Here is a 144,179-nt window from a genome sequence, read left to right as displayed (position 1 = left end):
CATGTTATGTAATTATAAAAAGATGTAATGTAGTGTATTATCTTAATGAAGTCCTATTGTAATTATAATTGAGAAAGCCTCAAAGCTAACTCAATGAATTATTTTGAGGACTTGGTATAAAGGAAGGTTTGCTTCCTTGGTTGTGAGATGTATGAAGTGGATTAATTGTATGTGGATGTAAAGTATAATGTGAGTAAATGATCAAAGGGATTATTGTGATGCAAGTTTGCAAATATAGTATTGAGATCTAAGAAGTGCTTGGTGAGAAAAAGGCACGATAAGAGGAAAGAGAAAGAGTATGAGTTTTAGAGATTAGTTTTAAATTCTATTATTCTAAAAGGAATAATACAGAGGCTAGTTGGATAGTGAGTTCAATGGTATTGCCCCTGAAGCTATTTAGATAGTAGGTCCTTCTACCTTCCACAACTCCTAACAATGTTGGCACAACTCCTAACAAGGTTGGAATATCCTCATAGGGATTTAAAGTCTCCTTATAGGGATTGATATGTGTTGGTGTAATTAAATATTCACTAATTACACTTATTTGAGCTTACTTAGGACAATGCATTTCATAGTAGTTTGTGATTCAGACACTTAGGAGTTTGCACCTCAACTAAACACATGGTGTAAGAGAATTCCACTCTAGGTGGTCATAGTTGTTATCTCAATCCACCTTTAGTGCACATATCACATTATCATCCTCATCATCACACATACTTCATTGCATAATGGAGGATGATCCACCTTTTGTGGACATGTGATTCCACCTTGTGTGGGTGATAGCTTATCTTCTCCTTATCATTGTCTCTTATCGCCTCTCCTATATAAGGAGGCCTATTATGTACATTTAGAATCAATCCATTGGATGTCAATCAAGTCCATTATCAATAATGTTATTCTTGCATCTTCATGCAATTGTCTTGTCATTCTCTTGTGGAAGTTATCTTGGTCTTTCATTTGATCCTGGGGGTGTTGTAGAGTCACCTAAAACTCTAACATGGTATCAGAGCTCCCATGGTGTGAAGACCTTTTCTCATGAAGTGCAATCTTGGCTTGACTCGTTGTTGGTATAGCATTGGGAAATTTGGACATCACAATTTGGAGGAGATTTCGGGAGTCCTATTTTGTGACCTATTGCAGGTAAAATTTGGAGCTTGTTGGTGCAAATTAGAGGTTGGCATCATATAGAGGAGGTTCAAAAACCCCTAAATTGAATTTTGTTTCATCCAAATAGGACATCTGAGACCAAATCTAGAGCCATTTGATTTTTGAAGGTGCGGCAATGGCGATTCAAAAAAAAAAATAGAGACAATTTTCAAATAGCGATATCTCCCTCATATGGACTCCTTTTCCTAAGCATTTTTTTTTTTGTTTTGGGGTAGAATTGCACGATCTACATAGTAGTGTAGGTGATTTTGGATTTCTATCTTCAATTTTTTCTAAAAACTACAAATCTCATTTTCTACAACTTTCAAGGCTCTAGTTGGGCACATTTGGTAACATTTTCAAGTGCAATTTTTTTTTTTAAGTGCATGATTTTTCCTCTACTTCCCAAATCTGTGATTAGATTTCAATGATTTGGAGTGGGCATATCACTTTTAGGAATAGGTCTTTTTTGGCTACATTTGCACTTGGTGAATACTTGGATTGCAATTTTCTTAATTGAATCAGTAATTTGAAGGAGTTATCAATTGATTTCAATCATCGCTTGATTTCATTATGGATTTTTCAAAAGTTCCATTACTCACTCCATATAACTATCATGAATGGAAATAAGCAATTTCTAGTCAGTTGATGAGTATTGGATTGCTTAGAATGATTCTTGGATAGGATCTAGAACCAGCTACAGGTGTTGCAGAAAGAAGGAAATGGTTTGATAAAAGGGATAAAGCACTTGATTCTCTTAGATCTACCATCTCCAATGATTTTCTATACCATATTGCATCCTGCACACATCCTCATGATGCTTGGACAACGTTGGAAGGGATCTTTGGTAAACTTGATAGAATAAGAAAATTCAAATTTGAGAATGAGCTTATAGGTCTAAGTCCATGTGATTTTGACAATATTCAAGACATTTTCTCTAAGTTCAATTCCATTAGATTGGAGCTTTCTAATCGTGGCATTACTAAAGATGATGAGGAATTGATATTATCTATTCTTTCCAAGCTAGGTCCTAAATATTTAATCTTTGTTTCCACATTCTATGCTAATATGGATGCTCTTGGTAGTGCATACAAAATGCCTTCTCTTGATGAATTTGCAACTCAACTTATAAGGGAACAAGATAAGTTAGCACACATGGATCAATTGAAGCCTTTAAAGCATCAATCATTGGTTGCAAATGACTCCTCTCCAAAGGCTCCCAAGGAAAGGGAAACAAACAAGAAAAGGTTCCTAAGCAACATGAAAAAGGTGATGACTCTCCTTCAGAACATAACATTGAATCCAAGTCCTCTTCAAGAGAGGAATCATCTAGAAGAAAGAGAGATAAATGTGATTATTGGAAAAAGTTAGGACATGATGAGCATAAATGTTTCCATAAGAATATTGATGATCTTACTCAAATTTTTCAAAAGAATAGTATCCAGTTGCCCTCATCAGTGTCTTCTCCTTCTTTCACACATCAGGTAGCTTCTACATCTACATCATCATCTAGAGTTAAAGGACTAGCACTCATTGCTTCCACACATCCTAAGCAAGGTAAATGGCTTCTTGATTCAAGTGCATCACATCACATGACATCTTCTATGGATATGTTTTCTTCTATTGAGCCTTGTATGTCTCCACCTATATTGATGGGTAATAATACATACATGAAGGTTTTTGAGAAAGTTTCTATTCTTATGAGAGAGGGTACATTTAATGATGTTCTTTGTGTACCATCCTTGACCACTAATCTCCTTTCCATTTACCAAATTACTCATGGGGCACAAGGTAAAATTTTTGAGTTCACTCCTGATTATGTCTATATTAGGGATATGGAGACTAGATATGTTATAGCTATGGGAGTTGTTGATCATACATCATGCTTGTATTCTTTTGCACATGTTGTTGATAATGATGATGATATTCATGATGTACCTAACCCTTTATCAAGGGTGAATAATTCATGTGAGGAAAATATTGGATAGTTGAATCATTTTGTTCTTGAGACAAGTGTTGAACTTCCTACTCCTCCACCTCTTGCTTCTTCAGAAATGAATTCTATTGTTCAGCAGGATGATTTTTATGCTTTAGATCTTGCAGTGTGGGATGAATTCCTAGATGCTCTTTTATATGAGTCTCATAATGTAGATTTGGTTAATATATCTAAGGAGGTTTCTCTTTGAGATACTTCTTCACCTTCTTTGGAGATTGAATTTTTGAACTCTTCATGTTCTCTTGTTTTTTCACATCTCATAGGTTAGCTTGATGGTGTGACATAATCTTTGAGCTTGGAGACACCTATTCAATATTTAGAGATGCATACATGGAGACCTTCTTCCTCCTTCCTCACTTTTTACATAGAGTGGCTTCTCCATCATTTGATGTATTTATCTCTTCCTAAGGAGAGACAGTTTCTTGTAGGCATTGGATTATATTTTGCTTGTAGGTACTCTTCATCTACATTGGAGCTTCTTCATTATGGGGGGGATATCATGTCTCCTTATTTCCTTCCTATAAAGGGATCATTCTTTGTATATACATGATGTACGCAATTTTTGGGGGGTCTTGAGTACTCCATCCATCAATGCATGTTGTTTCCATGTCTCTTTTTGGAAGAGGGTTTTTCCCATGAGGTTTTCTTTGTTTCTCCACTTTATGAGAGATTACATTTCATGTATTGCATTGCATATTGTACATGGGTACCTGAAATGGCCTAGTCGCCAAGACCTATCTTACATTGTGAGTTTAAGTGAATTCCCCTAAGTTGCACTTAAGGGGGGGTGTTGGTGTAACTAAATATTCACTAATTACATTTACTTAAGCTTACTTAGGATAATTCATTGCATAGTAGTTTGTGATTGCAACACTTAGGAGTTTTCACCTCAATTAAACACATGGTGTAGGAGAATTCTACTCTAGGTGGTCATAGTTGTTATCTCAATCCACCTTTAGTGCACATATCACATTATCATCCTCATCATTGCACATACTTTATTGCATAATGGAGGATTATCCACCTTTCATGGACATGTGATTCCACCTTCTATGGGTGATAGCTTATCTTCTCCTTATCATTGTCTCTTATCGCCTCTCCTATATAAGGAGTCCTATTATGTACATTTAAAATCAATCCATTAGATTAAATCAAGTCCATTATCAATAATATCATTCTTGCATCTTCATGCAATTGTCTTTCCATTCTCTTGTGGAAGTTATCTTGGTCTTTCATTTGATCTTGGGGGTGTTGTAGAGTCACCTAAAACTCTAATAATGTGTACTAAATGTATATCATTGGCTCCTAACAGAGTCCATCCTCTTAAAAAGGAACTTATATATTAGTACATAATTTTGTAGGTACCACCCCCACCATGGTTTTCCCTCTGATCAAGGGTTTCCCTAGTTAACATATCTGGTGATATTATATATGTGTATCTTCTTATGGTTGCTATTTATATTGATCACATGTTTGAGGTTTAATAAGGTTAATAAAATTTGTATTGATCTGACAACTAATTCCCCCACATCCCACCCCCACCTCTCAATTATCTTGGTGGACTTTATTTTCAAACAAAAAATTAGGGTTCTAATGTGTCTTAATCAACCCTAAATTGTCATAAGGGGATTTGGTGGATCGAAAGTGGTTTTAGTCACCCATAACACTCATTACAACCTCCTAGAATCCATTAAAACATATTACAATACATGAGGACCTCTCACAATATGTATTAATCATTATTGGACACATTTTTGGGGTTTCATGTGCCCTAATGGGTCCTAATGTGTAATAAGGGGGCATTAGGGGCCTATTAGGATCCATTATGAAACATTAAGTCCCATTAGGACAAATTGGGACCCATTAAGTCATAGCAAAACCCATTATGATCCATTCTAACACATTAATGTATCATAAGGCATCATAAATGGTCTTGAGTGGTCTAATGAATCATGAGTACCTTTCAATACCCCTTAAGATGCATTAGGGTCAATTAGAACACATTATAACCTATTGATACAAACTAGATGACCTTAAGAGCCTTAAGATACACTATTGGGTTATAATGTGTCCTAATAGGTTCTAATGTGTCCTAAGGGATTCTAATATTAATTAGGTGATCATATGACCCATTAGAACCCCTTAGGATCCATTAGGAGTAATTATGACAAATAAGAACTAACTACAATCCTTCATAACACATTAACCATCTTTGTGAGAATTTGCCTTAGGGAAAAATTCACCCAAGACCAAGGAACTCAAGCACAAGCAGAACAGTAGACTAAAAGAGTATGATCAAAATAATGATATGATATTCAATACAATGTCAAGTACACTAGGAGTGACTATATATAAAGGCCTCTAGAATGCCTAAAAATCAACATACTGATAAGTCTTACAACCAAGCACATGTCCACTAGGAGTGGATTATCCTACATTAAGCACAGGAGCAAGTGTGATGATGAGAGGATAAGCCTACAAAGGTGTATCATGAAAAATCATGTTGTAGACACCATGTGCTAAAATATGAGTGTGAATAATTGTGTTGTCTACATGACAACTTAGTTTATTATGCAAACTCCAGTGTTGTAGACACCATGTGCTAAATTAGAGTTGCTTACTCTAGTGTTGTCAACATGACAACTCATAAGAGCATGCAAACTCCTAAGTGTCTCACCTAAGAAATAATAAAATAATGCATTGACCTAAGTAAACTTAAGTGAAGTGTAAATAGTGAATAATTATTTACACCAATACCCCCCCTTAAGTGCAACTTAGGGGAATGCAATTAAACTTACAAAAGCTAGGATGAAATGCATAATGGGTCCTGGCTACTAGGTCATGTTAGGTACCCATGTAAAAACCAATGCAATCTCTCATAAAGTGGAGAAAGAGAGAAAACCTCATGTGAAAAACCCTCCCCCAAAAAGAGAGATGAAAAATCAAGATGCATGGATGGATGGAGTAATCAAGACCACACCCCCCCCCCATTATGTCATACATCAAGTATATTCAAAACAAAAGTATGAGAAGAACACAATCCCAAAGAAGGAAAAGGTCCCCTCCCACAAGAGAGAGAAGAAGAAAGGAGATGGTAGTCCCCCCCCCAAAATGAAGAATTTTGAATAGTGATAGCTGCTCTAGTGTAGAAGCTAATCCATGACTTTTGAATAATGTTCCTCCCCTTTGGAAGAAATAATATCACAGAGATGCTTTCCCTATGTGTAGAAAGAATCCTTATGATCAATGATGCCTATGAAACTTGCTCAACTATCCCTATGTCGATACTTATGGTTGCCCTTTCCAATGTTGTTGAAAAGAAAAATGTCAAATCTAGCAAGGATGGATGTAGAACTTGTCCCAAAGAACCAACTGTCTCCTTAAATGATAAAGAGACCTTCTACAACTATTGTACATAAGAATCCATAATCATATCAACCTATAAAGACTGATCATGTAGAGAATGGATAGGAGGGTCATAGTAAACCCTCATGACAACTAAAGAAGATTCTTCTTCATCAAAGAGAAGATGTATATCATCAATGATGTCTCCCAAATTGGCTATGTAAGACTCCACAAACAAACCTAAAATATCTGTCAAGAAGTCATCCACTGGATTTGGAAGACTAGGTGTACCCAATTGTACTGGACCTATTGCTATGGCTATATATGCATGTGGAATGTGTTAATGATGTGACACTCCCTATATCTATCAATAGGATCCCACATATCTAAATCTGTTGAATCACTATCACTGGTGTCACTATCAATTTCCACAATGTATGAAGTGTGGAAAAGAATAAAGGATAAGTTGGGTGAACTTTCCTTATAGTGAACATTCCTCTCTATGAAAATCTCATGTGTCTCAAGATCCATAAGTCTATATGCCTTAACACCATATTCATATCTAATGAAAGTACAAGGCCTAGGTGGTGGTGTCTTGCATCCCCTAGAAGATATGTTTGCCCATGTTGGACAATTGAAGACTCTAAAGTGTTTCACAACTAGTTTTCTGCCACACCATGCCTCAAAAGGAGTCTTTCCATCTAAGAAATTATGAGGAGACCTATTAATTATGTGATTGGCACTGCTTATAGCTTTCACTTCAAGTGTAGGATCAAGAGACTTGGCTTGTATCATACAACTTTCCATTGACTTAAGAGTTTGTAACCTCAGTGTTGCAACATTTATCTTGTGAGGACTGAATGTTGGTAGATTATGAAGATCAATACCCTCAAGTTTACAAAAGTATTTAAGTCTTGTGTTCACATATCTACTTTCATTGTCCATCCTAAGAACTTTGATGGCTTTCCTTGATTGCTTTTCAACATGAGTCTTGAAGGCTAGAAACTTGTACAACACTTCATTCTTACAATGAAGAAAGTAGACCCAGGTGTAGCATGAAAAGTCATCAATGAAAGAGAGAATGTAGCAACCCTAGCTGACTAATGTCACTACAAAAGGACCTACTAGTACCATGTGAACCAATTGAAGAACAACTAGTGCTCTTGAAGACTTCCCTTTATCAAACTTCTCCACTAGATGCATATCCACTAAACATGTTGAACATTCACCCTTAGAAAAGTTGATTGTAGGTAGTCCTTTGACCATATTGATTGAGAAAGGTTGATAAAGATAGCAGAAGGCAAGATGACAATACTACTCATGCCATAATATACTTTGTTAATGAGATTGAGTCAACAAGGCATGTGAAGGAGACTTAGGTACAAAGTGGAGAAAGAATACAACCTTGTATTATGATTAACTTTCCCCACTACAACCAATGAATCATCTTTGAGAGTGTGCACCATTACATCTGGAAGGAACTCAACTTTATTGCCATCTCCATAGTGAGTGATTTGGTAAATTGAGAGAAGATTAGAGCTAAGGTTAGGAACATAGAGAACATCTTTGAACTCTCCATTTTCCATCTCTACATGTCCTTTTCCTTCAAATTCCATTTTTGTATTATCTCCTACAAAGATGTGTGGTACCTTAGACTACTTCAATGAAGGAAAGTCTCCTTTTGAAGAACCCATATGATATGAGGCACCTAAGTCAAGAATCCATTCCGCTGAAGAACTTGAGTTTGCCATAAGTGCTTGCCCTTTGCCCTTTGAATCTAAAGATTAAGATCATTTCTCCTTATAAAAATTAGGCATTGGAACATTGCATTTATTTATGATGTTTGTTAACTCATCAACCTTTTTACGATAACACTCATGTTCATCATGACCCAACTTCTTGTAATAGGCACACTTTTTCTTCTCCTTATTTGTCTCCCCCTTCTTGTTTGAATTCAAGGAAGACGTGCCTTGTTGATTTGATGGTGGTGTTGTCTTTTTTGTATCCTCTTATGTGTTATTTTTCCACTTCTTCTTGTCCTTTCCTTTATTTGAAGTATGACCACCTAAATTTTGAGAACCTCATTATTGGCCCCCAAAGCCTTAGACTTGGGCGGGTTGAGAATCCCCATTAATTGCAACTTCTTTTCTTCATCATCCAACAATTGAGCATTAAATAAATTTTTGATAGGTAGCCCCTAATGTAGTCTTTGTGGTGTTATAAGAAGAAACAAATTTGGAGTACTCAAATGGTAGCTTATTATGAATGAGATAGATTAACTTGTCATCTTTAATAGCACTACCACTATCATCAAGCTTTGTTCTTGATTCATTCACCTTAATGATGAAATCATGTATAGAATCAAATGTCTTAAGATTCAGGGAGACAAGCTCATCTTCAATTTTGTATACATCCTCCTCAAACACTTTACCATACAGGTTTTTGAGGGCATCCCAAGCATCCTTAGATGTCTTATACTTCTCAATTTGATAGAGGATTTTGTCTTCAACCCCCAACATAATATCACCTAGGGCTTTCCTATCTGTCGATTCCCAAGAATTAATGTCACTTTTAGATACTTGATCAGTTGTTGGTTTAGGAAGGATACCATCTACATATAGAAAAACTCCATTATGCATTAATTGACACCACATTTTAATGGACCATGTAGCATAGTTATGTGGTGTTAATTTTGGAAACTTAAAATTTCCCATGATGCAAGAAATGAAAGAAAACAATAGGAAAAGAGGAACAGAACACCAAGAAACACCCCCCTTTTCACTCAATCAAGAAAACCACTCCTAATGAAAGATTTTGGCACTTTATACTTAGTGCGTTTACAATAGCCACTTGCCAATTTTGGCTTTAGTGGACTTTTGATTTTGCTTGTTTACAACCTCCTTATAGAGTACAAATTTGGAATTTTACAATGTACTTAGATATACAAAAAATTTGAAGTTATATGAAAGCATTACAATGTAGAAAAGGACCTAATCCTAAAAGTGATATTTTTGTCCACACAAGCCTATAATTTGATTACAGATCTGAAAAGTAGATGAAAAATTACACACTTTCAAAAATAACAAAACCTGTTTTCGAGTCTAGATAAGCTTGTATAGATCAACTAAAGTTGCAAAATGCAGGATTGGATAGGTATAGTCACCAAAAGATGTAATTTCTAACAAATCCGTGCACCAAAGCCAGAAAAAATTTAGAAAATTCTAGCCAAAATTTTAAAAAATGCACTTTATTTGAAGTTTGGATGATTGAATTATGGCCTCCCAAAGTTGAATTGTCAAATAAAAAATGAATCTGGAGAGGAATCTGATCAGCAAAAGACAAGGTTAAATTTGACAGTCAAATGATTGTCACTATAATTCAATTTGGCCTCTAGATGATGGTCAAATGGTCATCAATTTTAAGATAGTGAACTATTGACATCAACAAAAAAATTGTCCCCTGGGATGATGTGACAACTATCTGGCCATATAGATGTATGGATGGTATGGACAAAAAATGACGTGTCTCCTCGACTGAGCTGGTAGAGGTGTCTACATGGATGAAGTAGGTTGAGCCACGTGGCTGGATGGGATTGGTCTATGTGGTCTGATTCGCATCGATGTGGTGGACACAGACTTGACCTACGAATCGAATTTGATGCAACATTCTTAGTTGTTGCCACATGATGCAAAACTCAAATCAAAAGTGTTTTGTCATTGGTGGTAGGTGCAAAATATGCTCAGCATTAGAAACACTTTTGTGGCTACTAGTAGGTAAAAAATAGTGCCGACGGGGGTAATATTTAACCCCACATCATTGCGGGAGTGCACTATGCACTATTTAAAAGAGAAAGCCTATCGTGAATAAATAACAAAGTCATCAATTAACCGGATGCTAGCTAGGCCACGAGTTGGGAACCACCAATGTTACCATAAAATATGAGCCAGTTATTGATGATAGAAATAAATGATGCCCACCACTGGATGTACTATAATCACCGATTAATTGGAATATTCTACAGATCAGAATGGAATATTTCGCACAAGGCCGAGGTCTCACTGCCTGGTTCCTGCAAAAAAAAAATGCTCTACAAGCTGAATAGGCCAAAAAAAAATTCAAAAAATTCTACAAATTTGAAAATATTTGTAGAGAAAAAATAATTATAGATATGAACAAAATAATTGTGCAAATTTAATAGATCATACCCGATTTGAAAATAGGGGCCTTCGAATGCCGGTTTGCAAAAAAAAATTGCCTCAAAATTGGCATTGGCCTAGCCTAGGAGAATTTATAGTTGATTTTCACTGAATTGACATTTCAAACATAATGGCAAGGTTCGCTTTAGCTCTAGAAACTCCCAATTTCTACAGATTCTTCGAATCTAGGTCGAGGTGTTGAAGCAAGAATGGTTTCAAATGGCTATGTGAAGAGAAATTCCCCAAGCTCTGATACCATGTAAGAATTTTCCTTAGAGAAAAATTCACCCAAGACTAAGGAACTCAAGCACAAGCACAATAGTAGACCAAAAGAGTATGACCAGAATAATGATATGATATTCAATACAATGTCAAGTACACTAGGAGTGCTTGTATATAAAGGCCTCTAGAATGCTTCTAGAATGCCTAGAAATCAACATATTGATAGGTCTTACAACCAAACACATGTCCACCAAGAGTGGATTATCCTCCGTTAAGCACAAGAGTAAGTGTGATGATGAGCGGATAAGCCTACAAAGGTGTAGCATGCAAAATTATGTTGTAGACACTATGTGTTGAAGTAGAGTTGCTTACTCTAGTGTTGTCAAAATGACAACTCACAAGTGTATGCAAAATCCTAAGTCTCTCACCTAAGAAATAATAAAATAATGCATTAACCTAAGTAAACTTATGTAAAGTGTAAATAGTGAATAATTATTTACACCAAGAATCTTAAGACACACTAAATCGTCCTAAGAGGTCATAATGGGTCCTAAATGGTTCTAATCAGTCCTAATGTTTCTTATTTGGTTTTAATAGTTAGTAATGTATCATCAAGGTTCATGATGGGTCATAAGTGGTTAGGTTTTGTTAACCATTATAGGACATATTAATAAGATGTAAGTGATTACAATGTATGATAAGGGGTCATAATGGATCCAAAGTAGCCCTAAGACCCATTATATCCCATCATAATTGCTTAGGACACATTAGGACCAATTAGGACACATTAGGACCAATTAGGACACATTAGAACCTATTAGTGCCCTATAGAAAATATTGAAGAGCACATAATACACTAGTATACATTAATACTTGCTAGTATATTGTAATACATCCAAAGGATTCATAAGAGGTCCTAGAATCCATTAATACATTCTAGGATCCCTAATTACCCCTTAGGACCAATTACCATACACTAATGTATCCACTAAGGGTTCATAATGTGTCCTAGAACACATTAATGTATTCTATAACCCCTTAATATGACTTATATCCCATTAAAACCCCTTTAGCATATGTAAAGGTTCCTAAGGGATCTTTAGTGGTCCTACAATACAATAATGTGTCTAGAGACCCCTTATGACCCTTGAGGACCATATATCATACATTACTATATGGTAGGGTATTAAGCTATTATAGGAATTACTAATTTGTTCTAGGACACATTAAGACCCCTTGAAACCCCTTGTACATGGGAAGGGAGGGAATTAGGACACATGAATGTGTCTTAGGACCCCTTAGGATGCCTTACCATGTACTAATCTATGGTAAGGGGTCCTACAACATCATTAAGGGATCTAGGATAAATTAATGTGTTCTAAGACCCCTTATAGCCCATTAGGATCCCTATGATGATTTTTTAGGATCCTTTGAACCCATTTTAATGCTTAGGACCTCTTAACTCACACTAATATATCAAAATGGGCCCTCAAGGTATTGTAAGGGTTTGTAAGAGCTTCTAAGATTCAATATTATGTTTTAGGACCCACTAAGACCCCGTGCAATCTCTTATGATACACTAATGCATGGTAAGGGGTCATAAGAGGTTCTATGACACATTAATGAGTCCTAGTACACCTTAAGACCCCTTACCATTCATTGGTCATGTACACGATTGATTTACGTATTCATGAGACTCTAATGCAGATTGGAAATAAATGACAACAAAGTAAACTAAACCCAAGAAATCATTGTCAAAATGGAAACTCTACGAATGTCCCATATTTCCCTAGCTACAACTACTAAGAATGCTCTCAAAAAAACATCTAAATGACAATTCTAGAATGGGAGTATGCCATGAATGTAGATATACAAAGATGTATGCAAGATATATGTGATAATGCCAATTATATGAGTATGATAACCCTAGAATGACATGATATGAGCATGAAATAAACTAAAAATAAGCTAAATGATGCTAAATAATATGAAAAGAATGCTAAAATACTATCAAAATGACATGAAATTTCTAAAATAATAATGCTAGCATAATAACTCTAAATGTGCCTATAGTGCAGATGCCTAAAGCTTGGGTCCTTTAGCTCTTGAATTTCCCTCCTATTTATAGGATTTTGGAAGACTTTGGGGTAACAATCAGGGTTTTACCTTTGACTACAGGATGGAGGTAAAACTAAATATATCTCATAAGGGACCAGGAGGAAGAGTCCAATAGACTTACTTTGTGAGGATAATAGAGGATTTTTCCAATTCTTTTAAATGTAAAAAGGTGTGTTTTCACTTTTGTGAGGATAAATAGATTTATTGATTTAATAAATGTTTCATTTATTTTCAACTTTTGTCTTTTCCTTTTTCCTTTTTTTTATTTCATTTTATGATTTATTAATTCCTTTTTCTCTTTTTAAAATGATTTAGGTCCTTTCTGATTTGATATTTGATTGATTGATTGATTGAGTTGAAAGTCTGTCGGTTTCCCTCTGATTTAATCCCTAACTCATGTCCTTCGATCAAAATTGTGTTGTTTATGTCTTTGCCAATTTTTGGGTGTCTACAAATGCCCCTTTTTGAGCTAATATGCGAAGCATATTAGTTCAAAGATTGTCTCAATTCTCTAATTTTAGGTTGAATTCTAATGATTGAATGTCTGATTGATGATGTTTTGATGTTTCAAGGTTGATATGATGCTTGGTTATCGATAACTTGATGTCTAATCATTGTTAATTTTGATAATTCAATGTTTGATATTGCAATGTTCTGCTTGGATGCCCCAATTTTGTTTGATATGATGTTTTAAAGTTTTGGCCTAGGTAGGGTGTTTTTGATATTTCAAAAATTTAGATGCCTTGGTTTGATATGGATATACTGCCCCCTTAGAAATGTAATTGGAACATTTGATGTGTAAAATTATGTGGAGTCTAATTTTATTTCTGAAATAATGGATAATAAATTTTGAATGAAGGTCGCATAGGTTACATCTAATTAAAATAATGTTCAAGAAATATTTGGATCAAAAGATCATAAAGGGAGTTTATAAGGTTTTAAAAATATTATAAAATACCTTAAAGGGTGTTAAATAGGTCAAAAGACCATTTTTACCTTTCATTGTTACATTCCCCTTTTCTGATTGATGATTTGGAGCTCTGAGCTAGCAAGGATGGTGGTCCCTTTACGAGAGTATAGATTCAAGAGGGGTCACAGATATGAGCATCTAGTTGACTACGGTGCCCTAGTAAGTCATTGAGATGTTTTAAGATTTTGGAATTTGTACCTGAGTTTTTTGAAATTTGCACAAATTTCTATTGTAAATTTGGTAGTTTAGATGTTTTAGCACTTTTACCTATTCTTTTAGTGCATTCAAAATCTTTTAGTGTATTTTCCTAGTAGTATGGCACATTCGTAGGACAAAAGAGTGCATATAGAACCCTATTTGTAGTGAATTAGTGCATATGATAAAATAATAGCGCATATATGTTTTTAAATAGCACATAGGAATATTTTGACACATTTGAGGGATTGTATAACGCATATGAGGCATATATTAGCACATTTATCTTTTAGGGTTTTTTGGGTCCACAAAGTCATGGTAATAGGTCATATTAAAGTGCATATGAATACCTTGATAGTGCTTTCCCATTACATAGTGCATCTAAAGCATGTAATAATGCTTTCAAGTGTTCTAATAGTACATATGTCATCTTTACTACATTCATTTTCTCTATTAGCACATATGACTCAAGAAGTAGCACAAATGAATTTTGAAGCACATGTGCATGTTAAAAGGGCACTAATGGGGACTTGAAGAGCAGAAACAGATTGTGAAGCCTTGATTTAGCATAAGATAGCATAAAAGGCTATATTATCAATCTTTTTGATGGAAAATTTGCATAATAGGTCAAAGAATAGGGAGCCTTGGTTCATAGGGTGATGTTTAGGATCAATCAAATGATGTTAGATAGGTGAAAAATAGTTCCCTCCTCAGTATACAAAGTAGGGTAACTTAACATGTCCATCGCCAAATATAGAGTAGGATAAATAATGGGTCCAAGATAGGACCATTGGCTGACTAGCTAGATAATTGATATTTGATTGATGTAAAATAACCATTGATGGTACAAGACTGATGTCTCCATTTGATTTTTGATGAACAAGTACATGGGTAGAAGCTCATGGTGTGAGGATTGTATCTGTGGCCCTTAGATTCTGTAGGAAGATAGTTAGTCAAGGAGCATTAGGTTATGGAGAGATGTGGATTCATAAACTTGCTATAGATGCCCTAGTTCTGAGTGAACAAAGGGCTATTGATGGTTGTGATTGAGCGATGGCACTTAGACCACAATACCTTCCACCTGCCCATGGGTGAGATGATCATAACTCTTGAAGATGTATATTGATTATTACAGATCCTGACAATGGGAGATCTGGTGTACTATGATCAGACCACAGATGGTATTGTGTTCAGAGATTTGTTTAGGGATGATAGCATTGGTGATGGCAGTGTAACATGATTCCAAATGTTGCAGTATGAGCCATTGTCAGTGGTGTTGGCTAGATTGATCGAAGGATTTTTGTTACCAAATAGATGAGGGCAAGGATGTCCAGTTTGATGGGGTCGTTTGATATAGGACATGATTGATAAACCACAGAGATTTGCATGGGGTAGTTACGTATTGACCCATTTATATCATGATTTGCATCAGGTTATATATTCTAGGGCCTCATCACTGTTAGTAGGGGTGATATTATTATAGTTATGGACATGGGAGCATCTACCCATCACTCAGATGATTTGTGTGTGATAGAAACCATAGGACATACCATACATATATGCTTATTCAAGTGTTATCATGCAGCCCCATCTGGGCAAGACAGAGTATTAGTGTCAGATGTTGGATGATCTTGATGAGGTCGTATGGCAGCCATATATTTTTACAAAGGCATGTGCCAAGGATGATGAGGAGATGGTATATTTCTTTTGTCCATGATATTTGCTTGGTCGTATTTTTGCAGTGATTGAGAGATTCTACTTCAAGCAGGTTGTGAGATAGTTTGGGCAGCGACAGCGCATGCCACATGGATTAGCACATTACACTAGGGTACAGGTAGAGAGGCTAGTATGGGGTCTAACCTTGGAGTATGAGGCATGTTGAGAGGCATTTTTGTAGATGATGGATGGATGGAGAGGTAGATGCAGAGGATGGAGGGTAATTATGCATGATGGTTCAGAGAGCACCCATTTTTGAGGTACACAGATCTAGCAAAACCTATTCCTAGTATCAAGAAGCAATCAAGTAGAGGAGAGGATGAGGATGATAAGGGTGGACATAGGAGAGGTAGGGGTCAGCATTGAGCTAGAGGAAAAGCTAGAGGTTGAGCTAGAGGTGGGGTGAGAGGATGAGGAAGGTATGGAGGCAGAGGCCGAGTAGTAGTATTACCTCCACCGAGGGTTATCATATGGCGGCCAGTGCAAAGGTTGAGAGAGAGGGGGATCCATGGCTAAGGTGGGGTGAGGATGAGGGGAGGTATGGGAAGTGGTGTAGGGTCTAGCCAATAGGCAGGTGATGTTGGGTCCAGTAGGACATAGTAGGTTAGGACCATGTTACCCGATGATGTGCAGTTCATTTGATGATAGAGATTGCAAGTAGTAGTTCCACCCCCAAGATTTACAAGGATTACAACCATAGGGGTAGCAGTATGTACCACTATAGGAGTAGCTACCACTTAAGAGGCTTGTCGGGTCATTAGATATAGAGACTTGTGTTGGTCATTTTTTTTCCCTATGCCTTAATCAACATATCATGCTATGAAAAACTAGTTTTGTATGAAAATTAAGGTTCGGTCTTATCAAATATTGGTTAACCCTAAGAAAGAACCCTATTTTAAATAAAATTTGTGCCCTAAATGAGCCCTTTAGGTCATAAGATTGTCACCTCTTAGTTGAGCAGGAGAAAATCATTTGAAAAAAGTTATAATTTGTGGGAACCCTTTAAGATTTTTGTTTTGACTACATAATTCCCCAAAAAATCTTGCAACATCAAATATTTTTAAGATCTATGATGGTCTCTATATCACGATGAAAAATTTTGGTCACTTTATCTCATGTGACATAGTGACTAAGTATAGTGTTACACCTGGGGCCTAGTTGATATTCAATATAATTTTAATGTATTTCACCCAAGCCGTTGGATCTTCCAAAATCAACAGTAGTCACTATGTCATGACTAAAAAATGGGAGGGTTTCACCGGTAGCAACATGGCGACCTCCTACCAAAGTGAAACACGATGGGCCCAAAAGTGGATATGGTGTCAGGATCTTGCCTGTCATAAATGAGCTCTACCAGTGTGTTGGGTTGTCAGATGTGTCAAGTGCATTAAAGGAGGAACCAAAATGAGAATGTGTTGTTTTCCTCTTCATGATGATAGTCTTCTATAGAATCATGGTGGTCATTATGTTGTGACAAAGAAAATTATCATTTTGGCCGATAACAACACAGCGCCTTCATGAAAAGGTAAAAATGGTTGAATCAACATGTAGGATGGACACCGTAAAATATTTCATCATTAGTGAAGTCATGTGATCATTATGGAATGTCAGGAGCATTAAATTGTTGGATACAATTAAGTAATTGTGTATTGTCTTTGATGTTACACAAATGCCATATCAGTTATCAGACAGAGTCTACCGAGTTCTGTCGGTCAAGAAAATAGTTTACAGAGTCTACCGAGCTCAGTCGGTCAGTAAAGCCTTTTGCAATGTATACCGAGCGTTCCTGTATGTCACACGGTGAATTAGTGTTAACCGAGTTCGCACGGTAAGCTAAGGAAAGCTTAGTTTTCACCGAGCTCACTCGGTAGTCGAAGAAAGCTTTTATCGAGTCTAGTCAGTTTCCAAAGGAAGTGGCAAGTTTACCGAATTCCCCGGTAATTTTAGTTTTTACCGAGTTCTGCCGGTTAACACAGGAAGCAGTTTTTTTTTGTTGTTCTGTATTGACCGAGCAGCATCGGCCAGTGAAGAATTTTGTTTTGATTGTTAGTTCAAGCCGATTTTGGAATATGTTTTGTCAAGTTGGTTGGGCCGACCTGGTATTATGTATAGTATATAAAGAGGTGCTCAAGATGCGGAAAAGTGTGGAATAGAGAGTGTATACCAATAGTGCAAGGAAGTGCAAGGAAGAGACTTGTGTGTGCCTAAGCAGAGTTGAGCAGAGGGAAATCTTGGAGCTGCAAAGATATATTTAATCAGTAAGGATCTTGTGGAGCTAAACTGAGATCTGTATTCAGCAAGATAAGTTGCATGTATTTTCAGATCATTCATTGTTGCTTTCTAACCATTGTAACAGTGATTCCAAAATCTCCTAACAGAGTTGGTTTAACAGCCATTCCATAAATCCTTTAACAGGGTGGCAATTCAGTTGAATTGTTCTAAAGACCTCTTACAAGGCCACTCCTAACAGGGTGATTAAATCCTCTAACAGGGTCACACCTAACAGTGTGTTTTGTAACCTTTAACAGGGTTGGCTCCTAATAGGGCTCACTTCAGAAGAGTGAAAATTGGTGACTAGTTGCTGGTGGTTTTTCCCATATTGGGTTTCCACGTAAATATGGTGTCTACTGTGTTCATGATTACTTTCTTTTGCATGGTCGCTTATTTTAGTAAATGCTTAATAAATTAACTAAACATCTATCAAGTTTTAAGCAATAATTTATGTGTTTACCGAGTAGCAACAGCAACTAAGTTTAAGGCATCTTTGGGACTGTTGAATTTTTTTTTGTGGTAACTGATTCACCCCTCCCCTCTCAGTTACCCCATCTTCATTTTCCAACAATTGGTATCAGAGCTTTTGGTGCTTGCAGGAGGAGATTTCAAAGATCTAAGCCAAAGATCAAGATGTCTTACAAGAGAGAAATCCCAAGGCTTAACCGAAACAACTTCTCAGCATGGCAGGGATTAATGAGACTTCATCTAGCTTCCATTGGTGACACTGGTCTGAAATATCTTGATGAGGAATATGTAGAACCATCAGGTACATTATCAGTCAATGGCATTGCTATAAAGAAGACTCATAACATTATGATGATTGATATTGCATCTGTCTTGAGTTATGAAGAGTTTGATGATGTCAAGGACTGCACTACTGCCTATGAAATATGGGAAAGACTAAAAGAGATCTATGGTGGAGATGACAATGTCAGAAGAGCCAAAGCTGAAAGTCTGAGAGGACAGTTCGATCAGATGAAAATGAAAGAAGATGAAAACATTGCCAAATATGTTGAAAGAATTAAAGCATGTGTCAGTGCTATCAAAGCTTCTGGAGGAAGTATCAGTGAAGAGACAGTCATAAGTAAATTTCTTAGAACTCTACTTCCAGTTTATGCCATCAGGGTATCAGCCATTCAAGAAAGAAGGTGTGAGGCCAATCACAAGATAAACCTAGAGGCCATAGTTGGAAGATTGACAGCATTTGAACTAGATAATTTTGATAATTATGTTCCATCTGCAAAGAACATTGAGTTTGCATTTGAAGCCAAGCTTTCACTCAAGGACAAAGGCAAGAAGAAGAAGGAATCTCAGTCAAAGAGTGAAGATCAATCAGATCAGAGTTCTGACAGCGACCTTGAAGTAATTGAAGCTCTACTTGCAAGGAAATATTCAAGAGGAAGAGGTAAATACAAAGGTAAAGTACCCCTAATCTGCTTTTCATGTGAAGAAGTCGGTCATATTGCTGCAAGGTGTCCAAACAAGAAAGATAAAGATGAAAAGAAAGAAAATAAATGGAACAGTAAGAAAGATCTCAAATCATTTAAGGATAAAAGTAAGAAATCATGTTTTATGGCTAAAGATTCTAATGATTCTAATGATGAAGAAGAGGATGAGATTGTTTACATTGCTATAAAAGATGAATCTGACAATGAAGAAATGGCACTCATCTCTTACATAAGTAAGAATGATACATGGATCATTGATAGTGGCTGCTCACATCATATGACTGGAGATAAAATAAAGTTTGATCAATTTAAAGAGTATGATGGTGGCAGTGTAAGATTTGGAAACAATGAACCTTGTTGCATCAAAAGAAAAGGAAGAATCACTCTAACCCGGGAACTTGTATGTGATAATGCTTATTGGGTAGAAGGCCTAAAGCACAATTTGTTGAGTGTGGCACAGTTACTCAACAATGGACTCAAAGTAGAATTCACCCAAGGCAAAGCAAGACTGCTGAACGGTAAAAGAAAGCTGATTGGATCTGGTACTCAAACTAAAGGTAACTTGTTCTATCTTGAACTTGGTGAACATTCATGTTTTATTGCTCAAATAGAAGAGAGTTGGTTATGGCATAAAAGGTTATGTCATGTGAATTTTGACAATTTGGTAAAGATAAGCAAATTCAAGAAAGTGAGAGGCATTCCTGATTTAAAGAAACCAGAGGTCGGTTTATGCAAGAATTGTCAAATTGGAAATATGGGTAAGTCTAGTTTCAAAAGCAAAAATTATCAGTCTAAAGATTTATTAGAAATTGTGCATACTGACTTATGTGGACCTATTGGAACTGAAAGCTATACTGGTGAAAAATATTTTATTCTTTTTGTTGATGATTATTCAAGAATGATGACCGTCATGTACCTAAGGAACAAATCAGAAGCATTTGAAAAGTTCAAATGGTATTTGGCAAGAGTAGAAAAAGAAACAGGGAAAAGATTGAAATGCCTAAGGTCAGACAGAGGTGGTGAATTTATTTCACATGAATTCAATAACTTTTGTATTGAAAGAGGAATCAAAAGACAGGTTTCAGCACCAGGTACTCCTGAACAAAATGGCATAGCTGAAAGAAGGAACAGATCCATCATGGATTGTGCAAGAACCTTGATGATAGAAAAGAATGTTGCTATCAAATACTGGAAGGAGGCTATCAGTACAGCAGTTCATACCTTAAACCGAGTACGGTTAAAAAAAGACTCATTCAAAACTCCCTATGAATTATGGTATGGCTATAAACCCAATGTAAGTTATCTGAAAGTATTTGGAAGCAAATGTTATATCTTGAAAGAATCTAGAAAAGGTAAATTTGATGTAAAAGGTGATGAAGGTATATTTCTTGGATACTCATGCAAGAGTAAAGCATATAGATGCTTGAACTTATCTACTCACAAAGTCATAGAAAGTATACATGTGAAAGTTGATGAGTTTGCAGAAAATACTGAAGAAGAAAGCAAAAGAGAACCAGAAGATTACAAAAGATTCGTCTTCAGTGAACCATATATAATATCAACTGCATCTGAGAATCAGAAACCTTCTTCTACCGAGTCATCACTAACCGAGTTGTAGGAAACATCTACCGAGCCAACATCTACCGAGCCAACGTCTACCGAGTCAGAGAATACCGAGTTAGAGATTACCGAGCCAGAGGTAACCGAGCATGTGCATACCGAGCCAGTTGATACCGAGCCAGACCAAACCGAGCATGAAGGTGAAATGCAAGAAGATAATGACAAGATTCATCCAAAAGGAAAAGAACCTGTTCTAGCCAAGTATGTCAGGAGACATCATTCAGCAGATCAAATCATTGGAAATAAATCTGAAGGAACCATCACAAGAAGTAAGTTGAAAGGTACTTGTTTACTTGCTGATTTTGAACCTAGAACTGTCAAAGATGCATTAGAAAATGATAATTGGATTGAAGCAATGAATGAAGAAATAGAGCAGATAGAGAAAAACAAGACATGGACTCTTGTACCCAAGCCTAAAGACAAAAATGTAATCGGTACAAAGTGGGTTTTCAGAAATAAGTTGGATGAAAATGGTAAAGTATCAAGAAACAAAGCTAGATTAGTGTGCAAAGGATATTCTCAAGAGGAAGGCATAGATTATGGAGAAACTTTTGCTCCCGTTGCTAGATTGGAAGGTGTTAGAACCTTATTAGCATATGCTGCTTACAAAGGATTTAAAGTTTATCAGATGGATGTCAAGTCAGCATTTCTAAATGGTATACTGGATGAAAAGGTCTACATTGAACAACCTGAAGGTTTTATAGATCCAGATAAAAAGAACATGGTTTGCAAATTGCACAAGGCACTGTATGGTCTGAAACAAGCCCCTAGAGCATGGTATGAAAGATTGCATAGCTATCTTATTCAAATTGGATTTCAAAGAAATAATGATAACAATAGTTTGTATATCAAGGAAGGACCAAAAAATAAGATTGTCCTGGCAGAAATATTTGTAGATGATACTGTTTTCACAGGGAATGATGATCTTTGCAAAGAATTTTTAGAACAAATGAGCAAGGAATTTGAAATGTCAATGTTCAGTGAAATCAAATTCTTTGTTGGACTTCAAATTCAGCAGAACAAGAATGGCATCTATATCACTCAAGAAAAATACATCAAAGAGATATTGAAAAAGTTTGGTATGGAAGACTGTAAACCAGTTGGAACTCCCATGTATACTGGACTAAAACTTACCAAAGAAGATGATTCAAAAGAAATAGATCAGACATTGTATAGATCTATGATTGGAAATTTGCAATATGTAGTTCATACTAGGCCAGATATTGCTCTTGCAGTTGGAATTGTGGCAAGATTTTCAGCCAAACCAAGAGAAAATCACATGATGGCAATCAAGAGGATAATGAGATATCTGAAAGGAACTGAAGATTATGGATTATGGTATAAATTTGGAGGAAACCTAGACTTAAAAGTGTTTACTGATGCTGATTGGGCAGGAAACCTTGACGACAGAAAAAGCACAAGTGGAGGTGCATTCTTTCTTGGAAAGAGGTTGGTTTCTTGGACAAGAAAAAAGCAAAATTGTACATCTCAATCAACAGCAGAGGCAGAGTATGTTGCTGCAGCAGTAAACTGTTCTAATATTGTTTGGTTCAAGCAATTGCTACAAGGCATGAAGATGGAAATCAAGGAACCAGTTGTCATGTTTTGTGATAATACAAGTGCAATCAACATATCTAAGAATCCAGTAATGCATTCTAAGACTAAGCACATTGCAATCAAGTATCACTTTGTCAGAGAATTGGTGCAGGACAAGGAAATCAGATTGGAATATGTCCATACAAAGGAACAGATTGCTGACATATTCACAAAGCCTTTACCTAAGGATGCATTTTTGTATCTCAGAGGTAAGTTAGGGGTCATTCCCCTATCTGAAGTTCACTAAAAATAAGTTTTAGTGATGCATCAGCTCTTACAAAATTGAACAATCATCAGTTGATGCAACAAATCAAGGAAATATTGCATATGAATCAGTACTAAAGGTACAATGAAATTCGTTGAAATTGGATTGTCTTTGGCATGTGTTGTCAAAGAGGGAGAGTTTTACTGTCATATCTTTCTGAAATTTGATTATGTAATTCCTTCACAGAGGGAGATTACTGTAAGAGGGAGAGTTCTCTATCTTAGAGGGAGAATTGTTAATTGTGTTGTGTTGCTGTAGACTTGCTTTCAAATTTCATTTTTGTTATGACATGTTGTGTTTCCATCAATGCCAAAGAGGGAGATTGTTGGATACAATTAAGTAATTGTGTATTGTCTTTGATGTTACACAAATGCCATATCAGTTATCAGACAGAGTCTACCGAGTTCTGTTGGTCAGGAAAATAGTTTACAGAGTCTACCGAGCTCAGTCGGTCAGTAAAGCCTTTTGCAGTGTATACCGAGCGTTCCTGTATGTCACACAGTGAGTTAGTGTTAACCGAGTTCGCACGGTAAGCTAAGGAAAGCTTAGTTTTCACCGAGCTCACTCGGTAGTCGAAGACAGCTTTTACCGAGTCTAGTCAGTTTCCAAAGGAAGTGGCAGGTTTACCGAATTCCCCGGTAATTGTAGTTTTTACCGAGTTCTGCCGGTTAACACAGGAAGCAGTTTTTTTTTGTTGTTCTGTATTGACCGAGCAGCGTCGGCCAGTGAAGAATTTTGTTTTGATTGTTAGTTCAAGCCGACTTTGGAATATGTTTTGTCAAGTTGGTTGGGCCGACCTGGTATTATGTATAGTATATAAAGAGGTGCTCAAGATGCGGAAAAGTGTGGAATAGAGAGTGTATACGGATAGTGCAAGGAAGTGCAAGGAAGAGACTTGTGTGTGCCTAAGCAGAGTTGAGCAGAGGGAAATCTTGGAGCTACAAAGATATATTTAATTAGTAAGGATCTTGTGGAGCTAAACTGAGATCTGTATTCAGCAAGATAAGTTGCATGTATTTTCAAATCATTCATTGTTGCTTTCTAACCATTGTAACAATGATTCCAAAATCTCCTAACAAAGTTGGTTTAACAGCCATTCCATAAATCCTTTAACAGGGTGGCAATTCAGTTGAATTGTTCTAAAGACCTCTTACAAGGCCACTCCTAACAGGGTGATTAAATCCTCTAACAGGGTCACACCTAACAGTGTGTTTTGTAACCTTTAACAGGGTTGGCTCCTAACAGGGCTCACTTCAGAAGAGTGAAAATTGGTGACTAGTTGCTGGTGGTTTTTCCCATATTGGGTTTCCACGTAAATCTGGTGTCTACTGTGTTCATGATTACTTTCTTTTGTATGGTCGCTTATTTTAGTAAATTCTTAATAAATTAACTAAACATCTATCAAGTTTTAAGCAGTAATTTATGTGTTTACCGAGTAGCAGCAGCAACTAAGTTTAAGGCATCTTTGGGACTATTGAATTTGTTTTTGTGGTAACTGATTCACCCCTCCCCTCTCAGTTACCCCATCTTCATTTTCCAGCATAAATATAGTAACAACAATGGGAATGCACACATTTCATATGGATGGATCCCTTCAAAGAATACAGTGGTTGCTATGTCGCGACCAAAAAACTCTTGGTTCACACTGGTAATGACATAGCGCCTTCCCGTGAAAACAAAACATGGTGGAACCTAAGTTTAAAAAAGAACCTCAAAGTGATGTCATGTCATATGCTATGTGGATTCACACTCAAAAGAAAGACACATGATTAGTTGGAGCCATCAAATTGAAAATGCATCGATAGTGGGTGTGAAGTCGCTAGAAGAAGTTGTTTGATCTTTAGTGGTAGCAATGTGCTAACCAAAGGGAAAGCACAAGGACCCACCATAGTTTTAAGTAAATTCATCATATAATCCTCATCATTTGATCAAAAGTGCATCAATGATGATCGCTATGTCACATGTGAAAGTTGCTCGATGTTTATGCATAGTGACATAGCGAGAGTGTGACACATATCCGCGAGTGCCAATGGGTCCAAATGAAGTTGAAAATAGTAGATGGAAAGGCTTACATGGAGACATTTTATTGGGTTGACTACCAACCTGGCAAGAGGAAAATGAGTCATCCATGATTTTATTCCTGGATCATCAAAAAATTTGGAATTGACGGTGTGTTTTAAAAATAGAAGGTGATGCCACCCTATTTTTCCTTATGATTCATTTATGAAGATTGAAGGCTCCTTGTGTGAACCAGAAATAGAGTATATTACAAAGATTTTTCTATTTCTTCTCTATGCAAACAAATTTCAGACTTTTAGATAGCTCAAAGCCATTGAAGAATTGTGCCTTATGTGATTAAGGCACAAAAGAAATTCCAGTATTCACAGTGTGTCATAGAATTGCAGTGAAAGAGTAGTGAAGAGCCAAGTAAGTTTCTAAATTCACCATATATATCAAAGTTTTCTAGAATTATGCAAATTCTATCCATCATGCCTCCAAAGAAAGTATTCTCAAGACAAGTAGATTATGCTAACAGAAACATACATGATGACTTTCTTGTATTATTGCCTGAGTCTACAAATGAGTCTGCCCAAATGAAAAAGTTAATTTTTGTAAACCCTAGGCTCAAGATTGCATATGGTTTATATGATAGAGGGAATTGGATTAGGGATGCTACTACTACCAAATTAGGGCTTTTTCTTTTTAAGAAGTGGTTTTTAGAGAGAAATTTGTTTGCTCCCCATGGAAACATTTGGAATTTTGATTTAGGAAAATTAGTTGTCCCTGGTGTATTTGAGGATGTCAACCTACTCATGGTCATTGCCTGAAACTATGACCCTGTGGCTAGAGTAGTAAGAAGATTAGATGGGGAGTGCTTGATGAGTATAAGTGTTGAAGAAATTTGAAAGGTCTTTGGTTTGGAACCCTTTTTAAATTACCATATACCCATTGACTTGCCAGGACTAGAAAAGGAATACTTATCAAAGAAGAATAAGGTTAGGCAAGGTGCACTGAGGGCACATTTGGCCTCAATTGGGAATCTTTCATTGGTCACAACATCTAGAAAAGAGCCTTTTAAGAAGGAATTTTTCACCTCTAGAGCCCTAGAAATATATATGACTGTGTAGAGTTTTTGGCAAGGATGAGCAAGGTTTTATGCTAGTCAAATGAATGTATATGATGGCTTAGATTTCTTCTTTTGGTGTGGATATTATTTTTGATTTTTCATCCTATAGCAGAAGAAATCCATATAGGGCTAGTTGGAATTGCCAAGAGCAAAGTAGAAAATACTTTTGGCCATTACTCATTGTTGATGCATATGTTCTTATTTAAGGGGGTAATATATTTTGGGAAGGAGGTCGTTTTGAATAGAGAACATGAAAGAGAGGCTTTGTCAGTCTAGTTATGGAGTGCAAAAATGACTGGGGATGCAAAAAAAGCCAGTTTTGTTAGGTTTGATCGATATTTTGCATCTAGATTGAGAAGCCTCTTATTGAGGGACAATCCCAGAATCCCTAGGGCATTAATGAATTTTATCAAACCAATGGATAATCTATTTGATTTAAAAGTGTCACATAATTTGGCTAATATCATACCATACCATGTTTCAACTATTTTTAGGGTTTATGGTTTCCAAGGGACTCCCCATGTAATGCCCTACCAGGTGTTGTTGAAAGGGGGGATAACTGAGATATTGTGGCAGCTAGGAGGATTGGAGGAAACATATCTAGTTAGAAGAAATAGAGGCTCAATTTTCCCCACTTGTACTGTAGCCCATCATTTCATAATTGCAAAAGGTGGATGGTTGTTTTTGTATAAATTCCTGGATCAGTACAAGATGGTTGTGTCTCATCCCCGCTTGTGATTCTGAGGGATTTTTTTATATTTTTAGATTAAGGGCTAAAGTTGGTTCCAAAAAACATGAACCTTATTTCCCTAAGAATATAATAAGGAATGAGTTCTCTTTGCAAGAGTAGGAGATCAAGAAAGAAAAATGCAAAGTTTTTTCTAGAGTTCTAGAATTTATCCATTGTTTCGATAAAGATTACAAGCCTCTAGATGATGCAAAAATAGAGGTAGATAGAATAAATAAACTCATGATTACTTTTCCTAAAATCATGGAGGCCATGAACGAAAAGAAACATTTTTTTATCAATTCTTTTGCAAAAAAAAGATAGAGAGGTCATGAGGAGATTGGCATTTACTCCTATAGTAGGAATAGGGTAGTTGTTTGTCCAGAAGAGACCAAGCTATAATGTGATTCAGAATAAAAGGGCCACTATGGATAAAGGAAAACAGATAGTAGGATTGACCAATGTTGTCCTAGAAGAAAGAACTAATGAACCCTCACCTAAAAGGCAGAAAATAATAAGGGAATAGCCACCTCAAGTTGAGGAATATTCACCTACACAATCCCCATTACAAATTGGAGATGAACAGCTCACTAGGGAGAAAATGGAGCAGTTGGGATCCCAAGGGGGAGTATTCATCACTCAAGCAGAGTTAGAAGAGGTAAATCCCCAAGAACCTCCAATGCCAAGCCTTGAATTGACTGTGGTAGATTATAGAGGAAGGGAATTAGACCCTGTGATGGAGCAAGCTTGCCATGAGTTTATCTCTGATGATGATTTTGTTAAATCTAGAGCCTTCCATCAATTTTATTAGAGAACAAACATGAGAATGTTTGAAGAAAGATGTAGCAAACTGAGAATAGAGCATCTAGGAATGGAGGACACAAATGCACAAAATTAGGTCAAAGAAGAAATGATGCAGGAATTTAAAATCCTGACCCCTAAAGAGGGGAGATAAATGACAAAAGTATTTAGTATTTTGTTGCTACCCAATTGGGATATAGCACATGCTTTAGTTTTTAATTTTGTTTTAGATAAACTAAGTATAGAGGATCAAGGGAAGAAGGAAATAAAAGGTGCCAAATATTGTGAGGAGTAGGCTGCATTAGTCATTTGGTCAGTAAGGAAAGGATCTAGGACTGGCTCTTCCCCACCTGATGATACTAGATTAATAAGTAGCTTGATTGTGAAGAGAGTAGAAGAAACTACTACTGTAGAAGCTACACATTTGGGTGTTGGAATATCTAGCTTGACTTTAGCTATTGCTAAAAGAGACCAAAAGGAAAAGTTAGAATTGCAAGATAGATATGAGAAACTTTTGGCTACATACAATAAAGAAGTTCAAAGAAGGATTTAACTAGAGAATAAAGTGATAGGACAATCCACTAGGCCACAAATCACTTGTCCTTGTCCATCAATGGAATCTTTTAGATCTCCTCCCTTCATTGAGATCCCTGATACTCCACAAAGGCTAGAATTTTATACTACTAAGGAGTTGGATCAAGAAAAGAATAAGTTGAGGGCCTTGCAAGATGAATTAACTTACCAGTATAGAGAAAAACATAGAAAAGCAATCTTATATCTAGTAGATAAGATTGATTGGCCAGCATTCTATGAACAATTAGTGAACATATTGGATATGTGGAGAGAAATCAAAGATGTTGAGGAGGTTTTGAAACCTATAATAAGTAAATGGGATGGAAGATATAAGGATATCACCCTTTTATGCATTTCAATTATTAACTTATCTTGTGAACAGATAGAAAAAAAATTTTGATATAACTAGTAATCTATCTGATTTTGAAAATAAGAGGGTGGCAGTACAAAAAAGAACAATATTTTGTTTCTCAAAATATTCAAGTAAGAAATTTGATCTCTTTCCCTAGGCACTCAAAAGGATTGACATAATAAAAGAGAAAAAAGAGTGGGGAAAAGAATTAAATGATTTATTGTGTAAAAGAATAAATGAAGTCAGTAATGAAGAAGGACATGCTATGGGCAAGGACAAATGAAGAATTTTTTTAAGTACATCTATTTTACAATTCCCTTAGAAAGGAATTTGTTGAAATAAATAAATTAGGGGATTGGGTGGTTAAAAAGCAACGAGAAATCTTGAACTTTGATTGGCTTGACGATATAGTCTTCAACAAATGGATGAATGATTTTGTCCATTCAAAACAAATGGAAATAGCAGAAGATGTGTGGACCAAGATGAGGACCAAACAGATGCCACATCAGTGCATGCAGAAGAAGACAAAGAACAATCATCCCAAGTGGAAAGCACAGTGGTCCCAATTGATGATGTGACAAAAGTAAACTCAGACATAACTATTATTTTAATAGTACATGATGATGCAAGTGGAGATCCTTGAGTTGAAATGAACTTACAGAGATCAGATCTAGATACATCATTAGCAAACCTGATGGCTACATATTCTAAGGATTCAAAATAGTAAAAAAGCCAATCATGGAATTTATAGCATTTGAAAGTGTAACAAAAAATAATCCCACCAAAAGGAATATTATGATGTAAAGTTTTTTTGTTGCACAAAATTTTGTCTTTTATGATAGTAACGAATTTAAATATCTTTTCTCTAAAGGACAGCTATCAGTTCTCTATGCCTGAAGCTTGTTGCATCTCACCCTATATAAGTGAGATTCTAGGGCTAGAGAAAGTGTTTGAGTTATTGCATAATTTTAGTTTTTATTAAGTTTTTTTGGTCCAATTTCTTGGTGTAAACTTTATGATGTCTTTCTTTGCAAATATTTGAGAATACATTAATCTTGCAAGATCTTGAGGTCTTATCTTGAGTCATTTTGAGTTTTGTTTCAATTGTATACAATTTTCAAAGGAAATTAATACAAAGATGAACTATCCCCATATCTATTCTTGCTAAATATTGTCTCCATTCTTATTACCTAGTCATTTTGAAGTTGTATGAGCAAAGCTTGTTCAATTGAATGTAATTAAATCAAGTTGTATGTCAATTAACTATTTCTTTTAATTCAATGAATTAAGTAAATGCTTCAGTGAGATTTATAGGGTTTCCATGGTAATAGGAAGGATGTCTATAAGAAGGATTTTCAATGAGAACTGCTGATAGTATTGATTGTAATGCAGTTAATTAGATCTAGAAATTGAATGGACTCTAAATCCCAATGGATGATGCATTGATCCATTGATTCAGTTTGCAGATGGAAAGATCATGAACAAACATCAAGCTTAAATTCAAAATCAATTTTACTTTACTTTTTGAAGAATATCAATGCTGATCAACACTTGTTTGCATTTAATTCCTATGTTGTAGTTAGTCACTATTGCCCAGAATTATTTGTAAATCTAAGAAGAGTTGTGACCAAATCTACTATAAGGGATGTGTGTTATTGTGAAATGTCATGGAATGAATAAAAATGTATGTAATATTAGATTGAAAATATTTCATCCCTTAGGTGTACCCACCTTGGTTTTGCACAACCTAAAGAGTAGAAAATCTCTTATGATTTTGTTGAATTTGGGTTCAGATTTGAAGAACAAATAACTGTTTATGGGAAGCAGTTGATCCTTAGGTTATTGTATTCTTTATTATCTTGATATTAAGTATTTTGTTTCTTAATAGTTAAAAAATACCAACAACTTGGATGAGTGCTATGGAGGCACAGATGAGCAAGTTGACAAGCACCTTACATGCTTTTATTTCTACGATGACACTAAGGCCACCACCACTACCACTACCACCACCACCAAGGATAGACAAGGCTACATCCAGTTAATTGGCCATAGCCATACCTATCACATCGATGACAGGTGTGACCAAGAAGGCTCCACAAGATGAGACGAGTGACCCTGGCAATCAGAGACCTTCAAAGCAGACACCGATGGACGAGGCAGACTGTAAGACACAGGGTTGAGTTGTGTATCATATTGTATCACACTTTTATTGATGTATCATGTGTATCATTGATGAGGACCTAGTGATGTTCGTGTGGACATAATTTGTGACTTTTTTATGTTCATGTGATGTGATCATTTTGGTATTTATATTGATTTAGATCTTTTGGTTTATGAGATATTTGAGCTTGTTGATGTTCAGACTTGTGCACTAGTTATATTGTGGACTCGTGTATGCATGTGATGTTGTGATTTGATTGATATGATAGTTGTAGATATTCATGTATGTGTGAATAATTAATGTAGTATATAGATTAGCATGATATGTGGATAGTGAATGAAGTAGTGAAAAGTGCTAATGAAACGTACGGAGGAAATATTAAGTAACGAGATGCATGAATGAAATAAAATGTAATGTAATGGTATGAATGTAATGAAATAGGTGTAATTGAAATGTGGTCAAATGAGATGTAATGTGATCAAATGTGGTGTGATGTGATTAAATGAAATGAATAAATGAAATGTGATGACTTGAAATGCAAAATGATGATGATATGTGATAAAAAGGAAATATAATGAAATAAAATGAAAAATGGAATGTGATAAAAAAAAAAAATGTAATGTGGTAAAATGAAATGTGATGTAATGAAATGATGTGTGATGAAATGAAATGCAATAAAATGAAATGTGATGAAATAAAATGTGATGAAATAAAATGAAATGCGACAAAATAAAGTGGGATGAAAGAAAATGTGATGAAATGAAATGCAATGGAATTAAATGTGATAAAATGATATTTGATGTGATAAAACGAAATGTGGTGAAACAAAATAAAACAAAACATAATGAAATGTGATGTGATAAAATGTGATTAATATGTAATGGATGAAATGAAATGAAAGGAGAAACTGGTAGTGTGAGGAAATGAAATAAAATTAGATGTGTAAAAATGTAAGATGAAATGATAAGTGAAATGGGATAATAGGACAAGTTTAAACGGAATGTGATGTAATTAGATCAAATGGGGAATGAAATGAAAAAAATGAGTAAGTAAAACATGATAAAAGGTGGGAAAAGACAAAGAAGTGATATATGAATGAAACATGATAAAATGCAAGGAGACAAAAAAATGTGATGAATGGGATGAAGATAAATGAGACCTGATGAAATGAAACAATAATAAGAAATGAAAGAAAATGAAAGAAAATGAAAAATAGAATGAGACCAAAAGTGAAATGTGGAAAAATGCAATGAAGAATGAGATGATAAAAAGGTGATGAAAAATAGAAAAGGGAGGATGAGATGAATGCAAGTGAAAAATGGAAGGAAATGATGGTGCTAGAGATGAAAGATGTAACAGAATGGGACTCGACATTTGAGATTCAAAAGTCACAAATGAAACCTCAAATGCATTAAATATGATACATGGTGCTATGAGAAGTGACCCAAAATTGTTTGAGATTCAAAAGTCACACAATGTAATATAAGGTAAAAATAGGGGAAATTAGTGACCATGATTTTTTGAGACTCAAAAGCCACAAAATGCAATAGGTGGAATAGATGATATGCAAGAATGAAGTATGATGTAAAGTGATAGTGTTGTGATGAAACAAATTCCACAATAATTGAGTGCTTAAACGTGCCCGAGTATGTCATGTATTCTACTGTTTGATAGCCTTACTCAAATTGTTTGAGCCATTTTTTTATCACTATTTGTTTAGATGTGTGTGTGCTAACCCAATTTATGTGCCAACCATGTGTTTTTAAGGTACCCAAGATGAAAATGCAACTAAATGAATGCAACTAACCGTCACATTTTGTAAAGAGATGCAAATTAACTATCATCATAGAGCGTTTAATAAAAAGTGACCAAGTACAACCACCACTAGCTCAGCTATGGTGATATGAGTATTGTATCATGCCAAGAAATACCACCAAACATGAACAATGTACATGAAAAATATGACAAATACTAAAAACAAAAGTTATAGCCATAGTAAATAAAAATAAGCACACAAACAATCACATGTTAGATAAAAAAACCTCACCTAAGATATCATACAAAATTGGTCAAGGTACACATGGTCTTCCAAATGAGAGGAGACACTTATAATTGGACACCAATGATGTAGAAAATCAAAGGATCACTGGAGCAAAATAATGAAAAACCAAAGGCAAATAAAATATCAGGACTTCATCTTGGTACCTCTAGTCAAGTACATCATCAAGGTACTAGAAGCCCATAACAGTAGAAAAACCATTATTTGCAAACCAGGAGTGCTAATAGTTGTGTGCAATAGTGTCAAGTTTGTTCAATTCTTCCTAGAAGCAACTATTGTACAAGTTTGATAACAAAGCATGGCATGTGTCAGCGGCAATTCAATAGCGGATTCTAGCTGGCAATATGTGTTAGCATGAATTAGGGTGTCTGAGTGACAAAGTCAAGTGGCAAGTGTACCTGGTACTAGTGCGATGGGATGTAGAAAGTGGACACATGGAAAGGGTGTGGAAGTGGGAGGCATGGCGAGTAATGGCCATAAATAGGTGAATAATATGCAAGTGAAATGAAGCATGATAAAGAGTAAAATGTAGTTTTTTGAGTTTATTGAGAAATTTGAGGAAGTGTGTAAGTGAAAGTATGTTGGGCTCACCAAATTAGTCACAACAGGAGGGTAATGCTAGCCAGGGAAGGTGAGTTAGGCAATGACAAAGGGAAAAGTGCAGTCAGAAGACTTTTGGGGAACTAGTGTATCAGTCTAAACTACAGGCGTTAGTTTAGGAATAGGGTGAATCAATTCATATAGGATGGGTGCTAGCACAACCCGATGAGGTATAGGTTAGGGTGAAACAAATGTCCTTATTATCATTAATGATGTTGTCAGGGAGCGTAGCACAACAAGTGTTAAAGGTGGTATTAGACGATGAACTGATGATGTAGGCAGAGAATAGTCTACCCGAGGTGGCTAAGGGTGTGTCAGCAATAATGGTGGAGGTTGGGGTGATGGAATCTCCTAGAAATTCTATGGGAAAAGCATAGATAGAGGAAAAAGATGTTAGTGTGGGTGAGGTGATGAGTGGAGCGTGTCAGTTGATTATTCTCAAGATTCCATGACAAGGGGCAATGAAAGGAGAAATTGGCAGTGTGAGTACAAAGGAGCCACAGCTAGAGGCAGGTGGTGGAGATCAATCATCAAGTGACATGGAAGAGTTATAGAGAATGTTCACTGTAAAGAGAGTCTAGGCAAAAAATGTGGAACAGGAAGTCGCATTTTTGCTGGGGTTGATGGAAAAGGCATGAGAAGATGGAGTGCAAATGGAGGCAAGATGACTCCAAATGGTGGTGAATACGAAGTGAGCATGGGTACAATCATTAGAAGTGGAACTGCAGGTGGAGCAATTGCAAGCAAAAGGAAATAAAGTGGGGATGCAAGTGGAGAGATCGCGAGCACAGAGGTTGCAAGAATCCCTAAAGATGGCACAAGTGGGTTTGGAGAGCATGCAAAATGAGTTGGTGTTATTGTAGTCACAGTTTGAGTCATTTAGGGAGGAAATTACAAAATTGAACACTCTATCATTGTAGCTACAAGAGTGGTTAGCATTGAGTGAGTCAAAGGTGAGGCAGTTTGAGTAGCGATTGGATGAATCAAAAGTGGATGTGGAGCGTTGGTGAATGGCAACTGATCAAATGTAGCAGGAGTGGGATGTGGCCCAATGAGTAATCATTGTACCAGGAATAAACATGCTGGTGGAGAATGTGTTTATGGATATGCAATAGACTGCGAAGGTGCCTTGAGAAGTTGCCTATTATATGGGACTTTATCATCAGGCATTCCCTAATGAGAACTGACAAGAGATGTAGTTTGTGGATAGGGAATTTACACAATTGTTGAATGTGCAATTATGCAATGACAATTTTTTTATTCCCATGAATGTGGTGTGGGTACGAGGAGGATTGACTCTAGGGGCCTCATCCTTTGGGATGGATCTGCGAAAAAGCCCATAATTGGACACCCTTTCCTACCACCTCTACAAGGGAGGCCAGAATTAATGATCCACTAGATGCTATGGGAATGTAATATTGTCTCTATCATCATAATAAAAATGTGTTTGATTTTGCGGCAAACAAAAGGGGTGACCATGGCTCATGTTTAAAATTGAAAACGTTGGGTAAATGTTGTCACATCTATTTTAGATATTTTTTGAATATATTTGGATGTTTTTGAAATTTTTAGGAGTACATATGGATTTTTTTGGAATTTTGGATAAGTATTTGACTATTTTGGGATTTTAAGAAATATGTGGATGTTTTTGGAATTTTTATGAATATTTGAATTTTTTTGGCATTTTTTTTTTTGTAAATATTTGGAAAAGGTGTCAATCTCCATAAAAGTGGTAACAATAAGATTTGTACAAGAAGAAAGACCTTTACTTATGTATGGGAAACTAAATGTCGGTATGGGCTCTCAATGAAGGATGAGTATAAACTTATGTAACATTTGGAGATCCATGGTGTTTAAGGAGGAAAAAGCAAGAAGTGTTAAACCACAAATTGCAAGGTGCAATTCTATACATATTTATGGCCTTTACAGACAAGCTTAAGACAAAAGTCAAGATTTTTCTCTAAGTGTGTGTTGAGATGGATGCTTACGAGGCCTATGAAAAGTCATTTGGGCCTACGAGAGGCTTTGATGGTCAAAAGAGGCTAGGAGGGACCTTGAAAAAGGTACTTGGGGGTCCAAGAAGGATGTTTAGTCATTGAAAAAGGTGTCTGGGGGTCCGAGATGTCACTTTGGGGGCCTGAAAAGGCAAAATAGGGCCTTGAAAAAGGTGTTTGGGCCAAAAAAGGCATTCAAGGGGGACCTAAAAGGCAAAACAGGGCCTTGAAAAAGGCATTTTGGCCTAAAAAGGCATCTAAGGGCCTAAAAGGTGCTTGAGGGGCCTAAAAAGATTCTTAAGGGGACTAAAAGGGCAAAATAGGGCCTTGAAAAAGGCATTTTGGCCTTAAAAAGTGTGTGGAGGCCTAGAAAAAAAAGGTGCTTAAGGACCTAAAAAAGTGCCCTAAGAGTTGAAAAGGAAAGGAGATCATGGCGATCTCTCAAACTTATGCTTAGTTATTCTGTGCCCCCTATTAGGTGATGATGAAAGAGTCTGACGGATATCTAAGCCTTTTGGGATAGCATTGATATATTTGTTGAAGCGTTCTAGATCAATCATGGCCACTACAACATAAATAAGACTAATAATCTGTTGGGAATTTTTGTTCTAGGCTAAAGGAAAGAAAAGGGACCCTACCAGAGCCTCTTTCATTATTTGTGTTGTGCCAAATTTTCCAAAGCCCAGCAAGATGTTTCAAGACATAACTATGCTACTTCTTAATGCATTGGAGACACTTTTTATTTTATTTTTAGAGGTAATAGAGCCATAAAATATTTAAATATTTTTCAATATAGTGGGCCTCACCATTGATTTCATATAAAACCAGTCGAGGTATGTAACCTGTCCCAAAGGAGTAGCAATTATAGACAAACACTAGTTCAACATGAAATCAATGGATCATCAGTTTGAAAAATATAGCAATAATTTATGCATAATTAAATAGCTTATTTGGTTTGAGGTGTGCCATGTTTGACTGGATTTTTGGGCTGTTGTTAAATTTTTTGAATTTTTTTTGGCTATTTTGGCAATTTTTACCCAGTTTTGAATATTTTTGGTAATTTTTTACAATTTTTTAATGTGTTTGACAATTTTGACAACTTTTAAATTTTTTGACAATTCTTGAATGTTTTGGATTATTTTTCATAATTTTTTACTGTTTTTGACCATTTTTGAAAAAAATTGACTATTTTTCATAATTTTTTAATGTTTTTGACAATTTTTGAGCATTTTTGAATGCTTTGGATAATTTTCTACTATTTTTGACAATTTTTGAATTGGTGGGAGTCAAACAAGAATGTGAGTGAGATTTTTTGGAACATGGAGGTAACCAAGACCATGCAGAGGCACCTAAAGAGTTGAGTTGACCAAAAATTGGGCCAAAAGGCTAAAATTTGGCTTCGAGCACTATATGGGGGATGATGGATGTCCAAAGGGACTTTGGGACTTCAAATGGATTGAATGAAGGTTATAATGGATATCAGGAATTATTGGTCGTGGTGGCTAGTTGAGATGTGCATTGATTTTCTTGAAATTCATGTTTGTGGTATCTCAACACATAGTTAGACTCCATGTTTCTTCTGAGTTGCCTGCCATCCTTTTTTTGTTGTTTTGTTGGTTGTCTCTGCTGCTATGAACTGTGTTTGATGTCTAGAAACCATTGAATTGTAACCCACAAGTGTTTCCTGATTGGGTATGTGTGGAATTAACCCAGTTGTGCTAGGTAAGCCACAAACAAGCAAAATTTGTCTCAGAGAGAGTTGCTCGTGTCATGCCTTGTTGTCTTTTGGTATTGAAGTGTTGGAGTTGATGAAATCCAACTCTGAAGATTCCCAAGATCACCTACATGCAATAACCTATCAAAGGGAAGCCAAGGAAGGAAGAGTGTGGAGCAAGGGAAAAAAATCCTAAACGGACATGAGAAAGAAAATATGCAAAATAATGAAATTGTATTTACAATGAGAATGCAATATGTTTACAATGAGAGAGAGACCAAATACAAAGGCCTCATGGAAGCTTGTAGAACAAGCTGGAAGGTGGTAGAAGATAAGGTTGACAACTAAGCACACTTCCACAAAAAGGTGGAACATGCTAGAAGGGAACAAACTCACGTGTTCTCAAAAACTAACCACTACAACTATTAAATACTAAATATTAAATAAATGCATTAGCCTAAGTAAGCTTAAGTAAATAGAATAATTAATTAATAATTATTTATTTATTTACTCTAACACCCCCCCCCCCCCCCCTTAAGTGCAACTTAGGGAAATGCCTTAAGCTCACAAAACTAAGATGAAAATGCAGAATGGGTACCGGCAACGAGACCATGTTAGGTACCCATGTACAATGTAAAAAAATGCAACCTCTGAAAATGGGGAAAGAGAGAAAACCGTGTGAGAAAAACCCTCTCCCAAAAAGAGGTAAGAACCTAGTGAAGAACTGAAGAAGCCTCCAACTAGGGGAAATGTCCCCTAAAATAGGAACAAGGAGTGATCATAAAGAGCATCACTGAAGCATGAAGAAATCACAAAATCTGTCATCTGAAAGAAAACTGTTGATCTAAAGAACCTCCATGGAAGAAGAAGGCATGAACTGAGTGTATCTATATGGTAGATGATCCATCTCACTGAAATGCATAGGTAGCCAGCCATTGCAATTGCCTTGTATAGAGGATCAACCATTGAATACATAGTTCACACTATCAAACGATCGAACCACGGATGCATTAGAACAATAGCATAACCCCCCCTTAATGCAAACGGGGTGAGATGATAAGAAATTGAGAAGGTGGGCCAAAAATCTCCTGTAGATGAACCAAGAACGACGAGAGAGGAAGAGGTACAAACACCTATAAAGACATGGTCACAACGACGCTACACGGGGCTAATATCGTGGAAGGGACACTCACTTGACAAAGGGAGAAGGCCTACATAGCAAACAACTATCCCCCCCATGGTGCTTTATAAAAATAGTGCAAGTACAATTGTCTCAAAAAATAATGTTCATGAACCCAAAATGCAAAAGTGACACTTTATCTTAGTGCGTATACAAAAGTGCTTACAAATAATGTCTACAATGATCAAAACAAGGAAAAAGCTGACAAAAAAGAAAGTACAGCCTAAAACAAAAGAAACCATGCTAGGAAAATGATTCTCAGACCTAAAATACCCAAGATATCCACCATAAAGAAAAAAATGTCAAAAACATGATAGAAAGAACATGGGCCAAAATCTAAGGAAAAGCACTACATTTTTGAAAAGATGACAAAACCATCTTTCCAAAAATATAATATTTTCAAATAATTGACATGGGATGCAAAAGATATGCATGCCAGAGTCAAAAACACAACTTCAGACTTCAACTAATAAAAGGCAACAAAATTGCATCAAAACCTAAAAATACCTACACCAATGTCTCCATCTCAAAACTAACTTTCTAGTGCTTCTTTTGAATCGGAAAAATACCTCTGTATGCTCAAGTTATGGCCAAAAAACCACAAGTAGGTCAAAATGACCTTGGAGAGGTGCAAGGGCTGATGCAAGGATGACATCATGTTGATATCATCAGATCACAAGCTTAAATTTGATGGCTTGGAGACTGTCACAGCAAAAAAGAGACCATGTGGCAAGTCTATGTGGCAGCCACGTGGCAGACTGGTTGACATGGCAAGGGCCACGTGGAAACCCTGCCACGTGTCACATGTTGTGTGGAAGAAAAGCTGATGTTGGTAGGTGACACAGCATCCATGTAATAGATAACTATTTGCTAACTATCAGGGCAAAGAACAAGCATAAGAGTGGCAGAACCCAAGGCAAAGCAGAGGAACCACCAGCCACAATGGCAAGATGGTGGCCGCGGGGTGGCGGCTACAAACGACCTGCGCTGTAGCGGCTCTGCAGTGCCGCACCAATGGAGGAGGCTATGAAGCAATGTGGGGGTGGCACCACGATGGCACGAGGGTGTTGCTATGGTGGCGCTCCCAAAAAAAATTATTTCTTTTAATTTTTTTGTCAAAAATGTCTGTACGACCATACAGAGAGCCCTGCGCCTAAAAAAAACATTTCCTCCCGGAGCTCTGTCTCCAAAATTGAAAAGTTTTATATGAATCCTAACTATAAACGGCCTTTTGGATCCAATGGTAGCATTTTTTTGGGTCCAATGTGCTGCAAAAAAAAATTGTTCCCCCAATTTGAAGAAAAATGCACAAACAAACTAGGGTTTGTGACTTCAAATCATAGCTTCAAAGATCCTTCAAATCATAGCTTCAAAGATCCTTCAAATCATAGCTTCAAAAATCCTTCAATCAAGTAGTAGCAGGAAGGCTTTGATACTATGTTGGAGTTGATAAAATTCAACTCTGAAGATGCCAAAGATCATTTGCATGCAATAACCTGTTAAAGGGAAGCCAAGGAAGGAAGAGCGTGGAGCAAGGGAAAAAACTCTAAACGGAGATGAGAGAGAAAATATGCAAAACAATGAAATTGTATTTACAATGAGAATGCAATATGTTTACAATGAGAGAGAGAAAAAATATAAAGGCCTCATTGAAGCTTGTAGAACAAGCTGGAAGGTGGTAGAAGATAAGGTTGACAACTAAGCACACTTCCACAAAAAGGTGGAACATGCTAGAAGGGAACAAACTCCTGTGTTGTCAAAAACTAACCACTACAACTATTAAATACTAAATATTAAATAAATGCATTAACCTAAGTAAGCTTAAGTAAATAGAATAAATAATTAATAATTAATTAATTATTTACTCTAACATGAAGAACTTGTGTTGTTTAGGAAAGTCCAACGATTCTATCTCTCGCTCCTTTTAAACCAAAGGGGGGCATTTTTGTACCTTTTTTTTGTGCTTTCTAGTGTTTTTTATTTTTTTTAGTATTTTGGCAGTGAGGTGTTTCCTCAAGGCTTTAGGCATAAAACTTTTTGAGATTTATGTTGTTGATGGGCTCTACTAGGTCATCTCCATCACAATTTGAAAGTCTACAAGTAATGGTCCTAAAAGATTTTGTGATAATGCAAGGACCAATCCAATTGGCCTCCCATTTCCCTTTCTTTTCCCTAGCAACTTAATTTTTAGGGATTTCTCAGAGGACTAGGTCACCAACCTAAAAAATATGAGGTTTGAATTTTTTTTTTAGTGTCTTGATAACCTATTTTAATACACTTTGAGGTGTTCATGTGCGACACGTTGATGTTCTTCTAATAGTTCTAACTACTCTAGATGTACCACTCTATAGTCCTCATCTGATAAAATGTCATGGAGAGTCACTCTCAAGGATGGGATCTCAACCTTTCAAGGAAGAATGGCTTCACAACCATAAACCAAAGAGAAGGGTGTAGCACCTGTACGTGTCCTAACACTCATCCTATAGGCCTAGAGGGTAGGATTTAGTTGTAAGTGCCAATCTCTACCAATATCATTGATGGTTCTTTTGAGAATGTTGATAATGGTCTTGTTTGTGGCTTGTTCTTGGTCATTGCCTTAGGGATAATAGATTGATGAGGAATGGTGTATAATGTGGAATTTCTCACATAATTAATCAATTATTTGATTTTTAAAGTACAAGGCATTGTTCGTAAGAAAGGCATGAGGTATGCCAAATAGACAAATAATATGGTTTAGAATGAAGGAAGAGATTTGTTTTCCTATAGAGTTAGAAAGTGGTGCCACTTCAACCCACTTGATGAAATATTCTGTTGTGATTATAATCTATTTATGTCCACTAGAGGAAGGTTGGTGGACGGCTCCAATAAAATCAAAGCCCCACTGATAAAATGGCCATGGTGTGACCAAAGGGTTGAGCTCTTGACTTGGCACATGAATAAGATTACCATGGATTTGACACTTTTTGCAAGTTTTAACATAGTCAATAGAATCCTTTTCCATGGTTGGCCAAAAATAGCCCATCCTAAGAATTTTATTTGCTAGCATAAACTTGCTAGAATGTGACCCACAGATGCCTGCATGAACTTCTTGCAGAGAAACTCTCAACTCATCCTTTTCAAGACATCTAAACAAAGTACCATTTAGACCTTTCCTATACAACATATCAGCCACCAAAGTGTAGCACGAGGTCTATCAAATGAAATTACATCATTAGTTCCATGAGAGATCAGAGGGAGTGGTGTTGTCATAGAGGTAGGTGATGATGGGGTTATACCAGTAGGAATCAGGGGAGTTTAAATGGAAAATAATGAAGGAATCAGGTTGAGTGAACATGGGTTGAACCATCTCTTCTACTAAGAACTCATATCGCTTGTGCTACTTTGGTAACTAAAGCAAGGAGGCCAAGGTGACCATGACGTCTGCTACTATGTTCTTTTCTCTAGGAATTTGTTCAAAAGTAATGTGAACAAAATATGCTTTAAGTGTGTTAACCATACTTGTGTAAGGCAATAACTATTCATCCTTGGTCTGATACATGTCAGTTAGTTGATTGATGATCAACTAAGAATCTCCATAAACTTCTAGCACTAAATTTCCATTCTAAGGTTAGTTTGAGGCCTAAGACCAAGACTTCATATTTCTTCATATTATTTTTGTAGGGGAAAATTAGTTTGTAGGACTTGGGGATGGTAACACCCAGAGGCCTAATGAACAAAATACCAATGCTTGAACCATGGTGTGTATAAGAACCATCAAAATAGAACTTCCAAGTGACTAGCTTTGTTTGAAGAACATGCATATTTAGGAAATCAGCTAAGATAGCATTCAAGCTCTCCATAGGCACATTTTCCAATTAGTCAGCAATGGCCTATCCTTTTATTGCTTTCCTATTGACATACTCAATATCAAACTCATTTAAGATCATTACCCACTTGGCCAATCTGCCCATTAACATTGTCTTGCTGAAAAGATACTTGAGGGGATCAATCTTGGAGATGAGCTTAACTTTATGTGTCAAAAGATAATGGCATAGCTTTTGGGAAGTAAAAACTATGGCAAAATAAGCCTTTTCAATAAAGGTATAATTGATCTCATAGTTGACTAGGGTACGATTGATGTAATAAATGGCCCTTTCTATTCCTTGGTCATTTTCTTGTGCCAAGAGAGCTCCAATTGATTTATCTATTAGGGAAATATATAGCAACAATGGTTTGTGCCATACTGGAGGTACCAACATAGGTGGATTCATCAAGTAATTTTTGAGTAAGTCAAAGGCCATCTGACACTGATGATCCCATTTAAAAATTATGTCCTTGTGGAGTAGGTGGGTGAAAAGCACACACTTTTCTGCTAACTAAGAAATGAAGCGATGAACTGATTGAAGTCTTCCTTGAAGAGAACACAACTGACTCAATTTCTTTGGAGGTTTCGTGTTGATTATAGCTTGCACCTTTTTGGGATCAACTTCTATTCCTTTTGTCGAGATAATGTATCTTAGAAGCTTGCTAGATTTTATGCCAAAAGTGCATTTTTTTGGATTTAGCCTAACTTTGAATGCTTCTAGGTAGGCAAATATCTTGTCTAAGATGGGGAGATGATCTTATTGGGTATGAGATTTGGCAAAGATATCATCAACATAATCTCCCATAAAAAATTTCATCATGTCATGAAAGATAGTGGTCACGGCCCACTGATAAGTGGCCCCTATGTTCTTTAGCCCAAAAGGCATTATATTCCAACAAAATGTGCCCCATGCATAGGTAAAAGTTGTTTTATCTTGATATTTTGGCACTATCCTAATCTAGTTGTATCCTAAAAATCCATCCATGAGTGAGAACATGGAATGACCCATTGTTAGATCTACAATTGTATCAATTCTACGAAGGGGGAAATCATCTTTAACACATGCTTTGTTGACATCTCATAAATCAATACAGATGTGTATGCTACCATCTTTATTTGATATAGGCACAATGTTTGATATCCATGATGCATACGATAAAGGCTAGATGAATTTGGTGCTAAGAAATTTCTCTAATTCTATTTTGACTAGCAGGGCTATGTAGGGATGCATCTTTCTTAACTTTTGTTTAATCGGCTTAGCCTCTAGAGAAATGTTGAGGTGATGAAGGATTAGATTTGGGTTTAACCCTAACATGTCTATGTAATACCATGAAAATTTTATATTCCTCTCTTTGAAGAAGTGAATGAATGTGTTTCTTTCTTCTATGTTTAAAGACTGTGTCAAATAGATGATCCCCAGTTCCTGTTATGTTTCGATTTTGACTTTTTCTGTTGGTTTGATTAGGATAGATGATCTTTCTTTTGAGTGCTCAAGTAGGGTATCAATCATGTCATCTTTGGGTTCCATAGTTGGTTTTCACTTTTGGATGTGTCATTTCTATTTTTTTCTCAAGATCAGCTACGACTTGATGTTGGTTATTAAGGCCTTGATGTGCTTGACCTATTCTAGTATGATTGAGATGATTTATATCAAATTCATCTGTGTGCATTTCTCATGTTCTTTATGAACAATATGGTTCAACCGTGTTAAGGTAGATGAAGACATTGTGGTTAGTGTCAAAATTAGGAATATGGTAAGGGTCATTTGTATCCCAATTGATGAGTTTAGGATGGACTAAGGAGAGTGGTTCATACTATGGATAGGATTCAACAAGGTTTAAAGATATGACCTCATTTTATGGTTCATACATTATATCAGTTAGGTCTATAACATGTGTTTCCTCTAAAGTATCAAGAAAAGTAGAGTTGGCAAGTGGCTCATAGTAGTCATCTTTGACTTCGATTGGGAAGAAGTTGGGAAACAGAGTTTGAATCGGAAACCCTTCAATAGGGTCATCATCCTCCTATAATGTGATGCGATGTCCCTATTTTGTATCAGCCTCTAAGTTGTCCTGATGTGTGTTGGCTCTTGGTGAAGTAAAGTTTGAACGAGAGGTTGATCCTTGTGTAATAAAACCATTGGATGCGGGAATGTAAACAACATCACATTCTTTGTCATGATTAGACTCTTCAAATAATGATTCAAATTCCCACTTGGTGGAATCATCATCATCTTCATTATTAAAGGTTTCCATGAGTGGTTCTCTTGGGTGATGTGAATCTGGGAAGGATGGATTCACATTTTTAATGTTGGCCACTTTCTAGTTACTACCATCCCTTTATTTAGGAACCCACACCAAGGTGGGAGAGGAGGTATCATTGTATTTGGGATGAGACTTGGAAGTGATCTGTGCATTATCTTGTTCAGAGTATCATACCCCTTTTTTTTATTTGTTAGACCTAAATTGTGTTGCTAGGGGTTCGATGATGCCTTTTCCTTTTCCTAAAGGGCCATCTCCTGTATATCCCATATTTTTCATTAATTCAGAGCCTTTTCCATAAAGATGAGGGGAAATGTCAATATTTTGTTCACTGATTTCTTATATGGAGCTTGAAGACACACCACTTGCTTTTACAAAATGTGCATGGTAAGGCCTAGTGGTGGACGATGTTTTGCCATGAAATCTTGGAGAAAGTGGGGGATCAAATAATGAGACTGGGTACTCACCTACCCCTTTACGCTATAGTTTGCACTTCCTATCAAACTATTTCATTAGCCTATCCATTTCTTCATAATGTGACTGTTTGGGATCTTTTAATGATGATGATGAAGGAAGGGAAGAACTTGAACAACCACCTTTCACCTTACCCTTAGTTGATATAGATAAGTGGTCATTATCTCAGCTGGTAGAATATGAAGTATCTATTGATGTGGATTGACTGATGTTATTTGTCAAGGTCTCAGTTTCTTCCCTGTTATGAGGAACAAGGGAGTTACAATATTGGGCAAGGTTCTGATCCTTGGTTATGATCACCTCTTGACTTATATATGGAAATTTGAGACAATGGTGGTAAGTTGATGGAACATCTTGTATGTTGTAGATCCATGGCCTCCCTAACAGGATATTGTAAGTTAATTTTAAGTCCACGACTTAACAAATAGTTTCTTTTAGAGCCAGACATACCCTAATTGGCAAAATAACGATGCTCTTGGAGGATGTTTTCTTGTCATCATAAGCTTTAATGGTGATTTTCTTTTTAGGGTCAACAGCATCCTTTGTATATACCAGGGCTTTTACCAAATTCAGTGAACAGATGTTTAGTCTTACTCCGTTGTCAACCAAGGCTCTTTTAACTATGTTTCTATGAATGAACACTTCAATGTGCAACTTGGAGTTTTGGGGATGAATGGTTGACATGTCATCTTGAGCAGTAGAGGATACATAGTGAGGGGCAACAAGGTTACTAACCATGTTTTGAGATTTACTAACATCAAGGTCGTTTGACACTAATACTTTGGTGAGGATCACTTTATGCTCAGGGGATATTTGTAACAACTCAAAAATAGAGATATGGGTAGGAGTCTTGAGTAGCTAGTTGACCAAGTTGTATTTGGGTAAGGTGGAACTTGTAGTTTCATGATTGGAACCCATCATGGGGCCTAGTAAGATGATTTTAGAGGCTTGACCTCAGATAACAACATTTAATGATTGTTTCTTATTTTAATTTTTAATTATTATGGCATTCACGATGTCATCAAATCTGAAGATCATGTTGATGGTATTATTGTAATGATGAATATAATTAACCTTATCATGGGAAGGTGCATTTTGATTTACTCTAGAGGATTCACCTTTTTTGTGCCTCTTGAAAGGATTATTAAAAGTTGTTTTCTCTTAATGAAGGTTGTTTACTTCAATAGTTCCACTGTTGATTACCATTTGTATAGCCCTTTTAAGGGCATGACAGTTGTTGGTTAGATGCCCCCTATTTTGGTGGTAGGCACAAAAATTCTTTTCATTCCATCACTTTGGTTTAACTTGTGGCTCATAGGGCTTGGCCTCAAGGAGTATAAGGAGTTCATCAGCTAAGAGTGTTTGCAATGCACTCTTGTAAGACACCCCAATAGGTGTATATTCTTTAGATATATTTGAAGATTGGTATCCTCTTGGGGGAGGAGCCTGATTATAGACCACTTATTGTGTGGACATTGAAGGAGTATCCAGATTATGTCAGTAGAACAAACGAACATCGTCCTTCCTGGGTGGGTTTTGTCTAGTGTTCATATTGGTGTTATTAATAGTAGGATACTATTGGTTTGTATGAGGTTGAGTTTTTGGTTTAACATGGTTAGCTTCAACCACCCCATCATTGACTATGTTTTTATTGTTATTTCTCCGCCACGTCTTTTTTTTATCAATGGACTGATAAGATGAATTGCGAGCCTGTGAGGAGTTATTTGAGAAACCCTTACCATCTTTTGATAACTTAATAATGTCATTATTTATCAAGGTATCTTCTACCTTAGCAGCATTCTCTAAGGTAGTCTTAAGTTCTTTAGGCCCTTGGAGCTGGAGCCAATAGTTCATGGGTTTAGAGAGACTATTGATGAAGACGTTAGTCTTCTCTTGTCTAAAATGTCTCTATGATACTTGGAAAATGTGTGTTTCCACTACTATAGGAAGACCTTGAATGATTCTCTAGGAAGTTGTTTCATGCCACATAAATCAATCATCATTACTTCCCTTTCTATATTATAAGAATATTGGTCGATGAAAACGGAAGCCAATTGATCAAAGGATTTAATGTTAGAGGGTAGTTTTGAGAACCAGTCCATGGCTTGCCCTCCTAGGCTTCTAGGAAATAGACACATTAGGTAGGTTGTGTCATGGAAAAATTCCATACTTAGGGTATAGAATTGTCTAAGATGGTCTTGGGGATCTAACGTGGCAAAATATTTATCGTATTTTGGTATCTACACATTCTGAGGGAAAGGTGTAAAGGTAATGCTTTTATCAAATGGAAGAGGACACACCTTTTCAAGGCTAAATTATATAGGTTTTAATTTTCCTCACTTCATCCTTTCCATTTCTAATTGTAGATCTTATATTTTTTGTGTAACAATGTATAAGGGTGACTCTTCTTCATCTCATTTAAGATTGGTTACTTCAAAGTTGGATGGAAAGTTTGCACCTTGTTGTGCTAATGCAAGTATGTAATGTTCTTTGTATCTTTCAAGTATCTTGTCCATGATATCGACAAGCTCAGGATTTTGCTGAAAATATTTGATATTTCTTTTGATGCTCTTTTCATCCCACTCATTAGATGAACCCATTTTGGAAAATGGTTCTGAACTCTGGTTGAACAGGGGTGATTCATGAGTGACTATACTTGTTGAACAATCCGCTGGTGTGACAAGTTCAATAATCTCTAAAGATTTCATGTGTTTGATGGTTTTGTTAGCTATTCTGGCACTCACCCATATATTTGATCATTTTGGTTTCATGGCTACACTAGCTTTACACAATGGCATGAGATGTAGATAGGATTCCTCTAATTCTTATGCATTTTCACAATATGGGGGTTTTTGTTAACTATGGTTCATTTGGAGTAACAAGCTAAGTTTGAAAAGGTGTTTGGTAGTGTTGATAAGGGTAAGTTCACTTTAGCGAAGTTAGGTAGGGAACATATGTGTGTCTCTAGACATTTCTGGCTTGATAGGTGAGGTAAAGCAACAATGAACTGTTTGATGGAGAATTTATGGATGAAACTTGTGACTTTGCTTGTTTTAAGAATGGTTATGGTCAATTTTGGTATCTCTCAATCTTGGAAAATATCGATGAGGAAAAGGGGTATCTGAATCAGTTTCTTGTTTACACAAGTCATGTACGCAGATAGCCTCTATTTTAGGTTTTTTTCTAGATGCGCTAAAGGATTGATAAAATGTGCTTTTTAAATTAGTGTATGCACTATTTAGTTGTTCACTAGGTGTTGTTCTGCAGAGAAAATGCATTGTTTTAATGTTTAGATGTGTTATTTTATAAATCAAATGTGTTGTAATGAAGAGAAAAATAATTTCTTAAATGTTCAGATGCATTGTTTTGCAATTAGATGCACTAAAATAGAGTTTAGATGCATCATAGAATGGGTCAAATGCATTTTTCTAAGTATTAAATGTGTTATTTTAGGATCTTCAGCAGTGTTCTTTTCTTAAGCTTGGTTTTCGTATCAATTTGTAGTGGCATCTTTTGGGAGGACTATGATCTAAACTGAAGTTGATTATTAAGTTTTAAAAACACATCCAAGCACAGTCATATAGACATGACAATGAAATATGAAACTATATGCACCTAGAAAAATGGAAGAAAAGGGTGTCTTAATAAGGTTGTCTAGAGTTGGTGACTAGTGGGTTTTAGTTTTTAGAGCTTCCCACCAACACTAAGGAGGTTTCATACAATCCCTTGCAAGACTACTAGAGGAAGGATATATTCCAAAAATGGTTGGCTTGCATTCAATTGGGAATGCAAGATTGGAAGGTGTTTCCTCTCACTGACCCTGCTAAGGTAGCTGGGGAGGTAGTCTTTCTACGGTTGAGTAAACCTACCTAGTAGAAAGCAGGAAAATAGAAATCAAAAATAGGTTTGGTAATTTGATCACTCTAGAAGAGTGAGAGCATATCCTACTATCTTGAGCTCCCAAACATGATAGACATAGTTGTTCAATTACAATCCCTTTAACTATAGAAGACAAGGGGCCCCTAGTTAATCTATGTGTGGGTTCTTTCCTCGTTTGATTGTAACTGATCCTTGTAGAAGGTTGTGCATTTTGATCAACTCAAAATATTTGAGAGCATAGGCCTACACCTATTTATGTCAGTGAGATCAAATGTTTCTATTAAACTAGGTTTTGAACTTAGAAATGTCACATTTTGAATTGACAAGAGTCGAGGTCCACTTACCTGTTCGATGCTAACAAAGGCTAGGTGCATTTCTAAGGGTCTTCATTCCTATCACACATTTTCATTGACCTAAGAGTTCCCATTAGCTTAGAAGATACCTATAAACAACCAATAATCAGATTTGCAAGTCAGATTCAACAATTTATGACTTTAATCAAATACGCTACAAAAATTAGCATTTGTGTTACAAAATGTATCATATGCGCTATTTAAACTTGTAAATGTGCTATAATAATTTATAGATGCACTATAGGAAATGTTAATTGCACTACAAAAATATTTAAATGTGCTATAGAAAGCTTTAAATGCACTACAAAAAGCTTTAAATGTGTTAAAAGATTGCTTAGAAGTGTTTAAATAGAGTTCAAAAGCATTGTAACATCTGAAAATTGTAGATCTGGCCTTTGTGCATTTGAGAAAGCCTTCAAGAGTTTGTTATTTTTATGAAGTTCCCAAAATGTTTTAGAACCTACAACCAATCAGATCTGCACAAGAAACTAACAAAAAACCCAGATCTACAATAAAAATGAAAGATTAGAAAGAAGGATTGAAGAATAAAGAGGCTTTAAGTTCAAGCCCCATGGTGGGTGTCAATTTGTTCACATTACAAATATCAATATCAATCAATCAAATATCAAATCAAAAAGGACCTAAATCATTTTGAAAAGAGGAAAAGGAATTCATAAATCATAAAATGAAATAAAAGAAAGGAAAAGGAAAAGACAAAAGTTGAAAATAAACGGAACATTTATTAAATCAATAAATCCATTTATCCTCACAAAAGTGAAAATCCTCCTTTTTACATTTAAGAGAATTGGAAAAATCCTCTTTTATCCTCACAAACTAAGTCTGTTGGACTCTTCCTCCTAGTCCCTTATGAGATATTTTTAGTTTCACTTCCACCCTCCAGTCAAAGGTAAAATCATGATTCTTACCCCCAACACCTTCCAAAATCCTATAAATAGGAGAGAAATTCAAGAGCTAAAGGACCCAAGTTTTAGGCATCTACAATATAGACACATTTAGAGTTATTATGTTAGCATTGTTATTTTAGCAATTTCATGTCATTTTGATAGCATTTTAGCATTCTTTTCATGTTATTTAGCATCATTTAGCTTATGTTTAGTTTATTTCATGCTCATATAATATCATTCTAGGGTTATCATACTCATATAATCAACATTATCACATAGATTTTGCATACATGTTTGATGCTCTACATTCATGGCATATTCTCTTTCTAGAATTGTCGCTAAGATACTGGCCTAAGAGCATTCTTAGTGGTTGTAGTTAGGGAAAATGGGACATTCATAGAGTTTTCATTTTGACAATGATTTCTTGGGTGGGGTGCCAATATGTACATGGTTGATTCGACTTTATGACTTTATTTTCAACTTTTGTCTTTTCCTTTTTCCTTTTTTTATGTCATTTTATGGTTTATGAATTCCTTTTCCTCTTTTTAAAATGAATTAGGTCCTTTTTTATTTGATATTTGATTGACTGATTGATTGATTTGAAAGTATGTCAGTTTCCCTTTGATTTAATCCCTAACTCACGTCCTTTGATAGAAATTGCATTGTTTATGTCTTTGCTGATTTTTGGGTGTCTACAGGTCATAATGGTCCCTAAGAGGTCTTAAGGTGTCATATGACACATTAATATGTTTTGGAACACTTGAGACATCTTACCATACATTAATATATGGCAAGTTTCCTTAAGATCCCTTATGACCCCTTAGGAACCATAAGATATATATTGAGGTGTCCTTATAAGGTAGAGAGAGAGAGAGAGAGAGAGAGAGAGAGAGAGAGAGAGAGAGAGAGAGAGAGAGAGAGAGAGAGAGTCCTGAAATGATCATGTGTAAGTCAAGGGCTTGCAGTTATAATTAGTAGTCCACTAGAAGTCATGCTAAAGATATTGTGTTGATTTCTAAAATTTAACTAAGTCTGAAATTTCTTAAAAACTCTCAAAATCTAGAATCTTTATCTTAAATCCTATGAATTTGAAACCACTCCCAACCATCTTGTAAGTATATACATAAAATGTAATTTATGTATAAGAAAGGAAGAGTATGCAACTTATATTTAAATGTTACATTTTATGTATATGATCCCTATGAAAAAAATGGGCATGAGTGAGACCTATTTAAAAGGGGTTTCTAGTCTCTAATTATCACCTTATAGGGCGTACACAATATCGAGTGTGCATGCATTATTTAATCACTATATTTTGATAGTGCACTTGCTTCAAGCTATTGCTAGTGCTTGATAATTGGTTATAACTAATTCACCGCCACCCACCCCCCCCCCCCCCCCCCCCCCCCACCCCCCCACACACACACACACACAACAAATATCTAACAATTGTTATCAAAGCACCAATTCTTGAAGTAGAAAGTTTTAATGGACTTAAGCTAAAGATTCGAAGATGTATAAGAGAGAGGTTCATAAATTCAATAAAGATAGCTTTTCACCATGGAAAAGAAGAATGAGATTGTACCTATCAAGAATTAGACACTTTGCATTATACTATCTAGACAACCAGTACTTACCTCCAACCCCTCTTATGATAGTTAAGCATTTGAGGGAAAAGCAAGAACATAATAAACCAATGATGGATTTTTCTTCTTCTCTAAATGATGTTGAATTTGATGATATTGAAAATTGTGCTACTGCTAAATAGATGTAGGATAAGCTAGTATGTGCTCATGGAGGATATCAAAATGTGTTGAGAGCCAAAGCAAAGAGCTTCAGAGGAAATTTTGATGATATGAGAAGGAAAGGAGGGAACATTACATAATATAATAATTGAATCAAAGAAGTGGTTATTGTCATCAAAGATGTTGAAGGAATCATAAGTGATGAATATTTTGTAAGTAAACTGCTAAGAAACTTATTTCCTATTTAGGCTATTAGAGTATCGGTTATTCAAGAAATTAGAGCTATTCATGGTAATGTGCTTACTGTTGATGATTTGGTCAGTAGATTGACTATATTTGAGTTAAGTAATTTTGATTACAATCTCCCTAAAGTTGGAAATTTTTTGAAGATATGACTAACTATTGGAAGTTGAAAGAAGGATAACAGTAGAAAATATGAAAGTGATTCAAATTTAGATGATAATGAGCAAGATGAGTTGTAAGCGCTACTGGCTAAGAGGATGTTGAGAGGAAAAGGGAAGTTGAAAGGTAAATTACCCTTGATATGTTTCAAATGTAACGAAGTTGACCTCATATTGCATCTAGATGTCTTAACAAGAGAAGGAATGACAAGAATGAAAAAAGAGAGAACAAAAACCAAAGAAACAAAGATTGCAGAGACAAAGGAAAGAAGTCATGTTACATGTCTGAGGAAGAACACACTGAGTCAAGATCAAATGATGTAATTGAAGGTGAGGAATTTGTTGATCTTAGATTAGTTTTGACAATTGAGTGTCAACACATTTAAGTCATTTACTATGTTCATGTCAAACTAGTAATACATGTTGAGTGTGATACATATATACAAGACTATGTTGAGTTCCAATGAGTGCCAAGTCACTCATGTGCTAAGTCACTCAAGTGCCCAACAGACAATACATGTCGAGTGATTCAAGTGCCAAGCAAATAGTAGATGTTGAGTAGTTCAAGTGCCAAGTCAAAAATAGAATTACAATATGTGTCGAGCATCAATAACTTCAAGTGTCGAGCATCACAAATTGGACATATTTGTTTGTGATTGCACAAACAACTATGTAAACCATTTTTCAGCCAACTTAAGGATAGAATACAATCTTTTGAAGATAAGGACGAATCTGTATGCGGATTCCCTATGCAATTATATGCAGTGAATTAGAAAAAGGGAAGGATTAAGCAAGAAAAAGGATGAATCTCAATCATAGATTTATACCTAACCCTAGGTCTTCTAGTCTTCTTAAGGAGGAAAAAACCCTAAACTTTATAATGAGTGTGTAAGGAATTGAAGGAGGAGAATAGTGAATTTTGCATGCAAAAAATAGAGCATTCATGGAGACTTAGAAGTTGTAGAGAATGAATTGTAGAATCAGTTTAAGAAGAATAAGATAAAGGATACAACATTGACATATTAGATCAGAGAGGATCAAGAAGGACACTATACAGATTTGATCTTTAATTAGGCTACCAAATCTAATCACAAGATCTATGTTGAAACACTCTAATAGGTGATTTTAGTTAAATCTCCTAGGCAGAGTAGTCTTAACAGACTGTTGTAAATCCTTTAATAGGGTGACATTCCAAGTGGATGTTCTGAAGTCCTTTAGCCAGGGACACTTCTAATACGGTGCTAAAATCCTGTAACAAGGTGGGATGTAATAGTCCTTGTAAGCCTTTAATAGGGCAGGCCTTTCACAAGGCAGATCATGTCTCATGGTCAAATCATTGTAACCTTAATTGGCTACACTTTATTGCTACAATAGTTAATTGTGGGTGACATCCCCACCCCAGTTTTACCTTCTCTTTGGAGGGTTTCTGGGTAATCGTATCAGGTTTCAAATGTGTGATTTCTTATGTGTTCATATGTTTTAGATGTATGTACTTTGCATGTTATTTCAAGTTTATCTATTGAATGCATAAGATGAATGAGTGGTGAAAAGTTTTATGGGTTCATGTTATAACTGCTAATTTACCCCACCCACCCCCTCTCAGAAGTTTATCTTTCCTACTTGTAATTCCAACAATTGGTATTAGAGTTAAGTTCTCAGAAGAAGAAGCTTTGTAGCTTGGAGAAAAGATCTTCAAATGAAAGTCTACAAGCTGGTAAAAATTGTTGAAAACCAGGAGATTGAAATACATGTCATACTACGTCATTGGAATGAAGCTAGAGATGCTTTGAAGAGTTCCTTGAAGAGAAGGAAAGAGATTGCTATAGCAAAAAATGGCATACAATACAAAGAGATTGACACCACAAAAATATTTGTAGATGGAAACCCCAGTGAATTCAATGTAGCAATTGTAGATCTAATGGAAAAGAATAGAGCACAATTTGAAGAGATACCAAATCTCAAGTTGGAGCAAGAATCACAAGCTATATTTTTGTGTAAGTGACTGAACAAAATAAGAAAGCTATAGAAGACAAGGCCATGATTGAAGAAGGAAAAAGAATTTTGGCAAACATATTGGAAGAAAAGTCGACAAAGCTATCTAGGATCTCAAACATGCAATTGGATACCTTAAGCCAAATGATGAATGTTCATGATGAGTTGAATGTCAAGGGCATTGAGATAACTACTTTACAGTTGCAAAATGACCTAAAAAGAGAAAAGGAATTTTCTAAAAGTTTCAACAAGCCAAATGAAGCCATCAAGTACTTTGAGTAACTACTAAAATCCCCTAGATCTAATAAAGATACATCAAGATTGGGCTACACAAGCACTAAAGAAGGAGAATCATCCAAACCTACTGAGGAAAGAAACAATAAAGGTAAGAACCCCAAGCCTACTTGTCATAGTTGTGGTAAGAAAGGACATAGAGCTAATGTGTGCAAGAGCAAGAATAAAATCAAAATGCTAAGCAAAAGAACATGACTCATTGTCACAAGTGCAACAAACAAGGTCATTAGGAACATGAATGCATAACCAAAACCATGCATGCAAAAAAATTTGAAGGACACTGCTACAATTGTCAAAAGTATGGACATAGAGCCTTTGAATGCAGATCCAAGTCCACATGGTCATCAAGCAAGCCAACAAAGGTAAGAAGATATGAAAACTACTACAACTGGGATTACAATACAAGATATAGTTGTCACTATTGTCAAGAATATGGACATGTACCTTAAAATTGCATTAGGACTCACTTCAGTGGTAACTACAAGAGATGGTTGAGTCAAACCACATGTTTCAGTTGTCACAAGGCTGGTCACATCAGCAAGCATTGTCCAACTAGGTCCAAGGCACCAAGTTGTGAATTTAGTAAAGGTAAAGGCAAGGTAGATGTTGAACACATTAGGAATGAGATGAACAAGACATGGAAGAAGAAATATGTTGACAATACATCAAATGAATAAGGGATCACTTCACCAAATGGGTCAAGTGGTCACACTTCATCAAACTAAAAAAATAAGAGGTATGTGGGACTAATACTTAAAGTTTTGCATTATACATTAGTTTCAAAATAAATTAGCACTAAAATTATTACATTATCATGACTAAAGATGCAAGAACTTGTGGAAAATTCAAGGTTAAATCTTCAAGTTTTCATGTTGTTGTCGAGCATGAAAAGTCTTCCATGTATGTCGAGTGAAATACTAGTTAATGTCGAGCTGCTAGTCAAAGACAGTTAGAGTCAAGTCTGTAATAGCTTCCAAGTGAGGGAAGTCTCTATAAATTGTGAATGGAATAGTAATTGTATCAATGTCGAGTTTTATAGTTGTACAAGTACCAAGAATTAAATGCAAAGTTTTGAAGGGTATAAGATCAATTTTCACTTATTTTTCATCATTACAAATTCAAGTGAGAGCAAGTAGAGAAAAAGGTGATCCACAATCTAGTTTGAAGTGTTTGCAAAGATCCTAGTGATGATCCAACTCCAATTCACCAAATATTTGAGGTATTCTTCATAAGCCGAGTTACGCAGTTCAAAATTTTGTAAAACCCTAGTTTGAGAGAATGGATTCCAATTCAAAGAATGTGAAGGAGAAAGAGGTTTTTGATGTCCAATTAGTCAACAATGAAGTCAAACAACAAAATTTCAAAGCCATCCTAGATATTGCCTATAAAAATGACCTGTCAGGTGCGTTATCCATGATTCCACCCAAGGTCATAATGGTCCAAGATGTGATAAAATGCTACAATTACAAAGTAGGAGGTATAGGTGATATGGAAATAAGGAAAGCTTATGATAAGCTGTGTGAAAATGGTGTTTTGAAGGAAGGATTTAATATTGTGGAGAGAAAGGGTTTGACCCATGCCTTAGATTTTTCCACAGTTTTCAAAATAGAATGGATAAAAATAGTGTTAAGTAGGATACATGATGGATGTCTATGGTTGGAAGGAGGACCAATCAAGATTTCAAAAAGAATTATTCATAGGGTGACTGGTTATCCAACCCTAGATCAGCCAAAGACCCTACGAAGTGACTCAAGGAGACAATTGAGAAGAACACAGGTGCAAAATGGAATAAGCATGAAATGACTATAGATACCATCACTGATCCATTACTTGATTTTGTTGTTAGGGTTATTTCTCATAAGTTGTATCAGTAAAGTAGGTTAAACAATGTGCCATGCATTGTAGTTGATGTTGGTTACAAAATTGTCAAGAAAATTCATACTTATGATCTTGCAGAACTTCAATTACAATAGATAAATGAAAACCTAGGTGCCATTAGGAAGACAAAAAGTGCACAATGTAAATTTGGATCAATACTTGTGTGCATATTCTTCTATGTACAGAATGAATTCCCATCTTTTGGAAAAATAGGTTGGAAGACGAACAAATTAGTGGCTGAGCAAATCAATGAATATATTGAGTAGATGCATGAGAATTTTGAAACAATCACGACAAGCTCTTTTAAAGACTTCAAAAAGGCTATGAAGAAGAGGTTGAGGATACCTATCTCCTTAGTTGAATAGTACTACAATGACATATGTTTTCTTATGGATATTGATTACACATACATTCAAGCTACAGTACCCAGGGTAAGATGGTTAAGACCCCTAGGCTATGAAATCAATGTTGATGAAGCCTCAGCTACCATTATTGCACTCCTAGCAGAGGAGATTGATAAAAGTGCTAAAATATTTGGTAACTATGATGTAATGAAGTCCAAAGTTGATATGGAGTTGAAGATGGCCTCCACATTGAAAAAGAAGGACAAATTGGTAAAGAAAATAAAGGCCCAATTTGGTGAAGAAGAAGATGATGATGAAGAGGATGAATAGGAAGAGCAAGAAAAATCCCAAGAACCTCTTGCTTTGACCTAAGGCATGGGTGAAGACATTGAAGAAGAAGGTGCCTAGGAAGTAGAGGAAGCACCAGAATAGGCAAAACCAAAGAAGAGAAAGGCTAAAGCTCATCCTGTAGCAAAGACAAAGGGTAAAAAGATTTCAAAGCCAAGTCAAGCAAAGCTTTCAACACCAACAACCAAGGCAAACACAAGGTCCACTACACGAAAGGCCAAACAGAAATCCAAAGAAAAGGCCAAGACTACTAAACAAGAAGGGTCAGAGTAGAAAAAGTAAAGGAGAAAATACATTGCACAACTAGAGACAGGTGATGCAAGAACAAAATCTAAAGATGCAAGCTTATTTAGAGTGGTAAGTCATCTACCAAAATCTAATCTTGAGAATCTCTGTGAGAATGTTAAGAATAATGCAGATTTATCTGATTTGAAAAATATTGATTATGGAAAACTTAGTAGAGAAGAAAAAAATTTAATTGAGGAATCAATATATGCAATGATGTCTAAATTCAAGAACACTCCACTTGAATTAGATAATACAATTCCTAAGGATTTGTATAATATTGTTGAAAATAAGTGGCATTATTGTTTAAATCTGGAGAAATAAATTAGAGAATCCACACTAGCTTAGGTAATGCTAGATTTGACAAGAGGAAAAATTGTCAAAGCAAACAAACAATATGCTAGAAGGTTTGCACCCAAATATAGGGCATTTAGCATCCTTCAGAACAATATTGAAGATGTTGTCAAGAAATCCACCCAAATGTGGAAATTGATCTATGGATTGATAACTATCAAAGAATGAAAAGAAAATCCTTTTGAGGGAAGAAATAATGATGATGAAAACAATGATAAGGAGGAAGAATATGTAGAAAAAGATACTACTATGGAGGAGACACAAAAATAAAAAAGATGGCATGGCTATAGCTGAAGAGTAGCAGGAAGAACAGAGTGTGCAAGACACACAAATGCCTAGCATGAGCCCTCCACATGACACAAGCATGCCTGCAGAAACTATAACTATTAAGGATGTTCCTGAAAATTCATCTCAGAACATCAATCCTTTAACTATAGAAGATCTTAAGAAGATTCTTGACCAATCCACACTACAAGCCAGATTGTGTGAGAATCCAGTATTGGTCAGTGTTGATGAACTTCAGAAGATAGTAGCTAACATTACAAGGGATAAGATAAACACACAAGAACTACCTTTTGTCATCCCTTTAGCTACTAGTGCTCAACCTTTAACACAAACACCAGAAGATACATCAACAAAGGTTGATGCAAATGATAAATTTGATTCGGTTGAACAAAATCAAACTGAAAGAGAAGAGGAAAAAGAAACCACAACAGAGCAAATAGGATAGAATGACACTTATGTACCTATAGCACAAACACAAGATGTGAGTCAGTTCATTGTGATTGATGGAACAAAATCTAAAGAAATTAAGGACATACCAAAGGAGAAGGAGAAAGAGGTCGCTCAAGCATTGGTAACATTACCAACATCTAGCACTCCTACAAAATTCCTTCATGATCCAAGCACTGAAGTTGTACCATTGCAGATATCAGCACTAGGCTCAAGTTCCTCAAAGGTTGCTAAGGTAATTCACTATAGAGATGTAACTCTAGATGAAGAAATAGTGATACCTAAATATGATTATGCAACCATAACATTAGAGTAGATAAGCATAATGCAACAAGCCTTGGAAAAGAAGAAATACTCAAGGAGTATAGACAGAGGCAAGCATTATAAGAAATCAAAGACATCTTATTAGATGCATTCATCTTGCAAACACTTGAAGAGTCAAAGCCACTATTGGAATAGTTATTAGAAATTGTGGAATAGGTGAAAAATGCAGACTAGGACACCCATGCAAAACTATTGGAATGGTCTGAAAGAAAATTTCAAGGAAAAGTGAATGAAAATATATCTGGTGACATAGGACTTCAAAAAGTTGAATTGGATACAAAAATTGAGACAGTGAAGAAGGTACTTGAGAACATTTTCTCATTATACACTAAACTGTGTGATCCCACACTCTTTACACAAGAAACAAGCCATAGAATTCTGAGTCTGGAGAGAAATTTAAAAGTATTAGGTATGCAAATACCTCAAAACCCAGCTAAGAGTGAGAAGCATTTTCACTCATTGCTTCAATCATAGAGTAAACTAGTTGTGTTAATAGCATAAGAGGCTAGTATAAGAGCCAAGTTGATTAACATTGAAGCCTCCCTTACCCCTCATATGGAGATACTCCATAAAGAACTAGGATTTGCAAAAACATTGTTGAAGAAAGATCCTAATATTTCTACATATGATGGACTAGTTCACCTTGAAACAGAGATAGCAATCCAAATAAAGTCACTAGATGTTGCATGTGACAATTGAGATGCTACTCTGAAAATAATCATGGAGGTCCACAAATCTTTTCTAGAAAGATATACCAGAAGTGTATAGACCCTTTGACATAAGTGTCAAAAGGGGGGAGATAAATAAGCAAGGGGGAATAAATAAGAAAGGGGGAGTAAATAAGAAAGGGGGAGATGATAAAAGAATAACAAGGAGATATGAGTGAATAAAAAGGGGGAGATAAACTAAATAAATAAAAGGGGGAGCAAACAAAGCATATTAGATAAAGAGTATCAGCACATTGAACAAAGAGTATAAGTAAGAGAGAAATCTACTCAGAATGGAGAATATATTTTTGATATAAATCAGGCACATTAACTTAGGGGAGTTATAAATTTTGAGGTATATAGTCTATTACAAATTTTGAAAATTTGGAAGTTCTATATACAAGCTGAGTTGTGAATATATTATACTTGAGAAGGTTAGATTGATTATGCAAAGTTAAGTGTTTTTGACACTCATGTCAAAGGGGGAGATTCTTGATCTCAGATTGATTTTGACAACTGTCAACACACTTAAGTCATTTATTAAGTTCATTTTGAACTAGTAATACATGTCGAGTGCGATATGTATATACAAGACTATGTTGAGTTCCAATGAGTTTCAAGTCACTCAAGTGCAGAGAAAAGAATACATGTTGAGTGATTCAAGTGCTAAGCAAAAAATAGATGTCGAGCAGTTTAGGTACCAAGTCAGAAATAGAATTATAGTATGTGTTGAGCATCAATAACTTCAAGTGTCGAGCATGACAGATTGGACATATTTGTTTTTGATTGCACAAACAACTATGTAAAATATTTTTCAACCAACCTAAGGATATAATATAATCTTTTGAAGATAAGGACAAATTTGTATGCAGATTTCCTATGCAATTACATGCAGCCAATCAGAAAAAGGGAAGGATTAAGCGGCAAAAAGGATGAATCTCAGTCGTAGATTCATACCTAACCCTAAGTCTTCTAGTCTTCTTAACGAGGATGAAAACCTAAACTTCATAAGGAGTGTGTAAGGAATTAAAGGAGGAGAATTGTGAAGTTTGCATGTGAAAAATAAAGCATTCATGGAGACTTAGAAGTTGTAGAAAGCGAATTGCAGAATTAGTTTGAGAAGAAAAAGGATAGAGGATATAGCATTGACATACCAAATCAAAGAGGATCAAGAAGGACACTATATGGATCAAGCTACCAGAGCTAATCACAAGATCTATGCTTAAACATCCTAACAGGTGATTTTAGTTAAATCTCATAGGTGGAGTAGTCCTAACAGATTGTTGTAAATCCTTTAACAGGGTGACATTCCAAGTGAATGTTTTGAAGTCCTTTAGCCAAGCACGCTTCTAACAAGGTGTTGAAATCCTCTAACAAGGTGGGACTTAACAATTCTTGTAAGCCTTTAATAGGGTAGGCCTTTCACAAGGCAAATCATGTCTCATGCACAAATCGTTGTAATCTTAATTGGCTACACTTTATTGTTGCAATAGTGAAGAATTTTGGGTGTTATCCCCACCCTAGCTTTACCTTCTCTTTGGAGGGTTTTTGGGTAATCATATTAGGTGTCAAATGTGTGCTTGCTTATGTGTTCATATGTTTTAGATGTTTGTACTTTGCATTTTATTTCAAGTTTATCTATTGAATGCATGAGATGGATGAGTGGTGAAAAGTTTTATGGGTTCATGTTATTACTGTTGATTTACAACCTCCCCCCCCACCCCCCGCCTCTTAGAAGTTTATCTTTCCTACCTATAATTCCAACAGAAGTTGTGTATGTTTCTGTGAAACATTATTTAGCGGGGGACATGTATGAAGAACAAAAATCCCTTATATCTCATGTTAGTAAAAATTATACATGGATTATGGATAGTGACTGTTCACATCACATGACTAGTGATATTGATAATTTTAATAAATTAGAAGAGTATGATGGTGGATCTTTTAAGCTTGGAAACAATTTTCCATGTCCTGTGAAAGGTAGAGGTTCGTTGATGTTGAATGACAAGATTAGATGTGATGATGCTTATTAGGTTCACAGGTCACTGATTGGAGTTTCTGAATAGAAAGGTGAAATATTTGATGTCGATGGAAAATTGATTAGAATAGGAGAACAAACAAGAGGTAATCTATTTTACTTGGATCCTAGTATAAGTACACGCAAATTTTCTAAATTAGAAGATGTATGGTTATGGAATAAGAGAATTTGTCATGTAAATTTTGATAATATTATTAAAGTGAGTAGGAAGAAGAAAGTGAGAGGTTTACCAAAGTTGCATTGCTATGTGTAAATAATGTGAACTCGATAAGATGACTAAGTCAATTTTCTCAAGCAAGTCATACTCATGTAATGACATATTGGAATTGGCTCGTATTGATCTTTGTGGTCCAACGAAAGTTGAAAGTCATTATGGTGATATATACTTTATTCTATTTGATGACGATTATTTAAGATTGATGATTGTGATATTTCTAAAATTTAAATACGATGTATTTCAAATGTTCAAGTGCTACAAGGCAAGAGTGGAGAAGGAAACTAATAAGTAGTTAAAATATTTACAATCCGATATAGGTGGTGAGTTCATGTTTGATGAATTACTAACTTTTTTATTGGCATGGAATTGAAAGGCAAGCATCTAGACCTAGAACTCCACAACAAAATGGTATTGTAAAGAGAAGCAACAGATGTATTGTTGATTGTGCTAGAACCCTACTAACTAAAAAATGAGTTATGCAAGTGTTCTAGAGAGAAGCTATAAGTATTGTTAAATACATCCTCAACCGAGTTTAGTTGAATAAAGGCATAGACAAGACACCATATGAACTCTGGCATGGACACACACCGAATGTAAGTCATTTCAAAATTGTTGGAAGTAATTGTTATATTCATAAGGATACTAGAAATGGAATTCTTGATTCAAAAGAAGATGAAGGGATATTCCTAGGTTACTTTACTAGGAGTAAAACATATAAATGTTTGAATAAAGTGACTAACACTATGGTTAAAAGTGAAAATGTAAGAATTGATGAGTTTGCAGATAAAAATTATGATGAGAGAAAGAAATAACTTGAAGATTACAAAATATTTGTGCATGTAGAAGATGATGCACCTAATATTGTACCCATGCACCTCACAAAGTCACTACAGTGGTACACCAAGAAACAATAAAGAGAAACCAAGCAATAACCTGAAGTAACTAAGTCACGGATAGAGCACCTTGACCATAATGTTGAGCCCTAATGGAGTTCTAATAATGCTAAATACTAAAGAATTGAGCCTATTTTAGCAAAGTATGTTAGAAGGCACCATTCACAAAATCAAATAATTGGAGATAAAAGTTATGGAGTCATGGAAAGAAGTAAGTTGAAAGATAATACATGTTTGATTTGTGAGTTTGAGCCTAGAAATATAAAAGATGCACTTGAGAATGAAGATTGAATCAATGCAATGAATGAACAGATAGATCAAATAGAGAAGAACAACACATGAACATTGGTGCCAAGACCTAGAGACAAGAATGTGATTGGAACAAAGTGGATTTTTGTAAACAAGTTGAATGAGAAAGGATAGGTTGTAAGAAACAGGGCCAAACTTGTATGTAAAGGTTATGTAGAAGAAGAAGGAATTGACTATGGAGAAACCTTTGCACCTATTGTAAGATTAGGAGTGAGAACACTATTGGCATATGATGCACACAAGAGACTCAAGGTCTACCAAATGGATGTCAAGCCTACATTTTTAAATAGAATTCTAGAGGAAAAGGTCTACTTTGTTAAACCTAAAGGATTTGTGGAACCATATCATACACACATGGTATGCAAACTAAACAAAATTTTGTATGGATTGATGCAAGAAGCAAGACTATGGTACGAAAGATTCATTCATATTTGATCATAATTGGATTTATTAAAACTGGTATTAATAGTAGCCTATAATTGAAGAGTGAAGCTTAAAATAAGGAATTGAAAGAAAACATATTTTTTGATGATATTATATTTGGAGGAAATGAATTGTTGAGGAAGTCATTTACTGATCATATGGGTAAGGAAATTGAAATGTCTATGTTTGGTGAGATAAAGTTCTTTATTGGTTTACAATTTTATCAACCAAAAGGAGGAATATATGTTACTCAGTCCAAATACATCAAGGAGAAATTGAAGACATTTAACATAAGTGAGTCAAGACCATTTGTGCCTCTATGGTCACTAGATGTAATTAAGCAAGACAACTCAAAAGAAGTGAATGAGACTATGTACATACCTATGAATATGTAGCTCATAGAAGACCTGATATTGCACATGTATTTGGTATAGTAGAAAGATATTTTAGCCAATCCTAAGGAGACACGTGACTACAATAAAAAGAATATTCAGCTATTTGAAAGGAACAAAATAATATGACTTAAGGTACAAGAAAGAAGGAGGTTTTGAGCTAAGAGTATATACTGATGTTGATTGGGCGTCAAATGTTGGTGACAGAAAGAGTACAAGTGATGGAGCTTTCTTTTTAGGAGAAAGATTGGTAACATGGATAAGTAAGAAGCAAACTTGTATCTTGAAGTCTATTGGTGATGCTAAAGATGTTGTTGCAAATAATTGTTTAAACATTGTTTGGATCAAGAAACTATTGGAAGGTATGCAATAGGAAGTCACATAACCTATTACTATCTATTGTGACAATACTAGTACTATTAACATATTGAAAAAGCCTATGATGCATGCAAAAAAAAAAGAACATATTTATCAATTATCACTAGTTTAGAGAGCAAGTTCAAGAGAAATAAGTCACATTGGAGTATGTGAAGTCCAAGGAACAAATAGAAGATGTATTCACAAAGCCATTTCCTAACTTGGATTCTTTTGAGTATTTGAGAGGTAAATTAGGGGTCCTTCCCCTATCCAAGATTCACTAAGTTAAGATGCATGTTGCATCAATTCATGGATGATCAGAATATCTTTATGGAGTTGATGCAGGAGTTCACTCTGTAGGAACTATTCCAAGAGTTGTGAAAATTAATGTAATGAAGAAGAAGTAATTAGTACATGCAAGGTAAAAGGTATAACTACAATGTTTTGTAAGTTTCTCATTCAAGGTTATAGTTACCTTTGAAATTTTTATTAAAGGGGGAAAATATGTATAAGTCTGAGTATGAAATATAAAGGGGGTGATGTAGTGTAGTTAAGGAAGATGATTGCCTATGGAAGAAGATTTTTGTACAAAAAGAGGGAGATGTACAAGAAAAGGAGAGTACTGGAAGGATGGTCAAAAGGGGAGCACATAAAGACCAAGCAAGAATAACTGGTGTAGAATAGAGAACCCAATGAAGTCGGAGCTAAGGATGTTTATGTTTGTTTGATGGTATTGTTTCATAATGTAATGATATGTAATAATGTGTTTCCATCGATGCCAAAGGGGGGGATTGTTAGCCCAAACTAATAATGTTGGTAATATTTGTAGAAGAGTCATATCAATTGTTATGTTGTCATTAATGTCAAGCCTAATTGGTAAGACATTGTGCTAATTCAATAGAGTGCCATATCATTTGATTGATGAAGATGATTTGAGGAAAGTATAACGATGAAAAAAAACTGAATGATAAGTGTATGGATTTCAATGGCCACTTGATGAGTTAGACTTTGACAGTATAATGTTGATTTGATTGTTTTACATGATTCAATAAAGTATTGTGATCATGTATAAGCAAGTCATTAAGTCAAGAAGTGGAAGATCATATGGTCTGTGAATTAAGAACATTAGTATTAACCTATATACTATAGTTGTCACCGAGCACATGTAAAGTGAATGAATGAAGGGAAGTATTAATCGAGAAAGAACAACATTAACTGAGTATAGTATTGATCAAGCAAAGTGTAGTGTTAAACCCTAGCAAAGGAAAGGAGAATGGTTGGAAGAAAATGGATTTGAGGCTGACATTTTATTAAAATAAAGATTGTTCGAGAAGTTTTGAGGATAAGGACAAAGTTAGTTGTGAGATCTATGATTGGAGAAATTCAAATAAGATGGGATGAATGAGATTTGATGATTTGAATTGAAGCACAAAGTTCAAGGTGAAGGCATGATACCCGAGTGTCCAGATTCAAAGAATTTGAGCTAGAATAAGATCGAACAATTGTGATTAAGACACAAAATAAGGAAGAAACTGGTGAAGCAACAATTATTTTTCTACTTAAGTGATGAACAAGATGTTCATTGTTGTTTCTCGTGTTGATGTTAAAGGTGATAGCCAAGGGGTAACTAAGAAGAACTACATTGTAAATATCAAACAAGAGAAGTGCTAAGTTATTGAGTAAGTATGTGGATAAGCCAGAAGGTATTAGAAAGAAGAAAGAGGATGAGAAGAGGGAGAAAAATGAGAAAAATAGAAATCTGATCAAGCAAAGGTAGTTGTTACTTCAAAAAATCATTTAACTACTACTTTCTAATCATTCTAGCAGAAAATCTCTTAACCAAGTGGACTTAGCAGTCTTATTTGTGAATCCATTCATATGGCAACATTCCTTTGAATGTTTGTAAGTCCTTTAGAGCATAAAACTCTAAATATTGAGGAGTGATAAGGTCTAAATGACCTTTGGTGTAAATCCTCTAACAGGGTCACATTAACAATGTATATGTAACATTTAACAAGGTTGACTCCTAATAGAGCTCACTTTAGAAGAGTGAAAATTGTGTGTTGTCAGTTCCAAATAGTTTTTCCCTTTATAGGGTTTCCACATTAAATACTTGTGTCAAAATTGTGTGGATGTTGATTATGTTGCATGTTCATTTCATGTTTACTATTTATTGTTGTAACTTGGTATATACATGAAGTTTACTCTAATACATGGTATATGAAGTTAACAGTTTAATCAAAGAAATAAGTTGAATGTTATTGTAAAGCTTGATCTGTTTACTAAGCTAGTGATTAGAAAGTTCAAAGTGTTAAGTGTTTTAAGGACCTGTAGAATAACTGGTTATAACCAATCCACCCCCTCTCGGTTATCTAACATGTCTTGCACCCAATAAAGACCTAAGTTACAATATTGTAAAAGAATGTAGTAGTCAAGGATATGGATGAAGACGGTGTGGGAGATGATTTTCTTAGAATCAAGCTCAAATAAGGTGTTATTGAGAGGTTTTCTATGAAGCACAAAAATAATGTGTTAGTGCAAGCACATGTTGCATGTATTAAATTTAATTGGATGGTTAAGAATATATGAAAAGTAGATGTCTAATCTTTAGTACGAACATGTAGGCATGAGTGTAGATTAGGATAGGTTTGTATATCTAATTAAACATGTGACAATTTAAAAGAAACAACTAAATATGAATACAACCATTGACAACCAACTCAAAAGATATAAATTTTGAACATTGACCTAACAACACAAGTCTTTTATTGACTAAAACTTTGGATTTAGTCAACTCGAGTTTTTCTTTTGATATTTTCATACCATTTTTTTCTATAGTATTATTTTTTTAACATTATAACATGTTATGTATGTTGAGAGTTTGTTGTTTCTACAAATGTGGTAAACTAAATATTTATTATAGTTGTGCCACAAATAATATAAAGTCTATAAGATAAAATAGATATTTTAAAAGACTGTATTCCCAAAAAAAAAAGATAAAATTGACAATTAAGTTATAAACATTTGTTAAATTTTAGTACATGATGTGTTTTATATATTGTTTAATCCCTACTAGTTCTTTATTAATCGTGATTAATAATTAGTAGGTTAATTACTTTTTGAAGACTCAAAAGTACGTAAGTAATAATCTTTTATTGGTATATTAGTGAATAAGAAATTATATCAAACGTTTAACTAAAAAAGTAATATATATTGTTTAATGGTATTGTGCTCTCCTCTCATTGAAATGCTTCACAAAACACATAACCACCTAAAAGGTCATGAAACAACTATAAAAATAATCCATGTAAATTAATATACTTCTCTACGCTACAATTGATATTTTGCAAAGAATTTCCATGAAAAAATTAAATACATTTAAGAAAATTATAATGGATTTTATAGAAAATGAAAATATACTTCAATCAAGTTGATAACTAAATGTTACAATTCAAATAGGAATGCCCACATAATATACATCTTCAAGAGCCCCTATAGTGATGATCCACCTCATTAGATTGCATGGGAAGCCAATAACTACAATAGCCAAATAAAATAGAAATAGAATCAAATACTAGACTCACTTTACATTCACATGCATCTTCAATTTCTCTTATGCTGGTGATCCGCCTCTAGACTGCTTGAGTGATCAATAACTAACAATTGCCACACAAACTAGAAATAAAATCGAATGCTAGACTAACTATACATATCACATCAATCTTCAAGTGCTCCTATGGTGGTGACCCACCTCTAGATTGCATGGGTGACCAATAACTAGAATCACCAAATGAACTAGAAATGAAATCAAATACTAGACTCATTCTACAATTCACAATCATCTTCAAGTGCCCCTATGGTGGCAATTCATCTACTAGATTGCAAGGATATGACCAATAACTATAATTGTCAATAAACTAGAAATAGAATCGAATAATAGACTAACTCTACATTTCACACTCATCTTCAATGCTCATCTCACTAGATTGTGTGGGTGTCCGATAATAAACTAGAAATGGAATCAAATGCTAGAGTCACTCTACAAACACTTTTCTCTAAAACCAAGTTTCAATATGACAAAGTTATACCATTCATAACATGATAATCCAGCTCTCTAGATTGCATGTATGACCAATATCTACAATCATGAATACTAGATTCATTCTACATGTCACTTTTTATTACAAAGGATTACCTAAATATGTTCTACAAATATGTTTTAATAATCCAATACTCAAATCTGAACTCTTAGACTGAAATCTCTTCCACAAAGAGTAAAGACTTACCAAATTATGACCACATTTTGGATTTCTCATTGAATGCTCAATCCCTAAGTGGATTGGACAACATTCATTTTAGTTTTCGACACTGCGAATTAAGCTGGTTGTGGAAGGAAAAAATAACTTCTTTGCCAATTACTATTTAAACTTATTAAAAGTACATCATCTGAAGAAAAAAAAAATGTACAAATGAAGATGAAATTAAATGGGTTTCCACTAAATCTACCAACTGCCAGAGCTTTGCACAAAATTAAAATTCACGTAAAACAACGTGCCAATGTTATACACAAGGTTATTAAATATGATAGATTCACCATATCTATTTTAATTTTACTATTTAAATGAGTTATATTGTTTATATTATTGAAATTCTAAAAGTTGTTATTATGTAATCAATATTAGTTATCATTTTATAGTGTATGTGGGTGTTAAATAAATAAAAATCGATTAAATTTTAAGGCAAGACGGCATTCTGAATAGGTTCTAAAATTTAAAAATTTAAAGGATTTTCTTGAAATTTTCAATGCCTAAATCTTTATGATGGATGTTGCTACCATGATCAAGCCACCTACAATCAGATCTGAATTTTTTCATTGTCATTTCGCTTGGAGTTCAACCATCCTCGGATAAAATGGATGTTTTGATATTTAGGTTAAGAAATTTATTTAGTTATCTAAATTATTTAGATAATAGATTTGGGATTGATAAATTAACAAATATGGATTTTTGTGTATTTATATTGAGAAAGTTATTGTACTTGCCATAGACTTACTATTGCATTCACTTTGCAAGATTACTCAATTAGTTTAACATCAATCCACCAATCACAAGCTCTTATTTTTGAATTATTTAAATATATCTACAGTTTTGTTATTCATTTATAAGTTTTATATTTTATAGAAATTATATGATTGGTTGATTTGGTTTTGTGTTATAGGAGTCCTTTGTTTTGGAGGTTGTCCATATTGCAATATTTTCCACTAAAATTTATGGCATAGAATATTGAATAAATATGATTATTAATTTTTCACCACATTTGACCTTTACCAAATACTAGTAGTATTTAAATTTGGTTGTTTACTTTCTTTTAACACACCCTTTATTTGTCATCTTAAATTCTAAAACACCTTATACTATAATTATATTATACTATATTCTAAATTCTAAACCTAATCATATTTAAAAATTCAAAATATTCAAACAAAAATCAAATGCAAAAACTTCCCAACCTAAATGGTTTTCACTTCCAAAATTAAGTATGTTTTGGATTTGAAGTTTTTAACTATTCAAATGCTTTGTATGACTAAATATATTAAATTATCTAACATGATTGTAATAGGAGGAATATGTTATTTATTTATTATTTATTATTTATTAAGTTTCTGAATCATATCATAATACTTTTGAATTTTTCCAATTTTTTATATCAAAATCACAACCAAGATGAAGGTTAAGGAGGTTAAAAAATATTAAATAAAAAACCCCGAAGCAAGAGATATTAGAATGATGTCAATTGATCAAATGCTTTATTTTTCAAAGATGTATAATTCACACATTGAATATAATATACTATAGATTTATTTGAACAGTAATATAAATTAAAAATTTGCTACACAATTGATGACTATTTATTAAATTATATATGTATATTTTATAAAACTATAAAATTATATATGTATATATATATATAAACTATTACAACAAGTACATGCCACTACGTGGTACTTTTTTAAGTATACAAATAATTTAGATGTTTCCATGGGTACATTGCTTAGGAGCTTGGTGTATTAGTGGGCGACACATTCTTTTAGATTAAACCTCTTTGTATGTTGAATTTTAGATAATTAGTTATATTAGAGGCAACAACAATAGTCACAAACATGTAGGTGTCGTGTATGATAATGATGATGTAGACTTATTTCTTTAAAAAGCCTTTTATAGTTAAAGCAAGTTGTAATTGTTCTCTTTGCCATTCTATTCCATTTATGATCTAGTGATATAAATACTATGACTATAAAATGCCAAATGGAAAAGTATGCTAGGTCAACTTATAACAACTAGTGAAAAATGGTAGAAGAATTAGAGTTCAATTTTGGAGTCCTGTAATTCAAGGATAGTTGTTGCACTAATAAAAAATGTATAGAAATGATAATAAGTAGGTGATCTTGTTGCAATGAAGAAGTGTGATTTTGGGGGATTCAAAATGTAAGAGCAAGAAGAAGAGGAAGAGGAAGGAGAGGAAGAGGAATTGGACGATAAAGAAGATGAGGAGAAAGAAGAAGAAGGGGAGGAAGAGGAAGAGGAGGAAGAGGGAGAGGAAGGAGAAGAGGAGGAAGAAGGAAAAGATGTTATCCCCAACTGATAATGTTGTAATTGTATGTGAAAGAGTCATATTAGTTGTTATATTGTCATTGATGTCAAGCTTCCATTGGTTAGATATCATGCTAATTCAGTAGAGTACTAGATATTTTGATTGATGAAGAGGATTTGAAGAAAGAATGCTGATGAGAGAGTTGATAAGTGTATGGTATTCAATGGGTACTTCAATGAGTTGGATTGTGATAGTATAATGATAGTTTGATTGTTTTACAATCATGTAATGTTGTGATTGAGTGGTGAAAATCATGTTTATGTAAGAAAGTATACACAACGAAAAAAGAAATACAGTATTAACCAAGTTACTACAATTGTCACCGAGTGCCTGAAAAAGAAGAGTTAAAATTCAGTGTTACCTAATTAATTTTAGTGTTAACCGAGTGATGCATTACACGAGTAAAGGTGTAATGTTCACTGATCTTGAACAGAAAGAAAGATTTAATTTGAAGCCAACTTTTGATATATATAAAATAAGAATGATTGAAAAGTTCAAAGGATAAACTTAAAGTTAGTTATGAGATTTACAACTAGAGAAATCTAATGAAGATTTGATGAAGGAGATTTAATAGAATGGAGATGAGCACGACATTCAAGGTGTACATATTTTTCAAGTGACTAATTCATTGAATCTAAGATCTATGATCATAATTAAGTAGAAAAATTTGGACGATTCTAGAAGGCGTAAGTTAGCTATTCAAGGAAATGAACAAGATTGTTTTTGGTTACTGATTGCTCACTAATTGTTGTTGAATATGTGCGTTGAAGTGAAGAAGAAGATAGAAGGTGAACCGAGTAGAAAAAATGTGAAAAGATCAAGAAAGAGAAATTATTAAATAAACCTGAGTGAGCATGTAAATCAACCAGAAAGAGATCAAGAGGAAGAGACAAAGTGAAGAGAATATCTTACGCAAATAGATCACTTGAATGTTACTTTCTTACCATTGTAGCATATCTTAATCGAGTGGACCTAACAAGTCTTTGAAATCCTATATAGTAGCATCGATTAGTAATGCTTGTAATTCCTTAAGAGTGGGCCACTCTTTAAAAATTGATACAAGAACATATTGGGGTAGTTTGCAATACCGCATGTTGAGATGATTGAACCTTGGAGTTGGAGGACTCGGTCGTGGAAGGACAGGGTTCTTGGTTGCTATCAAGAAGTTTTTGGTTATACTGCTAGCTAGGGAGCTCAACATCAACTATTGCTTGACATGCATTGTATTGCTTGGCACACACTATGTTGCTTGGCAAATACTGTGTTCCTTAGTGTGTGTTGGTTGCTCAACAACTAAAGGAGCTCAATGATGGTTGTGTAGCTCAGTCATGTTTGGTGGTTTGTTGACGCTCAATGATTTGGTTTAGTGAATGGAGTTCTTGCAGATTAGATTGGCTAACTTGGTGCATTTAATTAATGTAGATTATGATTGTGACATGGAGCGATCGTGGGAGTTTGTGGACCTATTTTGGGTCAAGTATTTATTTCATCCTGTGTATTTAATAATTCCTATAAGCCAACTAAGGCAATTTATGTTATTTGGGTTCCTAGATGTTTTTATTTGCAACAGGTCAACTTGTGGTCGTGCAAGTATTTAAGGAAGGGTTGGGTAGTGTTGTAGCCATCATTCAAATTAAAGGAGGAATTTGGAGTTGTGAATTTGTGAGTAGAGCTAGTGGTTGCAACTTGGGAAACAAGGAGATTACTTGGTGGCTTGTGAGCACAAGTTCAGATCTCGCTAGAGGTTTCTACCAAAGCGTTGTTGTGTTACAGATCTGGACTAGCTAGGGTTTAGGTCAAATTTTTAGGAATCTTGCAGAACTACTACTTATTTTTTATTTGGTCATAATCGGGAAGGCCTTACAGCCCGACACATTGCATGTAATTAGTTGTTTTATGAATAAATAATTGAGTTTGATATCATGTCTTGTATCTTCTGTTGTGTGGTTAATTGTTGGGGGTTAGGACATCTCCATTGGGGATTCTCCTTCCTTACACTACATCAAGTGGTATCAAAGTTGAAGGTTTGATCTAGTTGGTGATTGTTACTTTAGGTTTTCAAGGATCTTGGAAGATGCCTCTAACAAAATTGGACCCTATGGCGATTGATGATCTATGTGATGCTATGGAAGAAAGGATCTCAAAGAAGGTTAAAAAAAGATTTTAGATCTGAGATGGAGTTGACAAAGAATGAAATCATGAGAGTTATCACCAATGTGCCTAGGAATGTGGGTCTTGAAGATGGTTATGAGGAAGCTCTTGAAGACTTTGAAGTTACTGGATTTAGTGGAGACATGGTTGAACACATGGAGAAACTTATGGAAGATAGGGCTGGTCAATTGGATAGATCTGGATATCAGTTGAAGTTGAAGCATAAGATGGATGTTTCTAATTTCTCAAGTACTTAAAATCCTGAAGACCTAATTGATTGGATTGGTGAATTAGAATACTACATTGAGTTAGAATATATTGGAGATCTGCTCAGAGTAAGGTTGGCACATACTAAGTTGAAAGGACATGTTTCTTTATGGTGGAAAGAATTGCAAAGAGATAGAGAAGAGGAAGGTGAAACACAAATCACTAGGTGGAGATTAATGGTGACTAAGTTGAAGGCTAAGTTCATTCCTAGTGATTATGAACTTGAGTTGTTTAAGAGGCTGCAGAATCTGAAATAGAAGGATTTCTTTGTGAAGGATTACACTGAGGAGTTCTACAAGTTGACTATTTGATTTGGGCATAGAGAGCTTTCTAAGGAGAAGGTGGCTTGATACATTAATGGTTTGAGATTCAATATTCAAGATGAGATTGGTATGTTGCATATTGTTTATGTTGAAGATGCTTATAAATATGCTCTAAGGGCAAAAGATAAGTTAAAGAGGCTAAATCAAGGTAGTTCTCGTGGGGAGGAGAAGAAGGATCACTCGGCAAAGGATAAAGCGAGTGCAAAAGATGAACCAAAACCTGTTTAGTCGAGGAAGAGGACAGGTAAGGTTGCCTTTAAAGATGATTGTTTCCATTGTGGTGAAGGACATAGAGCTTATGAATGCTCCTAGCAGGCTGGTGATAGAAGAGTTGTTGTGAATGAGGTTGAAGATTCGGTCAATGAACCCGAAAGGGAAGGAGAGAACTTGTTGTCTCAGTAAGTAATATTTGGAAAAAGGATATTAGAACCTTGTCAAAGGAGTAATTTTTTTAGGGGTCGTTGTAAGTCTACTGATAAAATTTACAATGTGATTTTAGATGGTGGTAGTACTGATAACCTTGTTGCTACAGAGAAGGTTCAAAAATTGGGTTTGACGAGAATGAGATATCCTTGTCCTTATAGGATTGGTTGGTTACAAGATGAACATGCTTTGGAAGTGAGGGAGTAGTGTCTTGTTGATTTTTAGATTGGGTAGTATAAGGATAAAGTATTGTGTGATATTGTTGACATGGGTAGTTGTCACATATTACTTGGTAGACCTTGGTAGTATGATTGCAGAGCTATGCATAATTGTGTCAAGAATGTATTTATAGTTGAGAAAAGTGGCAGAAATTTTTCATTAATTCCTTTACAAAATAAAGGACTCTACAGAAGGAACCTCTAAGCTTTGGGAGTCAAGTTGAGCTGAAGGATTTTGAGAGGGTTAGAGATCAGCATGGAAAGCATACATGTGCTACATTGAGAAAATATGTGCAAAAACAGAGCAACCATGTGACTGTTGCTAGAAAGATTGGCAGAAGTGGAATAAAGGGAAGAGTGTGCAAGTTGAAGATGTAGAGGATATGTATGTGAAGAACCAATTCGAGATCTATGTGTTGAAACTCGCAAGATACTCTTCCAGCCTCTAAGAACATATTTTTCGCACCTAGGGTGTCTAATGCAGGAGCATCTTGGGGTGGTTTGCAATCCTACATGTTGAAGTGGTTGAACCTTGGAGTTGGAGGATTGGGTGCTTGGTCGCTATAGAGTAGTTTTTTGTTATAGTGTTGGCCAAGGAGCTCGGCATACACTATATTTCTTAGCACACACTATGTTACTTGATATATATTGTGTTGATCGGTGTGTGTTGGTTGCTTAGCAACTGAAGGAGGTCAACGATGCTTGCAAAGCTTAGTCATGCTTGGTGGTTTGTTGAAGCTCGACAATTTGGTTTTCCAAATGGAGTTCTTGCGGATTGAATTGGTCGACTTGGCGCATTTAATGTGTGTAGCCTATGATCATGACGTGGAATGATTGTGGGATTTTGCGTAGACCTATTTTGGGTCTTATTTATTTTATCCTATGTGTATGTAGTAATTGTTTTAAACCAAGGCAATTTATGTTATTGTTTCTAGATGTTTCTATTTGCAACAAGTCAACTTGTGGTCTTGCAAATATTTAAGGAGGGCTTGGGTAGTGTTGTAGGCATCATTCAAATCGAAGGAGGAATCTGGAGTTGTGAATTTGTGAGTAGAGCTAGTGGTTGTGGCTTAGGAAACAAGGAGATTGCTTGGCAGCTTGCAAGCACAAGTTTAAATCTCGTTGGAGCTTTCTATCAGGGTGTTGTGTTACAAATCTGGACTAACTAAGATTTGGGTTGGATCTTGAGGGATCTTGCAGAAGTATTACTTGCTTTGTATTTGGTCGCAATCGGGAAGGCCTTACAGCCCGACACAATGCATGTAATCAGTTGTTTTATGAGTAAATAATTGAGTTTGGTATCAAATCTTGTATCTCATGTTGTGTTTCAATTGTGTGGTTAATTATTGGGGACTAGGACATCTCCATTAGGGATTATCCTACCTTGTAGTGCATCAAAAATATCAAGGACTAATAAGGTCTAGATGATCTTTGGTTAAAATCCTCTAATCAAGTCACACTAAGAATGCGCATGTATCCATTAGCAAGGTTGACTCCTAATAGAGCTCACTTCAGAGGAGTGAAATATTTGAATTGCCAGTTCTCAGGTGGTTTTCCCTTTATAGGATTTGCAAGTTTAATTTTCATGTCAAAGTTAGATTGCTTATGTGTTGCAAAGTTTTTTTTTTGTGTTATTTGTTTAATGCTACAATTCAGTATAAGCTAAGTGATTTCTCTGATACTCAGTATAAGTAAGAAACAATGAGATAATAGTTTGATGCAAAAAACTGTGTAAGTTTGATTTGAGATGTTGGATGTGGTTACCTAGTTATTGATATGAAATTTTATGGAGTTTGAATTGGTACTAAAAAAAATTCAAGGCGTGTAGGATGACTGGATATAGTTGATTCACCCCCCTCTCAATTTTCTAACAATTGTTAACAAAGCTTTGTGCTTGAAGAAAGAAGTTTGAAGGGACTCGAGCTAAAGATCCAAAGATGTATAAGATGGTAGGATTAACCATGGACAGAAATAACAGTTACATGCAAATATAACCAATATCAAAAAATAATAACTCAACAAAAGAGAACACGACACAAATATTTAGCGTGGTTCATTCCATCCCTGAGCTACATCCGCCAACAGCAAGTCCAATATTATTATTATCCAATGGTTATGATTTGCAATCCCTTACAACTCAATACCACCGCAAGAAGCTACAACCCATCATACATTATGAAATTCCTAACCCTAAGCAATTTTATACAAGCTTTTTGCCACTTACAAAATTAGGGCTAGAATAAGTTGTCTAATAGAAAAATAACAATTGACGTCTTTTTGGCTTCAAGGGAACTACCCCTAAAAACCTTCGCAAGGGTATTGCCCTTCGACCCCAACCTATACTGCCATAGGGAGCGCACCTAGGGCTCTACCCTAAGACCCTGCAAGGGGCGCTACCCCTTGACCCCATCTTAGGGGTGCTGCCCCCAAACCCCCATAGTAATAATCTAGGGGGAAATCGCGTAAAATAAATTGAAAGAAATTAACCTCTGAGTTTGATTAGGCTCCACATCATAACATAAGAGAGGGGTACCAAAGATGAACAATGAGAACTTCTCATGGCAAACAAGATGAGGCTACATTTATCTGGAATGGAGACAATGCTACACAATGGCTAAACAATCCATATGTTCCTCCTGCCCCTCCTATGACTGTGGAAGAGATGGCTCAAAAGAGAGAACATAATAGCTTCCATTTTCATTTTGTAACTATCGATGTCAGAAAGGGTTGTTCATGTTATATAATCATTGCTCTTGTAAATAGGAGAAGGGGGTGGGAAATAGAGGAAAGGCAAAATTTTGGTTTTATCTACTGACGTAAAGATTGTGATCTTTTTGGGTTTTTTTATGAATGCAATATTGAAATTGTGTGTTGTCATCCCTAGGGCCTCTGTTTTGATGCTTTGTATAAATTATTTTCAAATAGTTATCAAAGTTTTGTGTTATCTTTGAATAGCAATGAATGAGCATTTCAAAGTTTATCTCCCTTGTTTGCATTACACAAAGTTCTATGTAAATGAAATTTGTTTCATTTATATTCATTATCTGGTTTAAAGATAGTTTATTTCATTGCTTTGCATACATGTTTACTTCCTTTCTTCTATTTCTCGTTAAAAGATGGGTTTAGTGTAATTGTGTTGCCCATCTGTTTATTGTGAGTGTTTTGTTACATTTTGGGTTGATCGAGCCATCTTAGGCACTTGTATATAAAGTGACAAAACATTCACCAACAGATTTTCTGGTGACTTTGTTGGGGAGTAACATATTTCTTTGGTTCTGTATAGATTTTACTTCCCCATAATCCTTCTTTTTTAGTTGGTGACTCTATTTCACATACCAGTCCTTCACTCTAACCCTAAATGGGTTTCCACAAGGGCGGCTCTCAATTTTTGGAAGAGATCAATATTATAATGATAAGGTGCTTCAATCATGCTAGAACGGATTGAAAGAAAGCATAAGAATTTGAGAGCATAAATTTGCAGTCTTTTGAAGATTATCAATCAACCTTGCTCTTGAAATGCTTAAAGCAAAGAATCTGCTACCTAACGAACCCTAAATCACGAAAACCCACACCCTTAGAGGAGGCTTCCTATAGCCATGTTGAGAAATCAATTGTATGCTCTTCTGTCTCACGCACAAGCACCACCTCAAAGGAAGAGTCGAGAGAAGAAATCCAATTTACTCAGAGAAGAGATTTTTCTTTTAGGGAATGCTCCTACTAGGGAAACGAGAGAAATAATGGATCTCCTCCCTCTTTCGAGTGATTTGATCCCATGATTGGAGAAAGCATCATTTGCAATTCAATGGCCAATCTTAATGCTGAAAAATAAACAGAGGTCCAAAAAAAATAGTGGTTTGTCAAGTTTTTGCCAAAGGGTATTCAAGACACTCTTGTCAGTCGAGTGTGCCTACCAAATTTGATATCATTGATGATCCTCCTATCAAAAAGAACATTTTCTTGGTAGAACAAAAGAGTGTAAGCAATGCATGCACTGTAAAATGATGGAAAACAAGGTTCCATGCCTTCAAGATTTTATTATGTTTAAGGAAAGAGCTAGTCCCCTCCCTAAAGTGACTAGTCTTCACTCATTCGCAAGATACCTTCTAGTGGACAAGCATAAAGATGAACAATCGAAGACCCTTCACAAAAAATGGCTCGGCATAGCCATTACAAACACTATAAAACTAATCTTTGGTGAGTCTCTTCTTCAAAGCATATTGCATAGACATAGGCCCTATGGAGAAAATGTTCATTTTTCTTGCTGTCTATAAATGGTTTTTCATGAAGATAAACCTCTTTTCCTTTCTGTAAATTTTGTTCATACACCTCTTTGTTGTGCTCTATTTGGTTTTAGTTTTGTCATATGCTTTGTCACATTTTCCCTTTGCAAACCGTCCTTTCCCTCTTTGACTTTTTGTCCAATGGATAAGACACTATTATGTTTTTGCCTTTAGTTTTGGGTTCTCTTCGTCCTTCCTAATCCCCATCCCCATTCAGAGCCAACATTAACCAAAGTTCATGCACCCCCGCTTCAAAACTTTCCACATTGTAAATCCCACTATTCAAGTCTCACGATCATTGTTTAGGCCACACATACAACCTACAATGTCAAGTTGTCATGAATTCTACAAAGCCACCAAGGCACAACTACACCTTCAATGCTTTTGTGTCTCCATGACTGGCAACATGGTCTTCCAATAGCCCCTTTTCCAAAGTTGATAACTTTCAACTAAAGCTTTGAAACTTCAAGAAGTAAGCATATGTCTGATGGTGGATTTCTCGAAGTGCAATCATTATGATGTTACCTTGCATTTAATGAAGCAATCCTAGTGTAATCTTGTAAAGGGACATCTTTTTGAATTGGTGTAAAGCACATCTTGTCATAAACTGGCGAAGTACAAGGTTTGAATTGCTCATGTGTCACCCTCTTTAATAAGCTAATTGGAGCAGTTATAAATGAAGTAGGAATTCATCCTTCAACCACCTTGTTCTTTGGCGATCATCTTGCAAACTATGCCAACTACTAATTCTCCCTTCTAAGATGGGAATTCATGTTCCAAAGAGATACAATAATGAAGAACTTGAACACGTGCTCCATCCTAATCTTACAGAGGGGAAAATGGATCAATTTGACATCATCTGTAGTAGATTCATTGTCACTTAGGATTTGAGAACCAACCACGCCCGCTATGAGAGCAACATTTTTGAGTTGGAGGGCAACAGGGACTGTGTCGAATTCAAGTTTATACTAGCCGAGGTGGAAGAAGATTAGGCTTTGGACTTTATGGTGGACCTCCTCAACCTACTACATGTGAATGTGGACAAAGAGGGAGTGAAAGACGAAGAAATCATAGAAGTGGGCCCAGATGGAATCTAGGACATTGCCTTTCTTAATAATGGAAACAAAGTCATTTCCATTTTCTTTTTGTAAGGGGGGGGCGCGGGGGTGGGTGGGTGGGTGGGAATATAGGAAGGGCATAATTTTGGTTTTATCTGCCAATGTAAAGATTGTTATCTTTTTAGATTTTTCATACGAATGCAATATCAAAATTTTGTGTTGCCTTTCTCAAGGCCTCTTCTACTGTCCCCTTCTCTAGAGTAAAATTTAATAATTAATAGAAAATTAACAAGAGAATAAATGACAATAAATTAAAATACTATTGATAAATATAATATATATTATTAATTCACAAACTAATATATTATAATATAACATCGTATAAAATAATATAATAATATTAAATAAATAATAGAAAAATAATAAAATGACCATATTATAACTATTATTAAAATGCAAACTCATACTAAAGACAACTATTAAAATCACTATTAAAATATGTTCGATTAAGAGTGCAAGTGCTAACCCAAGAGACGTGATTGGTTAAGGATGTGCCCCTTACTCTTAAGAGTTGTATCCATTTCATTTGGAGAATCATTGAACAACACAATTTAATGAAGGAAGAGAAAAGAGCAATCTAGAAGCAGCAAATCAGAGGAAGAGGAATAGTGACCCAGTCGATCTTTGCCAGTCAACAAACAAGGGAAAGAAGAAATATCTTCAGGCAGAGCGACGTCTCAAAATAAAAAGGCCATCTTGGGCAATATGTACCTCACATTGAGTTTATGACTGAAGTTAGTTATCAATACAAAGTAAACATTTCAATGCAAGGTCGACAATATATGAGGTAGTAGGCTTTGTATCACATTTCTACACTTATGCTGAAGGTTTATATCAAAAATAATAATTCAACTACCTAATAGTTAAATATTATACAGTACTTAGTGCTCATATATGCAAGAGCCATTCATTCCACACATATAATTATCCAGTCAAAGATAGGAATGATACTAATACTAGCAAAAAATCCATACTCCGATACAATCCAGATATATAATCCTAGGAGATATCATCATTATCCGTACCATATTAATAAAATAAGCTTATAATGATGTCAAATATTGTAAATATCAAGTATTCAAATCAATTGTTCCTTAATTCTAAGATAAGATCGGAAAGGAACATCACACCTCTGCTTCGATGCTTTGTGTAGATTATTTTCAAATAATTATCAAAGTTGTGTGTTACCTTTTAATAACGATGAATGAGGATTTCAAAGTTTATCTCCCCTGTTTGCATTAGGGAAAGTTCTATGTAAATGAACTTTGCTTCGTTTATATTAATTATCTGGTTTAGAGATAGTTTGTTTTATTGATTTGCATACATGTTTACTATGTAAATGAACTTTGCTTCGTTTATATTCATTATTTGGTTTATAGATAGTTTGTTTTATTGATTTGCATACATGTTTACTTCCTTAGTATACATTATGGTTAAAAGCCCGTTAATTTCCATTCATTGCATATCTTACATTAGGGAGTTGCACCTCTAAAATTCAAAGATAGGTTTGGTGCAATTATGTTTCCCATTTGTCTTTTGCAAGTGTTTTGTTACATTTTGGGTTGATACGGTCATCTTGGGCACTTGTATTTTTAATGACAAAACATTCACCAACAATATCATTGCATGCTTATATAAACATTAACTACTAGACAATCTTTTCATAAATCATCATGGAAGGGAATATGGCTCCCGTGTGTACCTCTATTCAACATAAGGATTTTAGTGCATCAGTTATATTGTACAGCTGTAGTTGCTTGTAATCTTATTCACGTCTATGTACCCTACTTATTAATTTCTCCCTACATCTGAAAAGTTATAGATAAGACAAATTTATTAATGTCCATCACAAGACCAACAAGGGTCTAAGGGACTGGAAACAGTACAAAGGGCAAACACCAGCAAGGGGGAGCACCAAATGATGTCCACAAAAAGAGCATGAAAGCGAAACAACAAAAGAACCAAGAAAAGGAAGAGCGACAGCTAAGAACTCCTCACAGGCAAGAAGTAGTCCAAAATGGAAAGGTGTGTATTAGAGCAATCAGGTGCTCTAGAAGGTCACCTCTAAGGTCTACAGAAAGTAGTAGTAGTAGTAGAGAGACGCTGTCAAGTGTGATCTCTGCAAGGTCTCACAATTTTGGTGTGAACCGAGATAGTGCAGAGAGGCCATTTCAATCCTCGAGCAGGAATCGTAGGACTGAAAAAGGAGGTGATGAGCTGCATAGGGGTCAGTGTCAAGCAAAGTTGGAGTTGTATAGTGTGCTCATGAAGCCGCATGGTCTCTTAGGAAATGTCTGTAGCCTTTAGGACCTACTTCGATCTCGACTCCCAACCAGAAGAGAAAGTGTCTCGAATCACAGCCTCGAGGTTTCAGACCGCTGCCCATTTACCCTCTTGTCTAATAGCCACAACAAGAGCCCGAGCCTCCTTAAGTTCTACCACCTGAAATCTGGTGAGATCCTCATCAAGATAAATCTTGATAGGGAGAGAGAAGAGTTTCCTCTTTGCCCTAAGAGCCCGAAGGCGATCAGCAAGTGAAAGGAACCAGATAAAGAGGGTATTATCATGCCCAACCCAAGCACAATCAAGTGAGATATCAGTGATAAACAGTTGGTCTTTAAAGAGTAGCCTGCTGCAAGAGTCTCAGGGCAAGGAAGAGGGAGACCACGAACCCTCAAGTTTAGCTCAGAGACACGCCTGACCCTTTCATCTATTATCTTAGTATGGACTAGTTTCTCTACGCCGGAGAGAGTAGCAAAAAGAGGCCCGTGGCTAAACAGCCACAAAAATGCACTTTCTTTACATTGTTTTTTCTAACTTATCAAAAATCAACTAAGTCCTCTCCTTCGTATGGAAGTGCATTTTCGTGGTTGTATAGACGTTGCCCAAAAAGAGGAGGGGAGGAAGAAATGGTGTTACTGCAAATAGATGCCCATGATTTCAGCTGTTGTTTTGTTTTGGTCTCTAGAGAGCATTGTTTTTTATCAAATTCCTCTTGCTTCCTCTTCAAGTCATGGATATCCATCAATTGTGTTGTGCGTTGCATTGTGTCTTGAATTTTATAAAGGTTGGTGACCGGTTTCTGTTGTAGGCAACAATCAAGTTGTTCCTTCAAATCTGTTTGTATACCTGTGAGAGAGTTGTCAACGTGTTGTTTCAAATCATTAACTGTCTTACGTAGGAACTACACAGTATCATGAAGAGTTTGAATCTCAGATTCAGCCACTTTCAAATAATTATAGAGCTTAAGGGAGAGCGAGGATGCTGCAACAGCAATGTCTTTCAGGGTTGCATTATCAGTCTCAACTTTTTTCATGTGGTCAAGTAGCTGTTGGAATGTAATTGGGTCGGATTGAAGATTCATAGTGGGTGAACAAATCCCTGACATTCTATCAAACAATTTGCAAACAACCCGTAGACACAAAAGAAAACCCTAGTTGGATGGTGTTCAACGTGGTTTAGACAATCTCATCCCAACACACCAATTTAGCCCATGATCCGGGCACACCCCGTCCCTGCAAAAGACACAACTCGTGCACCAAACACAACCCAAGCAAGAGCCCTAGCCAAACGCAATCGAACGCGAGAAAAATACTCAATTGCTGGTATGAAAAATAGGTACAGTTCCAGTTCCCTTCCCTTACCTTAAAATAGCGGGGTGGGTGGGGAGGTGGGGTTTTTGAGTATATTTGTGAGGTAATGCCAACAGGTGCAGACCCCTAGTGGACGTATGGATGGTGTTCAGCGTGGTTTAGACAATCTCATCCCAACACACCAATGTAGCCCGTGATCCAGACACACCCCGTCCCTGCAGAAGACGCAACTCATGCAACGAACACAACCTACGCAAGAGCCCTAGCCAAATGCAGTCGAACGTGAGAACACAGCTCACGGCTGCCGGTATGAAAAACGGCTGCAAGATCCAGTGACGGCACTGCAACACATCCCTGCAACGGCACACGGCTCTAGCATCGGCTCTAGCTCACTGCAGCTCACGGCATTGAACAGGCCCAGGCAAGGCACAACACGGCTCACTGATCACGGCACAGCTCACTGATCACAGAAACTAACAATTAATGGCAAGTCTGAATTGTAATAAGGTTGGTAGATGGCATTATTCTACTCCTGCAAATGAGAGTGTCCTTGGCTTCATCTGCAGCAGAGTTATCGAGAGAGATAATTTCCACTAGTTATATTGTCAATAGAGCTATTAACAACAACACTTTGCAATTTGTAATAGAGTAATTAACCATTAACAGTATTTACAAATTGTGAATGGATCTGGTTGGGCATTTGTTTCAATGCAATGATTTCAATATAGAAGAGAATGTTAGATGTTATAAGCTCTCGGCATGCACATATTAGTCCTTTCATTTTTTTCACAAATATTCATGTATAATATTTAAAGCCTCGGAATGTTTATTAGGTGGTGACAATAGAGAGCCTATACATGTATGTGGAGAGTGTTTATTAAGTGGTGCTAGCAGAGACCATGGTAATATATGAGGTGCAACAAGAAGGAACAACAAAAATGACTTCGTAACTGTTCAGAGTTCACACTCATCTCAAGTCTACTGTAACGACAATTATTTCTAACAAACAGCAAACATGTGAACAGCACAGAAGATGCAAAGTTGGAAATAAGGTGCTTGTTGAAGCATTTTTATTTTTTATTTTGTTGCTGAGAGGAACCAAGAGTTTAGCACAATGACCTAGAGCTTCGCTCTTTACAGGACAATGACAAGCACCCTCTATAACATGTTGAGGTCTTGATTTGATGTGTTATCTCTAAAATTTGTAACATTGCAGAAAGCGCAGAAGATTCATTATCCTATAGATTTCTCTGGTATTCCTTAGGAGATTCTCCTTGCACTGCTTTTCTGCAAACCGGTATTTTTTGCAGTACTCTAAAGGAATAACATTAAATACTTTCAAATAATAAAAATAATGTTCTCTAGTTTTTATAGCTGTTGGACTTTCAGACACTAAACATTATAGTTATTCAACTACAATGCATGTTCTAACATTCAAACAGAAGGCACCCTCCAAAACCTGTTTTTCTTAATCAAAAACATTCAAACAAAAAGCAGATTATAATAATTTAAGAAAAATATAATAGAAAGTGAAGAAATCATTTGAGTATAAGAAGAATCTAAAGAAATATAAAAACAATTTGTAAATTGAAAAATAAGTAGCCAACTATTTGATGTTCTGAAAAGCCACAAAATAATGGTTTATAACTTTGTTGTATAAGTACTAGATAGAATACACATATAAAAATGAGTTCCGACTTAAATTATAAACATACATACCATGCAATTGAAATTTTCAAATTTCCAAATATAATTTTGACATTCTTATAGCTTTATCAGTAGAGAAAGACATGAAGAGGATATTCAAACCTGAGTGTACTTCAAATTACTACTCTTCATAATTTTTTGAGGTGTAAGTAGGTGCCCTTAAAATACAATTACTATAATGTATGCTAGCTGAAGACACATTAAAATGGTTAAAATATACATAAATAAAACCCCCTTAAATCAGGCAAGAGCATACAACACAGTGGTAAATTGTGAGCCTCCTATCTGGGAGGTCTTGGGTTTGAGTCTACTCAAGCTTAATAAATAATAATAATAATCAATCACAACAAATCAGAACAATTAATCTTGGCCTCGGCCTCTTACCGACCAAAAAAAAAAAAATCCCCCTAAAATCTAATTATCTAATTAATAAAAATGTTACACACTATAATAAATATTTCCAAGGTATTTGAAGACATCTTAAAATGAGCTCTAAATACTTGTACCTATTGGCCATCCACTAGCACCTTGGTGTGCTGCTACTAGCTTGCTTTCACTTGATTTTGATAAAATTATAAACAATCTTTTCTTTGATTCAATGATATAGGAATTCCATCCTATAAAGGATGCAACATCGTATAAACAAGGCCTGGTCTAAGAGATTTATTTTATCAATACCATGTACACAAAGAATACACAAATTTTAATCCAATGACTTGATGACTCGTGTATCTACCCAAAAAATTAAAACTATACAGCTGTGTTGTTCCTATCATAAATGCACAGGAGAGCCCATAACCCAAGGCCCCTTGGACTCAATGCTTACAAAAATACCAAAAAATATGGATGTTCTCAAAAGACCAATACAATAGAGTACACTGTTCTGAAATTCTGCCTGCTCAGCTTCAAAATCGTATGATACAAACATCAAATTGGCCAATCTCCAGTGCCCACCATCAGTAGCAAACAAGACCACGCTGGCAACCTGTCTCAAGGTTCATTGGCTAGTGTTACACAATTGATGGCCTTTATTAACGGAAAAACAAATAAAATCAACAAAGAGATCTCATATATTCCAAAATATTTTATAGACGGACACAGATAGCAGTTGCAGAAAATTCCAGTATAATTTTTGCTATGGTAGCAATGGAAACATTTGAGTGCATATTATATCACTAAGAGAGACATTTAAAAATAGCAAGGTCGGCTCATGTAATGAACTTACAGAAATAGACTGGCACCTGAGACATAAAAGTTATACTCAAGATGCTAGTGATGACAATAGAGCCTCATCCATATTAAGAGCTATTACACAAATATAATGTCTCATTTCATACTGTAGGATGTCCTGATGTAAGACTAGCATGATCTGCTCAGGTGACTAGATTACAGAAAAGGAGAGAAAGATTACTGCATATGGGACATGATGGAGTGCTCATGTAATTAGATTACAGGGGCCTATTGTCACATATGAAACACGAAAGCTATAATACTGGCACTAGCTATGAAAAAAGAGGCCTCATCCACTAAAAAAACAATACTACAGGAGGCAAAGTTTCATTTGATCCTGTGGGATGTCATAAGTACTAAACTAACAAATCTGAAGTTTGCCATGCAACCAACAAACTTTATTTAAAGTTTACAAAAATAATGATGCAATTCAATGACGATGATATAATCCCCAAAACAAACAACTTGCATTATTCCAGGAATCCAAACAATGACGACTCACAAACAAATAATATAGAAATTGTTTCTAAAAATGGTTATTGGGAGAGAAAATGAAGAAACACAAATGATTCAAAACTTATTGCCATCGTAATGTTATGGCCAGACAAGAAAATAAGTTAAATGAAATGAAGCATCCCTATTAATACCAAGTAGTTATTTTTCCAGAAATGAGATATATGTTTCCTAACTTTGCCTATCCCCTACAAAAGACATGAAGAAATGTAATGGAATAACGTGCAATGGAAATGATTGATTTACCCAGATTAGAGATAGCATTCCCTTAAAGGTGTTCACAGCAGATGCATGCCATATCAATGAAACCTCCACAAGCTACAGCAAGAAATCAGCATAAGAAAAAAAATTGTACCAAATACCAGTGGCAATAATATAAAATCATTCACAGAATCCTGGAGATAATTCCAGCATGAACTACACAAATCTCATACAAACCTTGAATCACAAGAGAATTGAGCTCAGAAGCAGAAACAACAAAAACAGCACCGTCCCTTCTTCTTTAAGTATCTGGAGTCTGCTTGTTTCATCTTTACCGGGCTACTATTCCATTCATTTGGTAATCTGTAGAGCAGTTTGAGAAAGGCTATAATCAAGATTTAACTTTGACATCTCCTATTCTGTTCATTTTTGTCAATGACAACAATACTTAAAAACAAATTAGGAGTTTGGAAAATCACATACATGGGGAAAGCAAATGAGCGGGTGCTAGCTGTGCTACTGTCAGAACGGGTGGAGAGGCTCCCAGAGTATGGAATTGGACCAGAAGAATATGATAAACGTCCAGATAGAGGAATTTGTCCAGAATGTGATGGCCCAGATATAGAAATTGGTCCCAAGTGAGTGCAAACAGACATTTCAGATGCATTATCATTTACATTAACTTTGTTAGATACATCACAACTCACTCCACTTATACTTTGTCTTGGAACATTCAAATCCATTTCTAAGGAGCATACCTGCCCGGCTGGGCTCCCTGTAAATGCAGAACATCCAAGAGCTTTTTGTTCCTGGTTCTCCATACTCCTTGTTTCTTCATTATCCACAATGGCAGCTGTGGAGGTATGAGTCTCGACAAAATTCTCTGCAGTATATGGATTAGTTGAGTTATCACTTTTTTGTGAACATGGTTCTTTGGCTGACTTTTTAGAATCTGCCTCACTCCCTGGCAGCTTCTCGGAGAGAACTTTCTGAACAATGGCAGGGTCAATTTGAAAATTGTCGAAGGCCTTCAGCATTGATCCTTCACTTTTTGAAGAACTAACATCTGATAAATGCTCAGAGACAACATGACCTGTCAACAGACTTGCATTTGATACTGAATGACCTTCCAATGATTCAAATGACACTGGCATAAACTGAGCCTCCTCTTCTGAGATTGAAAAAGGATTTGTCCTCGATTGGAACTTTTCTGATAAACAAACTTCTGAATTTACTTGTGATAAATGACCCATATCCTTACTCATTTTTCCTTTTGGTTCAGAGCTTTTATCTGCACTCACTGCTGTATGACTTGCCAGAGACGTAGAATGGGGCCCTGGTATAAACTGAGCATTTGATACTGAATGATTTTCCAATGATGCAAATGACTCTTGCATAAACTGGGCCTCCTCTTCTGTGAGTGCAAAAGGGTTTGTCCTCATATGAAAATTATTTGATAGATAAAGCTCTGCATCTTCATGAGATATATAGCCCCTCTCTGTTATTTTTCCTTTTGCTTCAAAAATCCCACTTAAATCTGAATGCATTCCCACTGATGCAGAAACCGATTCTGAAATAAACTGTGCATCCTCTTCTGAGTCTGCAAATGGATTTGTCCTTGTTCGGAACTTATTTGATAAATAATGCTCTGCATTTTCTTGATATGAATAACCAATATCCTTCTCTTTTTGTTCTGCTTTAAAGCTATCATCTATACAATTGACATTGGAAGTGATACCCTTATCATGACTTCCATCTGAATAATCAACCAAATTATACCACTGTTCATCATACCTATCGCCATATTTTGCTAGACATCCTAAGATGTTTTCTTTCTTCTCTAAAGTGGTATTTCCACTCCCGCATTCATTGAAGGGATGGACACCTTCATTTTCATTGCCCTCATCAATTTCTTTTAAGGAAATTGGAAAAGTCTCGTCTACTTTTAGGGAGTTACCTGCTTCATTTAACATGCCATTTTCATCTTCATTTCGTTTATTTAGTTGAGAACATGGCAGTTCACCCTGGGTAAACCTACTCCAATCATCACCTGATGAAGTTCGATCTTCTGGCTTACATTGTTTGTTTCTAAGGCCAATACTGCAACAAGGTTTTTTTGTTGCAGGAGGCATGAGAGGTGTCAGTTTCTCATAATAAATGTTACGATCCAAAGATATCATAACTTTATCCTCTGAAGGGATTTCAACATCAATACTAATATCCCGTAATTCATGCTCGTCATCCTCTACAAGACACAGAGAAATGCCTGATCTAGATGCTATATGAGTGCTACTGTTTGGAGTTATAGTTTCTTCTACAGATAACTGATGGCTAATTCTTGGAGAACATTCCTGAGTTGGACTAGAGAGAGAAGGAACCTTGCGACCATTTTCAGGGTTTAGAGGCACTGCTGATTGGTAATTGGCACTAGCTTTGCTGCAAGTAATTGAATCCACTTCACTAATTGACATATTTGTCATGTTTGGTGCCAACTTTGAAATAGTATCAAGGTCAACTTTGTCATTTAGGATATCAGTTGCTAAAGCTATTTTGTCTACTGCAGTAGGTTTCCCAACAGAATCCATCTCCTCCTTAGTCGCGTGATTAATCCCTGGGATACCAACAGGTCCTGCATTCTCATCATACTCTGCCCTTCTTGGGAGATAATTTTCTGCTCTTGGTTTTTCTTGCATATCTGCAACAGAAACACCATGGTAAAAAAGTGGTACGTGTGGGAATACACTTAGCATTTATAATAAAGTAAAACAGATAGAGAATATCAAGCAAAAACCAATCAGCCATATATTTCATCATCTGATCAGCAGGGTAGACCGTCCCACATAACTCTTCATTGGTATCCAATTTGTAAAATCCCAAAGGCGGCCATTGCTAGGTAGAAGCAGTGCACTTGTCAGCTCTCTTCCTTGGTTTCCTAACCCCCTTCAAAGGAAGCATCTTTGAATTTATCATCTATCCATAATTTGAATCAGTTTTATACTTTATAAAGGATTGTTATAACTTCAAATCTCTGAGGTTACATTATCAACAAATTATAGGAACTTTGAAAGACTTGGTGAAACATGCTTCAACCCCAAATAAGAGACTCTCCATGCAAGTACTCATTACCTTTCACCACATGCATTCTGCAAATCTTTGCATATTTTAAAATATTGAAAGATAATCATTAATTTATTAACTTGAAATCTCATTCCTGCTAAATCAATGTTTTCCACTGTCAAGACACAATAGATTAAGCATCCTTCCTTTATTAGATCAAAATGTATAGCATGCTCCAAATAATCATTTGATCATTTTTTTGGCATGTCCTTCAACCAAAACAGGACACTGCCACTCTTTCTATGTAGATTGAGCACATATTTGAAAAGAAAAGCATCAATAAACCCACACAACAATAAAGCAAGACCAACAAATTTTAACTGCACTAGAAAGAAATAATGGCACACATACAATATAGCAAGAACTTTTATTCTACAAAAACTTATGAGAGAATCCTAGCAAACATAGCACTAATTGTATTCTAACTAAACTATTCACAATACAACTGGAAAATTTCTTACTTTATGCTTAACTCTAAAGCATGTGTAAGAATATCTAGGAAAACTAATAGAAATGGTCTAAAACCACGTCCTGAAACAAAACCACCCATAAGGATTAAAAGAACTTTCCTTTGTGGCAAGGTGTACAATATTTAAGAGGTGACATTCAATAAATCTCCTGCTTGTCGAGTTATTTGAATATAAGACAGCAAATAGATTATTTCTGCTGCTGGGGATGACTATGACCATTGATTTCTTGCACCAACAAAACCTATCACTAATAACTTCATCAGCAGGTGAACAACATTCTCCAAAATATAACCCTTCTCAACAGCATCTTGTCATCAACTGTCTCTAACAGCATTATACCGCATGTCACCATGCATTGTCTAAGCACAATAAGTGGAAATATTTCTGAACATAATGCACTTTGGTTGTGGCAATTTGTCATTACAATTTTTCAATAAAACCTTAAGTATTGCACTCCCCGTGTTAAATCAACTGTTCACAATACAAATTGATAGTTCACGCTTTTGGTCAACTCTAAACCATGTGCAAGAATTTAAAACCAAATTAGTTCACGAAAAACTAAGTGGCACTACAATACAATGGGTATAAAACCACAGGCTGAAAGAAAAACAACCACAAGGTGTACAATCTATAAGGGATGTTAAAGCATGCAAAATATACAATACATCCGATAAATATCCCACTTGTTGAATTACTTGCATATAAGACCACACAATGCCAATATGATAATCAATGGGATGAAATCATAGTCAGCACCGACCTTTTCTTTCATCATTGCAAAAGTAGCCCACTCCTTAACAAAATCCAAAGCCTCAACCTTCCTTGAGTGGGCCTTGCCCTTGCATTTCCCCTTCCCTTGCTCTTTCCTTTTATTATGTAATCAAATAAGTTCAGCTGCTAAAGATAAATATGACCATTGATTTCTTGCATCAATAAAAGCTTCTCACTACTATTTGACTTCATCATTCGACAACATTCTCCAAGATATCACCCTACTCAACATCCTCTTGTCTTCAATCATATCTCTAGAAAACTCATAGTACACATCAATATGCGTTGTTTGAGCATTATAAATTTTACTCTGCATATGACAAGGAAATGCTTGCCATAATGTATGCATTGACCAAGTTTCGACAATATCTAGCTGGTGGAAAGTTTGTGGTGATAATAGATCATAATAGTTTGAAATACTTCTTGAGCAAAAAGATATTAATGAAAATCAACAAAAAAGAGTTTGTAACATTCAAGCATATGATTTTGATATTGAATATGTAAAAGGAATGTGATTGTCAATGCCCTATCCTGAAAAACTAGTTGTTTGCTCATTGTCAAAGATCTCAACCAATTGGAAAGCACAACTTCTAGTAGAATATTAAAAGAACATCTTCGCATGGGAATTAATGGATAGACAAATTCAAGATGACCAATACGAAGCAGTGGATGACATTATTTATTACAAAGATAGAATCTAACTAGTGCCTGAATCAAAATTGAAGAAGAAGATCTTGAGACCTGTCCATACATAACCATAGGTAGGACACTCGGGATACTCTAAAACCTACGAACAAGCTAGAGAAAGATTCCCTTGGAAGGGACCCAATAATGATGTTCTTTGCTTTGTAAGAGAATGAACCAGTTGTCAACAAAATAAATCAGAACATGCAAACTTATTACAACCCCTTTCCATCCTGGATCAAAAATGGGAGAGCATCTCAAAGGATGTTATCACTGGACTTCCTGAGGTCCGAGGAAATGATTGTATTTTTTGTGGTTGTCAATTGGGTAACCAAGTATGCACACTTTTTTGTTATCCCGTCAAAATACAAAGTACCATGAGTTGCAGAAATTGGTCTTCAAAGAAATATTCAGGCTCCATGGATTGCTGAAAAAATATAGCAAGTGATCGTGATGGAAGATTCCCTGGTATCCTTTGGACTGAATTAATCAAACTATTAGGCACAGAGATAAACTAAGTTTTGGTTACCACCCACAAATAGAAAAGCAAACTAAGATTGTAAATAAATGTGTTGAAAGCTACTCGCATCAGCATAACAATGTGGCAAGCCAGCAAAAGACTTGGATCAAAAGGCTTCATCTAGGAAACTATTACTATAATACTACTAACCACGTATCAATTAGAATGAAATCTTTCAAAGTAATATATAGATATGACAAATCATCATTCTTAGAAATGGCATTTAGAGAAAGCAAGGCACCTAAGGCCAAAGAATGAATACAAGAATATCAAGATATTCTTAAAGCCCTTAAGAATAACTTATAACACTCCAAAAATCAGCAAAAGAGCTACACGAATAAGCACTGGATGGAGCAAAGTTTTTAGATTGGAGATTTGGTTTATCTTCATCTACAAACATATCAACAATCATTCCTCAAGAGTGGTGTAGAAAAGTTGAAGCCCCAATTCTACAAACCTTGTAAGGTGATCAAGTGAATAGAAGTGGCCTATGAATTGGAACTAACAGAGAGTGAACTAGAACTATCGGAAAATAGCAAAAAATACATAATGTAATCCATGTGTCATGCCTCAAGAAATCTCTAGGACAACGAGTCAATGCCTCCACAAATCTTCCACCCTTGATGAAGAAGGTGAGTTGGTTTTGCTCCCTTTACAGACATAAAGGAGAAAAAATTGAGGGCGAGAAGCACCGAAAAATACCTCATTAAATGGAAGGATCTACCCATGGCAGACACAAATGGGAAAATGAACAACTACTCCAACATCCCAATCTAAGGTTGCTTATAGGCAAGTGATTCCAAGGAGGGGAGACTGAAATTATCCCATACAATCATCAAAACAAGATGCCCGAGGAGAATATCTTTGTCCAAAAGCATAGAACCCATAGACATTACATATAGTAATTAATTAGTAGTATTGTTGGCCAAGAAGGGAGAGGTAATTAAGGGACTATCACTGCCCAAAGAATAGTTACCATTGTCCAAGGAGAATATCAGTCTGATTAAGGATTAGTTAAACCATCAGTTACGAAAGAGGTCTGATTCAGTGTAGGGGCATAACTAATGAAGTTGTTTGCAAGAGACTCAACCAAATGTGAGACACAACTCCTCACATCATATCCAATCGATAGATACTACAAAGGAATCATGGCTCAGCAAGAGATCAACAAAAAAATTGTGAATTGATATCTAAATTCAGATCGCAAGTGTTATTTAAGAGCCTACGACTAGTCCAGTAAGGGTGGCATTCAACCAACCTATTAAAAGACTAAATACACACAAGTATTATTACGATTCAGACAATGTGTCTTGAAACTGATGCAGGAGTGTAAAGCACGATAAGATCAAAAAAGTATCTATTACATCTGGATACTCACATGATCAAAAGGATATCAATCTGAAACAGTGATTGCATATATACATATATAACATAGCAGACTTCTTGTTTGAAACAGAATTTCAGAATCTATATTAAACTTGATCCTTGTTGTTGTATGAATATTTGGCAATATTATAAATTGAATTCCTCATTCTCTTACTAACCTGTTGTATAACAAATATAGATATTTATTATTTACATATATCCATTTGAACAAATCAATACAATTTTTTAGGAATAATTGGTTCATTGCAATATTAATCATTCAGAAATAACTAATAAGGCAAACTTAAAATTACTGTACAAGGGCCACTACAAATTGTGTAAATTTATTTTGATCTTCTTTGATGGTTTTCTCATTTTCAACAAGTCATGGGAAGAGCAATTGAGGCATTTGGACAATTTAGAGGTACCCATGAGGGTGAGTCTTTGTTTGCAAAGGAGTACCAGTGTGAATTTGGTATTATGGAATCATTATATATTGGACACATAGTCAGCTACAAGGGAATTGAAGTTGATCTTGAGAAATCAAAGTCATTCTTGATTGGCCTCCATCTACAAATCTTTCACAATTGATGGGTTTCCTTGATATAGGTGGTTTCTCGAAGGATTTTCTCAGTTGGCTGCCCCAATTACAGATTTAACAAAAAAAGGAAGCCTTTTCTTAGTCTTAAACAAAAGAACAATGTTTGAGCACTTCAAGCATTTGATGAGAACATTTCCAAGGTATTACAAAGAAAAAGTATTGTAGCTGCCATAATGCAAAACAAGCACCATATTGCATTTGAGAATAGGTAGTTAGAGAGGAAGTGAGAAGAGTTATTCAATCTATGAAAAGGAGATGTTAGTCAAAATGCATGCTTTGGCTAAATTCAGGCAATACTTGATTGGAGGGAGAATCACTATCAAAATGGATCATAATAGCCTCAAATACTTGCTTGTTGGTGTAATTAAATATTTACTAATTACACTTTACTTAAGTTTACTTAGGATAATGCATTTGTGTATTAGTTGTCATGTAGACACATAGGAGTTTGCATTTCATTTTAACACATGGTGCTAGAGAAAATCCACTTGAGGTGGAGTTAGTTGTCATCTCATACCTCTTTATGTGTGAGATTCACCTTTAGTGCTCCTATCACTTTGTCATCATTTCATCGTTGTGTTGATCTCTAAGCCATGTTGCCTATTAGTGTTAAACACTTAGTCATTTCTTATGCAGAGTTGGTCGGTCATCACTGCGACCGAGCCATCTAATAAGGGCCGAGCAATACATGATAGACTTGTTTATATTCAAGTACAAGCCGAGCAAGTCTTCGATTGCCGAGCATTCCAGCTTGGACCGAGTGGCAGTATATACTGAGTGTGTCAAAAGTCAGTTGACGCCAAGTGAAGAAGAGGTAATTTATGCCGAGTGACACGATATGTGTCAAGCATTCAAATGCCGAGGGACAGCATGGACCGAGCGTCAAGGACATTCAAGTGCCGAGTAAACCAGTTTTGACATGTGTCTATGATGGCACAAATACTTATATAAACCATTTTGGGCCAACTTCTACACTTAATTTATGGATTGTAAAGATAGCTAAGGAAGTAATTCCATGTTTTGTAAGAGATCATTGATCCCTATGTGAAGTGATCAACCAATCAGAAAAATGGAAGGACTAAAAGACAAAAGGGATGAATCTAGATCGTTGATCTTGATCTAAAAGGTTCATCAATTGGTTATTTAAAGAGGGACTCAAACCCTAAATCAAATAGAATGTAAGAAGGATGTGAGCTAAGACGAAGTGATAGTGAAGGAAGGCTATGTTTGTGTGTTAGAAGCAGAGAGATAAGACTGAGCAACCCTAGCAGTGAAAGAGCAGAACAGAGAACATCTAATAAGGAGATTAAATCAGAATTGGAAAGAGAAGATCCATAACCTAGCAATAGAGTGCTAACTGAAGGATCAAGTATCGAAACATTCTAACGAGTGTATCAGGGTAAATCCCTTAACAGAGTGGTTTTAACAGGCCTACTCAAAATTCCTAACAAAGTGCTTACTTAGATGTAAGTTTAAATCATTTAATCAAGGTAGACTAAATAAGTCGTGTAGGCCAAACCCCTTACAGGGGAGATCATCAGAAGTGATCAAACATTGTAGACTTAATAGGCACACTTTATTGCTACAGTAGTGAAGATTTGTGGGTGTTATCCCCACCCCAGTTTTACCTTCACCTTGGAGGGTTTTTGAGTAACCAAATCTTGTGTGTTATGTGTTTACATTTACTTTCATGTTTATGAATGTGATGCATTCTTAGATCTATTTCAGCATAACAATTTATGGTTGTCTAGTTGATGATCTAGATATGAGATGGATTAATGGGTAATGCACTTGATTTACTATTTGTTTCAAAATGTGAAAAGTTTTATAGATCTTGATTCATCCCCTCCCCCCTCTCAGTATCTTACTTCCAATTAAAACTTCCAACATGTTGTACATATTTTGTTGTACGATGGAAGATGATCCACCTTTGGGGGTATGTGATTCCACTTTGTGTGATTGATAGGTTATTGCAGATGGTAATTACGTAAAAAAATACTTTAACTAGTTGCAAAGAAACATCATGTACCAAAATGGTTGGTTCTCACAACCAATCCAAGCATTGTATGTAAGGATCATAGGGAATGGAAAGGGATATGGAGATACTGGTGATCATTGGTATTGGTAATGTAAATTCTTTGGTACAATCAATTAAGATATATTTTTTCTATTCATGTGTATTGTTCTCATTGGTAGTATGAAAGCTGCATTAACATTATTAATTAGGCTTCTTGTATAATTTTTGTACTTGGCAATGGACTCGACCATATCTGGCCGAAACATTTCTAGCATCATTGTTCGGGAACGATCTTGGGTCACCCACGTGACAGGTAGGAATACTCACCGCTATACTACGACGACGGTTGGAATAGCATCCAAAGTTATACAAGCACGCGACCCTTCATTGATGGTTCTATTTGAGATGGAGGGAATTTTTCAGTCTACCTTTATGGAGCTCCAAAAAGATAATTGGCAATTGGAAAAGATAGAGGGTGGCCGAATTATCTTGGGGGAGCAAGTGGAGAAATTGGAATCTAAGCTCACACAGGAGACAACTACGCATGCAGAACAATTGACGACAGTGGAAAAAAATAGAATGGATGCATTGTGGCTTCTACAAGGCACACGCACTACACAAATGGCAGCGGAACACGATGTGAAGCTTCTCAAACAGCAATTGGCACGGTTGCAAGCGTCCATCACTCCAAGGACGCCATCTTACCCTTCTTCATAAGTGTATTTTTTATTCAATCATCTGGAAAACAACTTCTTTTTTCATGGGGGATAATTTAGATGGCAATTATGTAAAATAAAATACTTTAACTAGTTGTTAGGAAAAGTCATGTACCAAGAGTCACGAGAGTTGGTTCTCACAACCAATATGAGCGCTATATGTAAGGATCATAGGGAATGGGAAGGGATATGGTAATACTGGTGATCATTGGTATTGGTAATGTAAACTCTTTGGTACAATCAATAAAGATATATTTTGCCATTCATGTGTACTATTCTCATTAGTAGTATGAAAGCTGCACTAACATTGGCAATTAGACTTCTTATATAATTTTGTACTTGGCAGTGAACTCTGCCATATCTGGTACAAATAGTTATATCTTGCATATCTCCTAGTTATCATGCACACCTATATATTTAGGCATATCTACATTGTACATATCTAAAAATAAAATTTGATAAGTAACATTTTTTGTATTAATTATAAAAAGATGAAGCTTTACAATAGTGTGCCATAGTGTTAAGTGGACATTTAAAAAGTCCTCCTGACTACCCTCCCTCCTTAACATAAAGTTAATACATACTAAACAAGGCATTAACACCTACATGCATATCTCATCCTATTACATAAAATAGTCGCATATTCTAGAGAAGTTACCAGTCATCCAAAAAAGAAACAGGCCACTCAATTCTTAAACCAAGTTGCAACGTCCTCCTTTGTGAAATTTGGGATGGTATGATCATCCTCCACTAATCGCCACTTCCGGCTAGTTCCACTCGTGCTCGCCTCCCCTACAAGAGACACATCAACCCGCATTCCTGCTCTCATGGACTGCCCAACAACATCTCTTCCTTTCCTACCAACTAGTATCTCTACGATTCTCTAGGTGGTCTCACACTTTTTCTTGGTGTCATCTTCATAAAACCCTTCTTCCCATCATCCAACACCCAGATCTTTTCCTAGAGAAAATTAACCACCTTCCTCCATCCTTCGGCCGCTTTTGGCAGATGTACCCCTTGGGGAGTTGCAAAAGACCAAACAACCAAAGGTTGCAGTGACAAATCTCCACCCCCAATCAGCCTCCACGGTTCCTACCCCATTTCTAGCTCTACACCCAACACGGCGCTATCAATAACCTCGTCTACTCTCAACAGCGATTGCAGGTCCAGACACACAGCAATGACCCTATGTACTTCCTCTTTTATCTCTCCAACTAAAAGTGCCAAGGCCACAAAGAGGGACACTATATCCAAGTTGGACCTCCTCCTCTAGTAGGTGTCCAAATATTTCGGGCTGAAAATCTCCATGATGTCACTCATAAATTCTTGTTCATCGAACAGAAACAAATTCTTCAAGCGCCTCATTGTGATCTTTCCTTCATATGCCTGTGTCTGATTGTTTGATTCCAAAGCGAAGTTGGCCTCCATCTCTGAAAACTCTGCCAATTTCCCTGCAGAAAAAAAGGCCTCGCCCTACTTAAAAACTCTACCTCAAAAGATTTGGAAGCCCACACTTCGAGAATTTAATGAGAGTGGATCCTTTGTCACGCACAGGGGATTACTTCCTCATGAGTGTCCTTGATACCAGGTGTTAAAATAAATAATTGGAAGTTACTCCTTCAAGGGGGAGGCGAGCGATCATAATGCCACTTAAAACACATCCTTAATCTAAATTAAGAAGCCTAAAGTCTTCGAAAATGTCATTCTGGTTCCCAAAATGAACATTCGCTCCCAAGTTGGCCAACTTATCTACCACCTTATTTGCCTCCTTGTAGACATGGGATGACCTGAAGTCCTCGAGCTCCTTCAACAGGCTCTTTATCTGGCTAATGTGCTTGTCAAGATGCCAAGACTCCAATTTGCCTTTCTTGATCCCATTATAATACTCTCTGAATCTCCTTCTAGATGCACTCGTCTGATACCCAATTTAACTCCTAACACTAGAGCCTCTTTGGCTGCTTCACATTATGTCACATTATTGGTTTCATCCCTTTAGTCTTTTGGCCACAAAGGCTACTGAGTTAGCTTCATGATCTCTTGTTATACATCCACACCCTGAAATACCCGAGTTTCCTCAAGCAACCCCATCAAAATTGATTTTTATCCATCCTTGCTCTGGTGGTTGCCAACAACACATTTCTTTCCTTTGTCGAGGATTAACCCTTGAAGGCCCATTAACAAACCAAAACTTAATAGTTGGAAACTTAGCTTGCAATCGAGCATCTAATCTCATAAATGATGGATTTTGTGAGCTTGAACATGAGGTTCCAGATGAAATAACTTCTACTATGGCTCTCTCTAACCTCTGTCCAAAGAGGCTTTCATGATCTTCCTTATCTTGAAATATTCTCCTATTCCTTTCCTTCCACAACTCCTAGAGTATTGTTGACGGTATTACGCTCCATGCTGCTCAAAGACATGACCTTTCTTCTTTTCCAGCCAAGCTTCTAGCCATCCTTTCAAAGTTTCCATTAATGGGCTTGCACATCCCAGTTTTGATCTGACCATCACCCATGCCTCTTGGGAGAAACTACAATGGAACAAGAGGTGGTCAATTGTTTCTTCTACATCCTTGCATAGAGGGCATCTAAAAAGGCCCCTAAAAACCCATTCTCTTAAGTCTTTCTCCTGTTAGGATTTTGCCATTACCTGCTAGCCATGTCCTTTGGTAGACACTCTTTATCCCAACATAGGTTCCGCTCCCAAACCACTTTATTATGATTCCCTTCCAAAAGCTGATATCCAATCTTGACTGAATATTGTCCACTGTTGGACCCATACCAAATAAGCTGGTCTTCACTATTTGAAGCAACCAAATCCCATTCTAGAAGGATCTATTTCATCTGTTCCTTATCCTCATTGCTGAGGGCAAGGGAAGATTGGTCTTCCCATTTCCTTGGGCAACCGTTAACGACGAGTTGCTCATCAATATATTATTTAACTTGGGTGCCCCATTGTTATTGCATCGTTTCAATCAAGTTCTGAGAAACCCCGAAGCTTTCCACCTTCTAACCTTTGTCCCATGAATCATGCCAGAAATCTGCCTTTTCTCCATTCCCAATCTTCCATATCAAATGATTTGTGATTAGCTCCCTATAGCTCAATAGGAAATTCCAAACTGCCGAGCCACGCGAAGGGTCTGCAATAGTCAAAATGTGATCAGCCTCCATATTATCCAGATATTTTACTCTTAATATCTTCATCCAACGCTGATTACCAACACTAAACGTCTGCCTAACTAATGTGGCCCATAGAGCCTTATTAAAGAGCATCCAATCCCTCACCCCCACCCCTCCTCCACCTTTCGATCGGCATACCTATGACCATGCCATCAGAGGTATTTCATCTCCCTCCTACGAACCATTCCACAACAACTTCCGCATACAACACTGTATCAACAGAACTTCTTTCTTAGGAATTCTGAAACATGCCATGGAATAGATTGGCATTGCCGATATGACAGACCAAAGCATTGTTATCCTCCCTACCAACGTAAGCCACTGTCCTTTCTAGCTATCCATTTTTTTTTGCAATCATCCATTAAGTCTTTCCAAATTGGACCCTTGCATATTCCTCCAAACAGAGGAGTGCCAAGGAATCTACTTGGGAGTCTCCCAATTCTCACCCCAAAGAATCTAGCTATAATCCTTTGCGACCCTGATTCTGTGTTGAAAAAGAATATTTCTGATTTATCCCAGTTAATTGATTGTCCCAAGGAAAAGCTATAATCATTCAAAAACAATTTCATTACATTTGCCTCCGCCATCGAGGCCACACCAAAGAAACATGTGTCATCCGCAAATTGGGAGTGGGTAGTAGTTGTGATCCCATTCGCAATTTGAATGCCTTTCCAAGATCCAACAATTCTCTTCTTTGAAATTAATTTGCCCAAAACCTCTGCCAGGATAATTAACAAAAAAGGCGAAATTGGGTCACCCTGTCTGATTCCCTGACTAGTGCTGAAGAAACTTTTATACTGCCATTGACTAAAACGGATGCTCTGAAGTTCGAGATCATGCTTTTGATCCATTTCAGCCATCTTTCCCCGAAACCAAATATCCTCCAACACTTCCAACAAAAAACACCTCGTCCACTCTATCATATGCTTTGCGGATATCTAATTTGAGCATCGTTCTCCACTCCTTGCTCTTACTAGCTAAATGTATCACCTTATGAGCCACTATGATAACATCAACTATACTCCGGTTGGGTGTAAAACCACTTTGTTTCAGAGAGATAATGGAAGCTAATAAAACTTTCAACCTATTTGCAGCTATCTTTGTGATGATTTTATACACTGTATTACAAAGAGAAATAGGTATGAAATCATTATACCTCGATGGACATCCTTTCTTCAGGATGAGTGCAATCAATGTGTTGTAGAAGTCTTTCAAGCATTTTCATTCTTCGTCTTAGGCAAATTCTTACATGGTATCAAAATCATAGAATTGTGTCATTGGTTAGCCATTAGAGAGCTATTTGCTTCTATTTTAAAGAGCCACGATTCAGATCCGGAGGTGCCGTAGTTATCTAGAGTAAGATATGACCTCACCATTGTGTTTGTGTGGTCACTTTGGTGAACTCCAACTATAAATTTGTCTATATTGAATAAAAGTCAAATTTGAGGCAAAAAAAAATTTACACTTGGACCCTAAGGCTTGATCTGAAAATTTGGAGCACTTTGGGTAGGTTTAATTTTTTTAATGAGGTTTTTTTTTTAATTCTACTATATTTTGCTGTAAGTTTTTTAAATAAACTTTTCGTATGTGTTTTTTATAAAATCCTTTTTTTAATGTTTTTAATACGTTTTTTTTTTTAATTTAACTTCATTTTTTTTAATTTGTTTATTTAGTTTTTTATGTTTTGTTTTTTAATAAAATCAAAAACATGTGTTTTTTTTCCTTTTCTTTATTTTCTCAAAAATCTAAAATCAATATTTTTCCAAAAAATATTGGGATTTTGAATAAATGTCTTTCTTAAATTTACTGAATTTTCAAGAAAAAAAATTTGAAATAAATAATGCAAAATTAGAACACCGACTTTTTCATGTCACATCATACCTGTCTTGCAATGTTATCCAATCGACAGCCAAGGTGGGGGGGATAATTTCATCCCAAAGACTTCTTGACTATAGGCCAACCAAAGGACACTTTTTCTATATTATTTGACAGAGAACCTTAGTGGCTTCATCATCTTCATGGTTCCAGTTTTGCACATTTGTATTGATGTATGCTCTTGCACGAGCACTGTTGTACATGCACTATCATAAAGTGCCACATTTTTATTTGTACTTTGTCATTGATGACACATTTAATGTAATCCATATATTAGTAGATTAGGAATATCTTGGCATGTGGTGGGACGTGGTTCTTGAAAGTTATGCTCCAATCGGTTAGTGGAAGCAAGACACAACTTCAAGTGTACCAACCTACCAATTGGTGTCTGCAAGTGTCCCCATGCCTCATCTCTATCATATCTTAGTGGGTATTTGGTCATTCTACATCAACATTGGTACCTAATTTTGTCGCACTTTGACATTCTTGGTGCACCATTGATTCTATTTTCTTCCTATGGAAGAGTTTTAGTCAACATCTTGGACCATCTCATTATGGAGGGAGGGGATTCATGTCTCCTTGTTTCCTTCCTATGTAGGGATACTTTATTTTATATGCATAATGGGGGGTCTTGATTACTGTAAACCATTTTTGCCCCCCCCCCCCCCACCCCTGTTTTTCAAATATTGCCAATCTAATGAAAACCAGGGTGGTAGCCGCATCTACATTCTTGACTTATTCATTTATTGCCATACAAGACTAATAGGGATACATAAAAACCTTGGTTATACCTATATCCCTAAGTCTTCAAATCTTTTATATTGCATGATATATCGTTAAGAGATTTCAAGTTGTGACCATGTGACTACCTTGCATCACCCTGTCGCTCCAATTTAACACTTAACCGTGAGGCAGGCTGCGAGAGTGTGACACGGTCAGGATAACAATTTGTGCAGCTTCGCAATTGTTTGGGCTAGCTCTCAAATGCAGGTTGCGAAGTTCCAAATCAAGCAACTACAGTCAATTTCAGTGCCTTCACATCATTGACGCAATTAGGGATTACCCTGAGTTAGAGCTGCGAGGTGGCGATCTGTAATAACCAATTTTCTCGGGTCTTAATTAACAACTAACATACTCAAAGAATACAATTAATACTTCAATTTCATAGGAAGACAGTTATATCAGTCATGTTCGTGTGAAAGAGGTTTACCATTAAAGTTAGTTAGACAAAACTTCATAACTAAGAACTAAAATACCATAAATGAATTTACTATAGAAATTAAAATTTACATACCATGGAATTTGAACCGATAAATCATTGTAAGAATGCTTCTGCAATCACCCAAATTAGTCCAAAAATACTACTATAACAATATCAACAATATCATATAACAACTTCCATCCAATACCACTATATCAAAAATCAAATGACAATTACCATTAAATACCACCATATAAAATTAGGGCATCACATACCACTGTTTCAATTAGGGCATCAATTACTATTGGATCGTTTAGAGCATCAGAGACCACTATATCACTTAAGGCTTCAAATACCACTGAATCAATTAGGGCTTTCTGATACCACTATATCATTTAGGGCTCCAGATACCACTGAATCAATTAGGGCTTCAACTACCATTGTATCATTCCTTTCTTTCCAATTGTTTAACTGTGGCAATAACTTAAGATTAGGAGATATGCTCATATTTATTATTCATATAAATGAAAGTTTGATATATCAATTCATCAGATAAATCTATCTCTCGCAACTAAATGTAAAATAACTATAACGATGATATAACTCAATTATTCTTACCTTCTTCTTGCATGTACATCATAAAAGTAAAAATACTTGTTCCGATAAACAATTGAATGCATAGCTTATCTTTGTATGTTGCACGTTTGGCAACTTTTGGAGAGGTGAAACATTGTCAGGGGCTTAACCACCCAACCTTGGATCATAACTTTATCCCCACACAATCTCTAACGAAAAAGGCCCTCCCTACTCGGAATAAACAAGGATCATCTTGTCATCCACTAAGCATCCTGGTATCTAACCACACCCCTCGACTTGACAGCAGGAGATTACAATAACAGGGTCATGCATGAGCTATTAAATGTTTCCTTTTAAAAATGATAAACATTGTTATATCATAATTGATACTGTTTCATGTTATTGCAAATTCCTTTCTCTCACCTCTTCACCCTTTTCCTTGGCTATACAGCCAAGTGAGTCTCAGGTGTTTAGAATCTCAGAGTAGACAGCTCTGTCAATTATTCAGGAAGATTACATACATCCAGCATTTCACTATCTATGATTACATGATTATGTTCTTTAAAGATTTCAGAATTGACTGTTTAATTCTAATATCCATTGGCATAATGATTTATGGACCCATACTATGTTTTTCTTGGCTTTCACTTGCCTTGACAAAGCAAAACTAAAAAGAGGATCAAATCTGTAATATCAAACAAGATGCCAAACATAAGCGATAAACATTCAAACATATTGTGAACATTTGAAAAGGTTGGGTCCACATATACCATGTCATGTAAGAACTCGTTAATATTCAAACGTTACCCAACAAGTATCTTTGGCTTGTACTACATTTGTTGAAGCCTATGATTCTTTCTATATGTGGTGGTTTGGCATAATGATTGAATTCAGAAAATCAGTCTTTCTTTACCTTGCATCATGTCCCGAATACAAAATACTGAATGAAGACAATATTATAGCTAAACAATAAATCTGGATATCAAGCATTTACCAGAATGAATACCAGAACCAAGGAAAGTTATTGTCATAACAATGCTACAGTCAGAATAAAGTATATGAACTACACAAGAGTTTTGGTTTCCAAGATATGAAAAAGACATTGTAAACGTATCTATGCAAATGCTTCAAAAGTTGAGTTCATAAGGCAGAGTTACTGTTTGAAAAATGGTCGCTAAGACTAGAAGAGAAAAATGGGACTTCAGCTCATGGGATTGTATGAACCGAGTGCTGGAGATGACAAAATGATAAAGGAAAACGCAGTAAAATCTGAAAGGTTGACGCTATGCTATTATGGAAATTATGTCTCCACAGCAAGGCAAACGAGTATATAAAAAGGTGTCGAACTTCAATCGCGGCTTCGGTTACAAGGAAGAACCGTGCCTTCTTGGCTTCTGCCAGTTATAAGACAATTCGAATTGCCAAATGTTTTAATTCGATTGAAACAAAGAAGAGGAAAAGAAAAATTAAATGGTTGGAAAATAAATTTGGAAAGATTATAATTCGAATATTATTATAGTTTATATTTACATTCGTATATGTAAATATATTAATGTAGTGACATCATTTTATTATATTATTATAATATAATGGTGCCATTTCATTTTTATATCTATATGTACGTATATACATATATATATATATATATATGGTGAAAGATCAAAAAAAATCCTTTAAGGTACGTTTTATATTTTAACTCAATTATTTATGTTTCTCAAATTATTTATTTAAATAGCTCTTGCGGGTCCCACATATGTATCCTGTTTCAAGTCGCTAGGTCCTCAACCCATCTACCCAATGATGGTGATGCTCCTATGCCTAATTCTTTTTTGACAATGCTTCCACCCTTCTGACGTGTTTCCTGCAAGGAAATTCTCTGCAGTTAAATTATATTATCATAATAAATTATTTAATCATAAATAATCATAACGGTTAACCATCTTCTCAATTCCATGAATTCGTGATAAATGATCAACTCGCTTGTTATCTTCACTTGAAATTATAACGACTAACCATCTCACCATTTCGCAAGATTATAACCAATTTAACTGTCAACTGACTCCATGTGAGACTCAACGGCTATATTTTAAATTAGTTCAAAATTGGGATGTAACATGATCCCCTTTGTTCGCACTGTCGCATAGGGTCAAAAGACAATCTGTTTTGAAAGAGGTGTTTGTCGAATGAGGACAGATAAATTGGATCAATGCACTACATCGAAATAAACTTCAAGGCTTCTAGTTACGAAGTTGCGAAGAGCCTCATCTGTAGTTAAGGTTTAGTGGTTTTCGCTACATCACAAGGAGATAAAGGTTAGCCACGATCAACATGGCGATGATGCAAAGTGCTTTGTCGCATGTTCACAGGGTTGACACTACTATCAAGTTTTAGGCTGCAATTGTGCGATGACTGTCAGTTTGATGGCTTTGCATAGTCGCAGCGGTTAGTGGAGAGGAGCAGATGGTAGTCGCGATGGAGCGATCACAAAAAAGGAAGGTCTTCACACGATCGCAGGTATCAAAGATGCAATCATGTTTTAACTCGCGATGGTGCGAATGGCAACGCTAGTAGTTAAGATCATAACAATCGCAGTATCACATGCATTTTATATCGCACTCAGTTTCAAGTTGTGAAAGAGTGACAAGGGCAAAATGAATGGCTTCACACCATTGCAAGGACAAGAAATGTTAGATCCATAACCGCAGCGATGTTGCGAAGGGCTATTTTCATGATGTTCCCAGGGTCGCATTGTTTAAAGGGCTAAAGAGATAAAAGGCTGCGAAGCAAGGATAAGGCATAATATGAAGAGGTTGTGGCTTCGCAGGGTCAAACGATTAACAGAGAAAACAAGTTGCGAAGCCACGAATGGTTATGAGCACAGGTCAACATAACAGCTTGAAGGACGGGATGATTTGGCAAAATGCTTCAATGATATAAGGCCAAGTGGTGAGGTTGACTATTCAATGATGGCATGGCTGACTTGGCATGGTTGCTAACACGGAATCCAGCAGCTCTTTATTGGTGAACAGGCCTTTTCATCGCTTGCAACCACTCTTTGGTGTTCTCCATGCTTGTTAAATGCAGTTTCTTCATTCCGTCGCCTTGGTTATCCATCTACCCAATAAGAGCAATGATGGTTGCAGCTTCTATATCTTCAAAGCTCAATTTGCACACAAAGATCAAATTTTCCAGCGTTGGGACGTGCATTTGATCAGATCTCTACTCAGCAGTTATTGCTCTCCTATGCAATTCAACTCCACCTGGTTGGAGTTTGAAGTCAATGTGATATCAGAGTTATGCCTGAACTCTATAAAAGGCAGTTGTAAATATGTTTTAGGGGTTCTTCTCTGTTCTTTTCTGGTTCATGATGGCAGCCTTATGCTCTGTCATTGTAATCTTTTGCCTTCCATGAATAGAAAACTTAGCTTCTACCTCATCTTGCTAGTTTGATATATCGTGCATTTTATACCTTGTATGGATTATTTCTTATTTGTTCTTCAATATTTGCATGTCATATGTAGTTGCTGCTGACTGTTGTCTTGTGAGCTGGTCTCCTTGCAACATCTCATTGGTTTTACCTTCATGTAAATCTTGAAGGTGAAGATTTGAGCCAAGATCTGTGTGTTTAGGTGATTTATCATTTATTCATGTCTTGTGCATATATCGGCAGAGTTGTAACTACTGTTCTATCTTGGTGCATCACCCCCTTTCCCTTTCAGCATTTTAATTTCTGCAATCTCTCTCCCATTTTCTCTCAAGCACTAGTTTAGGTGCATCCTGATAGTAAGGAAGTCGGTCTTCTCTAGAGATTCAGCCTCAAAGCGCAAGTCCGACACTTGGAGGTTGTTTCCATGTTACACGAGGTCGCTTGAGGGTCATACCTCAAGCAAGGGTGCAAACTTTCGCGCTCCATCCATCCATGTATTTTGTATTTTCATCTCTCCTTTTGGAGGAGGGTTTTTCCCACGAGGTTTTCCCTCTTTCTTCACCTTATGAGAGATTACATTGCCTTTGTATATTGTACATGAGTACCTAACATGGCCTAGTAGCCAGGACCCATCATGCAATGTCATCTGGCTTTGTAAGCTTAAGTGCATTCTCCTAAGTTGCACTTAAGGGGGGGTGTTGGTGCACTTAAATATTCATTAATTACACTTTACTTAAGTTTACTTAGGATAATGCATTTGCATATTAGTTGTCATGTAGACACATAGGAGTTTGCATTTCATTTTAGCACATGGTGTTGGAGAAATCCACTTGAGGTGGAGTTAGTTGTCATCTCATACCTTTTTATGTAAGAGATCTGCCCTTAATGCTCCTATCACATTATCATCCTCTTATCGTTGCACATACTTTGTTGTACAATGGAGGATGATCCACCTTTAGTGGACATGTGATTCCACCTTGTGTAACTAAAGGTTCTCCCTTGCATATCTCCTAGTTATCATGCATTGCCTATATATTCAAGCATATCTGCAATGTACATAGCTAAATAACTGAATATTGACTGGACATCCCTTATCATTTGATCAATATTGAACCAATCATTTGATCATATCATTTTGTCTTTGTGCTATCAATTGAGCTTCTAGATCTTGGTATTTTCATTCTTTGGCTTAGGCAAATTCTTACACTCTTAAATTATAAAGATCTCAAAGATAAGCAACACAAGTAGGTTAGAAAACTCCAAGCGTACGATTTTGACATTGAATATGTCAAGGAGAAAAGAAACATAATGGCTGATGCATTGTCAAGAAGTCCACATTTGTAATCAATTTAAGAGATAGCAGCATATTAGAAGCTCTTGGCAATAGCATTTTAGAAGGCACATTATAGGATGACACGTATAAGGTGAGAAAGGATCACAATTTCTACAACGAAAGAATAATGTTATTGTATGAAACTAAGATTAAAATGTAGAATTTTAAGACATTTAATGACAATCCTATGGTTGGTCACCCTATTTATTACAAACCTTATAGGCAGATCCATGAGCGTTTCTCACGGAAAAGGGTAAAGGATGACATTCTTAAGTATGTTTGTGAGTATCAAGCATGCCAACAATTTAAGAATGAACATTACTGGTCTACTGTAGCCCCTAACTATTCCTACTCGGAATTGGGAGAATATCTCAATCAACTTCATCATGCTACTTCTCAAAATGCAAGGGAAGGGTTATATTTATGTCGTAATGGATGGAGTAACTAACTTTTCTCACTTTTTTGCAATTTCAGCTGGGTACACACACAGCAATACAGGAGGCAAAAACATTTAGAGAGGTGTTTACACTTCAAAACCTAAGATCATCATTAGTGACAAGGACAGCAAGTTCATGAGCTTGTTTTGGCAAGAGTTGATCAAGTGGGGTTACAAACAAAGTGGGCTTAACCTTGGAGGAAGTTATGTGGTTAAGCATGCTCGAGCTCAAGTAGTACTGGGATTGGTGACCTCTCAGGGAGGTCTTGGTGCTTCACCTCTATGAGCATCACCTAGATGCAATGAGTATCAAGTGTACCGTTCATTCTCATGAGAGATGGGTTCTTGTGAAACACTACTAATAAAACATGGGTCAATCAGTTTGATTCAAAAACTACACAGTTGAATCCTAATAGCAATATCATAAGGAATTGTTCAAATTGTGTGGTACTGAGTTTATTCCTAGCACCAGTTACCAACCCAAGACTGATGGATAAACAGAAATTTATAATAAATGGATGGAAGACTAGCCACACAATTATATCTCAGGACAGCAGCAAGAGTTGGTCGAGTGGTTGTTTTTGGAGAATTTTTGCTACAACTCTACCATCCACATGACTATATATCTGTCTCCTTCTTTGGTTTTGTATGGCTATAATGCTCCCAGCTTTAGTGATTTGCTTTCTGGAGATTGTAGAGTGCCTAAAGCCAAAGATCTTTCTATTTTTAAAAAGTCAAGTAATCATGAGATCTGTAAGGGATAATATATAGCATGCTCAAAACCAAAAGAAGTTATACACTGATCAACACTGTATTGAGGGAGCATTTAAGGTAGGAGACATTGTTTACTTTAGAATTAAGCCCTTTTGCCAGACCGCTCTCAAAAGGAGTAGGTCAAAGAAGCTTAAGCCTCATTTCTATGGACCTGAGGATTTGAAAGGTGGCTTATGATCTTGAGCCACCTAAGAGTAGAAAGGTGCACAATGTCTTCCACGTACCTTGCCTTCCAAAGGCACTTGGGAATAGTATGATTCCTTCTATAGAGTTCCCTATTGCCTCTTTTGGATGAGAAAGGCGAGTTTATCCTAATTCCAAGGCAATGATTGATTTCAAGGAGTATACCCTACAAAGGAGGATTGACAAGGAATGCTTAGTGAGTGGAAGAATTTACTAATGGAGGATGCTACAGGGGAGAGAGTGGATTTACAGCCTCTAGAGTTGTGATGCTTGAGGAACAACAATCATTGGGAGGAAGGATTGTAATGTTCCCTTCTTGTACCTAGTTCAATATGAGGCTTCCATTAGCCTATTCTCGGGGTTCTCATAGGTTAAGTGGATATGGTTAAGGGACTCAATGTCAAGAGGTGTCCTCTACCAATAGTTTTCAAAGTTTTCTAGAAAACTTTCTTGCTATTTTTAGTAAGTGTTATTTTTACCACTTGATCTTGGATTTTATTCTCTCATCTCAAAGCAATACTTTCCAATTCTAGCCTTGGCAAGTTCTAATGTTTTCAAAGAGATATTTGACTTTGTCACTAAAGCCTTCTATAAAGCTACCTTATGACTTAATTGAGGATATTGGGTTCATAAAGAGTACCCCTTGCACTACACATAGTAAAGTGATAACTTAAAGTTGTTTTAAAAAGAGGCTAGATAAAGACTTCGTAAGGTGAGGCCATGAAAGAGGGGATGTTTGAATGGTTTACAAGATTAATATTTAGCCTCTCCAAAAATGACGCCAAAACATAAGGAGAAAATAAAGTGTTTTAAAATGTTTTTGGGAGCCATGAAATGGGTTGAACCTCTAAGGGTGAAATTTATGTTGCTTTGAAAAGCGAAATTGGAGGGAAATTTATTCAAATTGAAATGATGGTTGCCCTTATATGTCTCTCACTTCTCATTTGAGCTCACATTTGGTTGTTCTCGCTTTGATAACTTACTATTTTACTGCCAGATTGATTTTTGGAATTCATCTTTCATTGGATAGAGGACAAAATCCCTCTTCTAAGTCACTAGTTTTATTGGTGAAATATCCACCCTAGCTGGTTGATGCTTTAGGGTTGGATTTATTAAGTGATTTTGGCTTATGGATGATTTTTGGCGTGAGAAAGTGTTGTCATGGTTCTCGTACCCACCAAATTGCAAAAATTCCATCTCTATTTTGAGTCAAAACAAGTTTGAAACTTCCAAGCTTTGAATGGGCCAATTATCAATTGTATTTTTAATGACTTTCTAATCTTGATGCATCTGTTTTGTCTCTGGCTCCGTCCAACACTTTGAATTTTTGAAATTCAGCTCCCAAGTCTTAAGTTATCAAAGGTTAATGAAGCATCCCAAAACATGTGTTTCATCTTAAAATCTTAACCTCTCCATCAAAAAGGTTAAGATAAGTTTCTAAAATATGTGTTTTCAAATAGATCATTAACCATTAACCTCATCTAAAAAGGTTAAGGTTCGAGCTCCAAACATGTGTTTCATCTTAAAATCTTACCCTCTCCATCAAAAAAGGTTAAGATAAATTTCCAAAACACGTATTCCAAACCATTAACCTTAACCTCTCATCCAAAAAGGTTAAGGTTAGAGGCTCAAAACATGTATTTTAAAGACAGTTATCAACCTCTTTGCACATTTGAAAGAGGTTAAAAATTAAGAAGTTAATTAACCTCCATGAAAGTTAGTTGTTTTGAATGTTCATGCCAAATGCAAGGAAGCAATGGCCGCAATGGCAATGTTAGGGAATAGATAAAGAAATGTTGAATAGCCGCGAGAAACATGATTGACGGGCCCATAGCCAATCCCACAACCTCCATTCTCTTATCCCACAATGCAAAAATGGAAATTTTAGCTTGCAAAACAAGGTACAAACATGTTGGTTCTGAAGACAAAAAGTGATATCTTCAATATAGTTCTTTAAAGGCATGTCTTCTCGTAGAATGTATTTGCAGTGTCTTCAATCAACGCCCTCCATCGCAATACCAAATTGGAAGCTTGGCGGGGGACTCAATGATAGTTTCAAGTGAATAGCTTAAAAGAACTCTCAAATAAATGTTATCCTGTAGAATGTCATGTTCATATACGTGCACCAATGTGTCCAATATGTGATCAATTAAAACTAAGCCATGGCCTCATTACCTTCTATCAAGGATTGTGCCTCACACCATTTAATAAAGGCACGTCCTTAAACTGTCATCAACAAATAAGAAAGTCGAGGCTTACAACCTTGTTGTGACCTCAACAAAAGAAAGATGTTCAAAGTGGGATGCGCATGATTTGTTTGACCAAATGCGTAATGGAGTGTTGTCGCTTCAGCAGTGGAGAGCCTTAGAAAATATGCATTATAATCTACACATTCTAACCCAGCAACCACATATGGCATTAGTATCAACTTGATAACATACTTTACACCCAATTTCGGTATTCTAGGTGTGCTTGGAAACAGTGAGCCATCTGTAGATTAGTTTGATAACAATCCAACACAATGGAAATTACCGAAAGATGACCACCATCCAGCTCGCAAGGACGTTAAATGGTGTTAGGGAATTGGTAATTTGTGCTTATTATGGTTTCGACACCCTAAATCGCACTTCATGCAGCATTCAAACAAGGGGATAAAAGTTTGGGATTTCATTATGGTATGCGTCAGGTAGTATAGACAAGGCCCGTGAACTATTTAACAAAATGGCACCATGATATGTGTTAATAAGATTTCTAAACTTTCATTCAAAAGACAAGCATCGGCAAGGCATGTAAATTATATTGGGGGCTTGCGAATTATCCATCATGTGGGGATGAAGAAAGTTGTTTTACACAAAAGATATAGCACCACGCTTTCTCCAAGGAGTTCTATATTTCTCCCAAGGAACACCCAATATCTCTGAGAGAAGATGATTAGCATCATGTTTGATGCATTGGATATCACTGCCACCTATATATGCCTCGACAAAGAGGTCATCGCATGAGATTGATAAAAGTGAAGTGATAATTATGTGGAATACAAATGATCGCATAATCTGCACAATATGGAAGCATATACAAGCACATGAACCATTGGGCAAGGTGGTTCAAGAGACTGAATTTTTTGGAATTGGTCGGTTTTGTGAGTAATATTCATACAAAATGTGGCTCGCAAAACTACCATATTGCAATTGAGTGTCAAGTCTTTCTTATATGACATTATGGATTCGAGTGCTTGTAAGGATACCATTTATCCTAGCACTTCACTTTTCTCTTTGCCACGGTGCCTTGGCAATAATTTGGGTTGGTATTATCTTCAAGCAGCACATGTGGATCACTCAAATAATGCTACAACAATGAAAAGAATCCTCCCCATGCACGCATTCTAGAAGCTCTAAAACACGGTGAATCAGTCTATCGAGACCTTGACAACATGCAATTTCACATTTGTTAATGAAACTTATTAGAATGGAAATCTTGTTGGCACTACCGACCCTGACTGCGGCAACTAGAGCAATGACTTGAACCAACTATGTTATAGTTCTAATTCTTGCAAGATTGGGTTGCTTGCTAACTTGTAGAATGACTGGTGCAAAATTTCAACATTACATTGCTCATAGTTTTGATTATCATCTACTCAGTCAAATATTGTCCATTCAAAAGCAACACGAGAGACAATGGTGCCTTTGGCTACAAGGGTGGTGTTTAGGGTGTCATTGTAACAATTATGGGAAGGAAGAAAATTTGATTTCTTCTTTTCCCCAGCCTCTCTCTGTGTCTCTTAATGCATTCGAAAGTGGCTTCACTTTACTTTCAGGGGGACCGAAGACTCACAAGTTGCTTCCCCAAATGAATCGTCTAGCTTTAGCCTCAGAACATATAATTTCAAGTCATGCATTGTAAATTATGACTTTGATCACTTCTAGGTTAATTTTTGCGAGGTTAATTAACCTCTCCCAAAACAAGTAATTGGGAGGTAGTAATTAACCACGAGAGAGTGGTTCTTAACCTCTATATCTATAAAAGGGATCATTTTGGCTTTGTAAGGGACTTTTTGGACTTTGGAATATGAGAACACTTATGTTTTGGTGATAAGATAATATTTGGAAAGTGTGTACAAATTTTGTCTTTGTAATCGAAAATTCCTCTTAGGTTCTTGGTGCAAGAAAATAAAGGAACATGCAATTTGAGTTCTCTTCTTTCAAAATCTAAATTGTTAAAAATGTTGATTCTCTTTGCAGTAAGCATTTTCATGGTATTATACAAATGTTTATGAATCTTTCAATCAGCATTCTGCTAGTGGTAATTCTCAAGCGTAGATCTTGATTGTTGTTATTAGCGGTTAAAGTTAGTCCAAGAAAGTTGTGAAGTCATGTGGTGCATTCGTCATCAATAGCTTTCTCTCTATCTTTCAAGTTTTAATTCATTTATGTTGGAAAATCAAATACGCCCATCATACAAGGGAGCTGCCCCTCTCAAATGCAGAGGAAGGTTGTAATCTGGTACTGATTGGTTGCAATCTCTCCAACTATTGGCACGGTTGTCATTGTTCATAGGGCGAAAAGGGTCAGTTTCAGTAGTAACTTCACAGTGACAAATCTGTTTACCAACAGAAAGATAAAGATATATTTTGTTTTTTGATGTGGGTTTGATGACCTTGCGGTGGTGCATGTGTATTTGGAGTGTGGATTGAGGTTGTAGAAGTCTAGAAGCCTTTTATAAATGCTTCTGTAATTAAAGTGAATTTTGTGCTGTTTTATGAGTTCTTGGATATCACCTTTCTGCTCGTACCTCTGTGAGTCTGATAGTAATCATTCTGGGTATTATTTTTAAGTGTTCCTCATAGTTGGGTTCCCCAAATAGAGCACTTAATTAGCATATTTGGTGAAGTATTAATTTTTAGAGGCCAGTTGCTCCTTCTAGGAGGTTTGTACCCACCTTTCCTTGAAGCATGGGACTTGTAGGAGGTTAGAAATCTGCAATTTGGAGGATTGGTATCATCATTCTTGGGCACTTGTAATTGCTGGTGAATTTCCTTAATGCTGGAGTAGATATAATGGTGCTTAAAGGCTTAGTAATTAATCTTACAATTTGCCCTTGTTTATTGGTGCCTATGTTTGGATGTTGGAATCAGTTCTCAGAATTCCTTTTAAAAATTTGAAGACTACTTCAAGCCTGATTATGTTTTGAATCTGATTCATGATGCTATGTAGTTTGGTGAAGTTTGAATAAAGACTTGTAACAATCGGTACTTTATTTTCCATATTACATTGCGATGTATCATGTATTATTCTTGTTTCTTATCTTGGATACAATCTGAATGTAAACATCAGCCTACTCTCTTCGTTGGATACAACTTGCAAACAAACACTTACAAAAAAAAAGGTAGTGGTTATTACAAATACTCACTGTTCAACAAGGAGGTGACTTGTTGAGGCATTGGAGATGAGCGAGATTGTATCCCACATCCGATTGGTATGCAATTCAACAGAGGCCCAATGCCCCAACCAAGGTAAGCAGTAGAGGTTTTTGTCAAGGCATTGAGAAATTTTACACCTCTCATGGTATGATGATATAGCCAGCCCTAATATCCCAACACTCCAACATTGACTCCAAAAAATGCAATGTCACCCAAACACTCAACACTATTAATGCCTACAAATACCATTATTTGATACAACAAAACTCCAGTAAGGCTTTTAATGATTTTCGGCATGGACCCAAGAGAGAAAAATGATTCTCATACCTTAGTTATTGCTTGCACCCTTTTTTGTCAAAATACTATTCCCAAGTCACAATTTTAACAATTTTTTGGGGCAATTTCTTTTATTATTGCACTCAAACCTACAAATCACTAATGTTCAAGCATGGAATGGGATCCAAAGAATATTCTATCATGCTTGCATATCAATTAGATTGGGTTTGCAGAAGGCACTTATCACCAACACATTAGTAGGGTTTGCAACTAGGGTTTTCTATAACCTTCTCACAATTTGCATGTCTCCCTTCAAAGGGATATAATGTCGCAGTTGTAAAGTAGTTCCTTCTCAATTCAGTCCAGAAACTTGTAATTTATTAATTATTCAAGAACTGTAAATGCCTTTAAGCCTTCAAATTACTATAGATTGCATTTCACCTCTTCTAATTTCCATCATATAGTGTAATTTATTTGTCTCTATAATGGAATGAATGTTTCTATGCCTTGTGTACATGTATGTTGTGTATTATCCAAGAGTTTATCTCTAAATCTTTCCTTCCTCATTAGAGCTTGTTTAACCTTTGCCTTCATACATACTTCAAAAGTTATGGAGCAAAGAGCTTTGTGAGTACTACTAGCAACCTTTTTTGTTGATTCCTTGAAAGAAATGCATCATAATCTTGGTGCATTCTTAAATTCTTTCTCCCTTTTCTCCTTGCAAAATCATTAGAATAGGATTAGGATTTCAATTTTATCGATGTTGAGTCAAATTAACACTTCGTGTCTAGGTTAAGAAAGGAGTTGACTTTGTCTAGAGGTATGATCTCCACTGCAATGCCCCGCACCTTGAGAGCATTCCCCTCTTATCATTGAAATGTTAAACAAATTCAGCACTGAGTGCAATTTCAAGTCATAACAGTTACATATGCCAACTTGGTGAGATATTGAATATTTGATCCACATAAGAATTGTGAAAATACTTATAATGCTTTTACATTTCTCTTTTCAGCATATTGGGTTTTCCTTGTTTGGCTAAAGATTTATTCCATGACTTTTCACAACATCCCTTGTTACTAATAGGAATACAATTGGTGGTTATAAAGCCTAGCTTATAGTTGTCAAATGTAGGTCTAGTACTTGGTTTGAACTTGTATATGTATGGGTTGAAAGCAATGTGTTGACTCCTAAAATCATTTAACATCTTTTCTCATATTTGTTGTGTAGTTTCTGCCTCAACCATGTGCAAAATCCAACGTGGCAATTTTTGCCATATCTTAAGGGGAACTTACGTTTGAGACAGCTATTTTGAGGAATGCTCATATAGGAAGCCTACTTTAGCAATAAATGTCATTTATGATATTGCTATTGATATTCAACTGCATAGTTTTTGATAACTAATTGCATCTAGATAGTGCTTCCAACTCAAAATCGCTTAAAACATCAAGTGGAGCAATGATGGACAAACATTTAAAGAGTTGTATTGATGTGATTATAAGATGTTTGTGTGTACGGTAGATTAAGAGGACTAATCTATAGTGATTATGACTTGTTTCCATCATTAGTTGCACATGCATGCTTTTTTTCTTTTTTTTTAATTATAACAAACTCTAGAAGGTCTCATTAAGGCATAGTAGTCAAGGCCTGCCTATTATCTATTTTATCTCCATTTAATTGTCCTGTCAAAGCAGGCCTCAGGGATCACCATCTTAGATCCTTCATAGCCTGAAGAAGAAGAGAAGCCCTACTCCTATGCATTGGCCTCAGGCTGGTCTTTCCTTGTTGATGACCTATCTCATCGTCCAATTGCTTTGCTATCCTTTTCTTGATTGTGACTACCTAGCCTTTTCTTTGTTGTATTTTTTGCAACAAAGGAGTTGGTGAAACTGAATGGCCTTTTATTTTTAAATGTGTTGCTTACCAAGATATACGTAAGAACTATAAAGATAACTTGAAGGAGGGCTGTCTAAACCAACATTTTGAAGAAGTAAGGCTGCACAAAACTGCTGGTTTTATGATAAAGATTTATAACCAGAGACCTGACATTGAGAAGAACAAGAAGATGGTCTAGGATTTGACGCTGGGTCCTTGGACTGTTAGTTTCATGGATGTCATTGAAATTCCTTCTTAGGGGGAAAAATCCTACAACTATGGGAGCCACCTGCAGGTATATGAGAGTATTTTAGCATCTGTGTGTGAAATATAACCTACCATCTTAGAGGTCATTGTGAATTTCCTTTTCAATTAATCAAAAGAGCAAGGGGACCCATGTCCTTTTTTATACGTATCTAAAAAAAATTGTCAAAAAAATTTTAATTATTTATTGGTTATTTACAGAAATTAATTGAATTAGAAATTCAAATTTAATGTAATTGATTCTTATATCTAGTTGAAATTCTAGGCTTAGAAAATAAATATAAAAATAAATCAATTGATCATAAGTTAAATATTTTTTGAAGTAAAGCTTACAGATTGGCTATATAAATATACAATATACTACATGGGGACTGAAGGTGAGGATCATATAATTGAAGAAGTAGAATATCATTGCTCTTATTATTTATTTTTTGCTATGCAATTACGGTCCGCATCCAAGCCCTCCCCCAGGGGTTCTCTGCGACGGCTTGGGGTCTCTTCCTACACCAAGGCCTATCCCTCGCTCTTCAAATTCTCCCCAAGTGTTCAGGATAGCTAGGGTGGTTGTTCTGCCTCTGTTCTCGATTCCAAGTTCTTTTTTTTGGTTTTTGTTTCCCTCTTGTTCTTTTCCCCAGACACCGTTTGTTGCTCCTATTGTTGGCTTCTCTTTGTCCTAGCTCTTTTAGTCCCTTTGACCCGTTTGTTAGTATTTCATTGAACATTAATAAATTTCTCTTATCTATATTCTCATTTCATTTGATTCCTAGGAAACAACGAGGATTCAAAAACTTGCAAATGTTTAAGAAAAGAAAATTTATTGAGCTTAACTGCAATTTTTAAAAACAAATCTTGGTGCAAGGAATACTCTGTTGTCCTACATTTTGTGATCACAAAATGTTGGTAACAACACGAAACTTTTCCAAGCTAGTTCCGTGTTTCTCTAAACTTAAATTTGATATTTAATTGTTTAATGTTGATCGATTGATCCATTTCAACTCATATATCAAATTGTTTTACTGAAGACCTTCATCAAGTCTTTTTCGTTTTACTTTTTGTTGAGCCTTCGCTTGATTTTTGAAGCCTCCATCGTCCGATCTTTGCTTTTGAGTTTGTGTTTGCTTGTTTTTAGTCCTTTGGTTTTGCTCATGTCATGCCTTTTGTTTTTCCCTTCGATTAGGTCTAACCTAAAGGTCAATCTGAAAGTGGACATTTTAGGTGCAACAGCACGAATTAAAAATATGATGTTATATTTTCAATTTGACATTCACTTATTGAAAAATATAACATTATATTCACTTTTTGTTATGTTTTTAAGTTACTTTTACTTTAAATTTATAACTTAAAGTGACTATAGTGCACTTTATGTTATAATTTTAAGTTGAGTTGCTTTTTAATTTTTCACTTAAAGTAACTATATAACTATATAGTTTCATTTTAATTTTTTGTTTTAAAAATCAAATGCTTATTTAAATGTTACTTTAAATGATGTTGATGTATTATATTTCATAATATAATAAATAAATATTGTTTATGACCCATTTTGTAACATTTTTATAATTTTAAGTGAATTAAATAACTTAAAGTCTTCATAAGTGGACATTTTATATGCAATAACATGTAAAATCCATCAAAAGTGGGCTTTTTACATGTCACTGTATATAAAGTTTACTTTGGTGGACCTTTTTGATGTCATTATATCAAAAATTCATCATAAGTGGACCTTTTTGATGCTATGACATGAAAAGTGAAGTTTTTATGTCTGAACATCTAGAAGGTGAGTTGCATTTTAAAATATGCATTCTCCTCCAAAAAGTGTGATTTTACTTGGATGCAAATAACATAATATGCACCCAAAAAGGTCCAATTTTACTTGGATGCATATTTTTAAACATGCTATGCACCCAAAAAGGTCTGATTTTGATCAAAAGCATGTTTTAAAATGTGTTGTGCCCTCTAAAAAGTCCGATTTGAAAGAATGCATGCATTTGCTCCTCAAGAACCCCATTTTGCTCTTTGTGAAAGATTTACTTGGTGGATTTGCATGAAATCTTCTCCATTGAAGGCATTTTTACCTAGCAATGAGTTTCCTTGCGTCAAGAATGGATTTAACATGCTGAAAATTGTTTTTGGGAGCTCAATCCTAGGGCATGTTTTTGAAAAAAACTCCAAATACCTCCATTTTTTATCAATGCTTTTGCATGAGGATGAATCGATTTGGTCTTATTTGGTGATTACATTGCATATTGGTTAACATTTTGGTGTTTAAACACCAAATCGATTTACTCATGCTCCTTGGTGAAACACGCTTTTCACCAAAAACGTCCCATGAGTTTCCATTTGCAAAATGTTGGATCTTGGAGTGTTTTTAGGGCATGTTTTGGCATCTTCTAACAAGAACTCCTTGTTTGCTGCCCTCTCCCATTCGAATTTGCAAAGTTGGAAAAAGTCTTACCATTTTTGGAGAATTTTTCAAACATTGGAGCATCTTTTTCCTTCATTTTTGGCACTTAATCTTCATGTAAGTGGATTTATTCTTCCTTGTTATTTAATTTGTGCTTATCTTGCTGATTTTATGCATGATATTACTTGATGGTTGCCATTTGTGAAAATCTTTGCCATGGAAAATGCATTTTTCCTTTAAATATTAAGTTTTTATTCATTTTCATGTTTTTGGTTCTTTCACAAGTCCCAATTTCAAATTTGAATTTTGAAGTGCATTGCATCTTGGCATGTTTGAGTTATTTTTTGAAGGTACGTTGTTTCTTTTGTGTTTTTGTGTTTTGTGCTTGCTTGCCAGTTTTCTCCATTTGGAGAAATTACAGGTTCTTTCCCAAGAATTTGTTTTTGATTCATTACATGCGAAAGCATCGTCATATTCCACATTCTGTTTCCATGTCACAACACTTCATCTCTCACTCAACAAAATACGATTACATGTTTTTCATCACATTCGCCATCCGCTTATGCATGTAATCTCATTTTTCATTTCCATTTTCACCCATCTCACTTTTCGTTCCCATTCGCATGACAAAATTACACGAAATGTCATACGTGTAATTGTATCCAAAAAGTCTGATTTTGATTAAAAGTCACATTTTGAAAAGTCAAAAAGATGTCATTTTCAATTCCCATGTACTTTGACTTCTCCTTTTCACCAAAAGTGACTATAAAACTCATTATCTCACTTCAATTTTCCATTTCCATCTCTTCATATGCATTTGCGGTTCCATGAATAAATACATGTTTCCACATCTTTCCATGCTTTCCATCTTGACCTTCATTTCCACATACATGTGAAGTGTATCCTTCACCTGCATTTGCATCTCATTTCACCCTCCACTTCCCGTTACATGTTGCATTTACATGTGCTCATTTTTCATACAATAATGCCTTAAAAACGCTAAGTCGCTTTTGAAATCAGCAATTTTCATTTGCACACATTCCCATGCATTTCACCTTCACGCATTCTCATTCCATTCCATTTCATTTCATTTTCCATTTTCTTACTTTCATTTCATTTTGCTTTCCGTTCATATGCATATGCTTTCTCTTTGAAGTCATTTTGACGAATTTGTGAAGTCTCCAATCCATTTTCAAATCTTCACTGATGACCCGGAATTCACTTGTATGGAGATTCCTTCTGATGATGTATTTATGTTTTGAGATTTTTGTGTTGCAGCGCAAGCACAAGATATGTCCTCGCTATCCAAATCCAAAAGCAAAATGAAATATCAATATGATAAAGAATTGGCTCATATCTATTTTGGATAATGTGTTGGACACAAAGATTGGTCATGTGAACATGGTTGATTTTCTACAAAGAGTTGAAGCTCCGGTTAGTCATGAAATGAAGCACATTAGGAGAAGCAACATTCACTTGGTATTTGTGTTTCCTATGGCAGCTATAGAACCTAATTTCGTTTATGGATGTGCACGGCGGTTTACTCCGAAGACGAAGACTATCAAAGATATTGATGGCAAGGTTATCATTAGCCTAGATCCTGAGGTTATAGAACAAATCTTCAAGGTTCCACATAAATCAGAATGTGTTGATTTGACTAAAGGATCATCATTGGCCAGTTGGAATGAGCAAAAGAGTAATTATCAGAAGTATGTCAACCTTCACTGGTTAGACAATAAAAGAAGTAATTTCTCCAGATGGCCAAAGACCGTTCATCGGTCAAATTTCAAACAAGAGTATAAGGATCTCATCATCCTTCTCAGTCGGATTCGTGGCCTTAAAGATTCTACTAATTTTGAGCCATGGATGTATAAGTTCATATTTCAAATAATAGAGAAAACAGATTACATCTTTTGGGGAGAACTTATCAGTATTGCACTATGCTAGCAGATATGTAATGTGGGAACATCAGTACCTTTCTACATGAATTCTTCTCTAGTTTACATCGTTGTTGCCATGGGATCTTTCTCTGGTCTTTTTACCAAAGGAGATCATCGTCAAGTTCCTATTTGGGATTACTATGACCAAATCACTTTGGCAAATAGTAAATTCCACTACAGAAGAGTCCAAGATGCCTTCTTCGGACATTTCCGGTGCTTATTTGATTAACAGTTGTCTATCAAAAGAGTATCTGATGCAGCATCGGAGAAGGTGAACCAATATGACTGTATTTTTTTTCAGTTTCCCACTTTCACATACTTGAGAGTTGAATATTTCAATGGAGAACCGTATACATTACCTAAGTATGCTACAGATTGAATCATCCTGATGGAGCTAGCTAGACAGCTCATGGACGTACAGAGTGATCAGCATGTTTCACATAGGCCTAATTTTGGCATTACCTCAGCTAAGCCTTTGGCTATTGGCAATTATTCAATAATTTTTGTGCCTAAAGCAAAGAATATGGAAACAGAGTTTCAATTGATTACTTTAAAAAAGTTCAAGGCCAAATTTGATTTTGACTATCGAGAGATGAATTCTCAGATGAAAAGAGCCTACACTCATGTTCATCGCATCGAAGACATCTGGATAGATATGAGGATAGAACTTGACATCACGAAGATGGATTATTGCAGATTAACCTTGTAGCAGATAATTGATCTTAATATGTTGGAAATCCCTTCAGATTTTCAAGTTGAAGATGATGGCGACATCCTTGATCCGGAGTTTCATCAAGCCAGCTTTGATAAGAAATGTCTTTTTCTTATCCAATAGCAACAAAAGGAAGGTGATGAAGGGCCACACCACCCTTACCAACTCACAACCAAGGTCACAACAATATGGAGACAAAGAGATGACAAAATGTTTCACAAAGCATGCTTTTATTATACTTGAAAATCCTTACAATATCAATAATATGATATCATAGATATGACTTTTTTCAAAAGAAGTTTACAAATGCTTCAACATAAGAGAACTCCCAAATAAGAGCTTCACCAAGATCTGTCACCAAGAGAACTTTCACCTCCAAGCTTGCTTACAAGAGATTATACTCGAAGAGCTTGCACTTGAAGAGCTTACACTCGAAGAGCTTGATTACAAATGATAATAAGCCTTGCTTAAATAGGCACTTACCACCCAAGATATTACAAACACAATCAATGTGTGATAAAAGATAAATACAACTACCTTACAACAAATATTAAATTCCTACCCAAATACAACTAAGCACCACTATGTGGCCCAATTAGAAAATTACATTTCTTTTGTAGATCACAACAAATATTAAATGCATGATTTAAGGAACTTTCCACAAACTTCTAAGATGCCACCTACACTTCAATAAATGAAATGACAACTATTTTCTTATTTTTCTATTTACGCCACCTATGCACTTTGAAAATAGAAATTTCTCTTTTTCTCCTTTTTTTTCTATTTTCTACTTTTATTTTTATTTTTTTCTTTCTATTTTCATAACTTTATCTCTCCTCCACTTTTTTTCTTTTTTCTTTTTTAATAACTTTCAAGATGCCCACTTTTTTTTTTTATACAAGATGCTCCTGCATCAGAAGGTACAACTATCATGGACAGATTTCAATCCATCCTAGTAAACACCAACAAATGCTTGAAACGTAAAGGCCTTAAAAGAGTAAATCTTAAGATGGGCTTCGATTGTGGAAGTTTTGGTCCTCCTGGCAGGAAATCACAACTGGAGATTACAAGGGAAGATGGTGCCTCATCTTCTGATGCCAAGGGTTCCCTCAAATTCAAATTGAAGGGCGGAAAAGGAACAAAATCATCTCAAGTTCCTAAGCCAATTCAAGAATCGGTAGCAAAATCAGAAGAAATTGGAAACAGCATTTGATACAGGAGATTTAGATGAAGAAGGGGAAATCATGATCATATCTCCTCCAAAGCCTGCACGAGCCTGTATGTCTTCTATACATGAAGAACCCTTTTTGCATGAGGTTGATGATGATGTGGATTCATTTTCCACTGTTTTCACTCCTTCCATTCCAGTCTCGGAGGTTAATATCATGGCTCTTCCTATTTCTTCTGCTGCTCCTCGTGTCCCTGCACATGAACAATATGATCACTTAGCAAATGTGTTTAAAGATTTTCCGACTCTAACCAGTGGTCAAGTTTCCCAACTTAATACATCTTTGACAGGATTTGAACTTTTCATGACGGAGTTTTCTCAACATGTTCCTATGCCTTCAGTGGTACAGACTGAATCTTGCTCAGTCACTACGGATATACAATCTAGATCAATGTCAATGGTCTCCACTGTGCCTGCTTCTACAGATGAAAGTTTCAACCTGTCTGCATGGTTGAGTAAAATAACAAAGAGAAGGAAAGTGATTGTTCCTCCTAACAATCTTCCTGTTACGAAGACTAAATCCAAATCTTTGAAAGATAAGATTGTTTCTAGAATTTTAGTTAATTCTGATAAAACCAAATTTGTTGAGGTTGCTAAGCCCTTGGTAGATAAACTTGTTGAGGAACTTACTCATTCTGACTACAAGTTTACTAAGGTTGAAGTTGGAAAGCAATCACGTTTGGGTTGTTTGCAAGATGCTCAAGATGCATTGGCCAATGTATCAAAAAGCAATCATGAGCTTTGGAAAAAGATGAATTGTTGAAATAGGAGATCTCTCGTTTGAATGAGGTTATCCAAAAACAATCTTCTTAGAATGTTGTTGTTATGTCTCAAATGTTTAAAGAGACGAGGCTAATTGAAGCTGCCAAGTCTTGGATATAAGAAATCATTTATGGAGGAGATCGAGCCATCACAGAGACATTTGCAGTTCTTAGGCGTGTCATAGAGATGAATGAAATGGAGCAAAACTTAATTTCTTCTTTGACTTAAGAAGCAAATAACTTGGAAAAAATCCTTGATGATTGGGATGAAATGGTGAAATTCAATTTGGATGCCTTGGTTTCATGTGACATTCTTCCGTCATGTGAAATTTTTTTCAAATTTTAAGGGCTCATTGGTTACTAGGAGGAGACATTAAGGAAGCTGATCACAAAGTTGCAGGTGGCTTTTGGAGATTGTAAAGCAATTGAAACAAGTGTCACTTGTAATTTGGAACAGATGGAATGTTGCAGTAGAGATAGTAAATTCAAAATATATCAACAGGATCAATGCTGATGTAGATTATGAAAATTTTGGTTCACATACGATGATCAAGTTTGTTTTGTATAAAGCCTTGACAAAACACTTGTTAGATACTACAGCAACAAGTTCCAAAGTTGTGCAATCGGCATATGAAAATGCAGTGAGAGTTGAAGCCATATCGAAGACTATGGAAATTGTTGATCTTCCCACAGTGCATGACATCATTGTCAAATTCAAGGCACTGAGAAACAATCTCTAAGATTGTTGTTTTGTTTTAATTTCATGTTAGTAGTTGTAAAGAATGCATTAGATGAAAAATCATAATTACATATAATGCGAATTACATGTGTATGTAAAACATGTAATGCGAGTTGCATGTAACCCTTTATTTTCTTTTGTAGTTAGACTAAGTCAAAGTTGGTTGAGTTGCTCCCACTTTTTTCTCTACCTTTTTCTCAACTCCTATGCCTATATAAAGGAGTGCCCCCTCATTGTAAAATCATCATTTTATCTTTATGCAAGAGAGCTCTAGAGAAATTGTGCCAACAAAACTTTATTTGTGTAAGCACTATTTTGAGAGAAAGTGAATACAAAGGAGCATTTGAGACTTAACTTTGATTAAGTGAGATTGTTATTTGTGTGAATTGTAAGCTTTGTCTATAATTCATCCAAGTTGTCTTTGATTCATGTTATCTTGTGTTATTCGCAATTGTATCTTGTGAATTGAATAGAAAAGAGTTAAGAAGCAATTGAAGCCAAAGCTTTGACCAGGAGCAATTGTGAAAGTCTGTAGCTTATATTTTCTTCTTAATTCGCAAAATCACTAAGTATTCTTACTCTTAAGAGTCTTTGTGCCCTAATTGTAAAGCTTTTCCATATAGAAATACAGGCGGACTTAGAGTCAAACTAATACATTTTTAGCTAGCCTTTGAGTTAGTGAAGGTTTATCGGTATCACTGTTTCCAGCGCTTGATAGAAGTGTAGTTAGAGATTCACCCTGCCCATTACTCACTCCACGAGTAAGTGGATTCTTTCTCGAAAAATAAGAAGAAAGGATATTGGTAAGACTCATTTTATAAAAATCTCTCGACTTCTTGCTTACTTTGAGTTGATCCAAGGAACGGTGAGAAGGGGGAGCCTTCCCTTTAAGGTAGGATAGACTCTGTCTCACACGCTATGGCTGGTCATCCTATTTTGCGACTGAATTTTTACCCAAAAGTGTCGATTGCAAAATATCCACTGAACACATTCTATGCACTACAAGGCCATCCTAAAAAGGTGAAAGAGAAAAATGAACCCAGCACGACCTCTAAGAAGTAATATGCACCTTCAATATCCTACATTTTTCTTTTGAACGGATTTCAATAGTTTGATACAAGCACATACTACTAAACCATCAAAATGGAAACCAACATAGTTAATTTCCCATCCATTAATCCTTAAGAGGAAAGATAATGTAGTTTGCAAATCTAATAAAATTTTTGCAACATAATGTGTAAATCAACAATGCAAGAGCATGAAAGAAGAAGATTAGAAGAAAAATAGACATGAGAGAAGAAACCCTAATATACATAGGGAAAACTTTTTCCAGTAAAAAAATCCCCCACTCCAAAGCATTGAACCAATGCTTTAATCTGCAACAAACTATTAGAATACACTTGCAAGCTCTAGGCCTTTACATAGAGTCTACATCTTGCTTTTCTAAAGGAAATCTGACAGCATAAGCCTACGAAGAATATTTTTTCTCGCCTCTCTTGAAACCAACATATAAGACATGCAATATAAAGAGAAATACAAATTGAGGTAACTTCTAGACCAAGTGAAAAGAAGTGAGTATCCCAATCCATGTTGCACATTTTTAAACCACCTCATTGCATGTGAATGACACTTTGTACATCATTTTCTAGGCCCAGTAACATGCACCCAAATTTAGGCACCCATTTTCTCCATGCAATTTTCCTACTAACACTTGTCAAACCTGTCATAGAAAGCTGTCATAACCTATCACAAGAATTTGTCATAGAATAATAACTTATCATAGTTTTCTAAGATGCTGATATGTGGGTAAAATATCTCTACCACAGTGGGATGGGACACCTACTTTTCTATGTAAGAAAATACATTCTTAGTCATCTTCCATGTCACAATGCCATGCCACACTAGAGACAACAAAGAATGTCATTTCATGAGAAAATAATATAACATTAAGGCAATTATATGATAAGGCCCAAAAAAACACTAGGAAAGATAATGATACATATCATTTTCTTACAAGATACTATGGCATTAAGGCAATTATATGAGAGGATCAGGCCATACTGTTGAGGCATCACTTCACTTGAAAATAAGCATGGAATCAAATTCTCACAGGGTTCCTATGAAATATTAATCACCAATATTATTAAGGCATTGTTGAAAAAGCATACTTCACGAGCCAAAAACATGATAAGACTTACACTCAATCACTACAAGTGGAGTGGAAGCAACCAGCTTAAATAAAAACCAGAATCACAAATGCTTAGTAAACCACAACAAGCCCATCTATGCTAGACATCAATATCCAATGGTATGATCAGGAAGAAGATGCAGTAGTAAATTGTTTTTACATAGCATTTACCACAACACTATCACTAAACCTATCAAAAAGGGCCAACAATACTCCAAAGTATTTAGTCATAATAAGCTAAAAGCCATCTTGCTTTTTGACCAAAAATTTATGACTAGGACAGAATAACTGGATAAGCTAACTTGGGCTAAGCGTTATGCTTGATGCAATCTCCAATACAATCATCATCTCTTTTAAAAACTACTTGTGGGCCTCTAAAAGGGCTTGAGTTCCTTAGAAAAATAACAAATTCCTCAAACACATACGCTATTACGATAATAGATAAGCTTCTATTATTCGTTAATGGTTATCAATTTGTAATCTATTGTAAATATTAGAATGTTTCTAATATTAGTTAGTCTGTAGTTATATGTTAGCTTTCTTTAGCTTTCTTTTAGCTAGAATAGAATGTTTCTATTCTTTACGATCATTTCCTAAGGCAACATTGTTTTATTCTTTTGTATATATTGACCTCTCGGTCTTTGTTAATAACAAGCAAGTACTTTACCAATTACTTCGTAATATGTAACAAAGCCAATTCTCTATATTTTTTTGAAAAACATTATAATTTGTTGTTCAAAATTATTAGAGCAATATTTTTCGAAATTATTTTCTATGATATCTGCTTCTTATGGCCATTTTTCTGCAACTGCTGAAAGGCCATTTTTTGTGGCTTTTTTTTGCAGCAGGCCATTTTTTTTCAAAAACCTAATTTTCTGTACTGGATCAAAAAATACGTATAGATTCTTGATGGGTTTTTTGAGATCTCAGCAGGGTTATCATCTATTTTTTCCTAGGTGCTTCAATTTTTGAACTAGCGGATCCAAAATTGACAACATATTCTTTCTAGGTTTTCCAAGCTCTCTTCTAGGTACCCCTTCAAATTTTCTAGGTCTTCCGTTTATTTTGCCTCAATGTACATGCCTTCACAGATTTTCACACTTTTTCATTGGAAAACGTGCTATGGCATCTTTGACTAATATTTTCCTTGAGAACAAATCAAAATTCAATGGTTGAAATTATGGCACTTGGAAGCAACGGATAATAGCAATTTTTTAATATTAGAATATTGATCAGATTGTTTTAAGTGTTACACAGCGTCCGACCACCCCTCGTACTGATCAAGATACATAGGATCTAAATAATTGAGAGGCGGTGATGCTTCTCAAATTATTCGTAGCTGATGATCAGCTCTCTCAGATTCCATCTAGCAAGACAATTGCTAAGATATAGGCACATCTCAAACATCTTCATGAGACTTATGACAAAAGCAAAGCTTTCTTCTTAAAGAACACTCTGTTTTCTGTTATCATGGATGAGCGAACATCGCTCTAGGCTCACCTGAATAGGATTCAAGAAATCTGTGATCAGTTGCTTGCCATTGGTCACAAGATGGAGAAGAGGACATTACTCTCAAGAGTTTACCCAAGTCCTCTAAGCATATTATCGAGATTCTCAACATCACTTCTTCTGGTGTTGATTTGAAATTCATAGATCTCTGCACACTTCTGCTTCAGCAAGATCGGTGGAAACAATAGTTCGGTAGCAATTCCAGCTCCACCTCCTCAAAGCAAGCCTTTGCTGCTAAGTTCTTGCAGAAGGATAAAGGAAAGTCTCAACAGTCTTCTCAACAAAAAGCCTCTGCTCCAGATTTAGAAGGCTCCCGGAAGAACATTCAATACAACTATTGCCACAAGTTTGGTCACATGATGGTTGAATGTTGGAAACGCTTAGCTACCCAAATCTAAGCAATCAAGTTCGCAACCCAAAGCAAACAATGCAGAGCACATTGAACAGACGAAATCTACCTTTTACGCCTTCATGGCTAAAAGACCTACAAATCATGGGAAGTTGTCTACCTGGTACATTGATTAAGGTGCTTCTCGTCACTTCACCCACTACAAAGACTAGTTCATTGATTACCAACCTTATTTAGATTCTGTTAGTTTTGGTGATAGAGAAGAGTACAAAGTTGTCAGCAAAGGCAACATTTAGATTCAGTCTGTTGGGAGGAATCTCATTTTCCTCGATGTGTAGTACGTTCCATGGATGGAACTAAATCTACTCTCAGTCAATCAATTGTTGCAACATTCTCCACAGTTGGATGCCACATTCAATTCGCATCAGTGTACCATCACTGATAGGGCGACTCAGTCTATTGTTGTAGTGGGTCTTGAGGATCATTGTTTTTTCCGACTTACTGATTCTAGTGATTCTCAAGCCTTAGTTATGGCTAATCGGCGATCTTCTGTTAGCACACTTTGGCATCAACGGTATAGGCACTTAAATGTGCATCATCTCCGTCACCTTGCTTGGGAAGAGCTTGTCCTCAATTTGCCAGAGATTCAAACTCAACAGCTTGGTGTTTGTGATGCATGTCAGGCTGGGAAGCAACATTGCACACCTTTCACTAGTGGCAATTCATGGCGAGCTTCTCAGGTACTTCAGCTTGTTTATACCGATATATGCGACCCCGTGGCCAATCCTTCTATTCTTAGGTCCAAGTATTTTTAAATGTTTGTTGATGATTTCAGTAGAAAAATGTGGGTATATTTTCTTAAAACGATATCAAATGCATTTCCTGTCTTTCAGAAGTTTAAACCTTAAGTTGAAACAAAGTGTGGGAAATCTATTATTACTCTTAGGTCAAACAATGGGAGGGGAGAGAATTTTGTTCTAATAAATTCTCTAGCTTCTTGGATACTAATGGCATCAAACACCAGTTAACTACACCCCACACACCACAACAAAACAGTGTAGTTGAACGTCGGAACTAAACAATCACCAAGATGGCTCGCTCCGTTCTTGAACACAAACATGTTCCGACAAAATTTTGGGCAGAAGAAGTCAACATTGCAGTTTATCTTTTAAACCGATCACCCATAGTGGCGGTCAAAGGTAAGACTCCAGAAGAGGCCTTATCAAGTCACAAGCCCAGAATCAGTCACCTGAAAAGTATTCAACTCCCTTCCTTTTGTTTGGATCCCTAATGCGTCCTGCACCGAGTTGGATGCCAAGAGTCAAAAACTCATGCTTGTTGGATACAGTAGTCTTCACAAAGCCTACCTCTTGATCAACACTGAGACATCTCGTCTCCTATACCAGTCACGATGTAGCCTTTGATGAGTAGCGAGGACCATTCATGCCTACTTCTCTTGTTCCTGATCCAACAGACCAGCCTATGAAGGCTCATGATTTGGGAGTTAGACTTCCATTAGGTCCACCTAATGGGAGGGCTCCGATAGTTCCTTCGGCTCCAGTCATACCAATGATCCTTGTATAGACACCTCCAACTTCTCCTGCAAGATCACCCAGATTTGTAGATGCTTCACCTGAGTTTGATCCAGATTCTTCAAATGAGGAACTGATCGTAAAGCATCTCCTAATACTAATGTTGGTCATTCTCCTCTCCGGCCTAAGTGGTGGGCTAAGACACTTGGTAATCTTCGCGATGAGGAGCTTATTGATGGGAGAACTACTCGAAGAAAGAGAAAACCTAAAAAGTTTGTTAACTTTGCTCTTATGGCCAACAGTCACAATGCATTTGAATCTCATACATATTCTGAGGATAAAGGAATTCCAGAGTGAGAACAAGCCATGACATTTGAACACCAAAGCCTGCTAAAGAATAACACTTGAGTCGTTTCTGATCTTCCACCAAGGAAGAAACCCATTGGCTGCAAATGGGTTTACAAAATCAAATACGAGTTTTAGGTGCAAAGGGTTTTTCTCAACATCAGGGTATCGATTATGAGGAGACCTTCACCCCTACTGCAAAGATGAGCACAATCAAATTAGTCCTAGCCATGGCAACACAGTTTGGCTAGAAGGTCCATCAAATGGACGTCAAGAGTGCTTTCCTAAATGGTAATCTCCACGAAGAGGTCTACATAACACAACCTCCTGGTTTCAAGGTTGCTAGTAAAGACCATCAAATTCTCAGATTGGCGAAAGCTCTCTATAGCTTGAAGCAAGCCCCTAGGGCATGGTACATGAAAATCGATAAGTACCTCAATGATTAAGGCTTCAAAGGAGTTCTTCAGACTCAAATTTTTACATCAAGACTACTGACAATGACATCATCCTTCTGGTTATTTATGTGGATGATTTGATCATCACTAGAAGTTCGGCATCTTTGATTCAAGGAATCAAACAAATTTTATGCCAATCTTTTGATATGACTAGCCATGGCTCTTATAAACAAATTTCGTATGCAGGATTGCAAGCCTGCATCTACACCCATGGAGAAAGATCTCAAGTTATGAGCCAAGTCTAATTCTCCTCCCGTTGATGATACTATATACAGGCAACTAGTAGGAACCCTCATCAAGCTCTCTATTACTAGGCCTAATATCAGCTTCGCAGTTAGCTACATCTCATGTTTTATAACAGCTCCTAAGGCTGATCATTAGACGGCAGCAAAGCGTCTGCTTCATTATGTGAAGGGCACTACAGATTTTGGACTTCTTTACTCTCGAAATTCTAATCCTAGACTCAGTGGGTTCATAGATTCAGATTGGATAGGCTCTATCGATGATAAAAAGTCAACTTTTAGATGTGTTCAGTTTGGGATCCGGTGTCATCACATGGACCAATAAGAAGCAAAAGGTAGTTTCTCTCTCCTCTATAGAGGCCGAATACAGAGGGACGATCAAAGCTGGTTGTGAAGTTGTTTGACTTCATCGGATGCTTGAGGATATGCAGATGTCACCAGCAGGACCGACCACTTTGTTGATAATGAAGGCGTTATCAAATTAGCACGGAATCCAGTCTTTCATGAATGAACCAAGCATGTGGATGTTCATTGTCACTATATACGACAGTTCGTTGAAGACGGGACAATAAACTCGCAGTATGTTCCTGATAAGTTTGTTAAATTCAGAGGACAGTTTGGTGTTGTGGATAGATTAACCATTAAAGAACGGTATTAAAATAATAGATAAGCTTCTATTATTAATTAATGGTTATCTATTTGTAATCTATTGTAAATAATAGAATGTTTTTAATGTTAGTTAATATGTAGTTGTCTGTTAGCTTTCTTTAGCTTTCTTTTAGCTAAAATAGAATGTTTCTATTCTTTACGATTGTTTTCGAAAGAAATATCGTTTTATTCTTTTGCATATATTGACCTCTCGATCTCTGTTAATAACAAGCAAGTATTTTACCAATTATTTCGTAATATAGGCGCCACAGCTGATGTAGATTCCTCGAGGTACTCTTCAAGAACCAAATATTTTGCTGCAAGCCAACATACATATTTCTTGTAAGCCAACAATATGTTTGTTGTTTTGCTAGAATGATGGTGCACAGCCATTATTGGCACTTTTAAAGCCCAAAATGCATGCATCAAATGTGCACTAACAGACATGCTGATGCTAGAAAGGATTGCTCGACAAAACACGAGAAGTTCCAACAAATTTATATTCACAGCTGGCATGCATAGCTTGCCATGCACATGTCGAGTGAATTATTATAGTTGTTGAAATCAACAAAGAGGAGGCACAATTAGTAATAAAGCAAATAGGTACTGCCACTATTATTAGTAATTAGATTAATTTAGATCTAAATTATAGGATAGGAAAATAATCCAACAACACATGCCCTGATCCAAATGGATTGAGAAAGTTAAGTTCAGCTAACTAAGCCACAAATCTCAGAGTTCACATTTCAAATAAAACAGCAAGCAGTATGAACACAGTCTATGTGTTGTTGATGATCTTGGAAGCCCTGCGAAGGCAAAATGGCTTGTAAAGTTGCAAGAGATGGCATCCCATATAAGGTTTCTCCAGCATAATTCCTTGTGTTATAAGTTAAGTTCTTCTCAATGTTTCAGTTCCCTATTTATTTTTTCTCAAGCATGAAACCACCTACAATAATTTGTGGCATTTAAGCAACTCATTGCATAGCACAATTTTTTGTTTTCTTAAGCAAGTCATTAAGAGGATAACATATATGATCAGCTAAGTTGCTTATGCATAATATCAGGTTTGTGTTGGCAAATCCGATAGAATACACATGTTAATCACCAATCAGATTTGCACTGGAGCAATTGTGATCCTTATTATGTGTGCTTTTCTTGTGTTATCACTGTTTGGTGAAATGGAGCATGTGACTAAATTAGCTAGGCAAAAAGAGAAAATCAATTTGTTCCTTCACAGCAAGAGAAACTTGCAAGGAAGTGGGATAAGGAAATTATAAGCATAGCTCATGGAAAAAAAGAAAACTCCATGATGCTGAAGCAAAATTCACCAGGTTAGAAGAGGATGTTGCAAGCATCCTACTTTATGTGGCAGCTTGAAAGTTTGGAGATGATCATAAAGACTCTCATGGGTAAGCTAGGGATTTCCATACAGATTCCAAAATGAGTGAAGAATTTAGAAAAGAGCAACCTCAAGGCTAAGCAACCTCAAGGCTATAAGAAGCAGCCTGCAGCAATCAAACACCACCCAAATCAACTGTCTTTCAAAGAAGAGTCAAGGTAGAAGTTTACTAGTGTTAAACTTGACCATTCATGTTGGTGTAAATAAGTATTTACTTATTACACTTACTTAAGTTTACTTAGGTTAATGCATTATTTAATTATTTTACATTATTTTATTATTTATTTAGGTGAGACACTTAGGAGTTTGTGTACTCTCATAGAAGTGCACAACTCTAATTATGCACATGGTGTCTACAACACTAGAGTTTGCATCATTCACTGAATTGTCATGTTGACAACATAGTTATTCGCACTCCTAATTTCGCACATGTTGTCTACACCACTGATTTGCGTGCTACACCATTGTAGGCTTATCCTCACATCATCGCACTTAATCCTGTACTCAATGGAGGATAACCCATATCTAGTGGACATGTGTCTAGTTGTATGACTTATCATAGTGCTGACTTCTATGCATTCTAGAAGCTCTCCAGAGGCCTTTATATACAGGCACTTCTAGTGTACTCTTGATATGATTGTATGGCTTATTGAATGAATATCATCATTCTAATCATACTCTCTCTATTAGTCTACTGTTGTGCTTGTGTTTGAGTTCCTTGGTCTTGGGTGAATTCTGGCCTAAGCCAAATTCTTACAATTCAATACTCTAACTTGAACCATACTACGGTCCATATAATAATAGAGAAGAAAAGCAAATTTCCTTTTCCCAATGTGATTGACTAGTCATGCGCTCTCTTGGTTTAACAGTTGTGATCATTCCATGTCTTTAAAAAAATTACCACCAGTTTCTATTCAGAACAAGTTTAAGGAGTTGATTAGCAATTCTATCTTACTTGTCATGAACTTAAGGCAAAGAATTGCAAGATTATGTCATCAAGATGAAGGATACTGGAAGGCTGCGTAGTCCTCCACAAAGACCAATGTTGCTTACAAAGCCTAAAGATGTGGATGAGACATGTGCTCAACCCCATCATCAAGATATTGACAAGAAAATGATTTCATCATCCTATACGTATACAAAGCACAGTGGCTCCAAGTTGTAAAATAACGGTATGTAGATATGTAAGATTAAAAATACGACTGTACTGAAAACAATATATCTGAGAAATGCTATAAATATTAAGATGTTCACGATCATATATTGCAAAACGTAGGAAATTACGTAAAGAATTGCATTGTTATGAAAACAAAATAAGAATGATACGACTTCTTTAGAAAGGGCTCGAAATATGGAGCAACTCTGACATAGATGAGAGGGTAGCATGCAGCTTCATCCTGAAAAAGGTATACCTGAATAGCAATAAGGCTCATGATAAAAGTAAACCTATCAAAATCATCAAGGGCAAGTGGTTGCTTATGAGTTAATATCAGGTTTATAGACAAATAAAGATGGAAGAGTGTGTGTGTGTGTGTGTGTGTGTGTGTGTAGCTGCTGTAGAACTTGTTTAAAACTTCAAATTAACTATTATTACTAGAACCAAACTTCTGTTTCATGTGGATATTCCATTTCAACTATTTCTACAGTTGACGTAGAACCTGTCTTAAACTTCATATCATTACTTTATAATACATATAGGAACAAGCTCATGTTTCACACAGAAATACCGTTTCCACATTCCTATTATTTCCAAAGATATCTTCCCTAGTTTCCAGATGATACTGGATCCTACTGGTCATAATTCTTGGTACAAACACATGGTGAGTTTCCATGATTTTTGCTGATCAAAATGGTTGGTGTACAGGAAATATTTACCATTTCAGCTCCTTTTTTTAACACAGGCGTCCTACAGTCCCTAATACTCTTGATGTTGAGCTTGGTGTTCTACTAGCATATACTTGCTATGACATATTAGTCCATTTAACTTGAGTGCGCATTACTTCACTAATACTGAGGAAAAATTAGACACACTGCATGAATCTTTTTAACTAAAGGAACCATTATAATTTCTTTGTATCTAATAAAAATACTTGTTAATATGATGAAAAGATAAAGATCAAGCAAAACACACAAAAAAAAGATGTTAATGCCAGAAAACGTAGAAGACTCACTAATTCTCATGTCTGCAGTAGTACAAAATTTACAACATTATAATTCCGTCTCCTTTCACTCCAGTACCTGCAGTGTACACTAAGGGTTTATTTGAATCCATTACACTGTAGAAATGTATTTATAATTTCAGCTTGCACTCATAAAAAAAAATAAGTGTACCCAAAACAAAACATACCATTTCAAGAATTTCAACAATACACGCACATTATGATCATATCTGCAAAGAGACAAGTCATTTAAAGCAGATGAGAGAATGGACACATGCCATCACAATATAATTCATTTAAACAATATTTTTATGCAAAAGACCTCCTAAAGGCTAAAAGCTTCAGTGCACAACTATGATGTGCATCTCAGCAGCTACAATCAGCAAAACAGAGTTTATTCTAGAGATATTACTTAAGAGAAAATCTGACACTACACGGATATAGATAATCCATTAGTAATGCTCCCACTCAACTAAATACCAGTCACTGTAAACCATTTCAACCCCTATAACATAGGATGAATATCCCCCACATAAGATACATAAAGAGAAAAACAAAATGAAGAGAGGAGGATTAGCATTACGGCTGAGTTGCCTGGCACATTTTAAAAGCTGTATTATTAAACTTCTCAATGATCAAATGTAGAGGGCTCTTCCAAACTTCTCAAAACGTAATTGAAAAAATTTAGGAGCCTTTTCGCAATTGATCATTCCCATGCCATTCCTAAATTTTACTGCAGAGAAAGTTTAGCACTTGAAAATTATATGGAGGGAAGCTTTGAAACTTTTGATGAAAATATATGTGTCTCCATGGCAGGAAAAGTGTTGATGCAGGTGCAAAAACTCCAAGCCCACTTCTCCAGCGGCTGCTCAAAGTCTCTTATATTTAAAAAGCCTAAAGGTAATACAGTTTTGAAGTCCAAGATTCCATTTATTCCTATTTTTTAATTTTCAGGGAGCATTCCACACACGAGAGCAGGATTGGGCATTCCGCACATGAAAGGCAGAAGCAGCAATCCTCCTCTTCTAGGAACGCCATCCTAAGAAAATAAAAATTTGTGATGCAAGGAATAATTGGATGAATTTGAGTAAGCTAGAAATAACAGCTCAAAAATTACTGCCAGATGATGAAAATGAGTGCACAAACTACTTTCATCTCATTGTTCTCCAAAAGAAAAGGAAATTACTAGCAAGCAATAACAACTTTTGAGCTGAGGAAGCATTAAATTAGAATTTCACATTAATCAAAAAGCAGTTTTTAAGTACATTTCAATTAAATTTCTCTAAAAAATGTCATAATCTCTAGCACATTGTAGGGACCTTGTTGCAGTTTTTTGGCAATGTTACCATGGTCTCTGAATGAGATATTAGGTGGTTGAGCCATTTGGGTAGTTCATCTAGTATAACATTTTTCACAATCCATTTCTAACAATTCTAGGAAAACATTTTTAAGCCTCGGCCGATATAGACTTGATCAAGCAAAGCAAAACATACAGAATTGTCAGAAATCGAAAGAAAACTTTTTCTCACATCACTTGCTGAAATTTATTGCCAAGTTCTAAGAGGACCTCAAAATGGAGTCTCCCAAGGTAAGAAAAGTCAAGATCCTGACCGAGAAAACAAAAAGATAATGCTATTGTAATAGAAACCTCAGGTCATCACTTACACCATCTGGCTTTATATTCATCGATTGCCAACTGAAATTTGTCATAACAAAATTGAATAGATTCGGCAAGCAGCAAACTTCCACTACATAGCGTCTTAACGCATCAATTTTTTCGTATGTTTTCAATTTCTACCACAAGATTCTCAGACAACAATAAACTTTTTCCCATTGGCCGTCTAACCATGATCAAGGAGTTTTCCTTTCTCCAACCCCATTTTAATGAAATGTTCAAATCTGAGTGACGGTTGAATAAACTATTGTTCAAAAAACTTGGCACAAAATGTTAAGCCCGTCCTAAAGAGCATCAGAATGTATTAGGCTACACAAGGGTTTAAGTGTGCGCCTTAGGTCGAAAGTACATACACATTACACATATTTAATAATTTAGGTGTTAAAAAGTTGACCCTCGGCCATTAATCTCGTCTACTGAATAGTGAATCATGATCACAATGATGAACAGCAATAACAAAAAAAATTAAGTGGAGTAATCAAAATACCCTTCGTGCCTCCCATTTACATACACAACTGAAATGACAGCTTGAAAATAAAGTACGGATACACAATCCAGTACATATAACACGACAAATGATAGATTCCAGAAACAAGAAAACTTTAAAATGGATTCTGAGTCAGAGCATAGAAATAAGATGTCACCAAAAATATTGTAATGGAATAGAGTAGAGAACATGGCAGAAAAAACAAGGACATGATATGTTTCCCTTACCTCTCCTGCAAAGTCTTCCACTGTCTTCCAACTTATTAGAAACAGCCAAAACTAAAATTTCTACCATTTGACAAAACCCAAAACCAAATGCTCTGCAAAGTTTTGGCAAAACCCACTTGGAATAGCATGAAATGACATAGTGATTACTGATACCAGCGGTAGTTATTCCCATCACAGAAGTAACTACTACTATTAGTTCATGATCCAAAATAAAGGTCGTAAATAAGGTTTTAACTTTTCAGACACCTCGGGAAATAAATAAATTCCACGCTGTTTTTTTCACATCCCCATGAATTAGGTAAGACCCAGCTGATTACGAGGAAAATGAATTGCACCCAAATGATGAAAACAGTATAATTAGGATGAAAATAACAGTTTACCCAAAATAAGGTGGTGATGAGGATGATCGGCGATTCGACATACTCCGTGGATTTAAAATAGTAGGTATGAATCATTTAAGTCAACCAACTAAAAATTTGCAGAGTGGCACCAAATTCTGTGATAAGCAACGTGAATACCGACAATCATTTATGTGAGAAGCTGAGCAAGGGGCAGGTGGGTAAAGCATTTTGCATTGACTACAGGTGACTATGTTTTTGTTTTATTTTTTCTATAAATAGAATGGATGACAGGGAGTTAATGACTCCAGCTGGGTACTTAAAACCCAAAATTTGGAATTGCACTTTTGAATCCGATGAAGAATCCAAGATCTATGATGAAATAATCATTTAAAATAAATGAACGCAGAGAATCATCGATTTAACATAATTTAACTCTAAATTATATTTGGTGCTTCTGTATGAGATTTCTTCCAGTTCTTTGGTTTCAACGGTAGAATCTGTTTATTGTTTTTCCCGATCCTTTTCAATGCACCTGTCTTTATTTTCTTGTATTATATTATTATTATTATTATTATTATAAAACGACTTACTGCAATTAAAAAATACAAATTGATCGATCTATAAATATTGTTTTTTTTGGGGTTATTATCAACTATAAATTAATTATTCTTTGGGGTAATTATAAAACATAAATAGGAGAATGAAAAAGGGAGAGAGATGATTTGAGGTGATCGGTGACTACAAAATATAAATGGAGGAGAATAAGAAAGGGAGAGATGGTATTTAAGGATACGGATGTATTCCATCTTAATATTATTATATTTAATATTATTTAATTTAAAAAAATTTAGGATTTTTTTTTGGAATGAATGAGTAATGGTGTTTGACTTCCTTATATATTATATAAAAATACAAGGTGAATTGGAAAGCATGTAATAATAAGAGGAGTTATTAGTGGTGAAAAGGTACTGATAGGGAGGGTATGGTCATATACTTTGAAGGGTATAGTTATAGAGTTCACTCCATATACTAGTGGCTCTGAGGTGATATCATGAATAAAGCAAAACTAGTGCAAGAGGATACCACTAGGGGAGGGTATCGTCATAGAGTTTGCCCCACCGATTCTTCATGAAAAAGAACAAAAACAATTGACAAAAGATCACTATATTTTCATGAGTCGAAAGGAGAAAAAAAATTGTCTTTTTTCTTTCTTTCTTTTTTCTTGTATTTGGTGCATTTTGCCTTCTTCTCTCTTATCGTCTTGCCTCTCTTCTCCTTCTCTTTGTCTTTCTACATTTTATGGTAGAGTTTATTTATTATTTTAAGTGATTTTAAGTTTATTATTGAGCCTTTTAAATTTTTGAGACTAAGAGATTTTAATTTTATTATTTTAACTTTTATGTTGATTAAAAAAATCTATCTAATAAGCAAAAATCTACTTAAAACTTAATGGATCGAATATCTTTTTTTTCAAATTTATTATGTTTAAATTAATTATAAATTAAAATGTAAAAAATAAGTGAACATTTTAGGATGACTTTAATTAATAGATATGTATTGTGGTTAATATTACTATATCATGCATGTAGTATAGCTTAAGTTGAGAATATGTTAGATGCTTTTATATAAAATATTTTGTATGCTTCTTTGATTTTAATGGTGGGGTTTATTTTTATCTAATTTATTTATTTATTTATTTTAATTGTAAGTTTAAGACAAATAAATGTTAACAATAATCAATTGTTCTTATTAGATTTAGATAAGGAGTTGTGAAGTGATAGTTAAAGTGTTGTTTTCAAAAATTAAATGTGAAGATGCATACTTTACTCTCGAATTGATAATGGGATGTGGATACTTTTACAAGTACAAAATCAACCTTAGCACTTAAAATTAAGGTCCTTGGTATTGTCTTGAACTTGTACACAAATTGAGTGTAAGAATTTGGTATTGCTCTAATACCATGTAAGAATTTGGTATTGCTCTGATACCATGTAAGAATTTGCCTTAGGGCAAAATTCACCCAAGATCATAGAACTCGAACACAAGCACAACTATAGACCAAAAAGGAGTATGATCAATATATCAAAGTATGTCCTCATACATTGTTCTATACTGTATGTACAAACACACTAGGAGTGTCTGTATATAAAGGCCTCTCAGGAAGCACCTAGAATGTCTCTAGAAGGAACCAGGAGATAAGATAAGCATGACAACTAAGCACACATCTTATCCATCATTATAGATGATAGGATAAGAATGATGAGGTGTATCTTAAGTGGAGATGTTGTAGACACCATGTGCTTAATTAGTGTGCTAACTCTTGTGTTGTAGACACCATGTGTATAAAAGAGGTGCAAACGCATGTGTCGTCAACATGAAAACTCACAAGAGTACGCATACTCCTAGGTGACTAATAAATAAATATTAAAATAATGCATTAACATAAGTAAACTTAAGTAAGTGTAAATAGTAAATACTTATTTACACCAACACCCCCCCCTTAAGTGCAATTTAGGGGAATGCACTTAAGTTCACATAATCTAGGATGAAATGCATGATGGGTCTTGGCTACTAGGCCATGTTAGGTACCCATGTACATAATGAAAATTCAATGCAATCTCTCATGAAGCGAAGAAAGAGGGAAAACCTCATGGGAAAAACCCTCCCCTAAAAAGAGAGATAAAAACAGGATGCATGGATGGATGGAGTAATCAAGACCCCCCCATTACAATATACATCAAGTATATATAAGAGAGAATGAGAAGGACAAAACCCCTTAAGAGGAAAAAGTCCCCCCCCAAAAAGGAGAAGAAGGAGACGAGGTAGTCCTCCCCCTAAAGGTAGTGTGTCAACCAGTGAGAAATACTCCAATATAGAAGTTGATCCATGACCATTGAATGATGTTCCTCCCCTTTGGAAGAAACAATGGCAAGGGTACCTGTGAGATGCTTCCCCTATATGGAGAAAGAATCTCTATGATGAACGGTGTCTCTAAAACCTACTCAAGTGTCCCTATGTTGATAGTGATGATGGCTCCTTCCAATGCTGCTAAGAAGAAGTGCAGATCTAGCAAGGATTGCTGTAGAACCTATTTCAAGAAACCAACAGTCTTCTCAAATAACAAAGAGACCTCTGATAATTTTTGTACATAAGTATCCACAATCACGCCAATCGGTGAAGATTGATCATGTAGAGAATGGACATGAGGGTCAAAGTGGGCCCTCGCAACAACTGTAGAAGGATCGTCCTGAGCAAAGAGAAGCTAAATATCATCAAAGAAGTCCTCCAAATTTGTTGTGTGACTCCACAAACAAACCTGAAATGTTAGTCAAGAAGTCATCACCTAAGGTTGGAACTAGAAGACAAAGTGTACCCAACTGTGTTGAAGTACATGAATCAATCACTGTGGCAAAAGAATTCACCTCAAAAAGAAGATGAATATCATCTAGGATGTCTCCCACATCTTCAATGTGAAACTCCATAAACAGTTGTGCAATGTATGGTAGGAAGTCATCGCATGAAGGTAAAGTAGGAAGACATAAAAAGTCCTGCTGCACTAAATCTGAAGCATCTATGACTAAAACAAGATTAATAGGAGCAATAGGAGCATCTGGAGGTGTGATCAAATCTAGAGTTGAAGAAACCATAGCTGGAGTGACTGGATGTAGAATGTCCTCTAGAGACGGAGGAACACATGGATCTCCATATGCTTCCCAAATAGACATCCAAATATCATGAAGAAAACTTGTCATTCTAAGAGGAGCAAAAGATTCCTTACTCATACTGTTATATAGAAAGCAATGAAGGTGCACAAGATGTGTCCAATTGAAATGTGGTGGCAATGAATAGAGATAAGGAAGCAATTCTTGATGGTCTCTTAGATGATCAAGTATAAAAGTACTTCATTTGTAATAGTTCCTTATTGTCAACTATGGTTTAATACTAGACTGACATATCTGACAAGACTCCATGAGATTAATCAATGAACCCCCAAAGAATTAAAGAACCCCCCCTAATGTGAGATTTGGTGCTTTATAGGTGGTGTGTGTATAATAGGCCACTTGTCAAAATGTACAAGATGAACTTCTAATTTTGTTGGTTACAATTGCCTTTTGAGGCCTAAATCTGGAACAAAGCACTATAACTTAGATATATAACAATTTTGAAAAGCAATACAATGCAGAAAAGGCCCTAATGTTGAAAGTGATATTTTTGTCCACACAAGCCTAAAATCTAACTACAAATCTAAAAAGCAGACAAAAAATAATACACTTTCAAAAAAATGGAACCTAAAAATGTGTCCAAATGAGCCCGTACAGTCGTTTCAAGTTGCAAAATGCAAGATTGGACAGGTAAAGTCACCAAAAGATGCAATTTCTAAAAAATCCTTACACCAAAACAATGAAAGAGCAGCACTAATGAAGAGTTCAGAAAATTCTACCCAAAATTTTTTAAAAAAATTGCACCTGATTTGGTGTCTATATGACCAAGTTATGGGCTCTCAAAGTCAGGCTACCAAATCAAAAATCAATTTGAAGAGGGGTCTGGAAGAAAACTACTAGCTTAAATTTTATGGTCAAATGGTCATCGTAGTAGTTATAAAATGCCTGGAAATGATGGCCAAATGGTCGCCAAATTTAACATCGTGTCTGCCTGATATCAGTGAACAAATTGCCTGGGTGACGTGGCAGGCTCACGTAGCCTACAGTCATATGGCTGGATGATGTCACCCATATGGAAAAATACAAAAAAGTGTGATGTGGCTCCTTGTTGGCAGTCCTTGTGGCAGTCTACATGTACTGACACGTGTCCAATCAGCATTGTACTCAAACTGCAGTCGGGTGAGGTGGCAAGGTCCGCGTGGCTACTAACCTGTCGGCTTGTTTGAAAATCTCTGACAAGGATTACAGATGTAGGCACTGCACTGATAGTACTCCACGTGGAGTAGGG

At 35.8% G+C, this 144,179-nt stretch overlaps 1 protein-coding gene across 3 annotated transcripts; it reads right to left on the bottom strand.

The window, feature by feature from the left end:
* Window positions 1-85,436: 85,436 nt before the first annotated feature.
* LOC149570069 (uncharacterized) lies at window positions 85,437-139,742 on the bottom strand. 3 transcript variants are annotated; one of them, XM_089822712.1, is made up of 7 exons: window positions 138,889-139,742; window positions 136,688-136,729; window positions 136,512-136,578; window positions 87,303-89,514; window positions 87,057-87,182; window positions 86,865-86,936; window positions 85,437-85,860 (listed from the first exon to the last, which is right to left on the bottom strand). In XM_089822712.1, exons 3-5 carry the CDS (start codon window positions 136,519-136,521, stop codon window positions 87,080-87,082), a joined length of 2,325 nt encoding a protein of 774 aa, XP_089678838.1. In that variant the 5' UTR covers window positions 136,522-136,578; window positions 136,688-136,729; window positions 138,889-139,742; the 3' UTR covers window positions 85,437-85,860; window positions 86,865-86,936; window positions 87,057-87,079. The 3 variants fall into 3 exon arrangements, with proteins under 3 accessions (XP_089678838.1, XP_089678837.1, XP_089678839.1); XM_089822711.1 differs by having other exon boundaries at window positions 139,269-139,729; XM_089822713.1 differs by lacking the exon at window positions 138,889-139,742 and adding an exon at window positions 138,165-138,512.
* Window positions 139,743-144,179: the final 4,437 nt, after the last annotated feature.

The sequence above is a fragment of the Cupressus sempervirens genome, chromosome 3 (assembly GCF_028749045.1).
Source record: "Cupressus sempervirens isolate cs-2001-9-10 chromosome 3, ASM2874904v1, whole genome shotgun sequence".
NCBI lineage: Eukaryota > Viridiplantae > Streptophyta > Pinopsida > Cupressales > Cupressaceae > Cupressus > Cupressus sempervirens.
The sequence above is the reverse complement of the archived record's forward strand: the minus strand, read 5'-3'. Positions and strand labels throughout refer to the sequence as shown.

What these genes read in the sequence shown, in the direction of transcription:
- LOC149570069 (XM_089822712.1), bottom strand. An exon ending in CGCTCATTTGCTTTCCCCAT is followed by an intron (nt 87,183 to 87,302) that starts GTATGTGATTTT and finishes ACTGCTCTACAG; the next exon opens with ATTACCAAATGAATGGAATA.